Below are 109,949 nucleotides of genomic sequence, written 5' to 3'. Positions count from 1 at the left end.
GCTCCGGCTCACGAACCGACACTGGCTCCGGCTCACGAACCGACACTGGCTCCGGCTCACGAACCGACACTGGCTCCGGCTCACGAACCGACACTGGCTCCGGCTCACGAACCGACACTGGCTCCGGCTCACGAACCGACACTGGCTCCGGCTCGGCAGCGGCCATCTTGTCCGAAGACACAGGCTCGGCAGACGTGACGGGAACACTCTCGGCGGCGGCCATCTTGTCCGAAGACACAGGCTCGGCAGACGTGAAGGGAACACTCTCGGCGGCAGCCATCTTGTCCGAAGACACCGGCTCAGCAGACGTGACGTGAACAGTCTCTGGCTGGGCAGACGTGACGTGAACAGTCTCTGGCTGGGCAGACGTGACGTGAACAGTCTCTGGCTGGGCAGACGTGACGTGAAGTGCAGGCTCGGTGGGAAGATACTCAGGCAGGACGGTCTTGGTGGGACGAGACTTAGACACGATGGCCCTCCTGGCAACACGCGCTGACATCAGCGGAGAATCGGCTACGCTGGAAACCAGTCCTGGACAGCAATAGACAGATCCGGTGGTTGGCTTGATGGTTGGCGTGACTGGTGTGTCCCACTGGCTCCGATGATGGAGGTATTTGGTGAACCCCCAAAAGTCCAGGACCTCCAACCCCTTCATCTCCCACCCAGGCAATGGGTCATCCAGGCAGCCATTAAAAAAATCCTTTAAAGCTGCATCGTTGTAGTCCATGCCTCTAGAGAGGGTCCAAAAAGTCTGAGCCAGACAATTCACCATCTGGCCTTGCTGGCGTAGAAGCATCAAATTTTGGACCCGTCCCCTCCTCTCCTTCTCCGTCTTAGGGGGAGAGATACGAAACCCCATAATGCTGGATCTTTATTCTTGACGGATTCCTTCTGTCACGATCCACACTCAGGGAAACACAGGAAGATCCAATAATGCAAAATGGAATTTTAATAGGAAAATCCGTAATCAGAAACTAGTCCAGGCAAGGGTCAAAAATACAAAAAGCAGTCCAAAAACATAAAACAATAAACAGGAACAACAAGTGGAACAGACCTCACAAGTGGTGTGATGAAAAACAAGGAATCCGTAACAAACACAAAACAGGCAGGGTATTTATACACAGGGAAACGACAATGATAATGGGAAACAGGCTGAGTGCAATAATCAGTGATGAGGGACAGCTGAGTGCAATGAACAGACAAGGATCATGGGGAATGTAGTGCAAGAGTGTGCTGGACACCGTGAGGAAGGAGGACATCTAGTGGTGACCCAAGGAACATAAACCAGACACTGTGACATTTACTGATTAGATTTAACAGTTTCCTTTGAAGGGGTTTTGTTAGTCTTTGATCTTTCTACTAAGAGTTGAACTATGTGTGAATGTTTCTTAGTTCTCGTGACCATGTGTTGTTTATACAATTTGGGGGGTACCATTATCTTAGTTGGGGGTAATTGCCTCTATTGTCTTTAGATGATTTGATTCAGTAGTCATCCCCAAAGGCTGTGTGTAAGTTCAGCACCTTTAAGGACAGCCCACTGAAATGCCTATAAAGAAACCATGTATAGTTCCCTTAGTCAGATAATGTTGGAAGCACCGCAGCCGCGCTCAATAAACAATAACTTTGTTTGAACGTGATCCCAACGTCTCCTGGTCTTGCGTCGATGAAAGAAAACTTTCCAACACCTTAAAGCTTCCTTCTAGAGGTATAAAGCTACATCCACCAAACTCGGCTCAGACCTTCAGACTGTTCTGACTTGGGTTGCTATATCTTTTCTAACTAATTGGACTTTCGGTTTTCCTAAAATGATGATCAATACTCAGAAAAATCCCATAGACTTGCATTGATGGAATGTTCAAGTGAGCCATGGCTGATAAAATTCTAATTTAAACACCCAGAAGCCCACTAGACTCAATGAAAAGTACCACAACCATCCTCTAACTGTGGCAACACTCTTTGCCTTCCTCTGTGACTACTAATTCTGTAGTTCTGGCATGAAAGTCTGAATGGTACAGGCTGATAGGTCTTTAACTTATTGGTAGCAATCATGTCGTTATTTACATAGCACAGCTGATTGGTTGCTGTTGCATCAGCGGCCAATGAGCTTGCTGCTCAAATATTCAAATAGTTGGCATTGTTGTTTGCTGTTACAGTCTGTAGTGCACTTTCAGAACCCTCCCCCCTCCCCAGCTGCCTGTATAAATCTACTACAGGGTTAATTCATGTATTTTACGTGTGCCGCAACAGAAGCATGTCTTACATGCTCACATAAACATCTGTGAAGGTGTTCGCAGTAGCAAGTCTCGGTACTTGCTCTGCAGCAGCAGCGTAGCAATTCAGAGCTGCCAACTCTCACGCATTCACACTTTTCACACGCTCTCACGCCACACATTCATTTTCTCATGCACAGAAAAATCGTGAAGCAAAGAGGACACGGAGACCGACAGACTAGACAGAGCAGGTTACTTATGATAGAAAAAAAATCTAAGTCTATGTCAGCTCTCAGATTCTGTCAATTTTATTACGAAATTCAAACAATACCGTTTTGGCGCTTGTTAATGTGACGTGACAGATCCCTAGCGGCACGTGAACCGATCATCTCTAGCTAGTAAATAAACACTAATGAACAATGTTGAAAGATAGCCTACAGTACAACTTACCGAAATGATCAGTGTTTTTCAACCGCGGAAGGGATCAATAAAACAGCTGGAGAACAATTATGTCACAACATTTAATAAGCCATTTAATGACCATAATATAGCTATAGCACCTTAGTTGGCTAGAAAAAAATAACTATTGAGAGTATTTTGCTAAATATGTGTATTCTACTATTTATTATATTTTTACTTATATCATTAAATAAAGTTGTTATTATAATAAAAAAATGCATTATATTTAATTTGAGTTATTTTTAACCTTAAATACTACCAGCTGATAGGGCTCTCTGTATGTTTGCAGCATTAGGTGAGTTTACAGTTTACAGCATTAGTACTCATACAGATACCTTCCCCTGATCCTGCTGGAAAGCTTACCTCATGCAAGTATCAGAGTCATTCCCCTTAGCCTGACCTTTCAGTTAACCAAGCTGTAATTTCAGCCTCCTCAATATGCTTTTCCACATCTTAAGATTCATATCTGGTATTTATATATTTTTAGTTATTTTCTATTAGGACTTTCTTAAATGGAAACATGAGTTTAGATGCTGGAAAATCCCATTTCTATTTCAGCCAGTGAAACACACATGGTCCTTTTGGACTGCTTTAACCCATAGTATGACCTTTAACCTAATAAAAAAATTATGTGTTCTGCTTTAATGTGTTATCAGCTGTTTCCCACGTACAGTATGTGTGCCACATATATACTGTAGGTTATTTATTTTTACACCTAATTTAACCTGAAGTTTAATGTTGAGTAACTGTGTATACGGAAAGTATTTATGAGCAAAGACAAGGGATGGTAGTAGTTTTGTTGACATTTTCTCTTTGGCGGTTCTCTTGAGTGTAATGAGTATTGTCTTTCATGTGTGTCTAGGTCATGGGCTGATAATCCTTTTAAGGTGGAGACAGAAGCTGCGTTTACATGGACCCTAATAATCCGATTGTATTTAAACTAGTCCAAATCCTTCACTGTGGTGCACTTGCGTTTCTCTCTAAATACCCAAACTTAAAATCCGAATTAGGCAAATAAGTGTGTATTGTAAAATGTAGTCTACTCTTACTAAACTGCGGTACATGTTTGATATTAAACAGTGTTATTAAAAGCACATTAAAAAGCGCATTAAAAACACATTAAAAAGCACATTTCAGTGTGCGCGTTTCGAGTAGGAGCCCAAATGGATAAGCAAATTGGCTTTGGATACAAGCATAAACATGCAAACACAAAAATGTATTTCAGGAGAGTATTCAAGGAAACACAAGTGGTTATGTCTTAAGTAAACTTTCACAGCTGAAAAAGAAAATGTGTATCATTATATTAGATCCGTACATTAGCTCTTAATTTGCAGCCTATATACCTGCTGCAGTCTGTCATTAACGATAATCAAACAACAAATGAAAAAGGAAAATAAATCACTGATCTTGACTGAATAATATAAGTAGCTTTAATAAGGCTTAATCTATATTTGAAGAGTTTGGTTCCAAAACGTGACAAATCCATTTTGATTAATTTGAGTAAAAATGTGTGTTTCTTTACCAAGAAAGTGGCAAGCTGAAAACCATTATTTCTGTTTCAAACTTTCACATAGCATCTTATAATAACATAAAAAAAATTAAAATCCAGATTTGGATTTTCAAAGATTTATTATAAAAACTGATTATTTTTTCCCCAAAATGCAATAAATCCATGACACTTTTTTTTTTTTTTTTTTTTTAAATGCAATTAATCCATTGAATCAATATAAAAGTTATTTTTCATACTGAAACTGTTAAAAATACACAAAGTAAGTTGATCCACATATGACAGCCTCTGAACTTGGTCAATATAAAAATAAATGTGGAAAAAAATATAATTATACATAAATAATGAAATAATTCCTTCTGAAGAATCCTGAAATCCTGAAGAATTTCTTCGCATATTTATTTATATATTTATTTATTTATTATTAAGTCTGGTTTGGCATTCCAAACTTATTATCACATTTATTTATCTATTTATCTACAGGTATTTATTCATTTATCTATTTATTTATTTATTCATTTATTCATTTTTAATTTCTGCAGGTTTGGTCCTCCATAAAAACAAGCTAGTAGACTTGTTATTCATATCAAAGTCCGTTCAGTTGTGTATAAAATCTTCGTTAATACATAGTATCCCTCAGTAAATCAATCTCTAAAATGGCAGGACATTTTGAAACACTGTCTGGAAGCTGAAAACTCTTCTCTTAAAAAATATCCTTGGTTTTATTATAGTAAAATTGTAGTAACCACGTTTTTGGCGGATTTATTACCATTTTAATATCCACAGTTTTACTACAAATAGGCCTTCCATGTTTTTGTTTAGTTTTTTTCTTTGTAGTTAAACCATGGTTAATTTTCGTAAGGGTTAACGTTAGAGCCCGACTGATAAAGGATTTTTAAGGCCGATACCGATACAAATATTTGGTGATTTAAAAATCCGATATTCCGATATATCGGCCGATATATATATTTTTTTTAAATCCAGAAACGTGTAACAAAATATGAACAGATTTTCCCTAACATTAGTTATTCGTAGTTATTTAAGAGTCCTCAGCCTTACTAAAATAATATAATGCAGTTTAAGTAGTCTACTTTGTAAGTAGTCTACCTTTTGGTGCAGGTGAGGATACATTTGAGCTACACGCGTTGCAGTCTGAGCTGGAAGCTGTTGAAAAACAGATCCACGACCTTTTAGTGAGAAAAGCCGAGCTGATAGACCGGCGGTTAGCTCTTGAAACATCACGAGCCGATGAACACAAATCAACACAAACTCCGACCTCGTCTACTCCGTGCGTTACTCAGCATCGGTCACGAGCGTCGAGGCCGCGATCAGCTATGGTCTCGTTTACGCCGGCTCCAACATGCCACCACGAAGCCTGGATATTTCCGCAGCGGAAGACGCGAGTCAGGTCTAGACCAAGAAAACTCTCTCCGACCCTCCCGGTTTTCGAGATATCCACACAAAACCGCTTCTCCCCTCTTCGCGAAACAGAACGCGATGCTGTGATCATCGGTGATTCCATCGTTCGACACGTACAAGCTACGTTAAATAAAAGTAAGGTGCATAGTCACTGCTTTCCTGGTGCTCGTGTTTCTGAAATCGCTGCTCACGTTCCCGAGATTCTGAACGAGCGCGTCGGAACTGTGGTCCTGCACGCGGGAGGGGCCGACATCAGGCTGCGACAGACAGAGGTTCTGAAGAAAGACTTCAGGAATCTGATCGATACGGTACGCAGCACATCGCCTGATATAACGATCATTGTGTCAGGACCGCTTCCCACGTACCGACTAGGTCATGAAAAGTTTAGTAGATTATTCGCGCTAAATGAATGGTTAATATCATGGTGCAATGAGCAGAAACTGCTCTTTGTAAATAATTGGAATCTGTTTTGGGAGCGTCCTAGGCTTTACCGTGCTGATGGCTTACACCCAAGCAGATTCGGATCGGATCTTCTGTCAGATAACATCTCCAAAATGTTAAATACCTTTTGACTAGTAACCAAAAGTTCAAATCATAGTCTCTGCTGCACCAAATTAACTGATATAAATAGTGTAGAATATTGCATAGAAACTGTGTCTATTCCTCGTTTAGTGAGATCAAATAATAAATCTACTGCAGGATCTAGAAAAAATCTAATTGTTATTAAACCAGAAAATGTTGCTATTAGTAACCAAAAACAATTTCTAAAGCTAGGTCTTCTAAACATTAGATCACTCACACCTAAGGCAGTTATTGTAAATGAAATAGTCACGGATAATAGCTTCGATGTACTTTGCCTTACTGAAACTTGGCTTAAACCTAATGATTATTTCGGTCTAAATGAGTCTACTCCATTAGGATACTCCTATAAGCACGAACCCCGTCTGATTGGTCGTGGCGGCGGTGTTGCAGCGGTCTATAGAGATATTCTCAATGTTACTCAGAAAACGGGTTATAAGTTTATTTCGTTTGAAATACTTGTACTAAATGTTACGCTCTTAGATGTTAGAAAAAAATCCATATTATCTCTAGCCTTGGCTACTGTATATAGACCGCCTGGGCCTTACGCTAATTTCCTAAAAGAGTTTGCAGATTTTCTCTCAGATCTATTGGTCAATGTAGATAAAGCATTAATTGTTGGAGATTTTAACATACACGTAGATAATCCAAATGATGCGTTAGGGGCTGCGTTTATAGATTTATTAAATTCCTTTGGGGTCAAGCAAAACGTCACCGGACCAACTCATCGTCTTAATCACACACTCGATTTAATTATATCATATGGAACCGATCCAACCGATATAGATATCATTCCACAAAGTGATGATGTCACTGACCATTACTTGGTAACTTGCATATTACGTACTGCTGTAATATGTCATGCGGCGCCGCGTTTTCGACCAGGCAGAACAATCCTTCCATCCACCATAGATAATTTCTCGAGTTGCTTGTCTGATCTGTCTCAGCTGCTGCCTGAACCCAAACAAACAGATGAACTAGAAGAACTAACTAGCACTATGAGCACCATTCTCTCTAGAACATTGGATGTTGTTGCACCCGTTAGATTAAAAAAGGTTACAGAGAAAATTAAAGCACCATGGTACAATAATACTACGCATGTTCTAAAGAGAGAAACCCGTAATTTAGAGCGTAAATGGAAACAAACTAATTTAGAGGTCTTTAGAATCGCGTGGAAAGACAGTATGTCACGTTATAAAAAGGCCCTAAAAGCGGCCAGGGCTGAGCATCTCCGCAAACTAATAGAAAACAACCAAAACAATCCTAGGTTTTTATTTAACACCGTGGCTAGACTAACAAATAAACAGACGTCACCCGAACAAAATATCCCGTTACAGTTTAGTAGTAATGATTTCATGAACTTCTTCACTGAGAAAATAGAAAACATCAGAACCACAATTGTAAATGTTCAATCCTCAATCGCGCCTTATAATTCAGCCTCAATTTCCCCCCCGCAAGAACAATTACAGTGCTTTACAACTATAGAACAAAAAGAGTTAAATAAACTTATCACTTCATCTAAAACAACAACATGTTTATTAGATCCTATACCAACTAAACTACTGAAGGAAGTGTTACCTGTAGTGGAAGGTGGTCTCCTCAATATTATTAACTCGTCTTTATCTTTAGGTCATGTTCCAAGAACATTTAAACTGGCAGTTATAAAACCTCTCATTAAGAAACCACAATTAGATCATAATAATCTAGCAAATTATAGACCCATTTCAAATCTACCTTTTATGTCTAAAATACTAGAAAAAGTTGTGTCCGCTCAACTGGGCTCTTTCTTGCAAGAAAATGATATCTATGAAAAGTTTCAGTCTGGATTCAGGCCGCATCATAGCACTGAAACTGCGCTCGTTAAAATCACAAATGATTTACTCTTAGCTTCTGACCAAGGCTGTATCTCAATACTAGTTTTACTTGATCTAAGTGCTGCGTTCGATACTATAGATAATACAATACTCTTAGATCGACTTCAAAATTATACTGGTGTTCAAGGACAAGCATTAAGCTGGTTTAGATCATACTTATCTGACCGCTACCATTTTGTCTATTTAAATGGAGAAAAATCGATCATAACTCCAGTAAACTATGGAGTGCCGCAGGGATCTGTGTTAGGCCCTCTGTTATTCTCAATATATATGATGCCACTTGGAAATATTATAAGGAAACATGGAATTAGTTTCCATTGTTATGCTGATGACACTCAAATATATATTTCATCACGGCCGGATGAAAACGCTAATTTATCCAAATTGACAGAGTGTGTTAAAGATATAAAAGATTGGATGACGCGTAATTTTCTTTTATTAAATCCAGACAAGACAGAGGTAATACTTATCGGTTCAAAAAACCGCCCACAGAACCTCTCACAATACAACTTTGACATTGTAGGATGTCCTGTTACTTTATCCTCTACAGTAAAAGACCTGGGTGTTATACTCGATTGTAACCTGTCTTTTGAAAATCATATTTCGTATGTTACAAAAACTGCCTTTTTCCACCTTAGAAACATTGCTAAGCTACGTAATATGCTATCAGTTTCTGATGCAGAAAAGTTAGTTCATGCATTCATGACCTCGAGACTAGATTACTGTAATGCTTTATTAGCCGGTTGTCCTGCATCCTCAATAAACAAGCTACAGTTAGTCCAAAATGCAGCCGCTAGAGTTCTTACTAGATCAAGAAAATATGATCATATAACACCGATTTTATCATCACTACATTGGCTACCTATAAAGTTCCGTATTAATTATAAGGTATTGCTACTGACTTATAAAGCCCTAAACGGCTTAGCTCCAGTCTATTTAACGGATCTTCTATCACCCTATAATCCATCGCGCTCTTTAAGATCAATAAATTCGAGGCTTTTGGTCATACCTAGGATATCCAGATCAACCAAAGGAGGGAGAGCATTTTCACATTTGGCTCCAAAACTCTGGAATAGCCTTCCTGATACTGTTCGTTACTCGGACTCACTCTCCCAGTTTAAAACTAGATTAAAGACGCATCTTTTCAGCCAGGCATTCATATAATATTGTTAATCTCACAGTTTCAAACTACAATCCGGCCTCTAGTTCATAAATGCCAGAGGAGAACTGGCCCCCGACTGAGCCTGGGTTCTCCCAAGGTTTTTTTTTCTCCATTAGGTCACCTGATGGAGTTTTAGGACACCATTAGGTCACTTGATGGAGTTTTTCGGTTCCTTGCCACTGTTGCCTTTGGCTTGCTCAGTTGGGGATATTTGGGGATATTTAATTTTATTCTATCAATCAATAAATTCCACTAGAAACAAACTTTGTTGTATTATTTTATTTTAATACTGTGAAGCTGCTTTGATACAATCTGTATTGTAAAAAGCGCTATACAAATATACTTGATTTTGATTTGATTTGATTTAAAAATACATTTTTTTTTTTTTAAATTAACTTTATTGTCACAACAGAACAGAATATATTAAAGATACAAGCTTAAGATATGAAACTAAAAGTCCTTTGAACAAAAAAAATCAACTATTATTATTAATATTGATAGTAATAATTTAAAAAAAAATCAGTGATGATGATATTATTATTATTGTCATCATCATTTGTATTATTATTAAACAAGACAAAGGTCACTCCTAATTCTATCCATCTATTCCATCAAGCTACAAAAAAACATTTTCAATCATCATTTGCTGCCTGCCTTCTAAAATCTACTACTTAGTGATGCACTAAATACATTATGTGAGGTAATTAACACATGGTTACCGAGTCGATCATTCCCTGGGATGTGTTTTCATTAAAATTGAATGTAAAGAGTTATCTCTAAAAACAGATTAACGTTATCTTATAACGCTAGTATATGGGGCACAGAGTAAGTAAATTAAATCGCTAGTTAATACCACTAACAAGACTCAAAATAGCCTCACACTAACACGGTAGCATAATGAGGGTCCCTACATGCAAACCGAAGCATTGAGAACTTTGTAAGTGTACAGACAGTTTAATAAGAAGATACTTTATAAAGACAGTACATCTGTATCGATCTTGTACAGGAGGGCTGCCACATGTGCGCACTTCTCTGCCACGCCAGCCATACAAGTGCAGTGAGCGCTCTCCACTTCCCCACATGCTGTAAGTATGACTCATGGCTGTTTAGATGTTGAAGCATACTGGGTGATGCCCTCCAATATAACCAAAGTGCAGGGAGTGCCTGGCCATACTATTGACTTTACAACAAGCTCAGCCTGAAAAAAGGCACTTGATCGGTCAGTCTGTGGAGACACCAGCACAGCACCCAAGATCCGGACCCGCTCAGGTGGCACGTTTACCGCAGAAGACACTTGCCGATTTAAAACCCCTCACAGAACTCATGCATGCACACAGGTCCGGACTGTGCTCTGTAATGGAGGAATTCTGCCACCTCTATGCTGACCCCATTCAGCCATGTGTCCTGCCCAAGTCACTGCTGCGTCTTCGCGACCCACGAATGGATGGCTGTGACTTGTCGGTCCTGCTTCAACACTGTGACGGCCTGACACACCTTGTGGCTGTGACAGCCACAGAGGCAGCTGCACTTGAAAAGAACACAAGACAGCAGCACAAGTCTGACATATGGCACAGCACACGGGCTGGAAGGATAACCGCCTCCATCATACACGCTGTTGTCTCCACCTCCATAACCAGACCAGCAAAGTCAACTGTGGAGAAGGTGTGCTATCCACAGAAACCTTCACTGAGACAGACTGACAATGACCCAGAGGCCATTAAATGGGGGAGAGAAAAAGAGGATACGGCAAGGGTCTCCTACTTCACACAGACGGAGCTGCGGCACAGGGACATGCAAGTGGAACACTGTGGATTCATAATCAACCCTTCTTTCTCCGAAATATGCGCGACTCCTGATGCACTTGTGCATTGTGCATGTTGCGGGAAAGGATGCGTGGAGATTAAATGCCCTTTTAAGCACCAGGACCATAACATTCTGCAGGCATGTACTGACCAGGAGTTTTGTCTGCAGTTCACAAAAGGAAGGATGGAGTTGAAGCAGACCCACAAGTACTACAAACAGGTACAAACTCAGATCTTTGTCACCGAGTCACAGTTCTGTGACTTTGTTGTTTGGACGACCAAAAGCCTTGCAACTGTGCATGTCATGCCTGACGTAGAACTTTGGGAGACATTTTGCTTACACTTTTTTACATTTTTTTTTACAAGGTTGTCCTGCCTGAGCTTGTAGCCCGTCACTACACTCAACCCCCACCCCCTGTGCCTTCAGCTGAGCTACCTGTGCCATCAGTCGATTCCCAGCCCACAGACAAATCCAAAAAACGAGCACAGAACACAGTCAGAAAAACATTGGCCACATTACAGCCAGGTAAAACACCCAAGCACAAGGTTGTCCCACCAGCCCCTACCAGAATTCTTCCTTAATACAGATAAAGGAGGCAGAATTTCATTCAGTCTTTGTGTATTTTATTTACAGAGATGGCTAAAAATCATCACATGTAAGAAGTGACATTACAAAATCTTTTGGAAAACAAAAAAACATATTTACATATTAGATGTGAGTATGGTGTATAATTCTAACACAACGGCTTCACAACAATACTTGGACACATATTGGTCAAAGCACAGCACACAACCACAATTTTATCCAGCAGTCTTATCCTCCCCCTCACAAGGCACCACAAATCCCAGGCGTGTTGTGTCATTTAATATGTTAAACCCTATCACTCGCTCCACATGGATCCCGACATGAGCTAACTTCCTGGTCTCTTCCACATCTTTTGCATCTCAATGAACAGATTGGATGCGGTTTGTCGGCTAATGTCAAAGAGGTGTGCAACATGTTCGACAGGCAGATCAAGTCTTAAGCGCATAAGGGTCAGGAGGAGCATTTGAAAATGGGAGAGTTTTCTTTCTTTTTTTGATTTTGGTAGACTGGGAATGATTTGCATCAGCACACCCATCAATAGACTGAAAGATGGAAGGCCAGTGTAGTACTTCACCTTTGAATCATTGTCTTTGAGAAAATTCTCATCCAGGGCCTTTTTGGAGAGCTCTCCCTTCAGTTTTCGATTCTCCTCCTGCAAGCGGATTATTTCTTTGAGTCTGAGGCCACACATGGTGCACTTCTGCTGTTCATCTGCTTTCCCCATTGGAGCACCATCATCCCCTGATGTTTCAGTTTCTACATCTTCCTCTCTCCCTGCATTGTCTGGGGCTGGTGGTACGGGCTGAGTCTCTTGTCCTTCCATCTCAGCCACAGGTGCAGAGTAGTCTAATTGTAATAACAATAAGAAGAATAAACTGTAAATCTCTGTACTTGCCTAATGCCCAGGGCCCACTGTTTTCAAAACAGTGTAATCTGGATAAAAATGTTCCCGATTTGAAAATTCCATGTTTTTGTATCTGTGATCAGGGACCAGTTCAAAAGTAATCATTGATTCCATTCATCAAGACATGGGATTTATCAATCTGGATCACTTTGATCCAAATGACACTTTTGAAGAACTGGGCCCAGGGATGTGACTTTCACACCATACTTTTGTTACTGATAGCTGCTCCAAGTATTTCAGCACTGTTACATTAGCATGCCAAATGCCTAATGACCTCTTAGAATGACTGTCCTTTGTGTCAGAAAAGCTACAACTCTGTGTGAAAGGTACTTACACTTAGGTTCAATCCTTTGTCTAGATCAGTGGTTCTCAATCCTGGTCCTGGGGACCCACAGCTCTGCACATTTTATATGTCTCCTTTATCTGACACACCCAGTTCAGTTCAGAGCTCTTTCCTAACGAGATGATGATCTGAATCAGGTGTGTTAAATGAGGGAGACCAGGATTGAGAACCACTGGTCTAGATAAAGAAACACCATTGGACATAAAATATATTGAGTCTACTTGCGTCTGTTACCAATATTTACCTGGGAACAAATGTGCTACTTCATTCAACTCAGTCTCATGACCGGTGTGGACAGTGCCCGGGCGATGGGGGTGGATTCACGGGACCTTCCATCTCAGTTGCAGGTGTAGTGTTGTCTGACAGTAACAATAAAAAGAAATTGTGTGTCATATCACAACCTCTATTCCTAAGGAATCCAGATTAGCTATACACAGGGGGCAACATATATTGTATTCTTTTACTATTTACCTGGGTATAAAGGTGCTGCATTATCCAACTCAGCCTCAGGACCAGTGTGGTCAGTGCCTGGCGATGGGGGTTGATTCATGTGAGCTTCCAACTCAGCCTCAGGACCAGTGTTGTCAGTGCCTAGCGATGGGGGTTGCTGTTTTTGTGACCTCGTCGCTCTTCTCCTAAACCGCTTGAATCGGTCTGTGTTCGTAGCTTTGACCTCAGTATGGCCGAGGTACAGAGAAGGCGCCCAGTCAGGATCACACTCCAACATTTCATAGGCAGGTTTGCCTGCAAACACAGTCACCAAATAAATTGCTATGTAGCTTAGATGTACAACATGTAAAACTGATTAACGTTACGCTTTAGTACATTGGTAACTTAAGCTCATTTTCTAGCCATTTCATGCTAGTTAACAGTTAACATTGGCCTAACGTCAAATCAAATGGTCTGGTTAAGTCAAACAAAACACGCTGGTTATTTGCCCACAACATAACATTTACAGTGAGTAATTGTAACTTACCTTTGTGAAAATGCTTTGAACACACCATCATGTGTGGTGGAGTGTTATCGAAGGTAATCTTGGGCCTCCTTACTGCTGCTATCCATGCCATTCGTCGCCTTTCTGTCACCTCTGAAACATGGCTTGTACTATTATTTTTCCACGCTGGAAAACGATAAAAGGATATTCCGTTCTTAAGCTTTATGCCACTTCTATCGTGAGAACGACTATTGCAGTTTATAACACAGCAGGTAGACGGCATCTTGAACACTGCGTTCTTCCCTCCATGCAATCAAGTCTGGCGCCTTATGTTTGTGCCGCGGATTCCCAAAATGCTTTGCGTTCACCACTGGGAATACGTCATGATGACGACACATTTACAATTATTAGATGATTAGATAATTGCATTTGAAAGATTTTACTTTCAATAAAAAATAGATTTGGAATAGATTTGGAAAAGGTGTTTTTATGCATGTTTGGCACGGGTTTCTGTTGCATTTACACTGTTCTGACCACAAGAGGTCACCATTTGCTTCAACTGTTTCAGTGTTCCACAAAGCCTCGATCTGCCCACCACTACTTATTCCTTTATATCCACGGGACTCGCGTGTGGAGCTGATATCTCTCTCTATCATTAGCAATCGCGATCTGCTTCATACCACAGTCATGTTAAAAAACATCAATGTATTCACTCATCCATAAACATTATTAGATCCATCGGCATGACGACAAGTTCCATAATTCCGCTTATGCGTCATCAACCTACGCCTTTGTTATTGTAAGAGGTTAGCGACCCCTAGCGGTGAAAAAAAATACATATTGGAGCTTTAAGAAATCGGATTCAGTAAACTACTGTTTTTGTTGATAATGATAGCCTAGAACATGAAGACCAGAACACATGATGAATTGCATATTCTGGCCACATCTGCTTGCCAACACGTAGTGTATATATAACACGTAGTGTATATATAATGCATATAGGTGCATATATTAGGCTTATAAAATAAAAATTGATAGAATGCTTGTGTTCTGATGAAGAAATTAACTTATCTACATTTTGGATGGCCTGGGGGTCATCATAGGCACCCTTTATAATAGGATACTTTTGATCATTGGTTATGAAAATTGCATTGATCCAGATAAACGGACACTGGTGACCGGACACTGATGACCTAGGTGTAACTGATACTGCTAAGTCACAGTAAATCATATACATTTACTTTCTATAAATGTATAGCTAAAATCACATGGCAGCTCAAAACATAACTGTTAGACTGTTAGCCTTTCCTGCTCAGCTTCCAGATCATAGTCAGATGAGGTTTTGCATTGTCCCAGTGGAACATTTTATTTTATTTTTTCAGGTCATGTGGAAAGCAGGTGATCATGGCAAACAAGGTATGGGAAGAAGTAACTTAAAAAATTCGTAATGGCCGAGTCTTCTGATTACATTGCACTGAAAGTGGCAAAACAGTTAATCCGTTTATACTGTATATTTTCCCATGTGAATATTCATTTCAGGGGTTCTCAATCCTAGTCCTCGAGGGCCACTTTCCTGCAGAGTTTAGCTCCAACCTTGATCTTCTTTTTGTGAAAGAAAGAAATGTAATCTGAAGGACTTAAGGGGACATTGGACTTGCATGATGATGGACTTGCATGATGGTAAAAATGACCTGATGTTACTTGAGGCCAGGGTAAATGGTAAAGGGGGGTAAAGTGTTTTTAGCTCATCTACCACTCTAGCAAAAACATGTGCTTGGAAAACACTTTTGTTTCTTTAGACATACAGGAAGATACTCATGTTGGTGTTTCGTTTTCTTATACATTGTTTTAATTCATTCATTGTTTTATAAGGCAAAAGAATGGTTTAGGATTTTATGTACATTGTTGAAAAAACTTCAGCTTATACAACCAATTGATATACACACTGTGAACATGATCAGGGAAATTAATTAGCTTGCCTAAATTAAAAGTTTAGTTATGATTTGGATGGAATGACACAATGATAATTTGTAATCCGTTTATTATGTTGTGTATTTTTGTGAACATTTCAATAAAATGCAACAGAATCCTCAGACTGGTTAAAACAGATATTCTTGATCTGAATGGGTTCTGCAGTGACTAGGAACTCTCCAGTGGACTTTCTGTCTGTCTACCAGGTACAGTATATAAATACAGCTTGAATATATCTACTTGTGTTATAATGGTGAAGTTACAAATAATGAAAACCATTAACGCACACTTTCATTGGAAGTGTAAGTGAGTAGGGTTCGCTTTTATTCATTTCTGTGGGTGGGAAAATTACAATGTTGTAGCAGCAAAACTTCACAAAAAGAAGACATCAAAAATGTTTTGCATGCAAGCCTGGAAAATGTACACTTGACCAGAAATATATGGACATCCTCTTATAAATAATGGATTTGGCTATTATAGAAATAAAAAAAATGCAGATCTACATACTACAGCATTACATTCCAGAGAATTTTGGGCTTTCAACATTGAGGCAACTGTTTGGGATATTTCAGCATGAAGGGTTCACATACTGTCATTTTACAATTGCTTCTTCTGGCTATCATAACAATAACTGCTCAATGGAAGAGATGCAAAGACTAAAAAAAAACAGGTGTATTTCTACCCAGAGAGATGACCAACAACCTTATCATCTGCACTCAATTATACCAAAATACACACATAATGAAGGATGTAAAGACATTATTGAGGATTTTGAAGATATCAGAACATTATCAATAAATAATAATAATAATATCAATAAATGGTAAACTATTATTCAAAACGTTATTTGCAAAATGGACAGTTCCAGTTAATATAATTGGTTGAGCCATGTTCAAAGCCGTTGTAAATTAATCTACAAACATACCTGTGGCCTCATTACATCAGTATTACTGCACCACTGTCTTGTGTTGTGCTGCGGCGTCTGTCCGTTGTTTGGCGACCATTCCACTTCTGAAGAACTACATTGCATGGCGGAAGAATATTTTGTTTATCAGCAGCTTTACATTTTTGTGTCTTCGTGTTTATGAAACCTTACCAGGTATGCAAAATAACCATTTTATAAAGGCAATAAGCCCAGTGAAGCTGTGATTTACAGTGAATTAAGAACAGTGTTTTAGCAACGACCCTTACCTGTTCTAAATTCACTGAAACCATGGCTTTTTGGGGCTTATTGCTTATAACAATGTATTGCTTATTACACCATTACCATTAATGTCCTTTATAGCACAGTTCAAAACATAATTCTTTATGGGGGAAAAAAGAGTTGCAAAAATAGTTCTGCTATTGTTACAAGCTAAGGGACCCTAATCGGGTACTGTTTAAAACATACATACATACACCCATCTTCTTCCGCTTATCCGGGGCCGGGTCGCGGGCGCAGCAGTCTAAGCAGAGATGCCCAGACTTCCCTCTCCCTAGACACTTCCTCCAGCTCTTCCGGGGGGACACCGAGGCGTTCCCAGGCCAGCTGGGAGACATAGTCCCTCCAGCGTGTCCTAGGTCTTCCCCGGGGCCTCCTCCCGGTGGGTCATGCCCGGAACACCTACCCGGGAAGGCGTCCAGGAGGCATCCGGAACAGATGCCCGAGACACCTCAGCTGACCCCTCTCGATGTGGAGGAGCAGCGGCTCTACTCTGAGCTCCTCCCGAGTGACGAGCTTCTCACCCTATCTCTAAGGGATCGCCCAGCCACCCTGCGGAGAAAGCTAATTTCGGCCACCTGTATCCGGGACCTTGTCCTTTCGGTCATGACCCACAGCTCATGACCATAGGTGAGAGTAGCCTTCACCTTGCGGCTCAGCTCTTTCTTCACCACGACAGACCGGTACATCTACCGCATTACTGCAGAAGCTGCACCGATCCGTCTGTCAATCTCCCGTTCCATCCTTCCCTCACTCGTGAACAAGACCCCAAGATACTTGAACTCCTCCACTTGAGGCAGGAACTCTCCACCAACCTGTTTAAAACCATTTTTCTTAAGAATGAACATACTAATAGCTACTAGTGGAGCACTTACCCTCTTAAAAAAAATAAATAAATCCTTTCCTTTTCCCTTAATCCTCCCTTGTCTGGCTTATGCTATTCTGAGCAATGCCTGCACTTTGTATTTTGAGCACTTCTTGCATTGTTTTTGCCTCTTCACGATGACTTGCTTAATTTAGTCCTAATTTTTAAGTCGCTTTGGATAAAAGCGTCTGCTAAATGACTAAATGTAAATGTAGTGGATGCATGTGTGTGTATTCCTATGGCAGAGGTTAGTTGTTACAGAGGTTATGCACCTTTTTCCTACTACTTTTTAGATTATGGGAGGCACTTATGGTTTGGAGAAGTTCCACTCAAAAACACTGAAACAAATCATTTCAAATCATAAGGTTGTGCTACAAATAATCTTTATCTGTCAGTTGAGGATGACATGGTACATCAAGAATATCTATGGCAAGAGCTCTTTTATCTTTTTTTCTTTTGTATTCCACTGTAACAATTATTAAATAACCATGAATAATTCACTGAAATGCACTAAGAATCTCTTGTTTTTCTCCACAAATCCTCACATCTCCTTCCAGGTTTGTTTTCACAGATGCATTAAAATGTAATTGTATTGATAATATAATTATTATAATAATACAAAAAATAATATTGATTTTTATGAGAAGTGTTTGCTTCTAAAGCAGAAAAACACAATATTTATTAACTGTCAAAATTACGGAAATCACTGAAATATTATCACTTAATTTTCCAGTTAATGAACATTTTTGATTAAGGCAACATATGTTACACAATACAGATATATATTACTACAGTGAAATATTTGAAACTTATTTTTAATGTTCGATGGTTGAAGGGTCAGTAGAATAATATCATCTTATTGTACCCAGTTTTTGAAAATGGATATTATTGCATTCACGGAGTCATGGGACAGAGCACAAGCCCTACTGCATAAAAGCTTTTTGTCTAGCAATGTTATGTTGGTCTCAAACACCTTTTTGCCACATTTAAACATCTCTTTATTCATTTTTTTTGTATCATTTATTGAGTAAACTTGCCTAAAGGCCAGGCAACTTAAGACAATGCTTAACTATATCACTGACCTGAAAAGTTTAACATAAAATTTGTTCTTACATGTCACATTGATTTCTCATACTCACACATAAACACACATACAAACTTTTCTCATTTGTTTCTGTTGTACTGTACATGTTGTCATTTTATACAAATCAATAACTACAATTTTAGTCCAGTACTTAATCACATAGCAATCACCCAGCACACTCTAGAAACAGCATAGCAATATGCTAACAACCACTGAAGACACCTTAGCAACTGGATAGTAACACTATTGCAAGCACCCAGAACAAGTTTGCATGGGCATGCACCACTGACATTTTCTTTGTAGATTTTCCCGAAATTCTAGTTGTATGTTACTTTTTCCATTTTTGAGCTTTTACTAAATGCATTTCCACAATAGACTTACTTGCTTAAAATATTGCTAAAACCTTTCATACATAAAAAAAACATTAATAAAAGTTTGCTGTGTCAACATTCCCCATACACCACTTAAAGGCATTGATCATAAATGGTATATTTTTTCCTGCGTGGGCAATAATGATGTTTGTATTCAATAAATGTCATGTTTCTATAAAGAAATTGAAAAAAACTATATATATATATATATATATATATATATATATATATATATATATATTATAGTACAGTTAGATAAATGTTCAATATTTACTGCCAATTAGTAGTAAAAAAAAAATATTATTTTGTAATATTTTTTTCCATCATGCATTCAATACTAATTGGCTTTAAGTAATAAATTACATTTGTAATTCCATGCAAAAGTCGGATGTTATTGAAGAAATCAAATCTGCTATGCTTTAAGGTCTTTACCGCATTCAGAGCAATTTCCTTAATGTTTCAAAACTTGCTTGGCATCCTATTTGCACGTTCCTGCAAATGTTGCCAAATGCCAACCGTGACGACTGCCCTGTTGTGCCCTGCAGCTCAGTCTTGTCCGAGCCAAACAGTCTTCAGAAACATGTACTATATATACTTGCTCTCTTGGTCATTTCTCTTACAGGCCGTAATATATATGCCTGTGTGATGTAAGTGGCTCAAAAGGAATTCAGAGGGTGGGGTCAAAACTTGTTCAATTATGGTAAATAATCCTATAGAAAATATAAGGGAAAACATATGTTTAAAAATTAAAACTAAATAAAAATATAGTCACTTTTTTTCTTTATCTCATGAGACAAAAAGTGGAGAAATATGTGAGACATTTTCAAGGTATGGTAGTGGCAAGACATTTGTTAGGGACTGTAGTGGGAATGACCTGTACATAGTTGTGTATGTAAAGTATATTCAGGCCTACATTGCAATGCCCTCAGAGTGAATGAACTGTATGAAAGTACTGTCAGTAATGTGCCAAAACATATTAGAGAAGTATGCAGTAAGGCAGCTTGGCTTCATAGACTCATTAAAACACATTAAGATGTTTTAAGAGGTTGACAACTTCACACCTGCTGTGTTGGAATAGCTCTCATTGTGAAACTGTAAATAGCCTGAGTTCAGCAGCTCGTCGAGGCTTCTCTACAGCAATAATTGATGGCCACAAACAGCCAACAACTAAGCTTCTCATCACTCACAGCCCTAAATACCTTCAGGGGATATAGTGTTTAGCTCAGAAATAAACAGATAAAGCAGAACATGATTTACACACAGCATTTATTGTGTTTTGAGTTCTAAAAAATACATTTTACAAATGAAAGAAAAGTGCATTAAATGTTTTAACACATGAAATGTCAAAACTCATTGATCTGCCCTCATTTAGAGTTGATACATATAAATAATTTTGCTTTGTTATAATTTCTAACTTTTTAAATCAAAGGTAATATTTTAAATTATCCACAAACTGAATAATTCAGCTGCATGAGGTTGCAGTAGAAAGAACAATCTTTTCAATCTACATTTTCTTTAAGCCATAAATGTTTGATTACTTTGTTTATCGTGTTTGAAGGAAAAATGTTTAATACTTTTTTTATCAAGACAGTCATCAAGACATCCAAAGTTTTCTTTTATTGGTCGTGACTCGTGTTGCATACAAGGTCCTGAATTATGATACTTGGGTGCAGTGACCCCAATCAAACAACTCCTGTCCTGACACGTGAAAAGCATCTAAACCAGATACCCACATTCCTCTATCTGGTTTCGCTGTCAAAGCTACATTTATTTCTGACCATGCCAACTGCTAACACGGACCATATGGGGAGTTCGAACAAACAGCTGCAAGCTTAGATCAGCACCAACTAATTACCTGGCAAAATTTAGTTAACTGCAGTCTGGAGCTTTGTACATTTGTATATTAAATAATTTATTTCAAACAAATTATTAATAGCAAGATAGTTAATAGTGTTATATGACAAATTAGGTCTGAGGCCCTTCACAAATTCACTTTCTTGATAACCAAACTAAAGGTAACGTATAGTTTAATTTAATGGTAGCTTCTTTTTTGTGTATTGAATTAATCAGTTTAAAGATTACTCTTCTTTTCATAGTTTCTAAACTGCTGCAGTTTAAATTAATTACTTTTTATGACTCATGGGTCATTTAATTTTTTAAATAACACGGGTGTATGAATTCCGAACAACTGTCTATATTTTAGAATGCATTTTATTTGTTCACTTTAACATGAAAATGTTAAAGAAAGTTTAAGATAGACCCAAAGGGGAAACAAAGACCAGTCATCCTGTTGACTGATACATTTAGATGACATTTTAGAATAATAGTGAAGACAAAAAAAATTCAAAAATTCAAATTCACAAAACTAGATTCTTTTAAGTAATGGGTCCTTAATGGGTGCTTTTTCTTCACTCTTGTCCAATTAATTATTTAATTATTTATTAAATCAATTTTATATTGTAATAAGTCTAAATTTCAAGCACACTTAAGTATAAATCTTTAGATCAAAGGGTCATATTATGAGAAACATGCAGTGTATCAGAACTTTTGGTTGGAACTGTAAAAGAGAATCAAATACAACCTTTCTTTATTTAGAAATCTTAGAGTGATCCCTCCTGTGGTCAACAGGTGTAACTGGATGGCGAATGTTAGGCTACTTGCCAGCAACCATTTCTAATGGGAAGACAGAGGCCCTGTCCCAAATGGCACCCTAAGCACTCGTGGTCTTCCTACTAGTCCGCACTTTCATGAACTAAGCCGCTTTGACTGTCGGGAAGAAGTCTGCTGCGGGCTCGGCAAAAGTCAGGGGGGTAATCTTTCATAAAAAACTGAAGCTTCCCTGGGCGCCGCCATTGATTAGCGGACCCCCACCTGCTGTTAGCAATCCATTGACTCCCATTCATTTTGGCGTCACTTTGACAGCGAATAACTTTACATCTGAGGCGTTTAAAGACTCCATTTGTCCATTATTTATTTCTAAAGAAACATGAAAATGTATAAAAGGCTCCATTACCTTGTATCTTAAGTTATGGCCCCGTAGAAGCAGTTTTTGTAAAAATAGGCTAACGATTGCGTCATAACCACGCGACTCTCTGTCGCCCAGTAGAGAAATTACCGTATGGACAGGAGGAGAATCTCGCGGGCAATCGGGGGGACGTGGAGGCAAAATGACAAAATAATTAATCAGAATACTTAGCAAAAGTTTCTCCTGCTCCTAGCTCATGGACAGCTCCAACTCACACTCAGGGCCAGAGTAGTCTTCTGCCAAGGGGCGTAATGGGAGCTTAAATAGCAACATTCTTGATCCAAATATGAGGAGGTTGTTTGTCTCATTGGAAACATTACTACACGGAATTGTAATACCTTTAATCCTATAATACAGATGGTGCCCAACCAGAATGCCTATTACCGCCGCGGCGAAATCACCGCGGCGAAAATAAACCAGCCGCATTTCAAAGTCGTTCCCGAAATGACCGCCAGGTGGCGCAAAGGGACATTGTGCAAATCAGCAGCAATTGCCGTATTTTAAAATGTAAGTGGGTTGAATATAAAACCCTAAGCCTAATAGGCATATTTTTCATATATATAAATAGGCCTATAAGGCTACAACAGAATAGAACCAAAGATAGAATCAATTTTAGAACTGAAAAAATAGAAAAAAAAGTTAAAAATAGAGACGATATTAGGAGCAATGACGCTGAATATTTTTACTATTCTATTGAGGAATTAGATAAATGAAGAGCTCTCGTGAGCGATACAATCGGATAGTAATTTATAGTGATTTCAAAAGCAGTCCTTAAAAAAAAAAGTAGTGTAGTGTAGAGTAGTGTGGCATTATAAGCGGAACGCGTTTTAGTTAAGATCCTGGTTTCAATGCCCTTAATCTATATTGGCTAGGCTACTGCTTTAAAAAAAATGTCACAACGCGTTTTGAGATTGTTTTGAATTAAACATTGAAGTTTAAAATGTAGTGTTTTGGCACACCAGGCCGAGTGGCGTTACACATTGTTCAAAAATCAGGTTTTATTCTGGCATGTTGAATTGGCGTTAGATTTTTTTTTTTAGATTCATTAGATTTAGATTTTAGATTTCGTTAGATTTATTTTTCTCATAACAGCTAAAATAACTTAATATATGCCTTGTCTTAATATGACCTACTTAATATAGGCAATAGGCATATAATAGCCTATATAATAAATTAGCAAAACTTGGCCACTAAATATTTAATTTTCAATTATTGTAATTATCACAATTAAAGTTTTAATTTTATTAAATTGAACAAGCGCAACCATCAGCATTTAATCAAATATTCTAAAAGATGTATTATTAATAATAATGTTATTTCAACATAATATTTCGTTTTTTCGACATAATATCGTTAAGTTAGGAGGATGAGATGCGCTCCAGCTGACATGCAATGCAAGTGACCGCGCGGGCGCCTCCATGATTAGTGTCTGTTATATTTGCTTCTCTTACTTATTAAATACAGGCAATTGGTTGATGAAAAATTGATTAAAATTAAGATACAATTTATAGAAAACGAAATTCACTTTAAAGAAAGGTTTTCTACTAAACAAAACTTAATGAAGTGGTCAAAATCATGTCTGACCCACTCCATATCCATCTCTCGATATAATGCATCCTATCTTACTCGTGCTGTTCACTTTTCATATTCAACATAGATGGAAAAAAATAACATTATAATATTTTAACAAATATGATACTTAATGAGATTATTTAATGGCTACAACCAGGGACGGACTGGGGATAAAAAACAGCCCTGGACTTTCTCCTAAATAGGCCCATCATCCGGCCATTCGCCCCTAGCCGTGCGCGACAGACACATGTCCTGATACTATGCCACAATACTGTAGCCTATCAGACAAGCTATTCACAGCAAGTAACATCTCAAAACCAATGATGATAATTGGGGTTGTGTTTATTAATGAAGCCTCAGCCTTCAAATAAAAACAAAAATGTACAATGCCATAAAATAGGCTACAAATAATGAAATGTCACTGGCTACAGAAACCCCAAATTACACAAACTTGTAATTATGAAACATATAGTTACTATATACCACCAGGGGTGAGGGGTCTCCAACCTTTTTGTGTGCGAGGGCTACCTCAAGGGATAAAATAATCTAGAAGGGATTTTTATTTGTTATACTCCAATATTTATTATACATATAACATGGTGGTGCTTTTTTACTTTTCACCATCATATGCAAAATAATAAAATATCTTGATATTCTGGTTCAGACTTACAAGCGTTAAATAAATAAATAAATAAAAAATTAAAAAAAAATCCATCTATTTTTCTATAAACCTATTGTATGTGTTATCAAAAACAGTAGCCCAAATATTTAGTATAAATATAAATGCAAAAATAAATAAATAAATGAACTGCCATAACAAACAAAAACACTACTACTTACATTTAATACATTTATACATGACTATATTAATATAACAGCATTGTTAATATGAATATATACAGGCACATTTCTGCCAAAAAAGTTTGTTTTACTAAAGTTAATTCATAAGTTGTGGAGTGAAATGTCTTCTAACTGGTTTGTTCTTGGAACAATGTTTCTTCTGTTTTTTTTGCGTCAATGTGTTGAGAATATCAGCGCTGTTTCATCTTTTAACAAGCTTAAATCACATAGTCATCTGTGGGTTTATAATAGAGATAGATAATTCTGCGCTGAATTGAACTGCTTCTCAGTGGATCGCGCAGCTCTGTGTAATAATGTTCGCTTGATCGAGATCTGCTTTGGCCGCGATCGCTGTTATTTGGCCGAGCTGATAATGCTCTGCGCTGCTCAGATCAAACAAGTTTTGTTCCGCTTTTTTTTTTTTTTGATTTTTCAAGTTTTGCCATTTGATGTTTCTCATATGCAACGCAAATGACAGCGTATAATCAAAGAGAGTTGGGTAATTTTGTAGAGGCAAAAGTTCAAATTGAAACGGTCTAACCCTTCAGTTGAAAAGGTCGCAAAATGATACCATTTATTCGAAGTCTGGAACCCCGATGTACAGTGGATCGCTATTGGGGCTATTTATAGAATGTGTTTAGCGGGCAACTCACAGGCACCAGGTTGGAGACCGATACTATAACTTAACTATTAAAATATAATGTAAGCAAATTTAAAAGTGCAGCCTTATAAAACTAACTTTCTGTTAGTTGCTAGTAGGCCGACTCTTCTTCCTCAGTTTTTTTTTTACACATATAGCCTATAATTAAGTGATCGTATTAGTGCCCCTGCTGTTGGCTGTTCATATTGCTTTATTAGATTTTTTATTTTTATTTTTTTTGCCGACGGCCCTCGGTTGGACGGCCGTTCTGGACTTTTCCAGAACGCACAGATTGTCAGTCCGTCCCTGGCTACAATAGTATATAGTAGGCCTATAGACTCTATTTGTACAAATTGCTGCACATTAATTTAATTAAATGAAACCTTGTAACGAATTCACACTGTATAGGGTAGACTGTGTACAGTTGAGACACCTTATGTCTCACGCTATGCATTGTTCTAAAGCCAGGTTTTATTCTGGCATGTTGATAGTGTTCGACAAACGCGGCGTCGCGTTCATTTGAATGAAGAGTGCTTCTCGCTCTTGTGAGCGAACACACATTGGAACGTTAGGCCATGTCGCAACGAGTGAATCGTGGCCGAGTGGTTGAACTTACGTTACGATCATTTAGATGACAGGGGTTCGAATCCCGAACTAACTTGGACTACTGATATTTTTATATTAGCCTATTAATGCATTTTATAGTCTATTGTTGATGCAGAGAGATTTGTCTAGTTCTAAAACATAGTTTTTTGCTTATAGCCTATTTACAAAATAAAATCACCATGCATTTCCATTTTACACTAAGGAACAAATATTATACAATGACTTTACTTCTGTAGCCTATAAAAATTCCAATCGTAATTTCAAAAGCAGTTCTGTTAAAATATATGTATGACGTTTAAACGACAAACAATAAAATCAGAACCAGTATTTGCGTTCATGGTTCCAGTGGCAGTAATGCATCTGCGGCTTTTCAAAATGTCACAAAGCGTTTTGAGATTGTTTTGAATGAAATATTTAAGTTTATAATGAAGTGTTTTGGCACACCACGACGAGTGGCAAACTCTTTGTTTTGTTTTGCAAACTCAGCTAGCCTGTGGGGGGTTTGGTGAAGGCAATAGTTGCTTTATCGTGGGGGTGCAGGACAGAGGTGTTAATAGCCGCTTTCCGACCGGAGGAACCTTTTCACAGTTCCTAGAACTATTGGCTAAAGTACCCGGATGTCGGCGTGTTCGCACCGCAGGAACTAGGAACGATTTTAGTTCTAGGAACTCCATTTGTAGGAACTAATTTGGGTCCTACTTCAGAGTAGGGTCTAAACAAGCACTATAGGAACTACCCGTGACGTTAGTGTACGCTGATTGACCGAACGCACGCGGAACACCAGCACCCGCCATTTTTAAAACAGCTAGAATGTAAACACACAGATTATAGCCTATATATTTACTCCATAAACTAACTATACAAACATGGAAAACAGTGATAGATGGGTCTCTAAACCTTTATGCTGAAGAGAAAATCCAACGCAACTTTGAGGGGACCAGGTCAAACATGATTATGTTTATCTGCCCAGCTAGCACTGGACATCAACCACACGGCATAGGTATAACAGTTCTATCTAATAAGATTTTAAACAGTACTGTTAGACAGATCGCTAACTAATAAACACAGAGAATGCGAGCATTGTTTGCTCTGGCGTTCTCAGCGCCGCCAAAATAAAGGTCCGCCGCGCCGTCAAAATAAAAGTCACCGTGCTTGCGTCACTCCCTTACCCCTCCTACCAGTTCCTATGGCCACTTGGCCAGTGCGAACGCAAACAGCAAAACCGAGTTTTGGGGAGAGTAGTTCTTAGAACTGTTTAGAAGTGGACAGTTCCTAGAACTAAGTTCCTAGAACTACTTGGTCGGAAAGCGGCTAATGTTCCGTCTTTCATATGGAGAGTGTCGGAGCCAGCCTGATGAGCAGGCAAAGGCAAAGTTCTTTTAAGGATTAATCTCAAAATCTCCAAAAGTCAATAGTCTATGTACAGTAGGCCCTATATCTTATTAAATTATATATTGTAGTTTTATTGATTGTATTTAAAGGTTTTCCACACACAATTTCAATTTAGCAGATACAGAGCTCTTTAATTCGCGACCCACCTCGTTTTATTGTAAGGTGAATTCAGCAAGGCATGTTGTATCTTTGAAGGAACAAAAGCTATTTGTTACAGTTTTTTCTTTCGTGATTTGTGTGGATGACACACAGCGACATATACAGTATTATCAGCTGTATGGTGTTTTTTTTACGCTGAAATGCTTAATTTCGAGAAAGACCTGCCGCGCGCAGTGAGGGAGACCAAACTTACTAAAAAAATATCCAGCGCGAGAGAGGCAAAGAAAAACGCCTGTTCTTAATTTATGTTGCTTTGAACTTTTTTCGTTTTGTACCGTTTTAATGTTTTAATTTAGCTGCAATTTCTGACAATAGAAATTTAAAATGTTGCAAGAATAAGATTGTGTTTCTTATTTTGCATCACAAAGGGAATAAACTCTATCGATGCAACCCTGTTTAAATAAATAAACTGTTCCGACACTTTATTCATACCTTGAAATGTGCGATGGGTTTTCAAACTTAATTAATTTTCTTTTTCTTTTACATTTTCATTGTTTATTTTCTAATTGAAAGCAATACTGTATTGAAAGTATTTTTCTGATTTGTTCGATCTGTTTTGAAAAATGTCTTCCGTTGCTATGGCCGGGTATCACTGTCAGTCATCTCAATCTCGTGAATGATTCACACACACACAAAAAAAAAATAATTTAGCAGATTAAAGAGAGCTTCATCATCTTAATTTTCTGGTGCAATCGGCTGACAGTCTTCCTTCATCAGATGTGTCGTCTTTGCAGCGGCTCAACTGGAATGTAGCAAATTTATGTTGTAAATTGATAATTAAACAAGATGATTGACTTTAATAAACAGATGCATATTTAAGCATCAAGAATGGAAAAACATAAACACTGTCGGCTACACTGAGATTCGATCTCAGATCGTTTGAAGTTCCGAGAGGCTATTGTTAATGCATTGACCACAGAGCTATCGTCTTTTTCGTGTTTTTTAACATTGGCAATTTACTGTCTCGAAATTATGTGTCGAAAAAATTATTAAAAAAGTGTTTTTACAAGACCTTGTGCTGTTTATTTATTTATTATTATTATTATTATTATTATGCAGATGTTAATTCAGCCATTCTGTTGGATAAAAATTGTCCCTAATGTAAAATGGAAATGAATGGTAATTAATTTTATTTTATAAATATAAAATATTTAATATAGGCTATAGGAGAAAAAAACAATATGGTGTAGCAATATTTTAGAACTACCAAATCTCTCTGCATTAATAATAAAAAAGTAGCCCATGTTTGTTCGGGATTTGAACCTGTGTCATCTGAATTATTGAAACGTAAGTTATAGCCTACCACTCGGCCACGAATTTGTTTTGTTTTAGTTTGTTTGAAATGTATTTTTACATATTTTGCTTTCGTTAATGTTAACCAATTCTGTTGTAGCATAATAGGCCTGTATTTTTTCCCTAAAAGTTTGTTTTATTCTCTGCTTTGTTTGTTTTATTCTCTGCTTTGTTTGTTTATATTTTTACATATTCAATCAGTCTCATTTTTGTTCAAATAATGAAAAACGTTTTTGTTTTTTTTTACAAGATCTTGCGTCATGTTTTTTTTTTTTTTTTTTTTTTTTTAAATAAACAGATAGGAAACTTACCTTTTAAAATGCTGCAGTTGCTGCTGTTTTGCCCTGTCACTTGCGCCACCCGGTATAGCCTAGTCATTTCGCGAACGACTTTGAAATTCGACTGGTTTATTTTTGCTGCGGCAGTAATAGGCATTGTGGTTGATTATTTATTAAAGAATTCAATTGATAATCATAACATGTAAGCCTATTTAATTCTGAATATAACAAAGAATGCTTAAACCGACTAACATCGGTTAGTAACTGCAAGTCCTGAACATTTTTTAATTTTACGGTAAATTATTTTAATTTATTTCACTGTTATGTTTCAGTTAATAAATCTACAAACACATTAAAATAACACGAAGTAAATGACAAGTAACCTACTGACATAGCCTTTCTAAATTATAGAAAAACTGGGCACACAATGTTAACGTGTGTCTACTTTGTTTAAATTTAATGAATTTGAATTCGTTTAACCACAATATTTATCTTGAATTTATCTGTGACCTCAGCTCAGATTACTGCCGCGGCAGATTACGTCATAAAGAGAATAAACTGACACTTTTCAAAGTCTGTGATTACAGCGCCGCTCAGCGGTAAAAGGCAGCAAATACACATCCCAATTTTGCCGCCGCGGGAACGGCGGCGGTAAAAGTCTCATTCTGGGGTGCGTTTCCCGAAAGCATCGCCAACTATGGTCGCAAGTTCCCTCGTTACCAATAGAGTTCAATGGACATTGCGATGAACTTGCGACCATAGTTGGCCAACGATGCTTTCGGGAAACGCACCCCTGGTTGGGCACCATCTGTAAGAATATAACACCCCTCCCTCCCATTTTAACCCATCGTACCTGATTTATGTGTAAAAACTTCCAGACCGCTAAACTTCTAAGTTAATTGCGCAATTGCGTCCCCAAGTGGGAAAACAGACTTTCTCCAGATGGAGTTGTCCCAAATGTTCAAGTTAACATCATGATATTGATTTGGATTTGAGTAGTGAAAAGGAAATATACAATACACTTCTAATTACATGTATTTGTTAATAATACGTTTCAGTTATATTTTCTTTGAAAAAGGTTTGAATATTTCTTAGTAGAATATTACCAAGTAGAGCATTCTGATCTCCTTGTCGGTGTTTCTGTAAGGAATGTCACCATCTTGTGGTTAATGGAGGGACTGCAAATTAGAATTTATTGTTTTATACTGTGTGAATGTGCAAATGAATTGTTTAATGTTGAATGAATTTGCTATCTGCTTTATTAGGCGCCAAGCACCGAAGATGCGTAGGCACTTATTGTATCCGTTCCCGTTCCTATTATTATTATTATTATTATTATTATTCTGCTCTGGAAGTCTATGGCAGCCCATAGACCCGCTTGCAGGAAACTTATGAAACTTGGCACACTGATAGAGGACAGTCTGATCTGTCAACATAGCAAATTTGGAGTCTCCAAATCAATCACTCTAGCGCCACCAACTGTCCAAATTTGCACTCATGTTTATGCTAAAAAATATTTTTTCCCCGATTCCTTTTTCCCCCTCCAACATGATGCGTTTTGGCGCAGCGCCACCTACTCATCTCCTTAAGTTCCTAAATCCTTGCCAAGTCCAACGTTACCAAATATGCTAGGTTTCACCTTACGGTTTGTGTAGCATTGTGATTTAGCGCTTAAAACATTTGCCAATATCTTCAAAACCATTAGACCGATCGAGGCGAAAGCACCGTAGGAAGTTTGGAAATTGAGTAAAATGTACACTGGCTTTTTTGCTGTGCTTGCACCAATGACATTGCCAAAACCACATTAGGTTTATAATTTTGTGATTAAAAAAAAAATTTAATCTTCAGCATTTGCCATATATATATATATTGAGATTATTATTCATATATATATATATATATATATATATAAATTAAAATTATATTCTTACCCATCTTTAAAGAAGTACAGTTCTCCACGAACGCTGGTTGCTGCATTAAATACTAAGTCACGCTTGCACCGTTCTGGTGGGCTTGGTTCAGGATTGGGTTTTGGTTCTGGTTTTGGTTCAGGTTTATCTTTTGACATTCGAACACCTGAAACATTATAGAAAATTGGTGGAAAATACATATTTATTGATTGTTTTATCCATAATAATAATAATAAGTATTGAATTTAATTTATTGCTATTACAGTATAGTTCTCTGTATCACAAAAACAAAATAAAAAAAAAACCATTTACCATACAGGGCCTGGACCCCAAGTCGGTCATCACGGGGAAGTGTATAGCCATTCGTGTTGACGTATCGGTAAGTTAGATACATGAGAGCTGAAGGGTCTTTGGAGTGATCTAGTCCCAGTGCATGTCCAAATTCATGAGCAGCCACCAAAAGCAGGTTTATATCTAAAGCAATTAATGATTTTTTTTTAAATAAACTTGTAATAATTTACATACACATAAACATGTGATTCTATGTGATTTGTGCATTCACCTAGTGAACTTAGGGTCCACGTCTAATCATCATCAAAGTGTGTGTCTACTCCCTGCTCTGGACCGGGTGAGTTGGCATGAGCCAGAACCCCATTAGGCCCGTCAAATGGGTAAAAATCTCCATGATCTAAAAGAAAGAAAAAAAAGATTTTTATATATATATATATATATATATATATATATATATATATATATATATATATATATATATATATATATATATACACACACACACACACACATTATATATATATATATATATATATATATATATATATATATATATATATATATATATATATATATATATATATACACACACATGTGTTTAGAACCTACACCCAGCTTTGAAGAGGATCATGATATCAGCTGTGCCACTGTAGATCTGTTTGAAATCGAGTGGAATAACATCACTGTAGAGCTGGAAAGCTTTGGCAATAATGGCATCCACATCTCTCTGGCTCAACTGTGATGTATATTCAGATTCTAAGAGAGAAAGAAGCAAATCATGTTTAGTATCCTTAAATGTCACCATGACACCAATTGACAATTCATATTTTTATGGAATATTGCAGTGTTTATTATAAATGAGTGCACATTATCGTTTCCATGCGCACTCATATTGTTTAATCAAAATAACTTGCAGCGACATCTAGGGCCCTATCATACACCCGGCGCAAGGCGCGACGCAAGTGTTTTTTGCTAGTTTCAGCCCGACGCAGTTTTCATTTTCACGTCCTACGCCAAGTTGTTTAAATATCAAATGCATTTGCGCCCATTTGTTCGCCAATGGGCGTGCAGGTCTGAAAACAAGGTGTGTTCAGGCGCATTGTTGGTGCATTGCTATTTTGAGGCAACTGAAATAGACTGCGCCATTGACCAACTGAAACCTGGTCTAAAGTCAATGGCGCAGTATTTTTGTTTTTTATTTAAAGAGCACTTTAGTAATATGAGCCTAATAGGCGGGTGAACAACGTGCGTACACTCTGCTATACACACACAGGGACGCACAGCAGCACACAAACATGCCAAATATAAAATGTATATTTTATACATTTTAATGTATACAATGTAAAAGACTATTATTGTGTACATAAAGATATGGTGGAATCCGGCTTGTCCCGTAGATGGTCTACTTGTGCACTTTAACCTTGTGCACGAGCAGATTAGATTCCTCTCTGGACTTCCATATAAATTCCTCCATATAAATAGCGAATCCGCCATGGCACAAGCGCAACTGGCTTTTAAAGGGAATGGGAGATGAGACTCTGATTGGTTTATTGCACGTTACGGCCAAAACACACCCATTACACATTAAGAGAATAGGGACAACCCTTTTAGACCATGCACCGGGTGCGCCGACCATTTTTCCTGCCGTCAAACTAGCAAAAGTGGATTCCGACATGCCCTAAATGCACTTGCGCTGTGCGCTTTAGACCATGCACTTAGACCGTTAAAATAAGGCCCCTAGTCTCTGATGACATGTTTAGTGGTGTGAGGGCGGGGCTACATGTCATTCACATGAGATCGACCAATAGCAAACCACAACAGTCCAAACCTGCCGTACATTTTTTCTTGTTCGAGAAGCAGTTTCACTCAGATATACGTCACAATAGAGAAGAACTACAAACCCCTTCATTGACAGTCTCATGCATTTTGCACAGAAAACTGTAAAGCATTTCTATATCTGGCAAGGTCTAATCTGATTGGTTGAATTTCTGGGAACAAACTTGTCTGATTTGTTATTTCATTAAGGAGCTAAACATTTCACATTTATGCATTTGGCAGATTATTTTATCATTTTTGACATTGCACTCAAGGTGCACATTTGATCACTTTTTGCTTTCCCTGGGAATCGAACCCATGACCTCGATGTTGCTCTACTGATTGAGCTACAGGAAGGCACAGGAAGGCTAAACCAACCTGTATGTTACAACACTCTGCTTCCAACTGGGTCTCCCCTGGAAGTGGCTGAATTTGGCCACATCAGTGACTCCACAGCGTGGCAGCTTCATCGTCTCAAGAGTGTTTGGGTCCAGCTTGCCCGTGAACCTTCAGTTCATTTTCTAGATCTGGGAGGATCATCGTTCTGCTGCGGGATTTAGTTGCATTATTGTCCCTGTAGAACTGTGACAGATAAGCCTGGGGAGAACGAGGAAGGAACGTTTTATAACATTAATGTATAGATTAGATAAGAAACATATGAGTACATATAAGGCATTTGGTTACTGACCTCTGCTATTTGATGGTCTTCTGATGATGCAGTCGTAGGTGCGCCATCACAAAGAGACAAATACACCACAAGTGTCAGAACAAGAACTGTTAAGTGCCCCATACTGCAGTCCTCTTCCCAAGTTTTTACACAGACACACAAAGATTTTCCAGAGATTATTGCAGTTGAGGTTTGTGGTTTATTGTAGTAAATCGTACAAACAGATGAACATACCGGTTGATTTCTTATCTTGTTTCCAGTTGTTTGTGTGTACTCTGATCTGTAATCCATGCTCTGTGCTCTGTTGTCTGTGGTCTGGTGAGAACTGTGTGTGCTCCCCTTACCTGTGGTTCCCACTTCCTATCACCTATGCTCGATGGTGTTTTTAGCCCCCAATGGCTCTTTCCAGGCAGCTAACCCTAACCTCAACCTTAAACCTACCCATCCCCTCGCTGCCTGGAAGGCGCTGTTGGGGGCTAAAAACACAAAACACCGTCACGCTCGCCCCCTATATACACAACCATGTGCATCTAATCACTGTCACCCAGTGTCCAAAATACTAATATAAATATATCCAAACAAAATAAAATATTATGCAAACAATAAACATAAATGGCTCCTACACACCGGCCCCTAATTGTCTTATATAACAAATAACAATTACCAAAAAATAATGAAAGGAGCTATATACATTACACCCTTTTTTTGGGGGGGGGCCAGAGATGATGTCCAGAACATGGCACGTGGTGGTATCTGGTCTTTACCATCAGTCCTTGTTAAATCTCAGTCTCTTTAATCAGACATATCTTTGTTATTGGTATTTTCAATATATTGTTTTTTGTCTAAAGCCGAACGGTACGCACAAGGCCTTGTACATCTGCTTTCGTCTCCAGTATTCTGCCCATTAACCAGGAGCCTCGTGGTGCAGTGGAGTCAACCACCACAACTATGTCACCTGGAGCAAAGTTCCTTTTTACCTTTGACCACCGCTGACGTTCTTGGATTAAAGGCAAGTACTCCTGTGTCCACCTTTTCCAGAAGAGATCTGCCATGTATTGCACTTGTCTCCATCTGCGCCTTAGGTATAAGTCCTCTTTTACGAAGAGTCCAGGCGGTAGTATTGGCTTGGTTTTCAACAGAAGAAGGTGGTTTGGGGTGAGTGCTTCCAGGTCCATTGGGTCCTCAGAAAGCTTTGTAATGGGTCAATCATCTACAATTGCTTCAACTTCACAAATTAAAGTTTGCAATCCTTCATCATCCAGAACTTGTTGGCTAAGAACAGAGTGGAGCACATTTCGAACCATGCGGATCAAACGCTCCCATACACCACTGTGATGCGATCCTGCTGGGGGGTTAAAGTACCATTTTATTCCCTTCTGAAGCATAGCAGTCTGGACATTGAGTGCTTCTCTCAGTTCTCTTTCAGCTCCAATAAAATTTGTGCCATTGTCTGATCTTAAAGACAACACTTGACCTCGTCGACAAATAAATCTTCGTAATGCATGGATGCAGGAATCTGTGTCAAGAGAATATGCAACTTCAAGATGTACTGCCCTGCTTGCCATGCAGGTGAAGATTACACCATATCTTTTAACAAGACTTCGTCCTCTCTTGATCTCTATAGGACAGAAGTAGTCTACTCCAACATTTGTAAATGGAGGCTTGTCTGGTAGAATCCTTTCCAGGGGTAAGTCTGCCATTTTCTGTTCTCCAACTCGTCCCCGCTGTCGTTTGCACACAACACAGTCTGTTATGATCCTTCTTGCTGCCGAGTTAGCTTTGATAATCCAGTATTTTTTACGGAGTCGAGATAGCATATGATTTCTTCCTCCGTGGCCAAGTTGTTCATGGATATGTCGTAGCAATAGTGTGGATATATGCAGGTCTTTCGAGAGAATAACTGGATGCTTGGCCTCTTCAGGCATCGCTAGTCTACTCAGGCGACCACCTACTCTCAGAAGTCCATCATCCAACACCGGGTCCAGTTTGTACAAATGACTGCTTCTTTTAACCCCATTTTTACAAGCCTCTAGCGTAGACAGTTCTTCTTCAAAGCTTTGTCTTTGACTGAAAGAAATAACTGCACGTTCTGCTTGCATCAGATCCTCAGGATTTAAACACTGTCTTTGGAGTGTTGCTTTACAAGCTTGCATCTCCTTTAATTGGCTGGACTCATCTTTAAAAGTTACTCGCAGCAGTCTGAATCTCCTTTCTTTTTCTAGTCAGCAGTAAGATAGTTGTTTTTACTTTAAGTAGCCAAGCTACAGCTGTCATCAGACTTCTCCATGAAGAGAAATAACTTATCAGAGAGCTGGTGGGCTTCAATGGACCTTTAACAATGAGGTTGCTTGTGATGTCTTGCTTGACTTCCGGATCATTGGCAGAGATTGCAGTTTCCAAATGAGGTTTCTGCCATTCTCTGTCTGGTTGACAGAGAAACTCTGGTCCTTTGATCCATCTTTTGCAGCTTAAGAAGCGGTTTGCTGTTAGCCTCCTAGAGGCTTCATCTGCCGGATTTTCCTTTGTGCTAACATATCTCCATTGTGACACATCAGTAGTATCCCTTACAAAGGAGATCCTATTTGCTACAAATGTTCGGAAACGTTTGGTTTCGTTGTTGATATATTTCAGCACTGTTGGGCTATCAGTCCAGAAGATGGATTTGTTCAGCTGAAGCTGTAATTCCTTCCGAAGCATTCTGTCAACTTTGACAGCTAGAACTGCAGCTGTGAGCTCCAATCTGGGAATCGTTACTTGCTTTAATGGTGATACTCTTGCTTTCCCTAGCATGAAAGCAACATGCACCTCCTTGTCATTGTTTTCCTGTCTAAGATATGAAACCGTACCCACTCTCGCTTGCATCTGAAAAGAGGTGCAACTGTGCATTTCTGATTTGACCAAAGCTTGTGGGCTTCATGCAACGGTCCACTCTAAACTCTGTCATCTTGTTCAGATCTGCCAACCATCCTGTCCACTGCTGAGAAACAGTTTGGGGTATGTTTTCATCCCATCTAAGGTTTTTTACAGAGTTCCTGCATAATCAGTTTGGCTGGCAGAATAAATGGTGCTAGGAATCCTAAAGGGTCATATACAGAGCCAACCACGGACAAGATGCCGCGTCTGGTGTATGCTCGTGGCTGTGCAATAATTCTGAACATGAACACATCTGTTTCAACGCACCATCACTCCTCCTGCCCTCCATCACTCCACCTGCCCTTATTGCCTCAGATTGTGAAGCACAACACATCACGCAACAACCTCTGGCACGAGGGTCAGCTGATTCATCAGAATAAAGCCGCAGAATGGGAACCGCTGTGTTGAGATGGCAGAAGGATGTGGGGTTCACCGCCTGTAGCCTACATACATGATTGTAGTTTGAATAAAGCTTTGTTTCATGTGTTGACTTGTATATGCATTTGTTTATTGTGTGATGGTGACTTTCATTCATTCTTTTTACTAATTTATTAATATTTCTCATTGTTGTCAGTAAATAAAATATAATTATTTTATGAATGCTTTAATTAATTGTTTGAATGAAAATTTAGATATGTTCACTATATACACATCTAGAGTGTATTCATGCATAGCTATGTCATATGACATACATTACATTTTGTTTGTTTTATTGAATTTTATCATTTTCAGTAAAAAGTAATATAATTAAGTATTGGTCAGCATTTATTGTTGTTATTATTGTATGTTTTGGGGTGGGATAGCAATGCAATTCATTCTGGGGTAATATTAATTTTTAATATTAATGATACTTACATTTTTCGAGTATATTTTTATTGCACACGTCACAAGTCAAACGACTATTGCAGTCTTTGCTCATGTGTCCTACCTTCAAACAACCAAAACAGACTCCCCTTTTCTTTAAAGGAGCATTTCACCCATGGGAACATTGATCTTTATTGAAAGTGGGTCATATATGTAGTCGAAATGTAAAATTCTTCTTGACCGAGGAAAGAAAGAAAGTAACTTCAGGACGCATTTGTATGAAAGACAACAACTCCCACAATGCACCACATTGCACAGCTCCGCAAGCCACTCCCACTAATCCAGAACAGCATATGAATCACTCATCCGTCCATAAGCCTAGCTACCACCGGAGCTTGAAATTCATGTCACACACAATGTCTAACGTTAGTTAGTTGGCGAACTCATTAGTGAATTACTCCTCATTTGTATTTCTTTCGAAGTGGTGAATTATTGCATGGTAACGTTACCGGGATGTTCAGTCAGATGCGGTGCGAAACTAGGATGGTTCACAACACAAACGTCCGTGTCCTCGTCTGATTCAGAGATTTCGTCCAGGAGAAATTGTCATCGTTGAAATTCTTTGCCGCAGACGGACTCTATCTCTGTGTTCGTAGCGGTTCGTAGTTGCATAGTGAGATCACCGGCGCCACCAGTCCGCCCTAACTCGAGCCAGTCCGGGCTCCTCGTCCGCGGCAGGTCTTCTGCCTCGGCTGCTCTTCGCTATAATGCGGCTTGTAAAGGTAGCCACAAACACCTGATTCAAGCATCAGACTTCCGAAATCCTCTTCTTCTATATCATATTGAGCACTCTCCTCCGCTATTGTCATAACTTTATATCTGTCTCCACAGCGCCTGTTAGCTTAGCTTCACACAAGATGGAGGATATTGCTTTCAGTTTCAGAAAGTGAAGTCCCACCCACTGATCTGTAATAGGTCTGTAGCGTGAGCGGGTCCCGCCCCCTGGAATAATGAGGAGCTATTGTAGTCTCTACACTTTTCAATGAAATGTGACTTCCTGCTTATTATGACGCAAAATGATGATTTTTACGTCATAATAAGCAGGAAGTAAAACACTTAAATCCTTATTTCTCCCATCTCAGGGAAAAATGAATGAAAAATCCACCTTTATTATAATATATGACTGGGTTTCTAACAATACAAAGCTTAATGCAAATGGGTGAAGTCTCCCTTTAAGAAGTCTATTTTTTCCCTGTGCATCTTTTTCCTGATTTGTGGACACCACACCAATGTGTGACCACCTCTATCACAGAACAAACAGCAATTTTGAGAATTAGTGGCAGATACATTTTTTGTTCCATTTGTTGTCATTTTTTCTTGTTTTTCTGTTTCTACAGGTGTTACAGTAGTTGCAAAACTGCTTCCTCTTGGTCTCGGTGGCTTTTCTCTTGCTTTGACAAAGGTGGAGCTTTTGACAGAAGTAATTGTCTTAGCATGCTGGATGTTTCCATAAAGTGGATCTGACAATATCTTCACTTGTCTCTCCATGAAGTCTACCAAGTCAGAGAAACTAGCTCGACGTCCATGTTGTTCTTGGAGCTGACATGCCCCATTCCTCCACTTGTCTCTGAGCTTGTAAGGCAGTTTCAGAAGAATGGTCTTCATACTGGAAGCAACATTCAACTCCTCCATAGAGGTGAGCTGTTCCACTGCATTGCAACAACCTCTCAGGAATAATGAAAACGCTTGCAATGCTTTCACATCCTCTGGCTTGATCGCTGGCCAGGCAAATGCTTTGTCCATGTATGCTGTGGCAATCTTATGTTCATTACCAAAATGTTCTTTAAGCAGATCTTTTGCTCTTTTATAGCCCTCAGCTGAAGACAAATGTTGGCAGCTGTGGACTAAATCTTTTGGATGCCCTCTGGTGTATTGCTCTAGGAAATGCAGACAGTCACTGTAATCATCGGTCTTTCTTTCCACTCCTCTCTCAAATGCCCTGATGAAAACTCCATATTGCAATGGATCACCATCATAAACAGGAATGTCTCTTGGTGGTAAAGTAGAAGAGAGATTTTGTTGAGTGAGAAGAGCTGTGATGTCACTTTATCTTTGAATTATGTGATAGATATCACCTTGATTATCATCATTAAATACAGGTTGTTGTGTTAGATGAGTCATATCCTGAGCTCTAACAGATGATCCATCAGCTCTTTCCTTTGGTCGAACAACCTGTTGCTGGGAAGAAGATTCAGTTCCCATCCGCACATTCTGTCTTTGTTGCACTTGATCAGGTAAATAGGTAAATTTGCTTGTGGATTTAATTTGACTGACGTTTTCTTTTGAGCAGTTCCTTTTCTCAAATACGAGTTCATCCCATCAGATACTCTTGAGCTGTTTCTTGATTCCATTGATTCAAGTACATTCATTTTTGCATTGGTTGCTGCCAGCTCAGTCTCTAATTCCAGTTGTTCTTTCTTCCTTTTTAGTTGTTCTTCCTGTGCCTCAAGGTCATGCCTTTTCTGCAGAGTGGCAACCCGTTCCATGAGAGCAGCCTTTTCTGCCTGGGCTTTAATGCGAGCAGAGGATGTTGAAGATGCACGTGATGAAGAACTTGATTTGTGGTTTGATTTATGTTTTGACACATTAGAAACACTGTCATCCGGTCCAATGTCATCTGTGTTTACACTTTCAGCAATAGTGTGTTTTTTATGCCACCCAACCTCTGAAAACCACAAATTTACATATTGTATAAAACCATCAAAAGTTTCCATTTTTTGTTGAAACCAGTGATTTTGCCTTTCAAGTTCATTTTCACTCAGTGGTAACTTCACCAATGACTCATGATTTCTTTTGGCGTCATCACAGATGTTATTAATTTAACCAAGTTAGATTGCACTTCATTTGCATTCTCCTTTGATTTCATGAGCTCTTTCAGCAATTCAATTAACTTCTTAGCTTGTTTACATTTCAAGTTTCTTATTCTCTGACAGTTTTCAATAAACGTTTCCAAACCTTTAGCAGTGTGTTTAATTACCCTTTTTTTCTTTTTCAGAATCCAGTGCAACATCGCCATCTTGTGACCGAACGTCAGACATGACAATAGACATATTTGTTTCACTTTTAGCGTGATCCAGTAAACCACACGCCTATGACAGAATGTTTCAGACAGCTGATATTGTGATGACAGTATATGCTTAAGTCAACGAAATCCATTACTGTAGCTGTTTCGGCTTTTCCAATAAAGCTTAATGTTGCACATACCCCTCTGCCTGCGCGTTGTCGTTCGGAGTTTCCAATCTCCGTCAATCAGCTCCGCACAGGTGGCGTCAATGTTCGGTAGATTGGGAATGACGGCGTCCAGTTTTATGAAAGAAAACAATCAGTTCTTCCGTGAAAACAATCTTTATCCAGTTCCAATACTTTTACAGGCTCAATTTTCACTCATAGAGCATAGTTCTCACTTATGTGATTGGCAATCCTTGCCTCGCTGAACCTCTAGCTTTGCCATCATGAGTTAAGTTTTTACGCAGAGACACAAAGATTTTCCAGAGATTATTGCAGTTGAGGTTTGTGGTTTATTGTAGTAAATTGTACAAACAGATGAACATACCGCTTGATTTCTTATCTTGTTTCCAGTTGTTTGCGTGTACTCTGATCTGTAATCTGTGCTCTGTTGTCTGTGGTCTGGTGAGAACTGTGTGTGCTCCCCTTACCTGTGGCTCCCACTTCCTGTCACCTATGCTCCCTATATACAACCATCTGCATCTAATCACTGTCACCCAGTGTCCAAAATACTAATATAAATATATCCAAACAAAATAAAATATTATGCAAACAATAAACATAAATGGCTCCTACACAGTGATTGCTTTTATTGGTCGCACCCAGGGCCGTGCACAGGGGGGTGGCCCGGTGGCTAGAGCCACTGCCCCTCTGCCCTCATCGACTGAGGTGCCCCTCTTCCCCATCCCCACCGCTCCGCTCAAAGCATTCCGCTGATTCCGCTAATCCGCTCCAGGTTTTCCCGCTCGCTCCGCAGCATCACTCACAGTATACGACAGTTCACGAAAGCTGTCGCATTAACAGGTAGGCTATGCAAGACAGTGGTTGAATCTGCGAAATTAGTCATTTGTTTTTGTTGTATTTATGTCGGTAATGTTTTGCTCTTGGTCTTCTGGCTTCTGGCTCTTTCTTTGATTTATATCAACCAGGGCTGGACTGGCCATCGGGCATACCGCGCACTTTCCCGGTGGGCCGACGTGCTTTTTGGGCCGATACATCTCATACTCATACATTATTTTTATTATTAGGCTTATTATTTTTTCTTTTTCTTTTTAACGGCCTATAAAATTTGTACATCGGCGGCCCATTCGTTTTGTTTTGCTTAATTGGCGGTGCCGGGTTTGTGCCAGTGTAATGCATTGGTCAGAAAAAGTCAGCGTTAGGTTTTTTTTTTTTTTCTGACAGACCAGCCCATGAAACATGTAGATCAGCGGTTATTTTCTTGATTGACACTGGGCTGGGCCAATCACATCTTTAAACGAGTGAGCGAGAGTGCAGCAGTGTCAGTGTGTATCTGTCAAAATAGTCAGCAAGGTGGAAAAGAAACGCAAGGAATGTGCAGAAAAACAGCTTGAAAAAATGGAAACAGGCCCTTGAAGCAGACACTGTAAAATGTGTCAAAATATACACTACCGTTCAAAAGTTTGGGGTCAGTAAGATTTTTTAATGTTTTTAAAAGAAGTAGCCTATCTTCTGCTCACCAAGGCTGCATTATTTGATAAAAAACAAACAGTAATATTGTGAAATATTATGACAATTTAAAATGTTTTCTATTTTAATATATTTTAAATTGTAATTTATTCCTGTGATCAAAGCTGAATGTTCAGCATCATTACTCCAGTCTTCAGTGTCACATGATCCTTCAGAAATCATTTTAATATGATGATTTGATGCTCAAGAAAAATTCATTATTATTATCAATGTTGAAAACAGTTGTGTACATTTTTTTTTTTCAAAATTCTTTGATAAATAGAAAGTTCAAAAGAATTACTGTATATTCACATAGAAAACAGCTGTATTAAATTGGAATAATATTTCAGAATATTACTGTTTTTGTTTGCATTTTTAATCAAATAAATGCAGCCTTGGTGAGCAGAAGATAATTCTTTTAAAAACATTAAAAATCTTACTGACCCCAAACTTTTGAACGGTAGTGTATATTTTCTGACCTTCATCAGCTCCAGTGGCAGATGATGATAGTGAGGAGGATCAGGAGAGAGATGAGAGAGTGTAGAGCCTGTGGTAACAGAACTACTTTCAAAACACTTAGGCTATGTCATGAGTGTAGGAACCCATAACCCAGTTACAGATTATTTAGCACATCTGCATAGTTGACGATTACCGCAATTCACTAGAAATTTAATGAGAGGCGTTTGTAAACCATGTTTTCCGCCAAAATAAAAGCTTGATGCAGTTTGCGTCAAAATAAAATATCATGTGCTTATCTCTTTCAAGTATAGAAATTGGTACAAAACTAATTATGAAAGTTTCCTTTATTGTTTTACAAAATATGGCTATTACTGTCATTTAATTAATATTATAACTATTATTATGTAGTAGGTGTAATGTAGACACTGTAACTAAAAGAGGTTTGAATATTTCTTTGTTTAATTTGCACACTGAATATGGGTTGGAGCTTTTAATTTTGAACTCTCAAAGTGCACCAGATTGATGAATTTAACATTAAAATGCACAAAATTTTCTTACGGGGGGGGCATACCCCAACCCCCCCTAGAAGGACAGAGGTCCCACCACAGTTTTACCAAAAATCCTGTGAGAAACACTGGTATTGCTATGCCAGTGCAGCTTATAGCTTTTTTTAGGATTCATCACTGTATTAATAAATGTCAAATTTTTACTTATTTCATCTGTTAACTCTCACTCGTTCATATACTCACTCATTACATGGCATTAGTGGTTTTAAGGAATTGGAGATGGTATGCATATATTTAAGGGCGTGCAAAGATGGGTGCTGTTTATGATCATATAGTGGGCCAGTGTGGGCCAAAATGCCAGGGCCGATTTTTTTTTTTTTTTTTTCAGTCCAGCCCTGTGCACAACATATCCACGTTCTTAGAATTAGCTGCTTGTCTAATCAAATTATTGTACTCTTGATCAGATCTAATACAAATAACAAAATTTTGCCACACTAGTGTGCCAACCCCCCCCCAAAAAAACAAAATAGTGCCCCTTTTTTGGTTTAGGCCACTGCCCCTTAAAATGTCTGTGCACGGCCCTGGTCGCACCACATGATGAGTGGTCGCTCCAAACAACACAAAGACCTTATATAGTTAAAAATCAATTTAAAGAGATCAATGAACAATACATTTAATACAAAAAATTTGATTTAAACCAGATTTTATACACATTTCACAGAATTTTCCTGAACATAAACATTTTATAAATATATTTTTTTAATAAAAATCACATCACAAACACAAGTGCACCATTTAATTTAACTTGACTTCGAATTTCTTTCTAACAAATAATAATGTTATAGATATAAATTATTTCACAAAAGTATTGTATACAGGTAACATTTGGGGTCAATAGTTTTTTTTAAAGTAATTAATACTTTTATTAATCAAGGGCACATTCAGTTAATAAAAAGTAACAGTAAAGATATTTAGGCTATAATGTTATGAAAGATTCTATTTCAAATAAATGCTGTTCTTTTGAACTTTCTATTCATCAAATAATCCTGACATATAAAATGTATCACAGTTTCCACAAAAATATGAACATTGATAATAATCAGAAATGTTTTTGAGCAGCAAATCATTAGTGACCCTGGATCACAAAACCAGTCACAAGTCGCACAGGGTATTTGTGGCAATAGCCAACAATACATTGTATGGGTCAAAATTATCGATTTTTCTTTTATTCCAAAAATCATTAGGATATTAAATAAAGATCATGTTTCATATTTTGTAAATGTCCTACCGTAAATGTATACAACATTTATTTTTGTGAGTGAATATAGCAATATAGATTTTCTCAATGTTTCGATTTTGTAGCACCCTCAGATTCCAGATTTTCGGTTGTATCGGCCAAATATTGTTCTATCTTAACTAATCATACATCAATGGAAAGCTTATTTATTCAGCTTTCATATTGTCACGTTTTCATGGACTTTGTTTTCTTTGTCATTAGTATCATCATCATCATTAGTTCAGTTCTGTCACCTGTGTTTAGTTAATTAGTCAATCTTCATCATCACCGTCACCTGTCGTCACCCATTATCTTCTGTGTATTTAAGTTCTCCCTTGTCACTTTTCAGTTGTCGGTCAATGTTTGTGCTTGTGCTGTTAGCACTCTGTCTGTGCACGCACACTGTTTCGAGTATTCGTCAGTTTAAATAAATATTGAGTATTTTGGATCTTTGCCTGGAACTTCATCTTCTTATACCTTGAGACGTTACAGATTGACCGACCCTAAAAAGTAAGAGGAAAGCTTTTAAGATGGGAATTCTCCTCACTCCGCTCACCCCAATTCACTCACTCCTCACCACCTTCTAAGACGGACGCCTTATTGAGGATTACGTTGCTGAATTCTTGGAGCTCTCTGCTGGGGTAAGCTGGGCAGATGATGTCCTTAAGACTGTCTTTTGGTATGGACTTGATCATCTGCACCAGCGAGCCCAAGCAACCACTTTCCCGGGAACCTTTGTCGCCTACCTGGATCATGTGCGGTGGTTGAGTGGTTCAGCCTTCACCGTAGGTGAAGCTAAAGAGGACATCACCACTCAACCGCAGTCACCAGCCATCTTCGCCACGCCATCCATCTTCATCCCGAGCACCCAGCACAGAGCCCTCTTCGCCGCCCAGCACAGAGCCCTCTTCGCCAGGGCCACCCGAAGGGTCCTCACCGCCGCCCAGCACAGAGCCCTCTTCGCCAGGGCCACCCGAAGGGTCCTCACCGCCGCCCAGCTCAGAGCCCTCTTCGCCAGGGCCACCCGAAGGGGCCACCCGAAGGGTCCTCACCGCCACCCAGCACAGAGCCCTCTTCGCCAGGGCCACCCGAAGGGGCCTCACCGCCGCCCAGCACAGAGCCCTCTTCGCCAGGGCCACCCGAAGGGGCCTCACCGCCGCCCAGCACAGAGCCCTCTTCGCCACGGCCACCTCCTCAGCCTGGACCGCCACGGCCGCCTGAAGGGTCGTCCCCGCCTGGACCGCCACGGCCGCCTGAAGGGTCTTCCCCGCCTGGACCGCCCGAGGCGTGGTCTCCTACTCCGCCATGGTCCCCTGACTAGTCTGCTCCGCCTTGGTCGTCTGGACCATCCTGGAGTCTGTCCATTCTTCACCCGGTTCACCTCCCCGTCACAGACTCCAGGATGCCCACCTCCTAGCGGGAGGGGGGAGTTATGTCACGTTTTCATGGACTTTCTGTTTGTTTTCTTTGTCATTAGTATCCATCATCATCATCATCATCATCATCATCATCATTAGTTCAGTTCTGTCACCTGTGTTTAGTTAATTAGTCAATCTTCATCATCACTGTCACCTGTCGTCACCCATTATCTTCTGTGTATTTAAGTTCTCCCTTGTCACTCTTCAGTTGTCGGTCAATGTGCTTGTGCTGTTAGCACTCTGTCTGTGCATGCTCACTGTTTCAAGTATTCGTCGGTTTAAATAAATATTGAGTATTTTGGATCTTTGCCTGGAACTTCTTCTTCTACCTTGAGACGTTACACATATGATGTATAAATCTCAATTTCAAAAAATTGACCCATGTGAAATTGACCCATTGAGTGGTTTTGTGGTCCAGGGTTACATATTAGAATGATTTCTGAAGGATCATGTGACACTGAAGACTGGAGTAATAATGCTGAAAATTCAGCTTTGATCACAGGAATAAATTATAGTTTACTATATATTCACAAACAGATATTTTAAACTGTAATAATATTTCACTCTTCTCCTATCAAGGTACTCCGCTCTTGCTGCAGGGTCAGAATTTTTTCACTTGGCAGTGGCATCTGGTAAAATAGATTAAAATAGTTTTAAATGAATAAATAGGCAATAATAAATACACTACTAATAAATGCATTATTACTAAACTGAAATGACATGCTCTTTTTTTTTTTTTTTTTTTTTTTCATATTGTACAAAGTGTAAACACAAACTGTCTGAAATATATAAAAAACTATCCCAAATTGCATAAAAATCTATTCCAAATGATACTAAAGTAAAGTACTTTTTTATATAAACCGCCAATTGAATATAAAAGCATAAAACTGCCAATCTAGGACATATATCTATCATGGAAAACAATCTGCAGTGGTCGGACCACATGATATTTGGTCGCACCACATGATATTTTCAAATTCAGTCAAAATTTACAGGCACAGAATTGGCCACCTAAACAAAACAAGCTAGCTTCCCAAAAAAGGTCACTATGAAATTTATAGTTGTAGAAATAACTTTAATATTAAAAAAAGGGTTTTTTTTTTTTTCCAATTTGAGAGAATTACAAACCTGCTTGCTAGTTTTCAACATAAAAGTCCCAAAACGGTAGTTCCTTGATGGTCGCACCACATGATATTTCATAAAATGGACATCATCGGACAAAGTTTGTTTGTATATTATGATGGAAATATAAATACAAATGCTTTGAATTTTTTTAAAGGATTACAAAACATTTTGGAAATCATGCCAAATAGTGCAGAAAATAAATTTGAATAAATTTAGAGTAATTTCAAAGACGTTTTCAAAACAGAAGTTATGGCCGGATGGTCGCACCACATGATGTTTTTGGCACTTTAAATAACAAAAAAAATAACAAATAAGTAAAGGTTTTTGAAAAGTTAAAGTGAGTACATACATGGGAGAGGTACTACAAATATACAGTATCTTTTTATGCTTTTAAACCCGTTTTTGCCTGAAAAAATGCAATATATATAGTGAGGAAAATAAGTATTTGAACACCCTGCTATTTTGCAAGTTCTCCCACTTGGAAATCATGGAGGGGTCTGAAATTGTCATCGTAGGTGCATGTCCACTGTGAGAGACATCATCTAAAAGAAAAAAATCCAGAAATCACAATATATGATTTTTTAACTATTTATTTGTATGATACAGCTGCAAATAAGTATTTGAACATTTAGTCTGCCTTTAAAATGTCCACCTCCACTCCATTTATTATCCTAAATTAGATGCACCTGTTTGAGGTCATTAGCTGCATAAAGACACCTGTCCACCCCATACAATCAGTAAGAATCCAACTACTAACATGGCCAAGACCAAAGAGCTGTCCAAAGACACTAGAGACAAAATTGTACACCTCCACAAGGCTGGAAAGGGCTACGGGGAAATTGCCAAGCAGCTTGGTGAAAAAAGGTCCACTGTTGGAGCAATCATTAGAAAATGGAAGAAGCTAAACATGACTGTCAATCTCCCTCGGACTGGGGCTCCATGCAAGATCTCACCTCGTGGGGTCTCAATGATCCTAAGAAAGGTGAGAAATCAGCCCAGAACTACACGGGAGGAGCTGGTCAATGACCTGAAAAGAGCTGGGACCACCGTTTCCAAGGTTACTGTTGGTAATACACTAAGACGTCATGGTTTGAAATCATGCATGGCACGGAAGGTTCCCCTGCTTAAACCAGCACATGTCAAGGCCCGTCTTAAGTTTGCCAATGACCATTTGGATGAAAAAGTCATGTGGTCAGATGAGACCAAATAGAACTTTTTGGTCATAATTCCACTAAACGTGTTTGGAGGAAGAAGAATGATGAGTACCATCCCAAGAACACCATCCCTACTGTGAAGCATGGGGGTGGTAGCATCATGCTTTGGGGGTGTTTTTCTGCACATGGGACAGGGCGACTGCACTGTATTAAGGAGAGGATGACCGGGGTCATGTATTGCGAGATTTTGGGGAACAACCTCCTTCCCTCAGTTAGAGCATTGAAGATGGGTCGAGGCTGGGTCTTCCAACATGACAATGACCCGAAGCACACAGCCAGGATAACCAAAGAGTGGCTCTGTAAGAAGCATATCAAGGTTCTGGCGTGGCCTAGCCAGTCTCCAGACCTAAACCCAATAGAGAATCTTTGGAGGGAGCTCAAACTCCGTGTTTCTCAGCGACAGCCCAGAAACCTGACTTGATCTAGAGAAGATCTGTGTGGAGGAGTGGGCCAAAATCCCTCCTGCAGTGTGTGCAAACCTGGTGAAAAACTACAGGAAACGTTTGACCTCTGTAATTGCAAACAAAGGCTACTGTACCAAATATTAACATTGATTTTCTCAGGTGTTCAAATACTTATTTGCAGCTGTATCATACAAATAAATAGTTAAAAAATCATACATTGTGTTTTCCGGATTTTTTTTTTTTAGATTATGTCTCTCACAGTGGACATGCACCTACGATGACAATTTCAGACCCCTCCATGATTTCTAAGTGGGAGAACTTGCAAAATAGCAGGGTGTTCAAATACTTATTTTCCTCACTGTATATATATATATATATACAGTGCAATGCATAAGTTAATACACCCATGCTAAAGTTGACTAAAAAGAGGAATAAAAAATCATATTTTGGAAATTGAACTTAATGCCTTAATTTAAAAAATTAGGAAAAATCCAACCTTTTAGGACACCAATTTTCTTTGTGAATGAATAATGTATCGTAAATAAATAAATGTTCTTCCTTAAAATACATGGTGCATAAGTGTGTACACCCCTATGTTAAATTCCCATAGAGGCAGGCAGATTTTTATTTTTAAGTATTTTTTTTAAATTAATTTTTAGGATACTATGCATCCTGATAAAGTTCCCTTGGCCTTTGGAATTAAAATAGCCCCACATCATCACATAGCATTCACCATACCTAGAGATTGGCATGGGGTACTTTCCATAAGATCATCTCTCAATGCAAATCAAACTAGCTTTTAGGCTAACTGAAATAAAACCATGCCAATCTCTAGGTATGGTGAATGCTATGTGATGATGTGGGGCTATTTTTTTTATTCCTCTTTTTAGTCAACTTTAGCATGGGTGTATTAACTTATGCATTGCACTGTATATATAGTGAATGCAGGTAAAGTGAATGCAGATAAAGTGGGCTGCTTTTTGTTAAACATGTCATTTAGATACCTAGATGTTTTTTTTATTTTTATTTTTTATTACCTTTCTTAAAGGTCCAGCTATAATATTTAAATTTGAATACAGTTCATATAATGTGTTATTTGCAAAGTATATACCAATTATTATTTTTACATCATGCACTCCAGACAAATTTCTTTTCAAAGTGGGCAGAGCTTGTGGCCTGTAAACGTTTAATTTAATAAGCATTACATTTTTATAGACAATGACAGGACAGAAGTGATGTTCTTTTTTTTTTTAGGCTTTGATTGAAGTTTTACATAACCACTGGAATTCCCTTCAGGGCACATCCAGTGCCTATATGAGTTTTCTAAATCCTGACATGAATGACAAATAAAAGACGCAAATGCAAAAACACAACCCTGAGGCTGTTTAACAGAGGTATCCAAAACACTTATGCCCTAAAATGTAACCACAGGAAGTTTGTCCATATATGTCCCAGTGATCCTTTAACAGAATTTCTAATTGTTTTTATTGAACTACAAACACATAGCGATGATAGACTAATCTATCCCTCTTAGCTCTATACTCAGAAACGCCTAATAATATATCAACTTCAACAAGCATCAACATGCCTTGACAAAAAGTATGACCTTTTATAAAGCTTTAGAGATTTATTTATTATTGAGAGTTAAGATGGTTTGATATTCAAGATTTTACAAAGCCGATCACTGATATTGGATTTACAATCTGAGTCTGCTCAGTAAGTCGTCTCTGAACATTAAATTCAAAGTATTTAACCTGGCAAAAACAATTATTGCTTCCAATCTGAACATGCTCACATACTCTTCTTGAGTTGAATTAGGCACTTTAGTTTATTTAAAAATAACATTAAACAGATTCTGTAAATATACATTCTTTTAAAACTAGTTAACAGATATATTAGAGTCCAATAACAAATTTGAACAGACAGATTCAATGAACAATGGATTATGCACATGCATTTCTTTTTAAAAAAAGAAATGCATGTGCATAATGCAAAGTGGTATACAACGTAAAAAAAAAAATATGATCAATAAGTTATGACAACAACATATGTTTTTACATTGCTTTAACTGCTGCATTCCATTTTTAATTAAATCTTGACTAACAGGACAGGAAGTAATTGCTCCTCAGCACACGGAGAAGCCTCTTACTGTTGGATGTGAACATATACATCTTTGTCCCGCTGTAGAGATAAATGTAACCTGGAAGAAAAAAATCATTATCTTTATGAGGTCTAATCATTGTACTTTAATGCTTGTAGAAAATTGGTTAAAAACACTTACCTTTGGACAGGTGGGCTGCTGTAACCTCTCCGGTCATCCCTGGAAATCCATCTGCCAGTCGTTTGGGATACCCTGTGTCCATCTTCTTCATCCTCTCATCATAGCTACCCCAAAAAAAAGAGAAATCTAATATTCCAACAGTTTTTTTCCAATAGTTTTTTTCAGAGTAAAATCCAAGCGTTTTTGTTTATGCTTTGGCACTTGACCAACCTGTAGTACATCTTGTCAACGAAGAGAAGTGTTTTTCCTGAGTTTTTGTCGTGGACGGCAGCATTAACTTTTCTTGCGGATAATGGCAGACCAAAGCGGCTGAGAAGCTTGGGATAGCCCGGCTCAACATTGTTTCCATTAAAAGCCCAGACTTGTCTACCTGTAAACAAAGACCAGCTATGCTAAGAGGTTTTCTGAGCATGGATACAGAGATTGTAAATGTGATTGTGGTTTAAGCATTCCCAGATTGTTTGAGAAAATACCTTTGAAAAAGATAACTTTTCCTTGCACTGGATTTTCGTAAGCAGCATCTATATTGTCCGGAGAGTTGGGCCAGAAACTCTTGATCAGTTGCGCCACACCTCTGCTTCGAGGACTATGCCAGAAAAAGCAATTTTTTTATTTGTTTTTGTGCATTACCTGTCCTTGAAGAACATTGTTTCTCCCCTAATAGTTGTAACAGCATCAAAGATCAGGTCAGGGTCACAAGCATTAGGAGTCGTTGGTAATTTTGGATCAGGTTGGATGGGGGTTCTGTCTCTGTTTGAGCCTGAAGGAAATACCACATAGTAAACAAACGACTGAATATGTTTGACAAACATTATAGATGTACTCTTGAAGATCTTATTACCATAGAGCGACTGAATCCCTCTGATGTCATCAGAGGGCAGAGAGAAACAACCCGGATCCCTGAAGCTGTATGTGGGAAACATCAGAGCGCCAGGAACGTCGGAATGAGAAAGACCCAAAGAGTGACCAAATTCATGGGCAGCCACCAAGAACAGGACAAAACCTGCAGAGAAGTTAAGTAGAACAGATTAGGTACAAATAAGTAACAAATGCCAGGGTACTGGAGAGGAGAATATGGCCGATAGTAGAACCTCGGATTCAGAAGGAACAGTGTGGTTTTCGTCCAGGCCGTGGAACACTGGACCAGCTCTATACCCTCTACAGGGTGCTGGAGGGTTCATGGGAGTTTGCCCAACCAGTCCACATGTGCTTTGTGGATTTGGAGAAGGCATTCGACTGTGTCCCTCGTGGCGGCCTGTGGAGGGTGCTCCGGGAGTATGGGGTCCTTTGCTAAGGGCTGTCCGGTCCCTGTACGACCGAAGCAGGAGCTTGGTTCGCATTGCCGGCAGTAAGTCAGACTTGTTCCCGGTGCATGTTGGACTCCGGCAGGGCTGCCCTTTGTCGCCGGTTCTGTTCATAATTTTTATGGACAGAATTTCTAGGCGCAGCCAGGGGCCGGAGGGTGTCAGGTTTGGTGACAACACGATTTCGTCTCTGCTCTTTGCGGATGATGTTGTCGTGTTGGCCTCAAACCAGGACCTTCAGCATGCACTGAGACGGTTTGCAGCTGAGTGTGAAGCGGCTGGGATGAGAATCAGCACCTCCAAATCCGAGGCCGTGGTCCTCAGTCGGAAAAGGGTGGCTTGCCCACTTCAGGTTGGTGGAGAGTTCCTCCCTCAAGTGGAGGAGTTTAAGTATCTTGGGGTTTTGTTCACGAGTGAGGGAAGGATGGTGAGGGAAGGATGGAACGGGAGATTGACAGACAAATCGGTGCAGCTTCTGCAGTAATGCGGTCGATGTACCGGTCTGTCGTGGTGAAGAAAGAGCTGAGCCGCAAGGCGAAGCTCTCGATTTACCGGTCAATCTACGTTCCTACTCTCACCTATGGTCATGAGCTGTGGGTCATGACCGAAAGGACAAGATCCCGGATACAGGCGGCCGAAATGAGCCTTCTCCGCAGGGTGGCTGGGCGATCCCTTAGAGATAGGGTAAGAAGCTCGGTCACTCGGGAGGAGCTCAGAGTAGAGCCGCTGCTCCTCCACATCGAGAGGGGTCAGCTGAGGTGGCTCGGGCATCTGTTCCGGATGCCTCCTGGACGCCTTCCCGGGAAGGTGTTCCAGGCGCGTCCCACTGGGAGGAGACCCCGGGGAAGACCTAGGACACGCTGGAGAGACTATGTCTCCCGGCTGGCCTGGGAACGCCTCGGTGTCCCCCCGGAAGAGCTGGAGGAAGCGTCTAGGGAGAGGGAAGTCTGGGCATCTCTGCTTAGACTGCTGCCCCCGCGACCCGGCCCCGGATAAGCGGAAGAAGATGGATGGAGATTAGGTACAAGTTAAAAACACATTTAAACAAATCTAAGGAGTGCCAAGGTAATGAAGTCATTGCACTTTTTCAATCACGAAATGTGCATCTCCACCAAGTCCAGGTGAGGGAGCGAAAGCATGAGCCAAAACGCCTTGTGGTCCATCAAATGGGAAAGTGTCGCCATGATCTGTAGGAAAGATGTTTTACATTTAATGTTTAATAAAGAATTTAGGTCTTTTTTAATTCTTATAAATCGAAGAACCTGGGCTTCAGATAAGACATACTTCAAAGAAATATTGATGCAATTAATAATCCTGCTGATGCACCTATCTTCATATATGGCTGTTAAATCATGAATTAAGCTATTTAACCATTTAAAATGACAAATTCAAGTGAATTGGGATTCTTCAATTTGGTGTACAGTAATTAACAGACATATATTCAATAAATTATTTTACAAGTGCAATTTAATGGCGCCATTGGTTGGCGCAGTGTCGCACTTCACATGCAGTACCCGTTTTTTAGTTCCGCCTTTACATTATCCAAGTGGTGCTCAATGCAAAGCTAACTGACATCCAGCTCCCCCTCTCTCGATGTAATAGGTGGAACTTGACCTAATTTAGGTTTAGGGATAGGGTTATAGGTAGGGTTAGGGTGTGGCGTGACCTTCAAACTCCACACATTACATCCACAGAGGGGTTGGACATCAAGTTCCACCCATTGGCTTTACAGTGAGCAGCCTCTACACACACACACTCAATCAAAGTCCCCTTAAGGCAAGTCATTTCTCTTGGCAGAAATGTTTTCAGTCACGCAAGTACTAACAGCTCTTATCTCTTTGAATGGGGAAACATCAAATTCTCCAAAGCTGTTCGCCAAGCAAGCTTACGATTGATTGGACTAATTGCCCTGCACTAAATATCATCAATTAAAATTACTTACACTGAAGATAGATAGATGATAGATGGACATAAAAGTAAAAAGGAGGAGTAAAACTTACATTTTGTTCCAAAGGAGATCATGATGTCAGCTGTGCCTCTGTAGATATGGGTGAATCTCAAAGCAGTGACGTCTGCCCACACTTGTAGGGCTCTTTTGATGGAATCATCCACCTCTGCTACTGACATGTCAGGGGTGTAGTTCACAATCCTGAGGAAAAGGACCACAGTCGGTGTCACGGGACTGGAGGATGAACCCAATAGCAGACAGTATGCGATCACACAAGGTTTATTTATAACAAAAAACAGGGAAAACAAAGCCCACAAGGGGGTAAAACAGAGGTAAGGAAGACTGACTGACTAACTAACAAGCAAGACAATAACTAAACTAAGAACTGGGATATACTTCATATAACTCTTACTTGAAAAGAAACTCTTAGCAATAGTACAAACACAGGCAGGTCACACATAGAATGACAATGAACCGACACAGGACAGAAAAACATGAGGGGATTAAATAGAAAGCCAATGAAGAGGGTAACAGGTGATAACGGTGAAACAATAATGACTAAACAAGGATAACAAGGGGGCAGGGTTAAGTGCACATGGCCCAAACAAATGCCCATGTGCTTGTACACAAAACATTGGTCTGTCATAATCCTGCCTCAAGACTAAAGACAGACAAAAACTAGATGGCAGGATCATGACAGTCGGTTTCTGCTTCTCTTTTTTCTGTGACACCAAGAGAACTGATATTATACACACCTGTATGTGAGCTTGTTGGTCTGCCATTTGGGTCTGCCTCCAAACGTAGAGTACGCAGCAACATCTGGAACTCCACAGCGGGGCTTCTTCATCACCTCCAGTGTTTCTTGGTCCAGCGTGTCAGTGACCTTGATTCCAAAAAACCTTTGCATCTCTTTCATCTTCTCAGTCTGTGGACTGGCACTTCGTTGGAAGACAGTTTTTTTTACATCTGTTAGATTGTAAAAACTCTTCAGGTAATGCTAAAGAGAAAAAAAACATGGAATTATAGGAGGAATTGTAATGTAAGAGTAATGACCAACAAAATTATTAGTCCTATATGAAAAAAAAGAACACTAGAAGTCAGTGAGTTTTTTGTATTGTTACAGATCTGTAGAAAAGGAAGTTAGAAACACCTACCGTCGATCAGATAGGCTCCTGTAACTTCTCCAGTCAGTGCTGGAAATCCATCAGCCAGTTGTTTGGGATTTCCTTTGTCCATCTACTTCAACATCTCATTATAGCTACCAAAAAAATGGCCTGTAACAAACAAACTTATGGCCTGTATTTATTTATAGGTAAACAAGTCTGGGCTTTTAAAGGCAGCATTGTTGAAAAATATCGAAACTCTTTGGTCATTTTTTTGAGAGAGATGCTAATGGTCTTGTCCGATTCAATGATCCATGCTAAGCTATGCTAAAAGTGGTACCGCCAGACCCGGAGATCGGCTGAATGGATTCGAAAACGGTAAAACTCAGCTGTTTAACTCTGGGGGAGTTGTAAAGTATTTAAGTATTTAATGTTTATTAATTGTAGTTTATATGATGTTTGAGTGTGGAATCAGCTAAAGTTTAATGTAACTTTAGTTCCAATTTAGCCTTATTATTTACTGGTCCTGTTGTTGCACTACAGGCCAGGTTTTTTTCCTCTGTTTGGGGATGAATGATGGCGAGCTGAACTACTACGGCTGGGAGCCTACCATCTGTGCAGCATCCACTGAACAGCCACCCTACTGGTCTGGTAGGAAGGTTGTCCGCAGCCTGTTTCCCACACACTTCTCCACAGACTAGCGCTTCAGTCCCACATGCACATCCTTTTTCCTTAACGAACAATAACCTATGGACTTATCGATACAAACTCTCATAAACCTCTTGTGGGTTGTCGCGTTGGTCTTGAGGAAACCAAACATCGCTGGGACAGTTTTTTTTCTTTTTGTTTCTTGTGTGTGGCATTTGTTGTAATTTCTATTGTCATATCTTATTTGAACAATAACCACAAAGTGCACTTAACTATAACTGGTTCAACTGTAGTCTGTAAATATATATATATTTTTTTCTATTTTCATTATTTTTGTTTGTAAATATTTTGTTTAATCACTTTTCAATACATGGTACCTGTACTAAACTTAAATTCATGTTTCTGTGTTATTACTGACTACCAGCTCCTGTAGCCGAATTTAGACTTCTGTGACCTAACTAGCCTAAACTGCTTATTTCCATAGTTATTAATTTAATTATAGCTAATATTAATGACATATTAATATTGGCTATTGAGTCCGAAGTACCCGTTACATGAGCCTATTTCCAAAAAAAGTGGAGTATCCCTTTAACATACAGAGCAATAAATGTATAAATAAATAACTATATAAATAAATAAATGTATAAATAAATAAATGTGGAAATGAATAAACGTGGAAATAAATAAATGCATAAATAAATAAATGTGGAAAAAAATATAATTATACATAAATAAGGATATAAAAGTATAAATAGTCATTTAATTTAGTTTTTTTTTACATTTCTTCGTTCTGAGGTTTGCCGCGCACTCTGGCGTCTCTGTAGTGGTTAAACATGAGATATAATTCGACTTGTGTATATCTAACGGGCGATTTTTGGTCTGGTAAATCTATAATTTGTTCCCTGGCCAATCGTTTAAGCTGAGGGGAAGTTTCATAACTTTATAAGCTATTTAACTTTACCGTTGTAACGTTATGTTTGACTGAATTGTTTGCTTTATTTGTATAGCTTCTTGTACCTTTTACTTATACTTTTATAATAGCTAATATTGATAAAACTTAAATTTAACAAAAAGAGACTGGGTTGAGTTTGTCATTTTAAATTTTAATACAACGAATATGATCTGTAATGTTGTTTACTGCAAAATCTGTTGTTTAGTACAAATGCACATATTGCCTGGACCATATTAAAATGTTTAATATTTTTATATTATATTTAAAACGAAAAAAAGGCAGGTTTGTGTTTTATATTTTGTTTTTTTTAAAAATAGGCAAACGTTATGTGCAGTGAATATAATCAATACGCGTTGCCTGAATTTGTGTGGCTATAATGTTTAAGATTTCTTTAAATGAAAACGAAAAGAGTTAGTGTGGTGTTTTATAACATATTTCGTTGCCTAAAATACACAGAGATAACCGGAGTAGCAGAGCGAGCTGAGTGACGCTGCGTCAGAAGGTGGGCGGGGTTAGGATTTCCCAAGATTTTCCAAGATGGCGCCGCCCATACCCCCCATAAATGGCTTCAAACCCATTCTTCAGAAAGTCTATGGGTGACGTCACAGACGCTTTGTCCATATTTTTTACAGTCTATGGTTGATCTGCAGTCGCGGGTCTTTCATGCAGAGACTCTCCTCATAGTCATATGTATGGTGGCCGAGAGAGCTCAACGCGCTGCAACTGAAGAAAACACATGCAAATAGAAAAAACACCCGCAAATTAAGAAAACATCTTCATCAGTTTCACAACACATGTGTGCTCCAAATACTCACAACACAACCAAATACAGAAACGCTCTGAAAAAGTTCACAACACAACCAAATACAGAAACGCGCTGCAAAAGTTCACAACACAAACAAATACAGAAACGCGCTGCAAATAGGACAGAACACAATGGAAATGTTTCCGGGGAACCCAATAAGTGACGGACGGACGGCTGGGACGTGCTTATTGCTCGTGAGCTTCTTATACTGTCTATGGCTTTACCTATGCCCTACTCTCTTAAAAGGGCAGACGGCAGAGCCCTTGAATAGGCTACGTGCACAAGCGTCGTGACGAACTTCCGCTATTGTCAGAAGCCGGCATATCAGTTTCCGGTTTACTTCCTGTCTTCTTCCGCATCCACTATAAACAAACAAGATGAGTGCTGCTGTTGTACGAAAGAAAAGATATAATGTGCGTGACGCATCTAAATTTCAAAGAACTGTTGGTGGATCTAAGGAGAACTGTTGTGTGCCACTTTGCTCTGCTTCAAGTCGATATAACACCCATTTGAGCTTCCACTGTTTCCCGAAGGACACCAACCTTCATGCGCAGTGGCTGCACAAAATAAGGAGGGCACGATTTTCGGTGACCACTAATACCAAGGTATGCAGCCGACATTTCCACGAGAATGACATCCACACTACTGCTAAGGGTAGACGGGTTTTAGCAGTAGGCTGTGTTCCATCGTTATTCGAGTGGAATAACTACACTAAGGTGTCACGGGCCGGTGTTTGGGAGCGCCGATCTTGACCACCAAGTCCAGAACCGGACCTGCCGGGGCCTGATGAAGACATCGAGCAACCCGTCATGGTCCCGATGGTCGTGGATCACGACTACGGGGCCAGTCGTACTGTATGTGTGGACCGGGAGCGGTATGAAGATGCGTTAAGGGAAATCGAGACGCTGAGAGAGCAGCTACAAACATTTCATCTTCATTACTCCTTTGGACTTAAACGGTTTGCTTCGTCGCCTGAAGACATCAGATTTTACACCAGGTAAGATAGTTGTAATATCAACATCTTCTCATAACTGTTTACTGAATGACTAACTGACTAAGTTATTATTTTTATCTCTGTCTTTTTAACTAATTTTAATTGTAATACTGTATTTTAGATTCCCCTCATACGAGCATCTGGTGGCGTTCTGGAACCTGATCGAGGCAGCAACAGCAAAAATTGTTATGGTCACTAGGGCAAAGAAAACCTATGCTACTACCACAACAATTGAAAGCCTTTTAACCAGACCAACTGTAAGTTTTTTTTCTCTCTCTCTCACACACACAAACACACATACACACACACACACACACACACACACACACACTCACACAGATACCAAAGCATGAAAAGGATGGTTTTGAACTGACACTCATTAATAAGGGTGTAATGATACCCTTTTTTCACGATTCAATACATATGAGATACTGAACTCATAATACAATATTATTGCAATACTTCAAAACATGGAAAAAGCTTAACAAAAATGTACTGTTGATTAAAATGCTAAATTTGGTATTACATTGGGGTGGAAATGAACAGGCTTGCCTTGGTGCTGGTAACGCAATGCACAGGACAATAGAGACACCAGAATAACAATATTCATGATTCTAAAGCTGATACACAGATTTATTGTACACGAATATGCTTGCACTCTGTTACATTTGGCATTATAAGGAACCTCAAATATTCCCCCTTTGTATTATTATACATTATATTCAACATTATATATAGTAGTTTAATGTAGTACTGACACTAAAACTCTGTAAACTGGATTTTATTTTTATCACAGTAATTTTAATTTTGGGTTAACTATACACAAAACAGATATTCACTATCCACGATTCATATTGTTGCATTTTTGTATTGCGATATATTGGTACACCCCTACTCATCTCATTAAACTCATCTCCCCCCAGAAACTGCTGCCGATAGATGAGCTCTTCCTCTTCCTCACATACCTGTCCACTGGCTGTACCCAGAGAGAGTTGGGTCATAGATTCAACATCCACAGAGCAACAGTCAGCCGAATCATTGTGACCTGGGCCAACTTCCTCTACAGCTTACTGGGCTCGGTCTGTATATGGATGTCTCCTGCAGCTGTGAAGGCTAGTCTTCCACACGACTTTGATGGCTGCTACAGCGACACACAAGTAGTGCTTGATTGTCCAGAGCTATGGTGTCAAACACCTTCATCCCTTCTCCTTCAGAGTGAAGTTTTTTCCAACTACAAGTCCCACTGCACCTTTAAGGCTATGGTGGGCATGTCCCCTCATGGAGCCCTGACTTTTGTGTCAGCACTCTTTGAGGGTTACATGAGTGACAGGGAGGTGTTTCGTCAGTCAGGGATTACATCACTCTTAACACCTGACATGGCCATAATGGTGGACAAGGGATTCTTGGTGGATGACCTTGTACCCGGACCTGTTCATCGTCCTGCCTTCCTCTCCAAGAGGGCCCAAATGTCAGAGGTGGATGTTCTGAAGACGCAGTCCATTGCCCGTTTGAGGGTGCACATTGAAAGGTTAATCAGAAGAGTAAAAGAGAATAAACTGTTTGATACCACTATCCCTGTCACAGTGTCTGTTGTGTTCCACTGGGTGTCACTAGAGGTCCCTTCTTTCCAGTCTCCATTCTTCCTGGAACCACATTTCCCATGATGTCCTTGTTTGTTCCCATCACTTGTGATTACTTCCTCCGTGTCTGTTCCGGTGATTCCGAGTCCGGTGGTCCCAGAGGTCCCCGTGTAGCCCGCTGTTGTCCAGGAGGTCTCCTTGCAGCCCGCTGCGGTCCCGGAGGTCCCCGTGCAGCCCGCTGTTGTCCCGCAGGTACCCGTGCAGCCCGCTGTTGTCCCGGAGGTCCCTGTGCAGCCCGCTGTGGTCCTGGAGGGCCCCGAACAGCCCACGGTCTCCCTGGAGGTCGCCCCCGAACAGCCTGCTGTGTTCCCGGAGGATGTCCCAGAACTCCCCATCATCAGTCCTGCCATGGCCAGGAAGGCTGTGTTCCTTTTTTATGTACTGGCAGTTCTGCAGGCATGGAGGAAGCAGATGAGTTCTGCTGATCCTGAGACTGTTCATGTTACGCCTGTCGATTCTGAGACTGTGGTCATGTCTGCCGAGCCTGTGTCTTCGGACAAGATGGCCGCCACAGAGATTGTTCACGTCACGTCTGCCGAGCCTGTTCACGTCACGTCTGCCGAGCCTGTGTCTTCAGACAAGATGGCCGCCACAGAGACTGTTCACGTCACGTCTGCCGAGCCTGTGTCTTCGGACAAGATGGCCGCCACAGAGATTGTTCACGTCACGTCTGCCGAGCCTGTTCACGTCACGTCTGCCGAGCCTGTGTCTTCAGACAAGATGGCCGCCACAGAGACTGTTCACGTCACGTCTGCCGAGCCTGTGTCTTCGGACAAGATGGCCGCCACAGAGACTGTTCACGTCACGTCTGCCGAGTCTGTTCACGTCACGCCTGCCGAGCCTGTGTCTCCGGACAAGATGGTCGCCGCCAAGCCTGTGTCTCCTGACAAGATGGCCGCCGCCGAGCCTGTGTCTGTTTCTGAGCCTGAGCCGGTGTGTGTATCTGTTCCTGTTCCTGAGCCGGTGTCTGTTCCTGAGCCGGTGTCTGTTCCTGAGCCGGTGTCTGTTCCTGAGCCGGTGGTATCTGTTCCTGAGCCGGTGGTGCCAGTTCCTGAGCCGGTGGTGTCTGTTGCTGAGCCGGTGGTGTCTGTTCCTGTTCCTGAGCCGGTGGTGTCTGTTCCAGTTCCTGAGCCGGTGGTGTCTGTTCCGGTTCCTGAGCCGGTGTCGGTGCCAGTTCCTGAGCCGGTGTCGGTGCCAGTTCCTGAGTCAGTGTCGGTTCCTGTGCCATGGCCGCCCGAGGGGTCTTCTCCGCCGTGGCCGCCCGAGGGTTCGTCTCCGCCCTGGTCACCCGATGGACTGTCGTCTCCGCCCTGGCCGCCCGATGGACTGTCGTCTCCGCCGTGGCCTCCCGAGGGTTCGTCTCCGCCGTGGCCGCCCGATGGACTGTCTGTTCCGCCCTGGTCGCCCGAGGGAGAGTCTCCACCCTGGCCGCCCGATGAACTGTCATCCCCAATGTCTATTCCCTCCTATGGTCCTGACCCTCCATCCCTACCCCTTATTCCCCACAGTTCCACCTCCCTCCTGGACTTTTGTCGAGTTTTGTTTGCTGTCGTGGAGCGTCTGGTAGCCGCTCCGTAGTGGGGGGGTTATGTCACAGTGTCTGTTGTGTTCCACTGGGTGTCACTAGAGGTCCCTTCTTTCCAGTCTCCATTCTTCCTGGAACCACATTTCCCATGATGTTCTTGTTTGTTCCCATCACTTGTGATTACACCCAGCTGTTCCCATTTATGTTGTTAGTGTCTGTGCATAAATACCCTGTTGTGTTAGTTCATGTCACGGAGTCATTATTGTATGTCACTCGTCTACACTAAGGTCTGTTTCTAGTCTGTTCTCGTTTTTGTTCTTGCTTGTTTTGTTTTATTGTTATTCTGACGGATTAAATGGTTTTCAACACTGGCATGGACGACTACGATTCTGATTATTATAACTTAGACGCTTGCATGGATGACGATGATTTGGACTGCCCTGAGTACTGTTGCTGCATTTGGATCCACCCATTTCTCCGCTAGCAATCATGACAATCCCTCTCTCCATTGCAGGGAGCATAAACCAAATCTTCACAGTCGCTTGTCTCCTCTCAAACTACCAAAATGGACCTCTGGTAAAGAAATGGAGATTATGAATTGAGAAACTGTAGCCATATCTTCTTCCAAAGAGATCGATATTATTTTTTTTTGTGTTCAACATACAGTATTCATAAGAATAACATTATCACTTTGTAAATTGTCTCTAAATTGTCTTGTATATAGTTTTATGAATTGTGAGAACTTGAAGGTGCAACACAATAAAAAACACCTAAAAATCACAGGCATGGTCATGTAATAATTTGCAGTTTAGAGTTGTTAAAGAGGCAGTTGTAGTGCCAGAGACATCCGAGTACAATACTTCTCTTGAGTACAATGGTAATAAATGACTGGTCTTTTTCTTGGGGTGCTCAGTGTTAAAATACTTTTATTGCGCTTAATCATAAAAACATCTGTACCTTTCACATTTCACACAGAACATACAACATTTAATTGGAAACACTACTAACACCAACTCTTGAAGTATTAGACATTAGGCATTAGACATTTCTGTATGTAGACATAGAAATAAAACCTGTCTACATTTTTTCTGATTGCATCCAAAACATCACTGTCTCTGTAAACTCTTTGGATGAGTATGTCTTCCTCAGCTGAAACAACAAAATCACACATCACTCATCCATTCCCGTAATTAGCATCTGCCCCTGCACTTGCCAGTAATAAGCATGTTTTTTTTTTTAGCTCCAATTTGCCTGACTCCATTTTCAAATATGGGCAGTCAACATAGCTTTTAACATTCGGACATTTCATCTCAATCAGCCCAAACGGACATGGCTCTGAAGGGTCAAAGATGATCCCGTCTGGAGACGCCCCCAGCCAAGGAGCATCAGGGTGAATGACCAAACCACAGGGGTAGTGGTTGACCCTTTTTATTTGACTATATTCCCAGATAGCATCCGCCTCTAATTCAAGCCCCCTCTTCATAGCCGCTGTCTGACGGGTCCCTTGCAGTATCCGGATGGCCAGACCTTCTTCAGTCTTTTCCCGAACCTGGCAGATCTCTCTGAATCGTGAGGCAGTCAGTCTATGCCGCCTCAGCTGATGCCATTCCGTACATGAGCTTTGTTCTCTGGTAGCACATTCATATTGGTGTGCCATGTCCCAGGTGACCTCCAGACTCCTATGGTCAAGCTGTTGTGGTTCAGTGCAGACAAACATACAACTGGATGGCTGTAGGCGGTAATTCTGAAGAGGCAAAGATGGTTGTGGTGGGGCAGCATGGAAGGACAGGTTTCGCTTTGCTATTGCTGGTTGTTGGTAGGACAAGGGACTACCGGCTTGAACCTTGCCCAGGGCAGAGCGTTGAGCTCTCTCGGCCACCGTACATATGCATAACAATGCATTTAAAAGTTAATGGCCAAATAACGGATCTTTATAAAAAGTTCACGTTGCTGTTGCAGATAAAATAACACGGATAACATTACATAAATATTTTTTATCAGCTTAGCCAAATGGGGTCGACATACGCGTCAGCGCGTTTTGCTGGATTTTTTTTCACATAGCACCAAAATAGACTTAAAATAGGCCTACTCCGTCATTTGTGGTCATACAGACTTAAGAAATATGAAAAAAATAAACTGTAAAATGTCTACTTTTGTATGTGTCCACTTACAATCGAAACAAAACATTATGTTTTTGTAAAATAAAGAGAATAAACAGGGTATTTCTGCCTCTCGGTCTCGTGAAGTTTTTTTTTGGAGCACATCTCTAAACTTAAACAAAACTCAGAGAATACTAGTGACACTAGTCACACAGCCATGAACAATATATCTTTGTGAGCATTTAAGTTTCTGCTATTAAATTATCTATTTCAAAACGAAAACAAATATTCTGTTTATGTAATCTGTATGAAAAGAGAGAGATGTCAGTCATTCTGATGGCAACTCATTATCTGCTAATGTGAACACGCCTACGGAGAGCGCACGCTATTGAAACGCAAATGATCTGAGGCAATCCATGCAAACCTGTCAACGCCCACATCAGCTCGATAAAACACATCAAGTTTTATCAGATTAATGTACTTTACGTCGTCTTGCGACACTGTGAGGAATAATAATAGCACAATAGTAATATAATCCTGGAAAAGATTTACCTCAGAAGTGCTGGTTTCGGTTTCATTTCAAGGAGCAACGGATCCAGCTGAGGATTGTGAATAGTTAGTTATTTATTCTTAAGTGCTTTGCTCTAATCGCGATATATTGTATGTAAACCGCCAGACTAAAAGACCCCCCAAAAACGAGCGTCAAAGTTTGGCGTGCTGGTGATTCGTGAAAAGTCTAATCTAAAAAAGTCTAATGTCTTAACCAGTCCTAATTAGGACATTTGGGCCTGATGGATAAGGAGTAAGATTTGGTTTCTGATGGTTGTATTACATCATAAACAGCTTAAACAACTGATTTTTTATTCTGACTGTGGTTTTTGTTCATTTCTGTTTTTGTTTTGTTTATTAATATTGGTACACACTGTGTTTATCTATACTTTTTGTCACTGTTTACACTCTTATTTGTGTTTTAATCAATAAAAAAACCTGGGAGAAAAAAAATGAAAATGAAAAAAAAAACAGGTGGTGTGCCAAAGTTGTAGTTGTAGTTGTGGGTGGAGCGCCGATTCCACATGTAGGTGAATTTATGTCTACACTTCTGTGAAGCCCTGACTCTGCCCCAGTACAGTTTGTGTTAAGCCATCGCATTCGCAAGTCTGGTTGTTTGATGAGAAAGAGATGAAATGTAGTTGAAATAAACGCGTTAGGAATCAGAACAGCTGTTGCAGAGGAGGAGGACTATTATTCTGTAGAGAGGAACTGATGAACAACTGACGGCACGGTTTGATGTCTGGTTGACCAATCAGCGGAAAAATGGGCGTTTCATTCCCGCTCAAATGTAGAGATGAATATTCAAGCTGATTGTTTTCAACCCCAGAATGTAAAAACAAAATATCAAGCCAAAATCTTCTTTTTTTTAAAATGATAAATGAAAAAGACGCAGTGTTCTATATTTCTTTCAATATTAAGTAAAAAAGTGAATGTTCGGAACATATCGTGTTATTCCTGACAAAGCTATTATGTACTTTTATAACTTTAGAAATATTTCAGTACTTAAGTGATAATGTCATTATTTTGATCAATTCATTATTTTGTATTTATTTGTGAGTAACATTCCTCTAAAGATCACTCCAAAACAAAATGTTTGCACATGGTAAGGACAGATTTATTTCAAAAAGAATTTTAAAAGTAATTCTACAGAACAATCATATTATATGACTTCAGTAGAGGCTCCCTTTGGGTTTGGGGGTTTCACTCTTCTTTGGCCTAAAACAAAATGAAGCACATTCATAAGTCATGTAAGTAATCAGTACATTTTCAAGAATAAGCTGAATACTACATATGTTTCTACTCTTTAAATGTGAGAACGCATCTACTGAGTACAGACTCTGAAATTATGCAACTGACCTTTCCAGCATCACGGCTCTTGGCTCTGAGCTTGTTGACCTGAGACTCAGAAATGTCAGCACGCTCCTCAGCCTCCTCAAGCTCATGCTGCACCTTCCTCAACTTGGACAGGTGAGTGTTGGCTTGCTCCTCCTAAAGAGTAAAATTTTTACCATGCTTGTTAACTAAGCTGTGGAGCAGCAGTAATATCTCACCAGTAAATAAATTAATAATTAATTAATAATCAATGTGTAAAAATATATACATACCGCCTCCTCAGACTGCCTCTTGTAGACTTTGACCTTCAGCTGCAGCTTATCAACCAGACCCTGAAGTCTGTTGATGTTCTTCTTGTCCTCCTCAGTCTAAAAACAATTGCATAGATTTATTCTAAATATTTGACTATAAATGCATGTATGAATGACTCAATGGATTTAGTCAGACATGGTCATACCTGATAAGAGAGCTCTTTCACTCTCCTCTCATATTTGCGGACACCTTTAACAGCATCAGCTCCACGTCTCTGCTCAGCTTCAACTTCAGCCTCAAGCTCACGGACCTTTGATAGCACATAAAAATTCTCAGACAAGTACAAGTAGTCATTGGGAACCTGAAATAATGCTTTAATTTTAAAATAATGTTTGTTGTGATCCTTTAAAAGTTCTCACCCTGCTCTCCAACTTCTGGAGTTGTTTCTTTCCTCCTTTCATGGCCAGACTCTCAGCCTCATCCAGACGGTGCTGCAGGTCCTTCACTGTGACCTCCAGATTCTTCTTCATCCTCTCAAGGTGAGAACTGGTGTCCTGCTCCTTCTTCAGCTCTTCTGCCATCATTGCAGCCTTTTGCATTAATACAGAAAGTCATTAGATCCACATTTTTCAAGTAAAGAAACATCTTTTGAAACATTTGGCAGCTACTGTTGCTCACATCAGTGATGGCCTTCTTGGCTTTCTCCTCTGCATTTCTGGCTTCCTGTACAGTGTCATCAACTTCACTCTGGACATGAATAAGGTCAGCTTCAAGCTTCTTCTTGGTGTTCAGGAGACTTGTGTTCTACAAAATTAAAAGCAATAGTTTAACCATTTTGAAATATGCTCTCAATTTCCTTCATTGTAAGTAGGGATTCTCCGATCAGTATTTTTGCAGCCGATCCTGATCATTCAGGCTTTAAAATGTAAGCTCTCTGTTGACTCCTTTCACCCTGAAAGGCATTTTTAATGATTTAACATCTAAGTGGCATACTTTTTCATGCTTGACATGATGATTATTAGAAAGTATACAAGACATGTCATAAAATCAAGTTTGAGCTTGTTCACAATCATGTCAACTGCATCTGCTCCAAATTCTGTGTTGAAATCTCAAAGCAATCAAAAGTTATGGCATTTAGAACCATGGTAGCCTTTTATCAAAAGTCCAAAAACCTCTCCAAACAAGTGATTTGAGTGTTTTACTGAACATAAGAACTACTTACATGTGTAAATGCCACAAAGCATAAAAATATTTATAATAACATAGAATAAGTAACAAGCAATAAGATCCCAAATGATGACTGATGATCTTCCATCGCTGTTTCAGCTGTGCGCTCCAATTCTATGGCACACAGTAAATCTCCTGTCAATCTGAGCGATCAAACCAATCAAAGTGTGCTCCACATCATCTCTACCCACCATACCCAAGATCCAGTTTCCATTTTTTGAACTTTCAAATGACAATGGAAAAACTGCGTCATTATCGCGACACGATCAGATCCTGGAAGTCCTATAGCTTTAGCCAAGCAGCATGTCATGTTACTCCATAAGGATTTTCTTAAGAGCTACGCATCATGTTATGTTGTGTGGGCTCATTTGAATCGAGACAGCCTGTTCTCAATAAAGATGTGTGATTTACTATGTTTTACTGATATTTCGCGTTGCAAAACAAAACGTGGCACAAAAGCCTCATCTGTATACTGTTTACAACATTACTGTTTACCATTTTTATGGTATTATGTCAATAAATTGCAATCGGTTTGTGAAATTGGCCAAATTTAGTGACTACCGATAGACTATCGGCCGATACCAATCTGCGGCTGATCGATCAATGCATCCCTAATGCATCCCGATCAATGCATCCCTAAAAACAAAATGCCCTTACCTGAGAGTGCAGCAGCCCAACACGCTCACTGGCATCCACCAGCTCTTGTTCAGCCACTTTGCGGCCTCTCTCTGTCTGCTCCAGAGCAGATCTCAGCTCCTCAATCTCAGACTGCATCAGAGTGTTTCTGCGCTCCACCATGGCCACCTGCTCCTTCATGTCTTCATGTCCTCTCTGGGCATCATCAAGGTGCAGTTGGGCATCCTGAACATAACAATAGCTTTAGAATAAGCTTTCAATGTGCTTTCTGGTGACCTTAACCTAACAAAAGTTAGATTATACAAACATATTACTACATCCCAAGTCGAACAGAAGTCAAATACCTTGAGCTGTCCCTGAACGTTCCTGAGCTGTTTCTGGGCCTCAGCAGCCTGGCGATTGGAGTGGCTCAGCTGAATCTCCATCTCATTAAGGTCTCCCTCCATCTTCTTCTTGATTCTCAGGGCATCATTCCTGCTCCTGACTTCAGAGTCCAGAGTGCCCTGCATGGATTCAATGACTCTCTGGCTGTTCCTCTTGATCTGCTCCATCTCCTCATCCTTCTCTGCAAGCTTCCTGTCAATCTCACTTTTGACCTGATTTAGCTCAAGCTGGACACGAAGAATCTTGGACTCCTCATGCTCCAGGGTGCCCTATGAAATATAAAAACAACATGTAATTTCAGAATTAAAATAATATTTAACAACACAGTAAAATGGTTTGAGCAAGAATGACATATTAATCTCCAGATACTCACTTCGGCCTCTTCCAGGGCCGTCTGAATCTCTGACTTCTCAGTCTCCACTGTCTTCTTGGCCTTTTCCAGTTCATGGATGCTCTTACCAGTCTCACCTAACTGCTCTGTCAGATCTGAAATCTCCTCTACAAGTTATAAAGAAAATATTATCAACATAAATATATTGTGAATCACTACATCTAATTAGTAAGTCGCTTTGGATATCTCGAATCTTACGCTGCAGATTCTTGTTCTCTCTCTTGAGGGTCTCCAGATGATCCAGACTCTCCTCATAGGAGTTCTTCATCTTGAACAGTTCAGTACTGAGTGAACGAGCCTCTTTCTGGGCACCTTCCAGCTCTGCCTGACCTTCCTCATATTTCTGCTTCCATTCTGCCAGGACCTTTGGTCCAGATATTTCAGGGTCAGGTTTCATATGTAACATGTTGAACAAAGCCCATTCTGGCCATGCTTTAAAAAAAGAGAAATTGATTGTACCTTGTCAAAGTTTCTCTGCTTCTTGTCAAGGTTGGCAGCCAAACCATTGGCTCTCTCCACATCAATCATGAGGTCCTCCACCTCACCCTGGAGTCTCTGTTTGGTCTTCTCCAGAGATGCACATTTAGAGTTTACGGCCTCAACTTGTTCCTCTGCCTCTTGCAGACGCTGAGCCAGCTTCTTTCTGTTATATTTTTGTAACATTTAGTCAGAAGATGCATGCAATTGCACAAATTATTAACACATATCACTTCTTTTGATGTTCATACTTGGACTCTTCAAGCTCCTCAGTGCGCTGGATGGCATCAGTTTCATATTTGGTTCTCCATTGAGCAACCTCACTGTTGGCCTTTGACATTCCCCGCTGCAGCTCAGCCTTTGCCTCCTGCTCTTCCTCAAACTGCTCACGGAGCAGGTCACAGTCATGACGGGCTGATTGCACAGCATGGGCCAGTGCGGTCTTAGCCTAAAGGACAAAGTCACATTATATTTTCATTAATTCATTTAGCAGACACTTTTATCCAAAGCAATTTACTAATTAGCAATACAAAATGTGATAGCTTTATTGTATTACATTAGCTTTGTTGTGTAGTAAGTGGAAATTATGTGTTTGTTTTCATTATGCTATATTACCTTAACCTCCTCTTCAATATGCCTCTTAAGCTCCTCGATTTGCTGAGTGAAAGCTTGTTTGCCTCTGGTGAGCTGAGAAACCAGAGCCTCCTTCTCCTCCAGCTGACGGCCAAACTCACCTGTATAGATTTAAATTCACTGTGTCAGATTGTGCTGTCTCTATCAGTTACTATCAAAACAAACTCTTTGAAAGCAAAATGTAAATAAGTGTGTTTTCTTCTGATAAGACTGTCAGAAATTCAGTGCTATATATAATCTTAATACACCACACTCAGTTACTGTTGGAATACTATTAATTTATTCATGATTGTCATTAGTTACCATTTTCAGTTTGAAGTCTTGCTCTATGAGCACTGAGGTCATTTAACTGGCGGATATTCTCATCATTCTTGGATTTTATTTCACTAAGTTGGTCCTCAAGTGTGCGGCACATCTTCTCAAGATTAGCCTGCAAATACAAAAGTCATTAGATAATTGAAAAACTTCAACATGTTATGTATTCTTTAAACATAAAATGTCCTACTTTTCCTTTGGCAACAGCTTCCATGTTGCTGGAAAGATCGTCAATCTCCATTTTGAATTCGCTCTTCTCTTTCTCAAGCTTCTGCTTAACACGCTGCAGGTTGTCGATTTGCTCTCCCAGCTCGGCCACACTGTCTGCCTGCTTCTTGCGGAGAGCAGCAGCAGTAGCTTCATGCTGGAGGGTGGACTCTTCAAGATCACGACGCAGCTTCTGGAATTCAGCTTCACGCTTCTTATTCATCTCGATCTGAGCAGCAGTGGCTCCTCCAGCCTCCTCAAGCCTCTCACTGATCTCCTCAAGTTCCCTGGAGAGATCAGCTCTCTGCTTCTCAACCTTGGCACGAGCAGCGCGCTCAGCCTCGATCTCTTCCTCAAGTTCCTCAATGCGGGCCTATGGTGGAAAGTAGTTCATTTGATTTTTATTGTTCAGCATTTAATTATATTGATCGTAATGTTGAAAAAATCTCAAAATACCTGAAGCTCCTTGATCTTCTTTTGGAGTTGAGCACCCAGAGATTGTTCATCTTCTATCTTGCTAAGCAGCTGGCTTGTTTCAAAGTCTTTCCTGTGGGTGTTCAACAATGAGTGGTTTGCAAAACAAAAACAAAACTTAACAATAATGTTTTCAAAGATTTTATGCTTTAATTACTTTTTTATTTTCTCCTCTGATTGCTGCTTGTCATTCTCCAGGTCCATGATGGACTCTTGGGCTAATTTCAGGTCTCCTTCAAGCTTTCTCTTGGCTCTCTCCAGGTCCATGCGGAGCTTCTTCTCTTGTTCAAGGGAACCCTCAAGCTACAGGGCAATGATAAATAAAATATGTTCACAGCAAAAAAACAAAAACAAAGCTAATTTGATGAATTAATAACATGTTTACATTATCAACTCACATCATCAACTTGCTGCTCAAGCTTTGTCTTGGATTTGGTCAGGGTGTTGACTTTGTCCTCCTCGGCCTGAAGATCATCCAGTGTCTGCTGATGTGACTCTTGGAGGGCTTTCTTCTCCTTCGTAAGCTTGGCAATGCTCTCATCCTGAGCGGCCATTTCCTCTGTCAAGTTCTTCACCTGTGTGATTTTTGTTCCAAATAAGCTTATATTTTACACTTCATTTTCTATATCAACACATAAAACAGAGATTAAATCTAATCTTAAACCAACTCAATCTCCAACCTTATTCTCAGTGGCATGTTTCTCCTTCTCCACTTTAGCCAAGGTGAGCTCCAAGTCATCAATGTCTTTCTTCAGCTCAGAGCACTCATCCTCCAGTTTCCTCTTCTTGGCTGTCAGTTCAGCATTGATTTCTTCCTCATCTTCCAGTCTCTCAGTTGTCTCTTTGAGTTTAGCTTCAAGCTGGATTTTGCTTTTGATCAGACCCTCACACCTCTCCTCAGCATCTGAGAGATTCTCAGATTCCTGTTAAGAAAATAGGTTGCTATATCATTGGAAACCACATTGCTCATTTTAACGTGTCAGACTGCAACTCATACTGTGTGTGAAGAAAATCTCTCTTGTGTTAAATTTAGGGCAAGTTAACGCGACAATAACGCTTTAACAATTAAAAAAAAATAGTGATGTTAATGTAGGCTTTATTTGACGCTATGAATCACCCGTAGGTCAAGCCAGGGTTGCCAGATCTACGTTTTTCCCTACATCAAACATTATTTGTAGCTCCTCCCGTCCAATAATAGACAAAATAAGTATATTCTTTCACTTTAATATATCTCGAAAAACATGCATGAATCTCAGAAGGTATTCTGATTTCATATATATATATGAAAGATACAGTATACAACTTACTGAAATCCGTATCATGACTCATAATCACTCAATCTGTGTTTAAACCACGGAAAGATGTCAATAAAACAGCTTGTGAACAATATCACTTAGGGCCCTATTTTAACGATCTGAAACGCAAGTGTCAAAGCGCAAAGCGCAAGTAACTTTGTGGGCGGGTCTCGGCGCTGTTGCTATTTTCCCGGCGGGATAAATGGCTCTTGCGCCCGGCGCAAATCTAAAAGGGGTTGGTCTGAAGTAGCTTCATTATTCATAGGTGTGGTTTGGGCGTAACGTGAAATAAACCAATCAGAGCGTCATCTCACATTCCCTTTAAGAGCAGACGCGCTTTTTCCTTGGCGTATTGCTATTATAACGGCGGATTTGCCAGGCGAGCGCCAGGAGCGCGCCAGGAGCGGTTCACAGCCGAGGAGAGCAACGCTCTCGTCACGGCCGTAAAAGAGAGAGAAGTGACACTGGGGATGGAGAAACACACCCAAATTAAACAGGCATATAATAATGTGGGTAAATGTGTAAGCTAGATGTATGCTTTTATAATAAATTGTCTATCTATCTATCTATCTATCTATCTATCTATCGTTTATAATAATATGATTTGCAAAAATGAAAACTGCTGCTTCTGTGTAGATTAGAGAATCAAAGTGTATGCGCGTTGTGCACGCTATACATTATGGTCAAGCATGCGCCCTTAAAATAGCATAATGAACAACGCGCAACGCGCCACTGACTTTAGACTAGGTTTTTTCTGGCCAGTGGCGCAATTGTTTTATGGAACAGTAAAATAGCACCAGGGATTGTTTGCGCCGGGACACGCCTCCTTTCTTGCGCTGAACCGCCCAGGGAGCGCAAGTTCATTCCCTAGTTTAGCGATGTGCTTTTGTGGAGGGAAAAGCGCGCTTTGCGCGGGTGCAAAATAGGAATGAAACATGCGTCGGTGTACAAAGTCAATTGCGCTGGGTGCAAGATAGGGCCCTTAATGTTACATTTACCTCAGGAAAGTTATCAAGTTGTCACTCACAGTTTGTTAGTTAGCTATAAAAACACTAGAGAAGAGCTTATTTACTGTTAATTATATATGTACACTGTAAAAAAAAATTACATCCCCAAGTCAAAAATTTCAAGTGACCGATAACATCTAAATTTTTCAATTAGTCTGACGTATTATTTCTCATTGAGCCAATGTTAACAGACTATTGCAACAAGAATTTCACTTGGGCCAATTGAAAAATTTAGATGTTATCGGTCACTTGAAAATTTTGATTTGGGAGGGTTAGAAATTTTTTACAGTGTATGTTTGAATAAATTCGCCATGAAGTGTTTATGAAAACTACCTTATAACTGAGTTTTATTTGAGTGTAAATAGCCTATTATATCTGGATATAAATAGCAGTTGAATATAATAGCTCTGTTGTTAATTTAAAAATATAATATTATAGTGTACCAAATGAGAAGGTTCTCTGTATTGTTTGCAGCATTATTTGGGCAAGATTTTTTTTTCCTTAAAGGGGCTATATGCTTTTTTCTGAAATTTAAACTCGCGACTGACACCTGTGGCCAAAAAACGGAACTGCTCTTCCTTTCTGCTCGCTCTCGTACGTGCACACTTCACAAGTCATCCGCTGCAAAGAAGTCAACATTATGTTTACAGAGGTAAGAACAGTCAAATACATATATTGTTTGAGAAACTAAGTTTGTTTGCTGACTAGCGGTGGTGGCAGAGTGATCTGAAACGTTTAACATGAACGCGCTTGACGTCACATCCGCAGACAACGCGCGAAAAATCCGACCCGACAGAAAATAGGAAAAATAGGATACAGGCTTATAGGTGCACCCACTGTGAGCTGACAAGGTGTCAGTATGCTCATCAGGAGATGTTTGAGTCATACATGGTCAAATAAAAAGGCTATTGTTACGTTTATTTTGGGGAAACAGTTGCATATAGCCCCTTTAAGGAAAAAAACAAATTATTGGTATCAGTACTGGCATCGGCCGATATCATTCTGAATAATCAGCTATCGGTATCAGCAGAGAAATTTATTATCGGTGCATCTCAAAAAATACTCACAGATGCTACTTGTAGCTGTAGATCATTTTTCTCTTGCAGCAGTGATACCATCTTCTCTTCAAGTTCCTTCTTTTTGGCTTCAGCCTTGGCAAGATCTTCTTTGCATTTTACATAGTCCTCTTTCATGTTTGCCAGCTCTTTCTCAGTTTCGGCACTCTTCAGTAGAGGCTTAACCTTGTAGTAAACCTTCATCCATGGCCAGTGTTTGACATTCATGAATGAACGGATGTTGTATTGGATGGTGTAAATGGACTCCCTGAGAAAAAAAATCATTAAATGCCATAATCATTATAATTATATAAATTATAATTTGTTTCTACAGTTATTGTTGATGTCATCTTTACTAATGACAATACTCACCTCCTTTCCATCATCTTCACAAATTCCCTCCTCATCACGTAGCCACGGCAGAGAGCCTGAGTCATTGTGACCAGAGTAGCCAATTTCTCATCACGCATCTCCTCAAGAGTACCGAGAAGACCAGCTTTGAAGAACACCTGAATTTATGTAAAACAGTACATCAAAAAATATTGATTTAACCTGTATAAGCTAAATGACCATGATCACCGAATCTTTGAAATTTGTAGAGCTAAATATGAACCTTTGTGGTTCCAAATCTGTACTCGTCATGATTAACGTCGATGGATCCCAGGAGTTTCTCACTGGCCTTCTTGTTATCAATAAACTGTCCCTCTGGGATAACACTGGCATTCAGCACCTTGTATCTATGGAAGATGGGAATATTTATCAAAATGATTTATATCTTCTAATAAAGAGTCTCCAACAGGAAATTGTATTTTCATGTGGTGTTATTTATACCTCTGTTTGAAGTCACCATAGAGGATTCTGCTGGGGAAACCCTTTCTGCAGATTCTGATACCCTCCAGAACACCATTACACCTCAGCTGGTGGATAACCAGGAAGTTCTCCATGAGACCTATAACAAAGTTTACACCATTAACTTGGTAAATTAATTTCATCATATAAATTGAGTGGCAGAATATTTGTAAACTTTTTAATACTTTACCTGGAGTCTTGGACTCATTGGGAATCAAGCAACGCACAAAGTGAGGGTGAGTGCTCCTCAAGTTGGTCATGAGTTTGCCCAAGTTCTCCTGTGAATAATAGAAAAGGGTTACCATGCTTTGTATTTCTCTTTTTCTTCAAATACAGAAATATTGCTGTGAGGTCATCTCTATACATACCCTGAACTGGGAGGACACAGTCTGCATGGAACCACCCTTCTTCTTGCCTCCTTTTTTACCAGTCTCTATTGAGATAAAAATACAAAGGAACATGTATAAATGCAAAAACAAGAAAGAAAGTGCAAAGCTAAATCAAAGTTTTGTTAAATAGATTTTTTCTTTACCCTCAACGACAGGTGGGTAGAGAGTAGCCAGCAGTTTGACAGAAGACTTCTGGTACAGCTGCACAGCAGACTCATTCAGTGGATCCTTGTTCTTGTCCAGCCAGCCAGAAATGTTGTAGTCCACAGTTCCAGCGTAGTGAACCAGGGAGAAGTGGGCTTCAGCCTTGCCTTTGGCAGGCTTTGGTTTCTGGAAAGCATTGCTCTTGCCAAGATGCTGATCATATAACTTGTTCTTGAAGGAAGTGTCTGAAGCCTTGGGGAACATGCACTCCTCTTCAAGGATGGAGAAGATACCCATGGGCTGTTTATAAATGAATGTTGTTTAAGTATTACAATTTTAAGATTTCAAGCATAGAAATTGGAAATGAATAAGTTCAGAAACCAGTAAAAACCTTCTCAATGAGCTCAATGCAAGCAGCCAAGTCCATGCCGAAGTCAATGAACTCCCAAACAATGCCCTCCTTCTTGTACTCCTCTTGCTCCAGCACAAACATGTGGTGGTTGAAAAACTGTTGCAGTTTCTCATTGGTGAAGTTGATACACAGCTGCTCCATGCTGTTGAACTGGATGAAGAAACAGAACCATTTACTGACTTCTGAATATCACTCAATGTTCCATTAAAAAAGAGATAAAAGAATCATTCTTACATCAAAGATCTCAAATCCAGCAATATCCAGCACACCAATGAAGAAGTTTCTTTGTTGTTTTGTGTCCAACATCTGGTTGATACGAATGACCATCCACAAGAACATCCTCTCATAGATAGATTTGGCCAAGGCGCTAACAGAGTTGTATACCTGTAAGTAGAATAGAGTGGATATTTCATTCTGCTTCTGCAATAATTAGCCAGAATTTGAGGTTAAACACATGGCATGCTGGAAATGTTACTATACCTGTGCCACGGTCTGGCCTTTGGTCACAAACTCATTTCCGACCTTGACTCTGGGGTAGCACAAAGCCTTCAGCATATCAGCAGAGTTCAAACCCAGAAGATAGGCGACTTTGTCAGCCTCTGCAAATAAAAAAGTTGCACAAAAATCCATCCCTTTTCTTGCCATGAAAACTAAATGAAAACCACCCTTTTCTTTGTGAAAATAGAAATAAGGATCTCTCCATTCAAAGCACTGCATGTTATGACACAAATTAGTACAATTTAGTCTCACCCTCTGTGCCATCAGGCTCAGCCTGCTCCTCACGCTGCTTCTGCTTGAACTTCATGTTGCCATGATGAAGCACAGCTCCAGTGAACTTGTAGATCCCCATTTTCTCCTCATTAGTAAAGCCCAGAATGTCAATAGCAGTCTGAAAATTACAGAGAAGAATGCACTCTAGGATCTTTTCTGCAATATAACCATACAGTTTGTCAATATTCAAATGACTCACATCAGTAGCAACCAGCTCCTCTTTATCATCAATGCTGGCCACTGTGATCTGACCCATACTGCACATAGGGTAGTCATAGGGGTTGCTGGTGATTAGCGTCATTTCTGTAAAATAGACAGATTTTTAGAAACAGTGTCTTACAATATTATCTGGCATTTAACAATGAATGAAATGTGTGCACCTACCAAGCAGCTCAGGCTTATGGTTGGTCATCATCTGGTAGAAGATGTGGTAGCCTCTCTCATCTGGAAGCTGGAATGTCACTCTAGACTTCTCTAGCAGATCTGTTGAGAGAATGTTCTTGAGTCACAATCATCTGAAGAGTGACAGATCAAGACAAATGTTCAGGGTGGATCAATGAAATCGTGTCCACCTACATGTCTCAATGTCAGCACTAGCCAGTTTTCCAGTGGTGCCGAAGTGAATTCTGATAAATTTACCCTGTTTGAAACAAAATGGCACAATACATAAATAATCTCTTTATATAAAACTCTGTATAGAAAAATCCAACACAACTGACTAACTTTATTGTAAATAAAAAGTGGTTTACTTACAAAACGAGAGGAGTTGTCATTTCTCACAGTCTTGGCATTACCATAAGCCTCAAGCAGAGGGTTGGCAGCAATGATCTGGTCCTCAAGAGAGCCCTGTGATGTTTGAAGGGTTTTCAGTTATTTTCATTTATTTTCTATTTAATGACTAAACACTATTTATAGGCACTTCACAAATTCACATATCATGTGAGATGAGTGTAAATCACCATCATTCAAAATAAAATGTATGTAGTTTTATATATCATACCTGCATTTTGCCAGGAGTATCTTTCTTCTTTTCACCACCTGCCACTGCAACTGTGGCAAAGTACTGGATGACACGTTTGGTGTTCACAGTCTTTCCAGCACCGGATTCTCCGCTGGTTTATGAGAGATTATAGAAAACAGAAATTTAAAAGACATGTAGACTTTTCAAAGTATATTCAGAAGGTCATTCTTAAATTCTGTTTTGTATATATCTCCATATAGATTTGCCATTTACATTATACTTTAATTTTTGTCATTGTCTGAGATTAAATCAAAATACTTACGTAATCAGGACAGACTGGTTTTCTCTATCTGTTGATTGTAATGTGTAAAATATCCGATAAATATTTCTTATATTAACATCATCAAATTCACCTTAATGAATTCTATAGAATTCAATTCCATAATGTCTTACCAGTCAGCATGAACTGATATGCGTTGTCAGAGACAGAGAAGATGTGGGGTGGAGCCTCCATACGCTTTTTGCCTCTGTAGGCAGACACCACTTCTGCATCATACACTGGGAGCCACTTGTAGGGGTTCACAGTTGCGCAGAAGAGTCCAGAGTAGGTCTGAAATGAGCAGAGACGTGGTCAGGTTGCAACAACACAGACCAAATTAACTTAAATGCTTTATATGTCATTTCAGAACTTACGTAGATCATCCATGCAGCATAACGCTCTTTGAGGTTATACAGCACAGAGGCTTCATTGAGATGGGTCATCATGGCCATGTCCTCAATCTTGTCATACTTGGGAGGATTCATTGGGTAGACGTCATCTTCCTTTACTGTTCTCTCCTTTAAATTTGATAAATTAGATATTAGATATAAAAGAAAACAATGTAATAAGTAATTTAATGAGCATTTACATTAAGTAGAAATTAAAACTCGCCTCCTTAGTGTCAAGCAAAATAACTGTGGCTTTGCCACCCTCTTTGCTCTTGATTGTTCCCTTGAGGTACAACTCTTTGACATCAGCCACATAGCAGGCAGTCTTGGCATCAAACGGTTTGTTCTGAGCCTCAATTCTCTCCCTCTCAGGCTTACGAAGGTAAACGGCAGCCTTGCCATAAACGGCCATCTCAGCGTCCGTACTCATGGTGGCGGCTTACTAAAATTTGGATAAGAAACATTGACATGCTTTTTGAATCAATAAAATAAGTATTGATAATCAAACATACTGTCCACAAACAGTATTCATAGAGGGTCTCATGTAGTTAAGGTCTTTATAGAATATTAAAGTGAAAAGGCCTAAAAAGTGTGAACACAATAGTCCTTAATTTATGGCGTCTCTAATTAAATCATCTGTCACAATATGCATTTTGTTGATACATTATAACACATAAAAAACTGCAAACTAAACTTTTTCAACACTTGTTTTTTTGTTTCAGTTATGTACCACGTTATATCAGTTATATACCACAGTGTCCATATTTATAAAAAAAAGTGTCAAGAGTCCCACTTAAAATCTGCCAATAGACAAGTATAAAATTCTTAAGTAATTTATCAATAAAAAAAAACAGCACATCTACGATAAACTAGAGTCTACATGCATCTGAAAACATGCTAATATTCAACCACGTCTTTTTAATGCAGTAATGCAGTGTGTTGCTACCACCTACCTTCCTCCTTTTGAAGACCAGATGAAATTTTAACACCCTGTAAAAAACTACATTTAGGCATATATGGTAATAATATCTTTTTAAAGACTTTTTCTGTCATATCAATTCACTTAGTATAATCTCATACTAACAACAACATCAAATGCAAAGTATTTCAGCTTCTTACCACAAGCAGGAACTCCTCTAGGCTCCTATGAGACTGGCTGTGCTCTCTTCAAAACTTATATTGAGGTCAATTTGCACACTAAGCAGAGGCTATAAATGGATAAGTCCTAATTTATGGTAAGAAGCTACACCTATTCTCAGTCATCAACAGATATGACATCATTTTACACATCAGTTATAGGTATCACATAACTTTGACAATGCAATAGTTTGATAATGTGTCCGTAATTTAAATAAATTACATGATAGTCATAGTCATAATCATATATATATTTTTTAATTTACATATTTTTAAATATCTTTTTACATTTATAGCCTACTTCATAAATATTTAATTTTTAATTGATTGACAATAAAAAAAAAATCTATTGATTTTAATTTGTGGGGAATTATTTTCAGTTGCAGATTAAATTGGAATAATATTAAAACAAACATATAAAGACACATTTGATATGTAATATTTTTCACAAAGTCAAGCACGTATAACAGAAATGGCCATATGATTGACTGCATGGAAGATCGCCATCCAAGCTGTCTCATAAAAAAATACCATAAAAGCTCCCTCCCAGTGTATGAGTCTAGTGTCTATTTATACCTAATGTTTTTGATGGGTAGACTATATTACTCAATGAGGGGAAGATTCATGGCTGGACTGGCCATTGGGCATACCGGGCATTTTCCCGGTGGGCCGACGTGCTTTTCGGGCCGATACATCTCATACTCATACATAATATATATACAGTGAGGAAAATAAGAATTTGAACACCCTGCTATTTTGCAAGTTCTCCCACTTAGAAATCATGGAGGGGTCTGAAATTGTCATCGTAGGTGCATGTCCACTGTGAGAGACATAATCTAAAAAAAAAAAAATCCAGAAATCACAATGTATGATTTTTTAACTATTTATTTGTGTGATACAGCTGCAAATAAGTATTTGAACACCTGAGAAAATCAATGTTAATATTTGGTACAGTAGCCTTTGTTTGCAATTACAGAGGTCAAACGTTTCCTGTAGTTTTTCATCAGGTTTGCACACACTGCAGGAGGGATTTTGGATTCTCTATTGGGTTTAGATTCTCTATTGGGTTTAGGTCTGGAGACTGGCTAGGCCACGCCAGAACCTTGATATGCTTCTTACAGAGCCACTCCTTGGTTATCCTGGCTGTGTGCTTCGGGTCATTGTCATGTTGGAAGACCCAGCCTCGACCCATCTTCAATGCTCTAACTGAGGGAAGGAGGTTGTTCCCCAAAATCTCGCAATACATGGCCCCGGTCATCCTCTCCTTAATACAGTGCAGTCGCCCTGTCCCATGTGCAGAAAAACACCCCCAAAGCATGATGCTACCACCCCCATGCTTCACAGTAGGGATGGTGTTCTTGGGATGGTACTCATCATTCTTCTTCCTCCAAACACGTTTAGTGGAATTATGACCAAAAAGTTCTATTTTGGTCTCATCTGACCACATGACTTTCTCCCATGACTCCTCTGGATCATCCAAATGGTCATTGGCAAACTTAAGACGTGCCTTGACATGTGCTGGTTTAAACAGGGGAACCTTCCGTGCCATGCATGATTTCAAACCATGACGTCTTAGTGTATTACCAACAGTAACCTTGGAAACGGTGGTCCCAGCTCTTTTCAGGTCATTGACCAGCTCCTCCCGTGTAGTTCTGGGCTGATTTCTCACCTTTCTTAGGATCATTGAGACCCCACGAGGTGAGATCTTGCATGGAGCCCCAGTCCGAGGGAGATTGACAGTCATGTTTAGCTTCTTCCATTTTCTAATGATTGCTCCAACAGTGGACCTTTTTTCACCAAGCTGCTTGGCAATTTCCCCGTAGCCCTTTCCAGCCTTGTGGAGGTGTACAATTTTGTCTCTAGTGTCTTTGGACAGCTCTTTGGTCTTGGCCATGTTAGTAGTTGGATTCTTACTGATCGTATGGGGTGGACAGGTGTCTTTATGCAGCTAACGACCTCAAACAGGTGCATCTAATTTAGGATAATAAATGGAGTGGAGGTGGACATTTTAAAGGCAGACTAACAGGTCTTTGAGGGTCAGAATTCTAGCTGATAGACAGGTGTTCAAATACTTATTTGCAGCTGTATCATACAAATAAATAGTTAAAAAATCATATATTGTGATTTCTGGATTTTTTTTTTTAGATTATGTCTCTCACAGTGGACATGCACCTACGATGACAATTTCAGACCCCTCCATGATTTCCAAGTGGGAGAACTTGCAAAATAGCAGGGTGTTCAAATACTTATTTTCCTCACTGTATATATATATATTTTTTTAACGGCCCATAAAATTTGTACATCGGCGGCCCATTCGTTTTGTTTTGTTTTGTTTTGCTTAATTGGCGGCGCTGGGTTTGTGCCGGTGTAATGCATTGGTCCAAAAAAGTCCGTGTTAAGGCCTCATTATACTTCTGCGTCGGACCTACGCCGGAGCCTATACGCCGTAGGCAACGTGTTGGTTTTAATTTATACTTCTGCGTCGTTGTCCGCGTTGACGCGCACCTAGGGAGCATGTGAAACCCCGAGGGAGGGGGTTCTGGCAGACCAATCACAGCGCTTGCGTCCGCGTAGAATTGAAGCGTTGTTACATTTTTGGAGAGGTGCACGTCAGGGTACGCCGTAGGGTACGCGCGCTACACACAGCCTACGACGTAGCTACGGCGGCAGTTCAACGCAGAAGTATAAATAGGCCTTTAGGTTTTTTTTTCTGACAGACCAGCCCATGAAACACGTAGATCAGCGGCCCATTGGCTGTTTTCTTGATTGACACTGGGCTGGCCCAATCACAACTTTAAACGAGTGAGCGAGCGTGCAGCAGTGTCAGTGTGTATCTGTCAAAATAGTTAGCGAGATGGAGAAGAAACGCAAGGAATGTGCAGAGAAATAGCGTGAAAAAATAGAACCAGGCCCTTAAAGCAGACGCTTATGTGTCAAAATATATGTTTTCTGCCCTTCATCAGCTCCTGTGGCAGATGATGATAGTGAGGAGGATCAGGAGAGAGATGAGAGAGTGTAGAGTCCGCGGTAAGCAGAACTACTTTCAAAACACTTCGGCTATGTCATGAGTGTAGGAACCCATAACCCAGTTACAGATTATTTCCTGCATAGTTGACGATTACCGCAATTCACTAGAAATCTAATGAGAGGCGTTTGTAAACCATGTTTTCCGCCAAAATAAAAGCTTGATGCAGTTTGCGTCAAAATAAAAGATCATGTGCTTATCTCTTTCAAGTATAGAAATTGGTACAAAACTAATTATGAAAGTTTCCTTTATTTTTTAGTGCATTTGTTTTACAAAATATGGCAATTACTGTCATTGGATTAATATTATAACTATTATTATGTAGTAGGTGTAATGTAAATAGACATTGTAAATAAAAGAGGTTTGAATTTTTCTTTGTTTAATTTGCACACTGAATATGGGTTGGAGCTTTTAATTTTGAACTTTCAAAGTGCACCAGATTGATGAATTTAACATTAAAATGCACAAAATTTTCTCACGGGGGGGCATGCCCCCGAACCCCCCTAGAAGGACCAAGGTCCACAAACCACAGTTTTACCAAAACTCCTGTAAGAAACACTTGTATTGCTATGCCAATGCAGATTATAGCTTGTTTTAGGATTCACCACTGTAAAGTATAGTTCAACTGTATTAATAAATGTAAAATTTTTACTTATTTCATCTGTTAACTCTCACTCGTTCCTACTCACTTGATATGCATATAATTAAGGGCGTGCAAAGATGGGTGGTGTTTATGATCATATAGTGGGCCGGTCTGGGCCAAAATGCCCGGGCCGATTTTTTGTCCCAGTCCAGCCCTGGGAAGATTCAGTGATTTTCCATTTGCTTTGTCGTGAACACTGCTGTGTTTCCATTTTTATTTCTGTTTATTGCAATGTTTCCATATTTTAATGTTAGACATCTTTAAACTTAATTAGAAGTGGTACAATAATTTGGACTCATTCAAAGTTTATACTTTAACATGCATTTTAAGTTAACATGGAACAAATGACAAAGTATTGTTGTAATTAGTCATCACAACGGTAAAGATTCCAAAGAATTCCAAAGATATTGTCGTGTATGAATAAAAGGACCTAAAGGATTTTTTTTAAATCATTGCTCATTTTAAGGTTTTAAAGACTCACTTGTATTTGATTAAAAACACTGAATTAATCTATTCAATCTTACATTTCCAGCATCACAGCCGGAGGCATTGCTTGTAGGGGGAAAGTTGGGAATGAGTACAAGGGGCACAGAACTTTACATAATATTGACAGTAACAAATATACAATCAGGATAATAACATGAACAGGCAGACAGACAGTGATTATATCACATACAAAAAAAAATTGCGCTGATGAGGGGGCGTCTGAAATACCGAGAGGGGGCGATCACCAGATATGCAGTGTATATAAGGCCTACACAATCACGTTACCACGGCACGACAACACCACCAAAATCAATGTATGCCTGCTTAACCCACATGCTCAGCTCATTGCGACTCGTTTGACGGAATATTGCGATTAAAACAACCTGAACCGCTACAAAGACAATATAACGCTGACAACTGCGACTAATTATCAAACATTTTAAATCACAAGCAAAATATTTAATCGTACCTTTAGCTTCAGTAGAGCTGCAATCTTCTCTTCGATGAGTGAAACCTCCTCAGCAGTAACTCTTTCAATTCGTCTCTGAATTTTCTACTTAGGTCATTTTCAAATGCCAGCTGGATCAAATGTGCTTTCTCGTCCTGGCCTGTGCACAGTGTTTGCCAACACTGACGTGCAACGGTGAACTGAGACTCCACCATTTTGGTGTTCGTTAAATCCAGTAGTAGTTGCACTTTCCCCGCATTCAAAAAGTTCTCACTACCAGGGTCCAGTGCATCCAAAGCTGCCATGTAGTTGCTATTACATTCGCTGAAACGCACGGACATTTCTCCCAAAACGGAGTCAATAATGCTAAAAAACTGCCGCTTGCACTCCTGTTCAATGTTCACTTCACGCTGACCAACCCTTTCATCCACAATGTAGTCTAGCAGAGTCTTACTGGGCTGTCGCTGCCATTTCGGAGGGGCAGGAACCGCATCATCTGCACCTATACTTTCAGCCCACAGTTTCACAAACTCTGCATCTGATCATAGACTTTCAATGCAAGAAGCGCTGCCAATGAGCTGAATTGCCGTCAATGTATCCGTTTGTTCAGCTTGCTGCATCCTATTCGGTGGATCCATTAGGCCTAAAACTTTGTACATCACACAGGCAAGAAATTTGAAAGTCGGTTCTGTGATGGCCTTGTGAAGTCCAACAGGTTCAATTTTTACGTCAGCACCTTTTCTTGTGGTTGTGATTTCATTCAGATAATCCACAAGCGTGTCGTGCGTTTTCAGCACCACGGACACCGCCTCAAGGTGTCCAGTCCATCGTTGATCCAGCAGCCTTTTAAGCTTCTCTCCCTTTTACTGTGCAGCTACAGTTGGCTTTCTTAGAAATTTTTTAATTTTACAATTTTAGAATTCTTGCCAAGGTGTTTTTATTCCCAAGGTGCTGCATGTACTTTTTCATTGTACACTTGTGTTCTCATTTAAGCATCTCTTCTTGACAGACACAGATCTAGCTTCAGTGGCAGGAGAGATCAATATATCAAAGAAAATACAGAAATGATCGGACAATCAATTAAATGTTTAGACCCTTACTGATAAGTAAATCTAAAGTGTGTCCACGATTGTGTGTGGGTCCAGTTACATGCTGAGTCAGATCAAAAGTTTTTAAACAGTTTTGATTTCTTTTACCATATTGGTTTCTGCATTATCTATGTGAATGTTAAAATCTCCAGCAATGGCAAAACAGTCAAACTCTGCAATTGTTGATAACAGTTCTGTAAAATCCTCAGCAAAGGCTGGATAGTATTTTGGAGGCCTGTAAATAATGATAAGTAAAATGCATGGAGCACCTTTTAACACAATACCCAGATATTCGAAAGACGGGTAATTCCCAAATTATATTTGCTTACATTGATAGATATCTTTAAAAAGAGCAGCTAGACCCCCACCTCTCCTACCCGCTCTGAGTCTGCAGATCTTAGTTTGACGTGTAATAGGCACAAGATTAGTTGGGTTTGCTGTACGGCTATTGAAGGCCTTAGACTTTCTATCTTGTAATAGAACAGCAATAGGCCTATGTCACACTTCCTACTTCCGGAACGCGGAGTAGGGATTCAGAACTTCCGGTCAACAGTATTTCTCGATAAGGATTTAGATTATCAGCCATAATGTCTAAACCATCCGAGGTAGACTGACCACGAGCTATGAGGTTGTGAAACGAAGGTTTTTGCTCCTGTAGAAGCTATAAGTTCGTATGAAATCAACCTTGTTTTAAGAAAAACATGTTTTATCCGCGATCTTATGAAAAAAAACTACACTACCCACAATCTTAAGCGTAGCAGCAACGTCTGCTGATTGGTCCAACTCGGTGTTACCATAGAAACGTTTACCTTACTGGCGAACGGCTAGAGCTATAACAACAATGGTTCTCCCAGAAGAACTTGTACCCTTTCCTCAGTTTTGACGTTTCCACTTGAGAGTTTTCATTTACCATCCAAACCACATCGTCATATGTGATTTCAGGCAGGTTGCGGAGAGATTTTGTCCAGCGGTATCTATCGGACTCCGCCATTGTAAAAAGCTAACCGGAAGAGCCATATCCCTACTAAAAGACATACTTCCAGTCTTCAATTTTTCTGTGACATAGGCCTATAGAGAAAGATACAGGCACACTGGGTTTCCGCTTGTTCTGTAAACATTTGAGAAAGTTACTGTTATCATAGCGGGGATCCAACACATATCACTGAGAGCATAGTTAACGAAAACTATGACGGAAAATGTTCGTTGACGACCTGTTTTTCCCTGACTAAGACAAGACGATGAGAGACGACACCCACGTCATTAAACGATAATTGTGACTATATCAACACATGCAATATCGATGACGAAAAAAGATGAGACTGAAATGTGTTTAAAAAATAAAAACTTGACCAAAACTACTTGTTATTGTCATATAAAGGAGACGACAACACATTGACTGTTTTTACGAGCTTCATGCTTACGGTTGCCAGATTTCAATCATTTAAACCCCCAGTCAGAGCTTTTCTGTTAAAAGAACACATTTTTTACCCGGTCTTTTCAATAGTATCTGGCAACCATGCGCGCGCACTCTCTCTACACTGCTGAAGAAGCACGGATGATCTGAAAACACAGTGCGTCTCATCGCCATGCCTCCAGGCTGCTTGCACAGTCCCTTCAGATGAAGAAATGGATGACATGTTCTCTAGGCACCCTTTTAAACTTCCTGGTCACACTAGTAGTGACGTCATGGCTGTCGCCGGCCAATACAATTGCAGTGATTATACTGAACTTCAGTCATCAGTCATGCTGAGGCGTTCCCCAAAGTGTCTCAGGACGCTGTGTCTCGTTCCCTGTTCTCAGGGAACAAGAGTTACAGTCGTAACCCGAGACGTTTCTGAACGATGGTGCGCAGAGAGATGAATCCTTTCGTTCTTATGCTCTGTATCAAATGTTCTCTGCTTTCTGCAGGAACTATTAGATAAAGGTAGAGCCTTTTCAACAGTATAAGTTCATCTCAGCTTGTCATTTGGGGCTGGATTCAGAAACAATAAGCTAGCACCCCTTAATACAGTATAATGATTTATGAGGGTGTGAGACGGTTACTTCCGGTCACTAAGTCTCTGATCCCATCCTGGGATTTATCTGTGGTTCTGGACGTGTTCTTCCAGCCCCCTATTGAACCATTAAAGAGTATTGATTTACAGTGTCTTTCTTTAAAGACAGCTTTACTGCTTGCTCTCACTACATCAAAGCGGGTGAGTGAATTACACGCTTTGTCTGTACATTCTCACTGTATGCGGTTTTCAGTGGGTGGATCGAAAGTTACACTGAAAACTAATCCGGAGTTTGTTCCTAAAGTCAATGAGACATCAGAAGCACACCTTTTTCTACATCAGAAGAAGAGCGGTTAAACTATCTGTGCCCGCACTTACGTGCAGAGGATGAGTTTGTTATGAAAGAGCAGTCCGCTCTTCGTCTCTTGTGCTGACAATTATAAGGGGGGACCCATTTCGTTTTACCACTCTCTCACTGAGCAGTAAACGCGATTGTAATGTGTTACAAAGACACAAAAATGTACAATATTTATCAGGGCTTCGAGCTCACTCCAGAAATGGTTTCCTCTTGGGCACTGTTCAGAGGTGTCTATTTAGGATATTTGGAGCTGGCCAGCTGGGCATCACCGCAAACATTTGCGAGATATTATAGACTGGATGTGACTGAGCCATCTCTGGCTCATTCAGTGCTTGGTGTGAGAGCGTTGTGTGATACATCATAGTACTCCACACGTGTCATTCACTCATATTTTTGTATTTCAGAAAAACACCTGGTTGCTTGCTCATTATAGGGTATTATATTATAAATGCATGCATTATATTATAAATTAATTAAATTATATTATATTAAATATAATAATTATAATAAATGTATATATATAAATATATATTATATTATAATATCATATAATTTAATGAAAATGAGAAATGTGATAGGTTACAGATAGCTTTTTCCAGGTATTATATTTACTTTTTAGATCTCTGGATCATCTGTAGAGGCTTAATTGTGCTAACTGGAAGGCTAGTTCACAGAATATTGCAATAGTCAATAACATCAGTCCAGGGTGGAAACTGAAATGTTTGAGCAAATGCATTCAGTAAACATGAGAATTCAATTTTATGAAACCTTTTGAACTTTTATGGAACCTTTAAAAGTTCAAATTTGGTTTCAAGACACTCTTGATACTCAGCACACTTGTGATGTGAATAATAAGGTTTAATGTAATCATATATATCCGATATTAGTGTTGTACTAGTGTATCTTGTTGAAAAATCACACAAAATTATTTGCTGAAATAAAAAGTTTTATTAAGAAAGGTACTTTTACATTAAACATTCATATTATATGACTTTAATGCTCCTTTCAAGTGTTAAAGATTCATTCTTCTTTGGCCTGGGAAAGAAGGAAGAGTTAAACATTAGTCTTATTAACAAAAATGTTCTTCACTTTACATAATGAAGAGAATACAGATGTGCAAATGTCATACAGGATATGTAACATCAGCAAAATGCAATTACTATAGTTCCACTACTACTTCTAAGAGGTAGTTCATATATTTGGATAAACAAGTTGAATAAATAATGCAAAAAACTAATCTACTTAGTCTAACCTTTCCGGAATCACGGCTCTTTAGTCTGAGCTTGTTGACCTGAGACTCAGAAATGTCAGCACGCTCCTCAGCCTCCTCAAGCTCATGCTGCACCTTCCTCAACTTGGACAGGTGAGTGTTGCCTTGCTCCTCCTAAAGTTTTTTTTTTAATATGGTTCATGTATCACATTTCATCAAATTAGCATTCCAATATAAATAATTACAGTGTCAAAATGTTCTATTAGATTTTACATACCGCCTCTTCAGACTGCCTCTTGTAGACTTTGACCTTCAGCTGCAGTTTGTCAACCAAATCCTGGAGTCTGCTGATGTTCTTCTTGTCCTCGTCAGTCTTCAAAAAATACACATTTACAAAATTAAGCATTGATCCTTTACTAAAAATAGGCATTGTCAGTGCATACACTATTATACAGACTCTTTTGTCTGAACAAACTTGTGAGGAATATGGTCATACCTGATAAGTGAGCTCTTTCACTCTCCTCTCATATTTGCGGACACCTTTAACAGCATCAGCTCCACGTCTCTGCTCAGCTTCAACTTCAGTCTCAAGCTCACGGACCTAAAGAACATATTATTTTTATTCAAACAAATCATAATATAACATACTTCACCTTGCCCATATCATAACTATAAAGAGGCTTACTCTGGACTCCAACTTCTGGAGTTGTTTCTTTCCTCCTTTCATGGCCAGATTCTCAGCCTCATCCAGACGGTGCTGCAGGTCCTTCACTGTGACCTCCAGATTCTTCTTCATCCTCTCAAGGTGAGAACTGGTGTCCTGCTCCTTCTTCAGCTCTTCTGCCATCATTGCAGCCTTTTGCATTAATACAGAAAGTCATTAGATCCACATGTTTTACGTAAAATGAATGTTAGCGTCTTATGCAACATTTGGCAGCTACTGTTTCTCACATCAGTAATGGCCTTCTTGGCCTTCTCCTCTGCATTTCTGGCTTCCTGTACAGTGTCATCAACTTCACTCTGGACATGAATAAGGTCAGCCTCAAGCTTCTTCTTGGTGTTCAGGAGACTTGTGTTCTACAAAATGGAAAGCAACAGTTTGAACATTTTGAATGATGCTCTCAATTCCCTTAATTTCAGGGAAACAATATGCCCTTACCTGAGAGTGCAGCAGCCCAACACGCTCACTGATATCCACCAGCTCTTGTTCAGCCACTTTGCGGCCTCTCTCTGTCTGCTCCAGAGCAGCTCTCAGCTCCTCAATCTCAGCCTGCATCAGAGTGTTTCTGCGCTCCACCATGGCCACCTGCTCCTTCATGTCTTCCTGTCCTCTCTGGGCATCATCAAGGTGCAGTTGGGCATCCTGAACATAACAATAGCTTTAGAATGAGCTTTCGATGTGATTTCTGCTAGGCTGTACTTACCATATGTTAGATTATTTAAAAAAAATATGAATGCATCCCAAAGTCAAAAAGAAAAATTCCTATGCATACCTTAAGTTGTCCCTGAACGTTCCTGAGCTGTTTCTGGGCCTCAGCAGCCTGGCGATTGGAGTGGCTCAGCTGAATCTCCATCTCATTAAGGTCTCCCTCCATCTTCTTCTTGATTCTCAGGGCATCATTCCTGCTCCTGACTTCAGAGTCCAGAGTGCCCTGCATGGATTCAATGACTCTCTGGCTGTTCCTCTTGATCTGCTCCATCTCCTCATCCTTCTCTGCAAGCTTCCTGTCAATCTCTCCCTTGATCTGGTTTAGCTCAAGCTGGACACAAAGAATCTTGGACTCCTCATGCTCCAGTGTACCCTATGAAAAATAAAACAACATTTAAATATAAGAATGAAAATACACACAGTGTGTTGATGAATACAACAACACAGTATGATGGTTCTAGCAAGAATTCCATATTGATCTCCAGATACTCACTTCAGCCTCTTCCAAGGCCGTCTGAATCTCTGACTTCTCAGTCTCCACTGTCTTCTTGGCCTTTTCCAGCTCATGGATGCTCTTACCAGTCTCACCTAACTGCTCTGTCAGATCTGAAATTTCCTCTATAGAGAGAAAAACATATAATATGTGTCATAATGCACATGCATTAATCATATGTGCTTACTTTTTAATGTTCACTGATAATTAGAACATTTAAAGGGATAGTTCACCCAAAACTGAAAATGTTATCATTAATTAATTACTCACCCTCGTGTCATTACAAACCCGTAAGACTTTCGTTTATCTTTGGAACGCAAATTTTGATGAAATTTGAAAGTTTTCTGTCCCTCCATAGACAGCTACATAATTGATTCTTTGACACTTCAAAAAGGATATAAAGAGATCATCAAACTAATCCATATGAATTGAGCTCTCAGATTTCATCAAAAGGATCTTAATTTGTGTTCGGAAGATGAACAAAAGTTTCACGAGTTTGGAACGACATGAGGATCAGTAATTAGTAAAATAATTTTCATTTTTGGTGAACAATCCCTTTAAGTTTTTTTTTTCTAATTTAACGGTTTCATTCTTACGCTGCAGATTCTTGTTCTCTCTCTTGAGGGTCTCCAGCTGATCCAGACTCTCCTCATAGGAGTTCTTCATCTTGAACAGTTCAGTGCTGAGTGAACGAGCCTCTTTCTGGGCACCTTCCAGCTCGGCCTGACCTTCCTCATATTTCTGCTTCCATTCTGCCAGGACCTTTGGTGGAGATATTTTAGGATAGAGTTTGTTTAAAAAATGTTGAACAAAGCCCATTCCAGCAATACTTTACAAAGAGAATATGATATGACTAAAACTGTTTACCTTGTCGAAGTTCCTCTGCTTCTTGTCAAGGTTGGCAGCCAAACCATTGGCTCTCTCCACATCGATCATGAGGTCCTCCACCTCAGCCTGGAGTCTCTGTTTGGTCTTCTCCAGAGATGCACATTTGGAGTTTACGGCCTCAACTTGTTCCTCTGCCTCTTGCAGACGCTGAGCCAGCTTCTTCCTGTTAAGTAATACACATTATTTTTAATTCTAATCTATAAAATAGCTGTGAGAGTTAGGAATATTATACAGTAATATACATACTTGGACTCTTCAAGCTCCTCAGTGCGCTGGATGGCATCAGTTTCATATTTGGTTCTCCACTGAGCAACCTCACTGTTGGCCTTTGACATTCCCCGCTGCAGCTCAGCCTTTGCCTCCTGCTCTTCCTCAAACTGCTCACGGAGCAGGTCACAGTCATGACGGGCTGATTGCACAGCATGGGCCAGTGCGTTCTTAGCCTAAGGGACAAAGTCGCATAATATTATTGTATTATTGTCTCTACAGTAAAGTAATTGACAAGTATGTGCATGAATTGATTATGCTGTACTACCTTAACCTCCTCTTCAATATGCCTCTTAAGCTCCTCAATTTGCTGAGTGGAAGCTTGTTTGCCTCTGGTGAGCTGAGAAACCAGAGCCTCCTTCTCCTCCAGCTGACGGCCAAACTCACCTGTATAGATTTAGATACACTGTGTCAGACTTTTCTATGTCTCTATCAGTTTATTTAAAAACAAATGGATGTAAGATTGTATCAGTGTTACAGTCAGAAATTTTGATAATTATTGTTAATTATTGACATTAATTACTTTTGATATAATATGAATTTGTTCATGAGTTACCATTTTCAGTTTGAAATCTTGCACTTTGAGTACTGAGATCATTTAACTGACGAACGTTCTCGGCATTCTTGGACTTAATTTCACTAAGTTGGTCCTCAAGTGTGCGGCACATCTTCTCAAGATTGCCCTGCAAATACAAAAGTCATTAGATATTTGAAAGAACTTCAAGACTTGTTGTATGTGACCCGTGCTGGCAAAATGAGTCACAATGAGCACATTTTCAAAAATGAGTTATTGTTATTTACTTTTATTCTTATCAAAAAACCTTCATGTACTGTATGATGATGTATGATGTATGATTTATTGGAATCAGACAAAAAAGGATTGCGCTACACCTATTTGAAGTCAATAGTCAAAAGTATATTTTGAGAAAAATCTAGTTATTCTGAAGGATCCAAAACAAAATCACCCAGCAACCATACCTTAAAATCCATGGTAATACCACCAAATTTGGCACACACCAAATCAAAACCAAATATCTATAGGAAAAATATATATTCAATTTTTTTCCATGATACCACAATTGTTTGATTAACATTAATGAGACAGCAGCCTGTCTATTGAGACCTACTGTAGTGCACATATCTAATATAATGTTACATAGCTGATGTTTTTCCCCAACAGTTAACCAAACGTTCACTTAAGGCATAACAGATAAGGTTTACGTGAATATTCGCCAAGACAGATATTTTGAAATACTGCAATTCTGTGGACATGTGTATATTAGGATTGCGTGCTGTCTGAGAGGCGTCTTTGTGCTTTGTGTTGATCTGTCAGTCAGTGCAAGTAAGATCATTTTGTTTACATCAGCATGAGTTTAAAAATCATATTTCATTGGTTCAGACTTAAGCCATCGAGAATTCGCTATGAATATTAAAACTTGTGCTGAGGGGAAGCACCAGTCGTTGAGAAGCGAGTAAAGAAAAATGGCAATTTTTCATGGATTATTAGAACAAAGGAAAGATTTAGGAAGGTACACCTCTCAGAAAACGTAAAAATAAAGATCATTTTAGATGTTTAATTACTATTTGGAGCATTGGGATCGCTAGAAGAGGGCTTAATGAACCAATTTTTGTGAATGAAAATGAAATTCGACCAAAATTTACATTTGGCTGTAGCTCGTAATTAGCACATGCGTATTCCGACACATTTTGCCAGCATGGGTCACATATATTCTTTAGAATATTTCCCAACCTTTGCTTTGGCAACAGCTTCCATGTTGCTGGAAAGATCATCAATCTCCATTTTGAATTCACTCTTCTCTTTCTCAAGCTTCTGCTTAACACGCTGCAGGTTGTCGATTTGCTCTCCCAGCTCGGCCACACTGTCTGCCTGCTTCTTGCGGAGGGCACCAGCAGTAGCTTCATGCTGGAGGGTGGACTCTTCAAGATCACGACGCAGCTTCTGGAATTCAGCTTCACGCTTCTTATTCATCTCGATCTGAGCAGCAGTGGCTCCTCCAGCCTCCTCAAGCCTCTCACTGATCTCCTCAAGTTCCCTGGAGAGATCAGCTCTCTGCTTCTCAATCTTGGCACGAGCAGCGCGCTCAGCCTCGATCTCTTCCTCAAGTTCCTCAATGCGGGCCTATGGTGGAAAGTAGTTAATTCGATTTTTGGTTATCTGTATTTGATCATAATGATGTAATGTTCGAAAAAAAATCTCTAAATACCTGAAGCTCCTTGATTTTCTTCTGGAGTTGAGCACCTAGAGATTGTTCATCTTCAATCTTGCTGAGCAGCTGACCTGTTTCAAAGTCTTTCCTGTTCAACAATAAGTACTTGTAAAAAAAAAAACATAACACAACAATAAAAATGTTCAATGTTTTCAAAGATTTCCTGCTTTAATTACTTTTTTATTTTCTCATCAGATTGCTGCTTCTCATTCTCCAGGTCCATGACGGACTCTTGGGATAATTTCAGGTCTCCTTCAAGCTTTCTCTTGGTTCTCTCCAGGTCCATGCGGAGCTTCTTCTCTTGTTCAAGGGAACCCTCAAGCTACAGGGCAATGATATATAAAATATGTTCACAGCAGAAAACAGTTGATTTGATGAATTAATATAATTAATTTACATAATCAACTCACATCATCAACTTGCTGCTCAAGCTTTGTCTTGGCTTTGGTCAGGGTGTTGACTTTGTCCTCCTCGGCCTGAAGATCATCCAGTGTCTGCTGATGTGACTCTTGGAGGGCTTTCTTCTCCTTCGTAAGCTTGGCAATGCTCTCATCCTGAGCGGCCATTTCCTCTGTCAAGTTCTTGACCTGAAGGATTTTTTGTTCCAAGTAAATATTAAATATTACAATTCGTATTCTATATCAATATATAAAATAGAGATTAAATTTAATGTTAAACCAATTCAATCTCTAACCTTATTCTCAGTGGCATGTTTCTCCTTCTCCACTTTAGCCAAGGTGAGCTCCAGGTCATCAATGTCTTTCTTCAGCTCAGAGCACTCATCCTCCAGTTTCCTCTTCTTGGCTGTCAGTTCAGCACTGATTTCTTCCTCATCCTCCAGTCTCTCAGTTGTCTCCTTGAGTTTAGCTTCAAGTTGGATTTTGCTTTTAATCAGACCCTCACACCTCTCCTCAGCATCTGAGAGACCCTCAGATTCCTGTTAGTAAAATAGATTGCTATTTCATTGGAAACAACCTTGCTTATTTTTAATGTAGCCAAAATTCAGTTCATTATAAAATATACTCACAGATGCTACTTGCAGCTGCAGATCATTTTTCTCTTGCAACAGTGATACCATCTTCTCTTCAAGCTCCTTCTTTTTGGCTTCAGCCTTAACCAAAGCCTCTTTGCATTTTGTATAGTCCTCTTTCATGTTTGCCAGCTCCTTCTCAGTCTCTGCACTCTGAAGCAGAGGCTTAATCTTGTAATAAACCTTCATCCATGGCCAGTGTTTGACATTCATGAATGAACGGATGTTGTATTGGATGGTGTAAATCGACTCCCTGTGAATAATTCATCATTGAATGGCATAATCATTATTAAGTTTGCAGTTATCATTGATGTCATATTTACTCATGACAATAATCACCTCCTCTCCGTCATTTTCACATACTCCCTCCTCATCACGTAGCCACGGCAGAGAGCCTGAGTCATTGTGACCAGAGCAGCCAGTTTCTCATCACGCATCTCCTCAAGAACACCCAGAAGACCAGCTTTGAAGAACACCTGAATTTATGTAAAACAGTAAATCAAAATATATTGATTTAACCTGTATAAGCTAAATGACCATGATCACTGAATCTTTGAAATTTGTAAAACTAAATAATGAACCTTTGTATGTCCAAATCTGTAGTCGTCATGATTAACGTCGATGGATCCCAGGAGTTTCTCACTGGCCTTCTTGTTATCCATAAACTGTCCCTCTGGGATAACACCGGCATTCAGCACCTTGTATCTGTGGAAAATTTATCAAAATACTTCATATCTTTTAATTAGGAGCCTCCTAGGAAATGTTGTTTTCATGTGGTCCCATTTACCTCTGCTTAAAGTCACCATATTGGATTCTGCTGGGGAAGCCCTTTGTGCAGATTCTGATACCCTCCAGAACACCGTTACACCTCAGCTGGTGGATAACCAGGAAGTTCTGCATGAGACCTAAAACGAACAGTTTACACCATGAACTTGGTAAATTAACTTCATCATATATATTGAGAACCAAAATATTTGTACGTTTTTTTTTTTTATTTTTTATATATACTTTACCTGGAGTCTTGGACTCATTGGGAATCAAGCAACGCACAAAGTGAGGGTGAGTGGCCCTCAAGTTGGTCATGAGTTTGCCCAAGTTCTCCTGTGGAGAATAGAAAAAGTTTGGCATGCTTTGTATTTCTTTATTTTCTTTTTTTTCTAAAATAATGCAATATTGCTGTGATGTCATCTCTATACATACCCTGAACTGGGAGGACACAGTCTGCATGGAGCCACCCTTCTTCTTGCCTCCCTTTTTAGTATTATCTATTGAGATAAAAATACAAAGGAACATGTATAAATGCAAAAACAAGAAAGTTAGTTCAAAACTGAATCAAAGTTTTGTTAAATAGATTTTTTTCTTTACCCTCAACAACAGGTGGGTAGAGAGTAGCCAGCAGTTTGACAGAAGACTTCTGGTACAGCAGCAGAACAGAATCATTCAGTGGATCCTTGTTCTTGTCCAGCCAGCCAGTGACATTGTAGTCCACAGTTCCAGCGTAGTGAACCAGGGAGAAGTGGGCTTCAGCCTTGCCTTTGGCAGGCTTTGGTTTCTCGAAAGCTTTGTTCTTGCCAAGATGCTGATCGTATAACTTGTTCTTGAAGGAAGCGTCTGAAGCCTTGGGGAACATGCACTCCTCTTCAAGGATGGAGAAGATACCCATGGGCTGTTTATAAAAGAATGTTGTTTATTGTCAAAAATTGGAGATTTTGAGAATAGGATCAATGGAAATTAATAAATTCATAAACCATTGATAACCTTCTCAATGAGCTCAATGCAAGAAGCCAAGTCCATGCCGAAGTCAATGAAATCCCAAACAATGCCCTCCTTCTTGTACTCCTCTTGCTCCAGCACAAACATGGTGTGGTTGAAAAACTGTTGCAGTTTCTCATTAGTGAAGTTGATACACAGCTGCTCCATGCTGTTGTACTGGAGGACAAAAAATGACAGAAACATTTACTACCTTCTGAATATCATTCATTTTGACATAAAAAGAGATAAAAGAATCATTCTTACATCAAAGATCTCAAAGCCAGCAATATCCAGCACACCAATGTAGAAATTTCTTTGTTGTTTTGTGTCCAACATCTGGTTGATACGAATGACCATCCACAAGAACATCCTCTCATAGATAGATTTGGCCAAGGCGCTAACAGAGTTGTACACCTGTAAGTAGAATAGAGTGGATATTTCATTCTGCTTCTGCAATAATTAGCCATAATTTGAGTTTTAAACACATGGCATGCTGGAAATGTTACTATACCTGTGCCACGGTCTGGCCTTTGGTCACATACTCATTTCCGACCTTGACTCTGGGGTAGCACAAACCCTTCAGCATTTCAGCAGAGTTCAAACCCAGAAGATAGGCGATTTTGTCAGCCTCTGTTAAATACATTTTAAAATAAATTATCTTTGCTCTATAGAGTCTGTAGTGTAAAATTATAATAAATCAGGCACTAGGTACTTTCCTTTTTATTTTTAGATTTATTGATATGCACGCAACTTCTAGTTTATATTTACACTAAACATTTTATACACAGTTTCTGTTATCAGCAAAGTCAGTGCAATGGTTACTATTTTAAAGCCCAGGATTACACAAGTCTCACCCTCATTGCCATCAGGCTCAGCCTGCTCCTCACGCTGCTTCTGCTTGAACTTCATGTTACCATGATGAAGCACAGCTCCAGTGAACTTGTAGATGCCCATTTTCTCCTCATTTGTGAAACCAAGAATGTCAATAGCTTCCTGTAAATTACAGAGAATAATAAAATATATGATTTGCCATATTTAAATAGAATGTCAATATTTAAATAGCAATGACTCACATCAGTAGCATCCAGCTCAGCTTTATCATCAATGCTGGCCACTGTGATCTGACCCTGACTGCACATGGGGAAGTCATAGGGGTTGGTGGTGATGAGGCACATTTCTGTAAAATACACAGCATTAATGAAAGAGCATCTTACAATATTATCTGAAACATTGAATGAATGAAATATGTGCACCTACCAACAATCTCAGGCTTATGGTTGGTCATCATCTGGAAGAAGATGTGGTAGCCTCTCTCATCTGGAAGCTGGAATGACACTCTAGACTTCTCCAGCAGATCTGTTGAGAAAATGTACTTGAGTCACAATCATCTGAAGAGTGACAGACAAAGACAACTGTTCAGGATGGATCAATGAAATCGTGTCCACCTACATGTCTCAATGTCAGCACTAGCCAGTTTTCCAGTGGTGCCGAAGTGAATTCTGATGAATTTACCCTGTTTAAATCATAATAGCATAATACATACATAATAATTATAATCTCTTTATAGAAAACTCTGTACAGTAAAATTTAACACAACTGACCATCTGTACTGTAAATAAACAGTGGTTAACTTACAAAACGAGAGGAGTTGTCATTTCTCACAGTCTTGGCATTACCATAAGACTCAAGCAGAGGGTTGGCAGCAATGATCTGGTCCTCAAGAGAGCCCTGTGATGTTTGAAGGGTTTTTGTTTATTTTCAATTGTTTTTCTATTTCATGACTAAACACAATTTATAGGCATTTCACAAATTCACATATCGTATAGTTTGTGAGATGAGTGTAAATCATCATTTTTTAAAATAATATATATGACATAGTTTTGTATCTCGTACCTTTATTTTACTGGCCTCTTTCTTGACACCTGACACTGCAACTGTGGCAAAGTACTGGATGACACGTTTGGTGTTCACAGTCTTTCCAGCACCAGATTCTCCGCTGGTTTATAAGAGATTAGAAGACAGAAGATTGAAAGACATGTAGACTTTTCAATGTATATTCAATCTTTGTTCAGTCTTAAATTCTATTTTGTAAATATCTCCAAAAATTTTCCATCTATGTTATATGGTCTGAAATTAAAATAAAATACTTACGTAATCAGGACAGACTGGTTTTCTCTGTCTGTTGATTGAAATTTGTAAAATATCCGGTAAATATTTCTTATATTAACAGCAACATCAAATTCATCTTAATGAATTCTATAGCATTCAATTCCATAATGTCTTACCACACTGCATGAACTGATATGCGTTGTCAGAGACAGAGAAGATGTGGGGTGGAGCCTCCATACGCTTTTTGCCTCTGTAGGCAGACACCACTTCTGCATCATACACTGGGAGCCACTTGTAGGGGTTCACAGTTGCGCAGAAGAGTCCAGAGTAGGTCTGAAATGAGCAGAGACGTGGTCAGATTGCAACAACACAGAAAAAAATGAACTTAAATGCTTTATATGTCATTTCAGAACTTACGTAGATCATCCATGCAGCATAACGCTCTTTGAGGTTATACAGCACAGAGGCTTCATTGAGATGGGTCATCATGGCCATGTCCTCAATCTTGTCATACTTGGGAGGATTCATTGGGTAGACATCTTCTTCCTTAGCAACTCTCTCCTATAAATTTGATAAATTAGATATTAGATATAAAAGAAAACAATGTATTAAGTAATTTAATGAGTATCTACATGAAATGGAAATTCAAATTTACCTCCTGAGTGTCAAGCAAAACAACTGTGACTTTGTTACCATCTTTGCTCTTGATTGTTCCCTTGAGGTACAACTCTTTGACATCAGCCACATAGCAGGCAGCCTTGGCATCAAACGGTTTGGCCTGAGCCTCCATTCTCTCCCTCTCAGGCTTACGAAGGTAAATGGCAGCTTTGCCATAAGCGGCCATCTCCGCGTCTGTACTCATGGTGGCGGCTTACTAAAGAGAGACTTATCCATTACAAATTTCATAAATATTCAACAAAGGCAAGACACATAAAATATAAAACACATGAATTGTGTTAGGAAAGAGGCATATTCCTAAGTGTAGGCTTACACATGAATACAGACACATAAAACAATACTAGATAAACATTTAGATAGAAATCAAGAAGCAGGTAAGGGGCCCATTAATGGCAAAAATGTCGACTGAATATGTCTTTCTGGTGAAATGATGGTGTCAGGGGATGGCACATACAGTACAATATGAATTGTGGCATATATGAAGTTTCAGTACAATACAGAGATTTTCACTGCCAACTATGAGTCTCACTTGTGGTCTCTCTGCCTGAGTGCATCCTCCTGCTATGAGTATGTATGAAACAGACAAATATTTCCTGACAAATATTAAGAAATTTCTGTGACAGATTTGGTTTCATTATATTCACTTTTCTAATGATTTATATTTATGCAAATCTCATGATGGATTATGATAGCAACACTGCATCCCAAGTTTGAATTTAATCAGACCATCAGTTCTGTAGTTTGAACCAATTTCATGTTTTGCTCTATTATAGCATCATCAATTGACCCTTTCCCGCTTCTTTTTCTGTTTCCTCAGACTGAGTCTGCACAGAAATGTGTCAAATGTCCTCTGCATTTGGGCCAAATTTATATAACTTTCCCACAAGAGGTTCTATGGGCTCTCATAGACTCAAAAGTGGAAGAAGAAAAACAGAATACAATACAACACAATAAAAGTGAATACAATAGGTGGTATATTTGGCACAAAAAATAAAGGGTCAATGGGACCCCTTCCTTAAATTCATCTTACTAATACATTTTGAACACATTTCTTTGTAAATAAATTACAGGTTTTTAAAAACAGCATGCTTCACCAGTTTTCATCTATAATACAGACTATAACAACTGTTTTCCTCTACCCTAATCCACACAGTGAATCATAAACTCACTTGCCTTTTGTCCTTGAGACCAGATGAAATGTTCACTACCCTTGGATTTAAAAAATAAATAAATAAAATCAATTTATTAAAATGTATTAATATAAATAAAAACACAATTACTTTGAGTACAGACGCATAAGTGATGATGTTAAATTCCTTTCAGTCACTCACAGTCAACACAGGCTCTTACCACTTGATGGAACTTCTAAGGTCTTCTCTGCATCTCTTCTGGTCTACCCTCTTGGCTTTTATAGAAGTTGATCATGCACACTAAGCAGAATCTATACATGGGCAGCCTGATATATTTTGATTCTTGAAACCTTTATTGCTTCAAAATATATAGGTCACAGCTTCCATCTCAAAGTGCATGTGTATTAGAATAATTTATTTTTAGACTTTTAATATCTTACTTTGACATATGACACACACTGGAGTAAATAAATCCTTTTTTGGGATGAGGGGTACATTCAGCCACCCCTCCCCTCCCCCTTTTTTGAATCAGAAAACATTTCACCTTTTCACCCATGGAAGTTCTTGTAGAAGGCTAATATGGCAGCAATTGGGCTAAACGATAAAATATGTTACAGATCTGACAAGATATATTGTTCAAGAATATAGAAAAAAACTGTAAAATATGTCTAATACAGTGAAAACACACAACAAGTGTGTTTTTCTTTGTAGAAGAAAGCCATGTAGTGATAAAAATGGCACATTCCCATCCTGCAAAAATCCCTTCGTTATAATTTCTGCAAATATTCAAAGATTGTAGACATTTCTTGGTCTTCAACAGCTACAGTCTAAGCCTCAGCCACATGGAGACTAAAATGATTCAAAACCACATGTTCACCCTTGAGTGGTCAAAGCCAGCAAACAATGCTAATTACCATGCTGTAAACAGAATATCTCGTCTGCCGTCTCTCATATCTCTCGTTGTACGTCACTGGATGTTCAGTTTTTGTAAAACTTTTGTAAATGCAGTTGTCACTACCTTAAATTACTAAACTGTGTGTGTACAGAACAGGATGAAGCACTAAAAGGTGAACTGACAGCTGAATTTAGCTGCAGTATGTACGTGGCCTTTGTAGGGTTACAAATTTAAGAATATGTTTTAGACCTGCTGATCCTACTTCCTTACATAACATCACATAAAAAACTAAGCCAGGTGAACTATACTGTATTGGGCATTCAAGGTGAACATGAGGGCATCCATTTACTGATTAGATTTAACAGTTTCCTTTGAAGGGGTTTTGTTAGTCTTTGATCTTTCTACTAAGAGTTGAACTATGTGTGAATGTTTACCTAGTCTTAGTTCTCGTGACCATGTGTTGTTTATACAATTTGGGGGGTACCATTATCTTAGTTGGGGGTAATTGCCTCTATTGTCTTTAGATGATTTGATTCAGTAGTCATCCCCAAAGGCTGTGTGTAAGTTCAGCACCTTTAAGGACAGCCCACTGAAATGCCTATAAAGAAACCATGTAAAGTTCCCTTAGTCAGATAATGTTGGAAGCACCGCAGCCGCGCTCAATAAACAATAACTTTGTTTGAACGTGATCCCAACGTCTCCTGGTCTTGCGTCGATGAAAGAAAACTTTCCAACACCTTAAAGCTTCCTTCTAGAGGTATAAAGCTACATCCACCAAACTCGGCTCAGACCTTCAGACTGTTCTGACTTGGGTTGCTATATCTTTTCTAACTAATTGGACTTTCGGTTTTCCTAAAATGATGATCAATACTCAGAAAAATCCCATAGACTTGCATTGATGGAATGTTCAAGTGAGCCATGGCTGATAAAATTCTAATTTAAACACCCAGAAGCCCACTAGACTCAATGAAAAGTACCACAACCATCCTCTCACTGTGGCAACACTCTTTGCCTTCCTCTGTGACTACTAATTATGTAGTTCTGGCATGAAAGTCTGAATGGTACAGGCTGATAGGTCTTTAACTTATTGGTAGCAATCATGTCGTTATTTACATAGCACAGCTGATTGGTTGCTGTTGCATCAGCGGCCAATGAGCTTGCTGCTCAAATATTCAAATAGTTGGCATTGTTGTTTGCTGTTACAGTCTGTAGTGCACTTTCAGAACCCTCCCCCCTCCCCAGCTGCCTGTATAAATCTACTACAGGGTTAATTCATGTATTTTACGTGTGCCGCAACAGAAGCATGTCTTACATGCTCACATAAACATCTGTGAAGGTGTTCGCAGTAGCAAGTCTCGGTACTTGCTCTGCAGCAGCAGCGTAGCAATTCAGAGCTGCCAACTCTCACGCATTCACACTTTTCACACGCTCTCACGCCACACATTCATTTTCTCATGCACAGAAAAATCGTGAAGCAAAGAGGACACGGAGACCGACAGACTAGACAGAGCAGGTTACTTATGATAGAAAAAAAATCTAAGTCTATGTCAGCTCTCAGATTCTGTCAATTTTATTACGAAATTCAAACAATACCGTTTTGGCGCTTGTTAATGTGACGTGACAGATCCCTAGCGGCACGTGAACCGATCATCTCTAGCTAGTAAATAAACACTAATGAACAATGTTGAAAGATAGCCTACAGTACAACTTACCGAAATGCATATTCCTCATACATAATATCGATCAATCAGTGTTTTTCAACCGCGGAAGGGATCAATAAAACAGCTGGAGAACAATTATGTCACAACATTTAATAAGCCATTTAATGACCATAATATAGCTATAGCACCTTAGTTGGCTAGAAAAAAATAACTATTGAGAGTATTTTGCTAAATATGTGTATTCTACTATTTATTATATTTTTACTTATATCATTAAATAAAGTTGTTATTATAATAAAAAAATGCATTATATTTAATTTGAGTTATTTTTAACCTTAAATACTACCAGCTGATAGGGCTCTCTGTATGTTTGCAGCATTAGGTGAGTTTACAGTTTACAGCATTAGTACTCATACAGATACCTTCCCCTGATCCTGCTGGAAAGCTTACCTCATGCAAGTATCAGAGTCATTCCCCTTAGCCTGACCTTTCAGTTAACCAAGCTGTAATTTCAGCCTCCTCAATATGCTTTTCCACATCTTAAGATTCATATCTGGTATTTATATATTTTTAGTTATTTTCTATTAGGACTTTCTTAAATGGAAACATGAGTTTAGATGCTGGAAAATCCCATTTCTATTTCAGCCAGTGAAACACACATGGTCCTTTTGGACTGCTTTAACCCATAGTATGACCTTTAACCTAATAAAAAAATTATGTGTTCTGCTTTAATGTGTTATCAGCTGTTTCCCACGTACAGTATGTGTGCCACATATATACTGTAGGTTATTTATTTTTACACCTAATTTAACCTGAAGTTTAATGTTGAGTAACTGTGTATACGGAAAGTATTTATGAGCAAAGACAAGGGATGGTAGTAGTTTTGTTGACATTTTCTCTTTGGCGGTTCTCTTGAGTGTAATGAGTATTGTCTTTCATGTGTGTCTAGGTCATGGGCTGATAATCCTTTTAAGGTGGAGACAGAAGCTGCGTTTACATGGACCCTAATAATCCGATTGTATTTAAACTAGTCCAAATCCTTCACTGTGGTGCACTTGCGCTTCTCTCTAAATGCCCAAACTTAAAATCCGAATTAGGCAAATAAGTGTGTGTTGTAAAATGTAGTCTACTCTTACTAAACTGCAGTACATGTTTGATATTAAACAGTGTTATTAAAAGCACATTAAAAAGCGCATTAAAAACACATTAAAAAGCACATTTCAGTGTGCGCGTTTCGAGTCGGAGCCCAAATGGATAAGCAAATTGGCTTTGGATACAAGCATAAACATGCAAACACAAAAATGTATTTCAGGAGAGTATTCAAGGAAACACAAGTGGTTATGTCTTAAGTAAACTTTCACAGCTGAAAAAGAAAATGTGTATCATTATATTAGATCCGTACATTAGCTCTTAATTTGCAGCCTAATATACCTGCTGCAGTCTGTCATTAACGATAATCAAACAACAAATGAAAAAGGAAAATAAATCACTGATCTTGACTGAATAATATAAGTAGCTTTAATAAGGCTTAATCTATATTTGAAGAGTTTGGTTCCAAAACGTGACAAATCCATTTTGATTAATTTGAGTAAAAATGTGTGTTTCTTTACCAAGAAAGTGGCAAGCTGAAAACCATTATTTCTGTTTCAAACTTTCACATAGCATCTTATAATAACATAAAAAAAATTAAAATCCAGATTTGGATTTTCAAAGATTTATTATAAAAACTGATTATTTTTCCCCCAAAATGCAATAAATCCATGACACTTTTTTTTTTTTTTTTTTTTTTTTTAAATGCAATTAATCCATTGAATCAATATAAAAGTTATTTTTCATACTGAAACTGTTAAAAATACACAAAGTAAGTTGATCCACATATGACAGCCTCTGAACTTGGTCAATATAAAAATAAATGTGGAAAAAAATATAATTATACATAAATAATGAAATAATTCCTTCTGAAGAATCCTGAAATCCTGAAGAATTTCTTCGCATATTTATTTATATATTTATTTATTTATTATTAAGTCTGGTTTGGCATTCCAAACTTATTATCACATTTATTTATCTATTTATCTACAGGTATTTATTCATTTATCTATTTATTTATTTATTCATTTATTCATTTTTAATTTCTGCAGGTTTGGTCCTCCATAAAAACAAGCTAGTAGACTTGTTATTCATATCAAAGTCCGTTCAGTTGTGTATAAAATCTTCGTTAATACATAGTATCCCTCAGTAAATCAATCTCTAAAATGGCAGGACATTTTGAAACACTGTCTGGAAGCTGAAAACTCTTCTCTTAAAAAATATCCTTGGTTCCCTTTCAAGGGAACTCGCGTTGCGTCGAGTTTGACGCTATGGGAACGCTTTGCGTGATGACGTCTTGAAGCACATGTAAAATCAGTCCAATGGCGTGGCGGAACGTCAGAGGCGGGTGACGTCACGTACCAGGAAGCTATAAAAACCGGCCCGAAACAGAAAATGACAGCTTTCTGAGTCTTCAGTTGCGCTCTGTGTTGAAATCTGTCTGTCTTATTTGGTGTTGTCTGTATATATATTCATATTATTCAGTATGGCGAGCAAGCAGCAGTTTAGAGTGTGTGTCCATCCCTGCCCGCGTTATTTAACGGGAGGTGACACACACACTCTTTGTGTTGTTTGTTTGGGAGAGGAGCATGCCCAGTCAGCACTCGAGGGTGGTGACTGTGAGCATTGCTGTGCGCTTCCTTTGCGTACGCTCCGATCCCGCTTGGCTCGGTTCTATCCCGACCACGTTCCCCAGGGCTCGGGTCCCGCCGCTGCCGAGGCACGGCGTCGATCTCAGTCCTGGGGTTCACAAATGGATTTATCAGTGGATGTTGAGACGGGCTCTGCCTTATCTCAGCATCCTTCTGATAGATCCAGTGCCTCTCATCAGGGTGTGGAAGCACGCGCTGCGGTTACTTCCCCCCCGATAGAGGTACCAGTACTGCAACTATCCAGCTCTGAGGAGTTGGATGTTGTGAGTATTGAAGCTGAGTCTGAGGATTCGCCACCTCAGTCTCATGCGTTTGAGGAACTGCTCGATGTTATTACTAGAGCGGTTGACAGACTATCTATTGAGTGGCCAGAGGATCGGCAGGACGTTCGTTCGAAAAGTAAGCTCGACGAACGCTTCCTGCCATCTCGTGCTCAGCCCCAGCGCAGGAGCCTGCCGTTTTTCCCCGATCTCCACACCGAGGTGTCGAGATCGTGGGGGAAACCAGTGTCTCACAGAGTATACACACCACACACTTCTCTCTATTCCTCTATTTCTAAGTATAAAGAGTATGGTTATGGGGAGATGCCGAGGGTGGAAGAGACGCTCGCGGGCTATCTCTCTCCAGCAACGGCATCTTCCCTGAAGGCTCCTACACTTCCCTCTAAGCCAGTAAAAATGACTTCGTCCCTGGTACATAAATCGTATGCAGCCGCTGGTCAAGCTGCAGCGTGTCTGCATACGATGTCCATCCTGCAAGCATATCAGGCAGAATTATTGGGGGATTTAGAGGAGGGCGGGGGAATTGGTCCCGACACTGTGGCTGAACTTCGCAGAGCCACAGATGTTTCTCTCAGGGCCACCAAGGAGACCGCTAAATCTATCGGGCGGTCTATGGCAGCCCTGGTGGCCACTGAGAGGCATCTGTGGCTCAATCTAAGCGATATAAAGGACAAAGAGAAACATGTTCTTTTAGATGCTCCGGTTTCCACTGCCGGGTTATTTGGGGATGCAGTGAATATTGCGGTTGCAAAATCTCAAGAAGCCGCTAAACAAGCAGCTGCTCTCCAAAAGCTTCTTCCCCGCCGTTCTTTCTATGAGGCTGCTGAGCGGGAGCAGCCTCACTCCTCTAAAAAGGGCGCTGAGCACCGTGCCACTCAGAAGCAGAGCGTGTCCTCCCGTGCTCCCCCACAAAAATCTCGGGGACACGGAGGGCGCGCTCAAACCCAGCAGTCTTCGAGGGGTAAAGCGGATCTGCGGACCGTTATTACCGCCAAGAAGGCTGCTGGGAAGAAATCCTGACGTCCGAGGGCTCAGGACTAATGAGGGTAGTCCCCCCCGAAGCAGAGCGGTTAACACCTCTTTTTACGGTGCCCGTCTCTCTTCGGTACCCTCAGGGGACCGTTCTGCTAACCCTGCCGCCTCCGGTGTTACAGGGCGCAGCGGTCTCACATATCTCAAGGACCACCCGGAAACGTAGTGGCCTCGGGATGCCCGCCCCCTCCGAGGAGGGTGTTAGAGCAGTCTGTTCGGTCGCTCCCTGCCGGTGCGCCGTTACAGGGCGTCGAATTGACTGCTCAACAACAACAAAATCCAGAAACCAGTCTCGAGAGGCTGGTACCTCTAGTAGAATCTTTGACAGCGTGGAAACTACTGTCAAATGTTTCTCGTTGGGTCCTGCAGACCGTGGAAAGAGGGTATCTGATACAATTCAAGAAACGCCCTCCTCGGTTTATGGGGGTCCTGCCCACAGTGGTGGCCCCCGAGCAGGTTCTGGTTATGGAACAAGAAGTGAACACTCTGTTAGAGAAAGGGGCCATAGAATATGTACCTCCCTCCCACAGGGAAACCGGGTTTTACAGCCGGTACTTCATAGTTCCAAAAAAGGACGGGGGATTGCGTCCCATTTTAGATCTTCGAGTTCTGAACGATTCAGTCATGCAGCTCAAGTTCAAAATGTTAACATTAAGACAGATCGTGCCACAGATCAGATCCGAGGACTGGTTTGTCACGATAGATCTCAAGGACGCATATTTCCACATTTCCATCCGTCCGTGTCATTGGAAGTTCCTGAGGTTTGCTTTCGGGGGCAAAGCTTACCAATATCGTGTTCTTCCATTCGGCCTAGCTTTATCACCCCGCACTTTCACCAAATGCATGGATGCAGCTCTGGCGCCGCTGCGCCTCCAGGGTATTCGCATAATGAACTACATCGACGATTGGTTGATTTTAGCTCAGTCGCATCAGTTGGCGGTTCAACATCGAGATGTTGTTCTCGCCCACATGAAAGAGCTGGGGTTACGGCTGAACGCCAAGAAGAGTGTGCTTTCTCCACTCCAGAGGACCACTTTTTTAGGCGTGGTTTGGGACTCAGTGTCGATGCAGGCGCGCCTGTCACCGCCACGTATAGAGTCCATCCTTGCAGCTGTGAAAAGTGTAAAGCTAGGCCAGCTACTCACTGTCAAACAGTTCCAGAGACTGTTGGGTCTCATGGCAGCAGCTTCCAACGTGATACCTTTTGGACTGCTGCACATGAGGCCCCTGCAGTGGTGGCTCAGGACCAGGGGGTTTTCCCCGAGGGGCAACCCATTTCGCACAATCAGGGTCACGCGGCGATGCTTACGTGCCCTGGTTATGTGGAAGAAACCTTGGTTCCTGTCGCAGGGCCCAGTGTTGGGAGCTCCTTGTCGTCGCAAACTGCTAACGACGGATGCTTCCCTCACGGGTTGGGGAGCGATCCTGGAGGGTCGCTCATCTCAAGGTCTGTGGGAACACCATCATCGTTCCTGGCATATCAATCGCCTAGAGATGTTAGCTGTCTTCCGGGCTCTGAGGAGCTTTATTACAGATCTCAGGGGACACCATGTGTTAGTACACACGGACAACACGTCGGTAGTCGCCTATATCAACCACCAAGGGGGTTTGCGCTCGCGCCCGTTATCCAACTTGGCACGCCATATCCTCTTGTGGTCCCAGGGGAAGTTACTGTCACTCAGGGCAGCTTACATCCCCGGGGTCCAGAATATAGGAGCAGACACTCTGTCGAGGCAGGGGCCGAGGCCCGGGGAATGGAGGCTCCACCCCGAGGTGGTGGAGCTGATATGGAGGGAGTTCGGCCAAGCACAAGTGGATCTGTTTGCGTCTCGAGAGACGTCTCACTGTCCACTTTGGTTCTCCCTCACGCATCCAGCTCCTCTGGGACTGGATGCTATGGTTCAGACGTGGCCGAGGCTACGTCTGTACGCCTTTCCCCCAGTTGCTCTGCTCCCGGGAGTTCTGGAGAGAGTTCGCAGGGACCGGGTTTGCCTGCTTCTTATAGCCCCGCGTTGGCCGGGCAGAGTATGGTTTCCCGATCTGGTCTCCCTCCTCGACGGGCATCCTCTGGAGTTACCCGTCAGGAGAGACCTTCTGTCCCAGGCAGGGGGCTCAATATTTCACCCCCGCCCAGAACTGTGGAACCTGTGGGCTTGGCCTCTGAGGGGGCCCAGCTCATAGAGTCAGGTCTCTCAACTGAGGTTGTTGAGACCATTCTACAATCCAGAGCTCCCTCCACGAGGAAACTTTATGCCCTGAAGTGGAGAGTCTTCACTTCTTGGTGTAGTGACCGTCGGTTGGACCCAGTTAACTGCCCAATTGGTACAGTGCTGGAGTTCCTGCAGGACCGGTTCACTGCAGGTCTGACCCCGTCCACCTTAAAGGTTTATGTGGCGGCCATAGGTGCTTACCACATTCCTTTGGGTGGAATGTCTGTGGGGAAAGACCCTTTAATATCTCGTTTCCTTCGTGGCACTTGGAGGCTGAGGCCTGCAGTTCGCTCTAGGGTGCCACCATGGGACTTGTCCATTGTACTACAAGGC

At 39.9% G+C, this 109,949-nt stretch overlaps 3 protein-coding genes, 1 long non-coding RNA gene and 1 pseudogene across 5 annotated transcripts; 1 reads left to right on the top strand and 4 right to left on the bottom strand.

Annotated features, from left to right (window-relative positions):
- Window positions 1-31,003: 31,003 nt before the first annotated feature.
- On the bottom strand, window positions 31,004-33,882 carry LOC311076902 (collagenase 3-like; annotated as a pseudogene). The gene is made up of 6 exons: window positions 33,781-33,882; window positions 33,467-33,689; window positions 31,887-32,031; window positions 31,549-31,674; window positions 31,299-31,460; window positions 31,004-31,152 (listed from the first exon to the last, which is right to left on the bottom strand). The product of its transcript is annotated as a collagenase 3-like (transcript).
- Window positions 33,883-50,703: 16,821 nt separating this feature from the next.
- On the bottom strand, window positions 50,704-51,261 carry LOC311077028. The gene is made up of 3 exons (XR_014604734.1): window positions 51,125-51,261; window positions 50,915-51,018; window positions 50,704-50,833 (listed from the first exon to the last, which is right to left on the bottom strand). It is a non-coding gene; the product is annotated as an uncharacterized lncRNA (long non-coding RNA).
- A 279-nt stretch (window positions 51,262-51,540) lies between these two features.
- LOC311076901 (collagenase 3-like) lies at window positions 51,541-55,102 on the bottom strand (the record flags this gene model as incomplete). The annotated part of the gene is made up of 5 exons (XM_084105416.1): window positions 54,922-55,102; window positions 54,219-54,367; window positions 53,302-53,405; window positions 51,756-51,936; window positions 51,541-51,674 (listed from the first exon to the last, which is right to left on the bottom strand). The coding sequence occupies exons 1-5, from the start codon at window positions 55,080-55,082 to the stop codon at window positions 51,541-51,543; spliced, it is 729 nt and encodes a 242-aa protein (XP_083961542.1). The 5' UTR covers window positions 55,083-55,102.
- Window positions 55,103-58,459: 3,357 nt separating this feature from the next.
- On the top strand, window positions 58,460-60,332 carry LOC311076900 (uncharacterized protein; the record flags this gene model as incomplete). Its single annotated transcript, XM_084105415.1, has 2 exons — window positions 58,460-58,925; window positions 59,592-60,332. The coding sequence occupies exons 1-2, from the start codon at window positions 58,857-58,859 to the stop codon at window positions 60,330-60,332; spliced, it is 810 nt and encodes a 269-aa protein (XP_083961541.1). The 5' UTR covers window positions 58,460-58,856.
- A 5,244-nt stretch (window positions 60,333-65,576) lies between these two features.
- LOC311076898 (uncharacterized protein) lies at window positions 65,577-101,113 on the bottom strand. The gene is given in 82 exon segments (XM_084105413.1): window positions 65,577-65,699; window positions 65,841-65,972; window positions 66,089-66,184; window positions 66,274-66,378; window positions 66,488-66,658; window positions 66,747-66,872; window positions 67,953-68,156; window positions 68,276-68,584; window positions 68,689-68,813; window positions 68,905-69,070; window positions 69,166-69,349; window positions 69,435-69,631; window positions 69,799-69,917; window positions 70,120-70,246; window positions 70,322-70,711; window positions 70,795-70,885; window positions 70,970-71,115; window positions 71,211-71,387; window positions 71,493-71,735; window positions 74,182-74,437; window positions 74,542-74,678; window positions 74,783-74,906; window positions 75,001-75,118; window positions 75,209-75,296; window positions 75,387-75,469; window positions 75,472-75,523; window positions 75,525-75,851; window positions 75,943-76,113; window positions 76,198-76,347; window positions 76,444-76,562; window positions 76,714-76,852; window positions 76,934-77,037; window positions 77,119-77,217; window positions 77,311-77,374; window positions 77,488-77,580; window positions 77,735-77,846; window positions 78,018-78,045; window positions 78,149-78,305; window positions 78,389-78,532; window positions 78,627-78,844; window positions 84,330-84,644; window positions 88,605-88,617; window positions 88,835-88,966; window positions 89,070-89,282; window positions 89,286-89,393; window positions 89,478-89,648; window positions 89,744-89,869; window positions 89,952-90,155; window positions 90,286-90,594; window positions 90,715-90,839; window positions 91,311-91,476; window positions 91,582-91,765; window positions 91,849-92,045; window positions 92,138-92,256; window positions 92,426-92,552; window positions 93,620-94,009; window positions 94,095-94,185; window positions 94,274-94,419; window positions 94,508-94,684; window positions 94,792-95,034; window positions 95,125-95,380; window positions 95,467-95,603; window positions 95,709-95,832; window positions 95,915-96,032; window positions 96,141-96,228; window positions 96,328-96,392; window positions 96,493-96,793; window positions 96,886-97,056; window positions 97,144-97,293; window positions 97,391-97,509; window positions 97,734-97,872; window positions 97,953-98,056; window positions 98,137-98,235; window positions 98,329-98,392; window positions 98,515-98,607; window positions 98,773-98,875; window positions 99,031-99,058; window positions 99,165-99,321; window positions 99,406-99,549; window positions 99,644-99,858; window positions 100,836-100,875; window positions 101,017-101,113. Coding segments are annotated over 80 exon segments (12,129 nt in total). The 5' UTR covers window positions 99,851-99,858; window positions 100,836-100,875; window positions 101,017-101,113; the 3' UTR covers window positions 65,577-65,684.
- Window positions 101,114-109,949: the final 8,836 nt, after the last annotated feature.

Source organism: Abramis brama, assembly GCF_963993115.1.
Source record: "Abramis brama genome assembly, chromosome: 25".
Classification (NCBI taxonomy): domain Eukaryota; kingdom Metazoa; phylum Chordata; class Actinopteri; order Cypriniformes; family Leuciscidae; genus Abramis; species Abramis brama.
The sequence above is the reverse complement of the archived record's forward strand: the minus strand, read 5'-3'. Positions and strand labels throughout refer to the sequence as shown.